We start from the raw sequence: 144179 nt of genomic DNA, 5'->3' as shown, positions 1-144179 counted from the left end.
CCCTCGAAAAAATTATAAGGTGCATTGATGTTGTTATTGGTTCCACTTTGGGTTGAAATAATTTACCTTGAGGGAGAAGCTCTAGTTCTTAATTTCCTATACCCACATAATTTATCACTTATACATGGGCCAAAAAAGGCTTCTTTATCTTAGCATTAGCTTGGCAAAGTCTTTTATTGTATTTGCATGCATCTAATAATCCAGATAGTTCAATTAGATCATCCACATTTTCACTAGTATCCAAGGTAATCCTATATGCATTGTTGTACCCCGTTTAGAGAAAGGGGCCTATTTTCTCTTCATAAAATTTTATTGAACCTTCCTTGCATTTGATGAAATGGAGAAATCCTTCTTGTCAATGAGACCATTAGAATGGTCAACAAATTTATCATACCCAATTATTTTCTTTTCCTTTGCAAATCCTAGAGGGAGATAAATAATAATAATAATATTAATAAAAATAAAGATAAACAAACAAGCAAACAAACCAACCTAGTTCCCATTTTCTAATGGCCTTGTAATCCACACATTTGACCTTGCTATTGTGGGGTGCTTTCTTTCCATTTCATGACTTAAAATTATAGCCTGAGAATGAACATTATATGCTCATAGAATATTATTAGCACAGACCCATTTTAACTCACATTTATTAAGTTTCTTGAATAATAATAAAATATTTCAATGCTTTCAAAAGATTAGTGAGGATGGATTGATGTCTGTTTCTTTATTATTATTAATTTCTTAAACACTGAAAGTGGAATGTTGTTTTTATTTTACACATTGAATTGTCTTTTTTTCTTGGAATTAAATCCTTGGGAAACTCTTTGGCAATTCCCCCAATTGTGACAATAGTAGTTGCTAGAAAATAGAATGTCCTCACAACAATGAAACTAATCGACCGAGCCAACTCTAAGGCTTAAGACGTTTGAAACATTTTTCCCCATCCACAAATACTTGAGGTTGGTAGGTACTTTAGCTGGCCATAGTCGGCCCATAAGAGGAAAAATGTCACTAATGGGATTTGAGCTCAATTAGACAGGATAACAACTACTTTTTTTTTTTTGGACAGTAACGGTTAGTTTTATTTAGGCGGAAAACAAGCTACCGCGTGCTTTTACAGTTCTGCTTTTACAGTGCTTTTACAGTCAGAGACAGAGATCTGGAAAGTCTTAAAGGTGTTGGGTTTGATCGCCTCTAATCCGGAGATTTGCCAGTCCAACCGCTGTTCTGAGTCAGAAAAAAGAGCTTCGTCGACTTTGACATGAGATCTCTTAGTGTTGGTTGTTGGATTAGGAGGAACGACGCACAGTGCCAGAGGATTTCCTACGGATCCTGATCTTGCTGTGCCAAAGAGCCTCAATGCTGATGATCTTCCTCCAGAACTTGATCTTGCTGTGCCAAAGAGCATCAATGGCGTAGGAACCTGATTGACCACGCTTTGGAGAGTTTGTTGCTTCAGCTGGAAGCTCCATCGCAAGTTTTGCATAGTACAGAGGATGTTGCTTTCCGGAAGTGAGAGGCTCTGTTTGTGCTGAACCCAACCTTCAGGATTGAGAATAAGATCGAAACTAAAACTTAGTTGCACCCTTGAGGGTCCATTGAGGACTCTTGTAAAGCAGGAGCTCAACAGAAAACAAAGATCCTTTGATTCTTTCTCTATCTCCTGGGATCTGGAAAATACCGCGGCACACAAAGCTAATTGAAACTGAATTATAAGCAATTTGTAGTAACTGATTTGGGCAGAGAAGTAGGATGGAGAGAACTGATAAAGGCCTCTGTAAATGAGGGGCGGGGAGTCAAGTGCAGCTCGGAGGGTATCATTCCTTTGCCGTATGGGAAGTCTCATGAATGTGGAGGAGAAACCGACGGGACTTTTTAAGGGCGGACCTCATGCTTAGTTTCACCCTGTTCTTCCCAGTTAATAGGGGCAGGAATAAAACGTTTAAATTTCAAGATTATGGAAACAGAGGTCGATAACACGATAGCTGATATCAGGCTTGAAGTCATCGGTTTACTTAGATTGATTTGAGAAGGGGTCCCGAAGGGCAGGAGTGAATGGAGAATAGAAAGCCCTTAGATCAAGAAGGAAAGGAGGGTTGATCAACAGCTATATTAAGGGATGAAACAAGAAGATTCAATTAAGTTGACCACCAGGGATCTCCGAGAACAGAGGGAGCCAAGATTGGCCTCCATATCAGCTTGAGAATTGAGGTTCCTTAAGATATGATAGAAGGAGATTTTATTGAATTTGGGCAGTAATAGCCTGATTTTTCTGATAATGGTGGCTAAATGAACCTGATGGTAGGTCTTAGGGTGTAGCATTGCCTGGATGATAAGTCTTGAATCTCCAAAGACAGAGAGAGAAAGGATACTTCTGTTAATCGCCAGAGTCAGCCCCTGCCACAATGCAAGAGCCTCCGCTCTGTTGTTGGTTTCGGTTCCCAGACCCCAATGGAATCTCAGTTCCGGAGAGCCTCCTGGTCCCAATAGAACTCCACCACTGCCAGCAACCCCAGGGTTTCCTTTAGAGGCCCCGTCGAAGAATAAACAATGATCATCCAGGGCCGATCTCCACTTAATGAACTCTAGTTCTTCCAGCCTAATCTCCCAGTTGGCATGGACGGAAACAGGAGGAAAGGGCCTTTCCTTCAGATTTGGAACCAGAGCTTTGAACCATTGCTCCTCCTCTTTGACCAGACTCATTTCGTTCCTTGAGGCAGAATTGGCTTCCAAAGCCTCGCCCAGCAAAGCTTTTATTTTTGAGATAACTCTTATTGCAGTGCACCTTTCTTCTCGAAATATCTGTTATTCCTTTCCAACCACAATTTCCAGCAAATGAATTTAGGAAGCCACATCCAACTGGTTTTAAGAAGACTTTTATTTTTAAGGCAGAAGGGAGATAAGCTGGCCCAAGTTCTGAACAGGGCAGGGATGTTATCTGGAAAATCAAGGTTAGTTGGATCTAACAGCAGAACTCCCCTCCAGACTTCTTGAGCAAAGGGGCAAAGCAGCAACAGGTGACTGATAGTTTCTTCATCAGACCAGCAAAGTGGACATCTGGAAGGTCCTTCCATCCCTCGTCTTCGCAAGTTATCTCTGGTAAGAATGCTTTGGTGTGCAACGGTCCAACAGAAGAAGTCGATTTTGGGAAGAGCTGGGAAATCCCATATAAATTTCCATTGGGCTGGATTGGGCGGAGCATATGGGATAGCCATAGTTCTTTTATAACCTTCGGAAATAGTGTAATGGCCAGAGATGGATGCCCAGCCTCTTTTGTCTTTAGCAGTGGCCTTTGACGGAGATTTACCTTGGAGCAGGTCTAATAGTAAAGAAGCTTCCCCCTGCAGCATAATGGGGACCTCCCCCAGGTTCCAACCATCCCAGGTTTTGTCAGGAGCTTCTTTCCAATTCAAGATATCCCACAATGTGTGCAGATTGCAAAACTGAAGCCAATCTTTGATGTTTGCAAGACCTTCCACCTGGCTCATTGGTTGATCACCCAAGATCGAATCCTCCCAGATTTTGATTTTCCTTCCATTACCAGGGATCTAATAAAGGTGATGGCTGAATTGCTCCCTAGCAGCATTACAAAGGTTGAAGATCGGAGATCCTTTCAGAATTCTTGGAGGCTTATCCAGGCATCTCAAGCACTGCCCTTGGAAGTATTTCTTCCAAATGACTCTTTTACTCCAGCTAGTATTTCCAGAGACTAGATTCCACAAAATCTTGGATCCCAAAGCAAGATTTTGGGCAGCCAAGTTACGCAGATGGAGGCCTCCTTCCAGAAATGGTCTCTTGAGAGTTTCCCAGTTCACTAAATGGATCCTTCTATCATTGTTATTCCCACCTTCCCACAGAAATCTTCTCAACAGGCTGTCCAATTTGCTGAGAAAGGTTTTGGGGGCAAGGAGAATAGAGTTTTGGAATAGGGGCATACTTATTAGGACCGATTTCATAAGGGTGACTTTCCCTGCATTATTCAGCCAAGAGGCACCCCAAGCTTGGATTCTATTCTTTATCTTATCGAGAAGAGGCAGCCAGTGAGCAACTTTAGGCTTAGATTTGAAGATTGGGATCCCAAGGTATTTAAATGACTCCCAGTTTCGAATTCCATCCATTTCTAAAAGTCTTGCAATATCAGACAGCTCTTTGATCGAGCAGTTCCAGCCATAGATAGAGCATTTTCGATAATTGATTTTGCTGCCTGAGATCAACCTGTAAATGTCCAGCTCCCTCTTGAAATGTCTGGCAGAGATTATGCTGGCTCCTCCGAGCAGCAAGGTGTCGTCGGCGAACTGGGCATGATTAATGTCTTTCACCTTGTGAGTAGTTCTGAGGCCAGGCAGAGTTTGATTTTGCTGGTTATGATCTAGTTGGAAGCTAAGCACCGAGGCCTGGACAGCATATAGAAGCAGAGACAAAGGACATCCTTGTCTCAGGCCCCTAGAAGCTTGGAAGAAGTCAGTAGAACGGCCATTGACCAAAGGCGCGATCCATGGTGAGGCAATACAGGCTTTCACCCAGTTTATGAAGACTGTTGAGAAGCCTAGCTTCTTCATCACAGCGAACAAAAAGTCATGTCTCACCCTATCAAATGCGTTAGCCAGATCGAGCTTAATCACCATACCTTTCTCTTTTCTTTGGCAACTAGAGTGAACTGCTTCTTGGACCAGCACAATGTTGTCCAAAATCTTTCTTCCTTTTATGAATCCGCCTTGATTTTCAGGGATGATGTCTGGCAAAATGTTTTTAAGCCTGTTGGCTATTATTTTGGAGACCAACTTATAACTGGAATTGCACAAGGATATTGACCTAAATCTGCTGAAGTCTGAGGCGCCTTTCTCTTTTGGGATCAAGGCGAGAAAGGCTGAGTTGATGCCACTGCCCAGCTTTGCACAATTCTGGGATTTTCTGACCATTCTCAATAGGTCTTTTTTAATTGTTGACCAGCAAGTCAAAAGAAACCTGACTGAGAACCCATCTGGGCCTGGGGCTTTATCAGGCTCCATGTTGTTCAGAACATCCTTTAGTTCTTCCATACTAACCGGAGCAATCAGAATGGCATTGTCCGAATCCTGGACGCATTTGGGAATTAAATCGATTGGATAGGAATGGGGATCAATAGCTGGTTCTTCAGGAGCCGAATAAAGATCTTGATAGAAGGAATATGCAGCTCTCTTAATGCCTTCGAAATCCTTAATCACAGTATTTTGGTAATGAATCTCTGAGACTGATTTGAAATTCTTTCGGGCTTCGGCTTGCTTATGAAAGAAGCTGGTGTTCTTATCTCCGGACTGCAGCCAAAGATTCCTAGACTTCTGGCGCCAAAATTCTTCCTCCTCCCTGCTAGATCTATGAACCTCTTTTTGAAGCTCGACTTCTTTTAGGAGCAAGCTTTGAGAAATAGGACTATGCTCCATATCTAACTGATGAGCAGCGAGCCTGTTTAGAGTTTCTTTTCTTTTAGCTGTGGGGGATTACAGTCTTTTAGCCCAATCTTTAAGGTTTCTTTTTAGAACCCTAATTTTCTCTTCCCACACAAAGAATGGAGAACCATGGACAGGCCTATTCCAAGATTCAGAGACCATCTCTTGAAAGCCTTCTTGCTGGATCCAAAGAGGGTTGAACCGAAATGGAATGGGGCCTAGATTGCTATCCAGGGAAAGCTCGAGAAGAATGGGCTTATGATCAGAGGTGAGATTTGGAAGAATTTTAGAGGTTGCCATAAGACCGCAAGTTAGGAAAGAAGAGTGGACAAGGAATCTATCCAAACGAGCAGCAATGTGGTTGGGGGCTATTCTTTTGTTGGACCAGGTGAATTTACCTGAAGAAGGTTTAATGTCCTCCAGGTCCCAGCCCAGCATTATATCTTCAACCCATTCTCTGGCAGGATCCCTGAGGATGGAGCCTCCCTTTTTCTCATCAAGAGCAAGGGTGACATTCAGGTCACCTGCAATGATGATATTCCCGGGGTTTTGCTCTAAAAGAAATGAATGAAGCGAGTTCCAACAGATTTTTTTCTCGCTTGGCAATACAGGAGCATAAACATTAAACATACTTGCTGACCAGAATCCTTGTGGAGAAGATGAATGAAGAGCCAGTGAGGGCTGCTTTTTTCTTGAATGAAGTCATATATGGCGCTGTTCCAGAAGGTGGCTATTCCACCAGAGGCGCCTCTTGCACTAACCGCTCTTCCATGGCCTTTTTTCCAAAAAACTTTACTGGATTGGAGGAGAGGAAAATCCTCCAACTTTGTCTCCTGGATGAGGAGGATTTCAGGTGAATATATTCGCACTATATCTTTCAGGGCTTCCTCTTTCGACCTACTACCTAAACCTCTGCAGTTCCAGGAGACGTATTTAATTATTTACTATTTTGGGGAGATGAGGCTCCTATTGGAGCCTTGTTACTCTTGCGCCCAGATCTGGTATTCATCATTGCTTTGAGAGTTTTTTGGGAACCTTGGAGGACATCTATGTAAGTTTTTTCCTCCCTCTATTTCTTCTTGGATTTCCGCCCTCTAGTCGTCTTGATTGGGGTGACTAGCGAGTTGTCAGTTTCAGAATCTCTCTCTTCTGATTCTCCCTCAGAGTCTGAGGCTAGACTAATGTGTTCTTCGTTGCCTTCATTTCCCCTCTGACAATCCACGGGTGGAGGGATTGTTGGTTCAACTTCATTTACTTTCCCTTGTTTCTCCTTATTTCCTGTTTCCTCTTGGGTCTCCTGGTCATCCACCTTTTCTCCAGAGGAGGGTCCATCTTTAGAAGCAGCAACGGCTTTTGGGTTAAAATGAGGCTTTCCCATTGGAGCGGAATTGTTCTGTCCCGGAGGCTTTGGAACAGCCTTTCCCTTTCTGATTTCTTTCCATCCTTCTTCTTCAACCGTGTTCCCTGTTGGGGCTTTTGGGCAGTTTCTCTGGAAGTGTCCGTGCTCATGACAGGTTCGGCATTTGAAAGGCAACTGCTCGTAGTCCAGCTTCTGGTAGTGCTGTCATTCTCCAACTTTGAGTTTGATCGCTTTTGGTAGCCCGGCTTCCAAATCGACTTCCACGCAGATTCTAGCACATGTATATTGGCCCTTGTGATCAACTTTGTCAATGAATTGACCCAACCCATTACCAATCTTTTGCAGAGATTGATAGCTCCAACAGTGAAGCGGGAGGTTAGGTAAGCGAACCCAGACCGACGCCTCCTTGGGGACATCGACGGATGGGTCAAAGTCAGGACTCCATTTGTTGAGATACAGTCCCTGATTTCCCATAAAATACGGCCCGTTTCTGAACACCAGGTCGCGATCTTCTTTGGTGGTAAATTCAAAAATGAAATAGCCTCGTCCTACAACATAACAAATCACGTTATTTTTCAGCTGGGGTCTCCAGTTTCGCTGAATCCAATCGTCCGTGGTTTTAGTGGACGACCATCGGCCCATAAACTGCCCTACCAGGCCTCTGTCAGACAGCGCAAGAGCAATTTTAATCGGTTGTTCCTCTGGAAGTGCTATCTCTGGTATTTCCTCAAGCTTTTTTATGAATTTCAGCACCTTGGAGTTCTGTTGCTTCTTCCCTTTCTGCGATAACAGTCTTCGAAATGCATCTTCAGAGGATAATGGCGGGGTGGGAGCAGACTCCCCACCCCCAGGTCCGCTCATGGCTGCGTCAAGAGCTGTGGCGGCGGCAGACCTAAACTCGGCTCCGCGGTTCAGAGCAGAGCGCGCAATCTTCACCGTCTGTATTTTGGAGGGTTGTTGTCATAGCAACAACAAGTTCACACAACTACTTTTAACCATCCAAGCTATACCTAATTGATGAAAATGTTTTTTAAAAAACTTCTTGTCTCACCCTCAAGCATTTAGAGTGAGATTGTTGATGTTGATTTTTCTAAAATAAACACAGTAGAAACGAATTTTCTAATCTGATAATTACTTCTAGTGATCTTCAATTAATTCTTTTTATATCACTTATAATATTAAGCAATTATATATAGAACATATCAATAGTAATGCAACAAAAACAATAGAAACAAATGAGATCATAAAGAGACAACCATGCACAACAAAGACAACAAATTTTCCTTGGGAAACTCAAACATGGAAGAAAACCCAACAACTCTTCTTCTAGGAGAAATTCTTCTTAAGCAAGATTTACAATAGAATGCTTAAAAATCTATGCCAAAAACCAAGTCCAAAAATTTGGTCATTTTATCCTTTATTTGCTTTCACTATTGTCTTCTACAAAGGGGAGATGATTGTCAGTGAGTGATCGAATGAAGTGTGAGACCATGTATGTATGTATATATATATATATACACAAAGGTCGAATGGGTGTATTTTCCCCAAGGGACACAACCTTTCATGTTAAGGCCGACTTGTCCCTTTTGAGCCTATATGAAACCCAAAAAATATAAATTTTAATTTTCCATTTTCATAAATTTGATAGGTTGACTTAAGAGGCCTCTTGACACGTGGGAATACCTCCCGATGCTACACAAAAATCAACATTCCCTCTAGCGAGGGAGGTATTCTCCTTTGCTACAATAAATTCTCTTTTAGCTCAAATTTCTCTTTCCTTAAGAAGAGTTTATGAGCTTGACATGTTGATGCATTGATCTGAATTTAAACAGGAACACAACAAATTACAGATACAACTATAAATATAGAGATGCAACATAAATAACACTTCATTTCATTAATATCAAATACTGAAATATGCTTACAAACATACTGGAAATAAGACTAGCTTGGGTGATGGTAGCTTATCTCTGAGAAGAGATGTGGCAGCTACATGTCTGTGGATTGAGTTACAATGAGGCTCAAGGGCCTTTTTATTATTGAACAATAAGAGAAAACCCTAAACAACCAAAACCCTAACCTGAGGAGATGTAACTCTGAGAGTTTATGGGCCCCGTTGGGGTTAGTTGGGCGATGAATTTCCAGGGGTCGTAACTTGGTCATATTATCTTTGTTTGATGCGTATGATACCTTGTTGGAAATATCTCTCAAAGGACTACAACTTTTGATGTGCTTGCCATTGAAATCATAAAAGCAATTTTGCCCAAAAAAAATCGTTTAGGGCCTCAAAACGGCTCCGAAAGTTCAGGACCCGAAAAACTGCTAAAAATAGTAAATTGTCCTACAATTAAGGAAATATATGAAACTGACTGGGGGGTCTAGGTGGAATAGGCGAGTGGCCACCAATATCCACCTAGATCATTCCTCCCCCCTTAGGAAGTAATGGTCCCCATTGCGTGTAGAGCCTCCATGAGGTGAGGAAATTTCTGTTGAACTTGGTCCCTAGTGAGCCACTTGCCCTAGTGAAGGAGTTGGCCTGCTTTTACAACTCGATATTGTTGTATCCTCTATTGCCGAGTGTTCTTGATCTGTGTGTCCATGATCTGATCAATTGTGGTCTGTTCCATGCAATCTGGGTTGAGCCATGTTGGTGTGAGTTGTTCTGCAATGTCAGATGTGTCCAACAATGGTGGAAAGGATGGCCGAAGGTGATCTACATTGAACAGTCGGTGCAAGCCAAGGAATGGGGGAATGTTGTGCTCCAAAGCATTGTTTCCCACAACCTTGGTAATGGTGTAAGGACCATATCAGAGTGGTCTGAGCTTCCGTTAGGCTGTTGTAAGGTGTTCTTTCTGCAAATGCAACCAGACTTAGTTGCCCACCTGAAACTTGTGTGGCACCCGATGTTGATCATGTCGCTACTTGTACTTTGCATTTGGCTTCTCCAAGATGTCATTAACCTACTAGCAGATGTGTCCTATTTGCAGTAAAACCTAGATTTGCCGCTTTATCTCTTCATTTGCCAGAAGGGAAAGGCGATATATTGATCTGTTGGGTAGAGGTGTTCCAAGAGTCAGATCGATCGAATGTTTGACATGACAGTGCAAGGGTACCCCTGTGGGCGAGGAGAAGATGTCCCTGTGTTCTTCCACAATTGTATCCACCTACTTTTACTGCATGGAGGAACCCTTCCTAGGGGCCATGGATGTGGCTACGATCTTCCCCTTACTTTGAGAGTGAAACAAAAGAAAATAAATTTCCTAGTCTGGGAGATGATCGTACTGCATTTCTTAGTGGAGATCAAAGAGGTGGCGGTAGGTGGGGCTACCTCCAGTATCCTATATAATGTATTACCCAAAGAAATAATCACAGAGTGAGGTCTAGACTCATATATAGCGTGTCGCTTCCATAAGTATGGTTGTCCTAATAATACATCGCAAACGTCAAGAGGAGCGACATCACACAATACCTCATCTGTGAAGGGCTTGATGTTGTAGGGAAGTCGGCACTGCTGGCTGACTCGGAGATCTCGTGCTTGGTGAATCCACCCAATGCTATACAGCTACGGGTGTGGTGTGGTCGATAGGCTTCATAGCTTCACGACCTCTGCTGAAATGAGGTTCTTTTGGTTCTCGTTGTCAACTATGAATTGTAGCCGTGAACCCTTCACCCACATTTGTGAGTGGAAGAGACTCCCCCCTCCTCTAGATCTTCGGGTTCATTCTTCTGGATCTTGGTGGTGGCAACAGAGATGCTAGGCTCCGCATCAATAATTGGCTTACCTTTGTCATTCCTCTTGTCAGGTTCTGGCTCAGGGTTGAAACATGCATCTGATTCTAAAGCCTTCAACTTGACCACCAACGACTTCTTAGCACGACACTCACTTGTGTTATGAGTGGGGCTATTATGGAACTCACACCAATTTCCTGTGTCCTTCTTTGACTTCATGGTGTTGTTCTTTTCTTGCGGCTTTGATGGTTGTTTTAGGTCACTCCATCTTAGCTTTGTCCTTGGTTTTGCAGTTTGGGGAAGCCTTTCCCTTGCTTCGAATTCGCAGATCCAAAGTATCTCTTCTTCTGTTTAAACTTCTGCTCAATCTTGACATCATATCAGTACGTCGTGCCGAGCGAGGAGATGTCTAGGAACTCCATTTCATCCTGGATGTACTTGTGTAGGCAGCTGTAGTACTTGAGTACCAAATGTTTCTCAGAATCCTTGATACCCAACTTTGTGCGAAGGGTATGAAAAACATTGGTAAACTTCAGCACGTCTTGGTACCTTCCCTGTCGCAATGTGGTCCACTTTATGTATTTATCCTTATAGCTCCCGACAGGGTAGTACTGCTCCTTGATGGTGTCTCGGAACAAATTCCAAGTTGGTGCGGCTGAAAACAGTGAGGGTTCCCTCTCGTCCTTCTGCTCACGGTAGGTTTCCCACCAATCCTTGACGTGGGGAGCGACTTTGAGAAGTGCAAACGTGATATTTTCCTAGCTAGAAAAATCATGAATAGAAAATATCCTTCTAGCAGATTTAACCATTTATTTACGACATTTGCATCTATCTGACCCTCAAATATGGGAATGTCAAAGTTAACTTGTACCTTAAAGGGCGTGGTGCTTCCAGAGTAGCTGGTGGAAGTAGATGCGTCGCCCCTAGGTAACCGCTGAAGGATCTGGGCAAAGTTGTCCATCATCGCATCCCTTTGTCATTCAAGGGCTTCTTAGAGCAAGATTTTGATATGATCTCCTGCCTCCTCATCTTTCTTTTCATCCGCCATGGGAGGTCGTCGGGATTTGCAAGGATGGTCTTGCAAAGGTTCAACCAGTTCAAGCCCTGACTCTTTATATCCCGACTTTGTTGGGGACATGCAAAGAAAAATAGAGAAAGAGCAGATCGCTCTGATACCACTGATCCAAATTTAAATAGGAATGCAACAAATTATAGATATAACCATAAATATAGAGATGCAATAGAAATAACACTTCATTTCACTAATATCAAATATTGAAATATGCTTACAAACATAATGGAAATAAGACTAGCTAAGGCGATGGTAGCTTATCTTTGAGAAGAGATATGGCGGCTACATGCCTCTAAACTGAGTTACAATGAGGCTCAAGGGCCTTTTTATTATTGAACAATAAGAGAAAACCCTAACCTAAGGAGATGTAACGCCAAGAGTTTATGGGCCCCGTTGGGGTTAGATGGCGGCCAACTTCACGGGGTCGTAACTTGGTCATATTATCTTCATTTGACGCGTATGATACTTCGTTGAAAAGATATCTCTGAGTACTACAATTGCTGATGTGATTGCTTTGGAAATAACTAAAGCAATTTCACCAAAAAAAAACGTCGCTTATTGCCTCAAAACGGCTCTGGAAGTTGGGACCCGAAAAAACTTCTAAAAATAGTAAATTGTGCTACAATTAAGGAAATAGATGAAACTGACTAGGTGCTCTAGTTGGAATAGCCGGGTGGCCACCAATATCCACCTGGATCATTCCTCCCCCCTTAGAAAGCAATGGTCCCCATTGCGTGCAGAGCCTCCATGAGGTGAGGAAATTTCTGTTGAACCTAGTCCTTCGTGAACCACTTGCCCTGGTGAAGGAGTTGGCCTGCTTTGACAACTCAATATAGCTATGTCCTCTGTTGCTGAGTGTTCTTGATCTGTGTATCCATGGTCTTATCAGTTGTGGCCTATTCCATGCAATCCTGGTTGAGCTCTGTTGGTGTGAGCTGTTCTGCAATGTCAAATGTGTCCAACAATGGTGGAAAGTATGGCCAAAGGTGATCTTCATTGAACACTCAGCGCAAGCCAAGGAATGGGGCAATGTTGTGCTCCAAAGCATTCTTTCCCATAACCTTGGTAATGGTGTAAGGACCATATCAGAGTGGTCTGAGCTTCTGATGGGCTGTTGTAAGGCATCCTTTCTGCAAATGCAACTAGACTTTGTCGCCCACCTGAAACTTGTGTGGCACCTGATGTTGATTATGTCACGGCTTGTATTTTGCATTTGACGTCTCCAAGATGTCGTGAACCTGCTAGCAGTTGTGTCTTGTTTGCAGTAAACCCTGGATTTGCCGCTTGATCTCTTCATTTTCCATAAGGGAAAGATGATATATTGGCCTGTTAGGTAGAGGTGCTCCAAGAGTCGGATCGATCAGATGCTTGACCTGACAGTGCAAGGGTACCCCTGTGGGCAAGGAGAAGATGTCCCTGTGTTCTTCCACAACCGTATCCACCTGCTTCTACTGCATGGAGGAACCCTTCCTGGGGGCCATGGATGTGGCTACGATCTTCCCCTTACTTTGAGAGCGAACTAGTAAGAAAATAAATTTCCTAGTCTGGGAGATGATCTTACTGCATTTCTTAGCAGAGATCAATGAGGTGGGGCTACGTTTGGTATTCTATATAATGTATTACCCAAATAAATAATCATTAAGCGAGGTCTAGACTCATATACAACATGTTGCTTCCATAAGTATGGTTGTCCTAATAATACATCACAAACGTCAAGAGGAGTGACATCACATAATACCTCATCTGTGAAGGGCTTGATGCTGTAGGGGGGTCGACAGTGCTGGCTGACTTAGAGATCTCGTCCTTAGTGAAGCCACCCAATGTTATATGGTTGCGGGTGTGGTGTGGTCGGTAGGCTTCGTTGCTTCACGACCTCTGCTGGAACGAGGTTCTTTTGGCTCCTGCTGTCGATTATGAATTGCAGCGGTGAACGCTTCACCGACATCTGTGAGTGGAAGAGATGCTCCCCCTCCTCTAAATCTTCGGACTCATTCTTCTAGATCTTAGTGGTCGCAACAATGGCGCTAAGCTCCACATCAATAAGCTGCTTCTCTTTGTCATTCCTCTTATCGGGTTTTGACTTAGGGTTGAAACATGCATATGATTCTGAAGCCTTCAACTTGGCCACCAACGGTTGCTTGGCCCGACACTCACTTGTGTTATGAGTGGGGCTATTATCGAACTCACACCACTTTCTTGTGTCCTTCTTTGACTTTGTGGTGTTGTTCTTTTCTTGCGGCTTCGACGGGTTGTCTTGGGTCACTTCGTCTTGGCTTTGTCCTTGGTTTTGCGGTTTGGGGAAGCCTTTCCCTTGCTTCGGATTCGTGGATCCAAAGTCTTGCTACTTTTGTTTGAACTTCTGCTCGATCTTAATAGCATATCGTTACGTCGTACCAAGCGAGGAGATGTCTAGGAACTCCATTTCATCTTGGATGTACCTGTGTAGGCAGCCGCGTTACTTGAGTACAAAATGTTTCTCGGAATCCTTGATACCTAACTTTGTGTGAAGGGTATGACAAACATCGGTAAACTCTGACACAACTTGGTCCATTGCCTGCCGCAACGTGGTCTACTTTATGTATTCATTCTCATAGCTCCCAATAGGGTAGTACTGCTCCTTGATGGCGCCCCGAAACGAATTCCAAGTTGGTGTGACTGAAAATAATGAGGGTTCCCTCTCGTCCTTTTGCTCACGGTAGGTTTCCCACCAGTCCTTAACGTGGGCGGGTGACTTTGGGAAGTGAAAAAGTGATATTTTCCCAGCTGGAAAAATCATGAACAAAAAAATATCCTTCTAGCAAATTTAACCATTTATCTACGACATCTACATCTATCTGACCCTCAAATATGGGAATGTCAAAGTTAACCTATACCTTAAAGGGTGTGGCGCTTCCATAGTAGTTGCTAGAAGTAGATGTGTCGCCCCTAGGTAGTCGCTGAAGGATCTAGGCAAAGTTGTCCATCATCGCGTTCCTTTGTGGCTCGAGGGCTTCTTCGAGCAATATTTTGATAGGATCTCCTACCCCCTCATCTTTATTTTCATCTACCATGGGAGGCCATTAGGATTTGTGAGGCTGGTCTTGCAAAGGTTCGACCAGTTCAAGCCCTAACTCCTTATCTCCCCACCTCGTTGGGGACATGCAAAGAAAAACAAAGAAAGAGCAGATCGCTCTAATACCACTGATCCATATTTAAACAGGAATGCAACAAATTACAGATATAACCATAAATACAGAGATGCAACAGAAATAACACTTCATTTCATTAATATCAAATACTGAAATATGCTACAAACATAATGGAAATAAGACTAGGTTGAGCGACGATAGCTTATCTCTAAGAAGAGATGTGGTGGCTACATGTCTTTGAACTGAGTTACAATGAGGCTCAAGGGCCTTTTTATTATTAAACAATAAGAGAAAACCTTGAACAACCAAAACCCTAACCCGAGGAGATGTAACACCAAAAGTTTATGGGCCCCGTTGGGGTTAGTTGGGCGGCCAACTTCCTAGGGTCGTAAGTTGGTCATATTATCTCAGTTTGATGTGTATGATACCTCGTTGGAAAGATATCTCCAAGGACTACAGCTACTAACACAATTCCTATAGCAAACACCATAGCACTTTTACCAAAAAAAAATGTCGTTTAGAGCCTCAAAACGGATCTGGAAGTTCAAGACCCAAAAAACTGCCAAAAATAGTAAATTGTGGTACAATTAAGGAAACAAATGAAACTGTCTGGGGGTTCTAGGTGGAATAGGTGGGTGGTGACCAATATCCTCCTGGATCATGCATGCTTTAAGAAAACTCCATCGTGCAGTGGGAAAAGTATCTCCTCATATATCGAAGGTTGACTAAAGTATTTTATTGCTCCTTAGGAAAATGTATTGATCTCCTTTGGTCATGACATGTCCTAGGCATCCAAATTTTTCTAGCTTCTTGGGAGAGAATTTTCCTTTAGACCATTCACCTTTCTAATCAAAGTCCTTTGTGACCTAACCAAGTCCCTCTCACTCTAAAGGTGAATTACATCTATCTCCTTTGGTTGACATAGCTAAGTCCTTATGGGTTCTAAGGAGAATATCTGCCCAATTTGATAATTTCCCTGGGACATTCACCTCTAGTCGAACTAACTGAGCCCTTTTGGTTTCAGAGGTGAATGTATCCTATAATTTCCCCTGTAATTGCTTTGGGCCATTCACCTTTTTGGTCAAAGTCCTTTATACCTAGCCAAGTCCTTTTGGCTTCAAAGGTGAATGCATTCATATCCCCTCATCAAAGTCCTTGACGACCTAGCAATGTCCTTTATGGCTCCAGGAGATCATCTGCCCAATCCTGCAAAGACTTCATCATTCCTTTCCAATGAGGGATAAATTCAACATCACACTAAGCTCGCCTTTGAAGTACATCCACGACCTTCTCATTTGTTGATATGTATTAGAGCTCCATTGATCCTCTTTGTATCATGTATCAGATGAAGTCACCCAACCATGTCCTTATGGTTGTTCCCTTTGTCCTGTAAGCAAGTTACTTTTCTATTACAACTCCCTCTATCATGTAAGCAAGTCCTTCTGCTATTACTGCTCCCTCTATCACGTAAGCACATCCTTCAACTATTATTGCTCCCTTTGTCACGTAAGTAAGTCCTTATGTTATTATTGCTCCCTCTCAAACATTAATCACTTCGATGCTCGAGCCCAAGAATTTGACCATTGGTGACAGGAACAAAAAAACCTTCTCGTAGTCCATTCCCTCTTTTTCGGAGAACCCTTCCGTCACAAACTTCTTGATGTTGTCAATTATTGTGTGAAACATTTTATTAGTAGTCACCACAATGAACTCATTCTCGTTCCATTCAAGAAAAATACAAGGACAAGAGGCTAACGAAAAAAAAAATAAAAAAATAATAATAATAATACTGATTAAGGGAGAAAAAATATGAAGTAATTATCTCTTGATTAATAAGGGAACTGCTGGGGGTTGTAGGGAATTGTCAACTCCTTCTTGATCCTTTCCTCCTTGCATAAATTAATGAAGTCCATCTGCAATCTCATCAAGCTTGGACTCCTTGTCTCCTTCTAAGGTGAATGCTCATCCTTGTCCTCAACATATGCTGCTAATGCATGCTGCTTGCCTTTCTTTCATGAACATTTTCCCATGGAGGGTGTTCCACATATTAACCCTTGACTTGTGGGAGAAAGATTGCAAGGGGAGTTTTTTGATGTTGTTGTAACCTTCCAATTGGAATCAAATTTAGAAGAACCCTTCGTTGTCGAATCTACCAACAGAGTAATGTAACCAACGTATTTTCTCCCTTTCATATCTCTTGAATGAAACAACATCCTTTCATCAAACCTAATAATTGTACACCTCTTTGGTAAGGATAGTGTTGACAATTCCCTAGTTACAGAGGTTGGAGTAGGTGTAATACAAGTACCCACTCCATTGTTATTTTTAGCCATATCTAGAGATAATTCAGAAGAAATAGACACTTCTGTTGGTGTAAACTGGGGTGCTAAATACCTCTCATTGAGGGTTCTAGACTCATGATTTTCACCAAACATATCACAATGAAAAGTGTCATCAAGATTCAACATAGTGCAGTTTATGCAAAACCTCTCAGTGTGAACTCCATGAGAGTTCCAACAATTATCATCTCCATAATCTTCTAGTGAACCCTTGTGCCCATAAAAAGCTAGCAGTTCATCTAAAGTCCTGCAATGGACTTGCTGTCTTTCACATGATAAAGAATTATGCCCAAAGTCAACAATTCCTAACAACTTATCTCTCTCTTGGTTTATGTATAAGGATGCCACAAAAGCCACAACAAAACGTAAGTATTGTTTTTGCTTCTTATTAAAAAAGAAATATAGTTTAACATCTAAGAAATAGGTGTAAAATCCTTGCTCTATTATGATGCTACAAGAAACTATTGAAGTCAAATTCAAGTGTGGTGATTTGGTCATTATACAAAGATGCACTTTCATTATGATGAGTTAAATCTATTTTTTATAGGTCTCCTAAATGTATTTTTCTCTTATGGAAAAATGTTTATGGAGGCATTCAATAATGCTGGTGTAATCATCTGAATCATCTTGTTGAACTTGGTGGTCGTTCCATAACTGCTTGATTATGTTCTCGCTTGTATTTTTAGACAACTTTGAATTCACCCCTTTTCGTACTAGAATATTTATTTCCAAGCACCTTGATTTTTGACTTAGTACATCATCTTTTACCAAGAATATTTATTTCCAAGAATATTTATTTATTTACATCATCTTTTCGTACTAGAATATTTATTTCCAAGCACCTTGATTTTTGACTTAGTACATCATCTTTTACCATCTCAAATGCATTACACATGAATACAACCCCAAATTTCTAACTAGTCCCTTAAATGAGAGGTCATAAGAAGGGTACAATTTAATGCTGGAAATTCCCTTTAATAGTGTACTGGAAGTATTCTACATCCTAAGAGAAAATTTCCTTTTCTTCTTTGCTCATTAAATGGCTCTCTCAATCTCACCTCGAGATGAAGGACATTCCTTCCATGTCAACCAAAGAACCAAATTTGTTGCTCCCATTGAGATGTTAGATACAAAACAATTGGAAATGCATCTTATAACCTCTGTCTGATGATGGAAACAATGTTAGCCTTAATTTCGCGTGAGAGCTCCAAGATTTGTTTCTTTGATGTTGGTTTATGAACCTAGTTAAGTGTTGCTACTCTTAAGAAGATTCAAAACAAATATAATGAAAAGGTGCACCAGACAAGTGTATATGGGTTGGCCCCATGATGCACTTGGCATAGGCAAGATCTAGCTTCTCTTTAGGACTTAGGCTGACCCTCAAAAATTTTGTTGCGACCTTTTGGCCCTCCTCATTACTCATTGTCACTGCCCGGTAGGCCCTGCGGCTTACGACCCTTATGGCCTGCAGCCCCTTTGACCAACCTTTTCCTCTTCCATCTAGCACACATAAACGATTCTACCTCTCTTGGATGGCTATTTGTCCTTCTCCTTAGACACATGAACTTCCAAACTTGGCTTTTGTGGCTTCCTTCTAGGTCTACGACTCACTCTTGAGACCTAACTCTGATACTTATTGATTTTTCTACAATAAACATAATATAAACATGATTACTTCTAATGATCTTCAGTTAATTCTTCTTATGGCATTGATATCATTAAGTAATTGTACACATAAAATCTCAACAATAATGCAACGAAAATGATAGAAAAAAAATAAGATCATAAAGAGACAACCATGCACAATAGAGACGACAAATTTTCCCTGGAAAACCCAAACTTGGGAGAAAACCCAACAACTCTTCTTCTAGGAGAAATTCTTCTTCAACAAGGTTTACAATAAAATGTCTAGAAATTTGTGCCAAAAACTAAGTCCAATATTTTGGCCATTTCATCATTTTTTTTTATGCTCCCGAGTGTCTTCTATATAAGAGAGATGATTGTGAGTGAGTGATCGAATGAAGTGTCACATCATGTATATATATACAAGTCAAATGGGTGCATTTACCCCAAGGAACATAACCTTTCATGGCGGGGCTGACTTGTCCTTTTTGAGCCTACATGAAACCCAAAAATATAAATTTTAATTTTCCAATTTTCATAAATTTTCTACACCGACTTAGGAGGCCTCTTAACATGCGGGAATACCTCCCGATGCTACACAAAATCAACAATTGATACCTTGTTAGCCTTAGTTGACCCACAAATGGCAAACATGTCGCAAGTAGGATTGAATCTGAGGGGGTCAAGCAACAAAACTGTAGCTTGTTGACTTTAAATGTAAAATACACAAATGTATTTGTAAATAATATTTTTATTAATAATACGAAATATACAAAGATGATTGAATGTTACAATGAGGGCCTACTTATATACTTAGGCAAGTGCCCTTTCATGAATGGTCATGTCCATTAAGACATGCCTCTTCACCAACTAATCATTAATTAACTATAATTATAATTATTATTTTTTTCACTCATATTTATTTTATTTTTATATATATCGTATTCATAACATTGCCTCTCTCTTCAAGAAGCTTTGTCCTCAAAGCTTAATCGCTAATAATTTCTTCCTTGCCCACGTCTTTCTAGGCATGTGTAAGTCATTGGTACTATTGTCTTGGAATTATATTTTATCCATTTCCCCTCATATCTATATATATATATTGTAATTTTATTTTATTTATTATATATCAATTAATTAATTATTTTTTAACAAAGTAACTTTATAAAATTATTATAAAATAAGTTTATAAAGTAACTTTAATAACTTTTATAAAGAAACTTTATTATTAAAATCGTTCCTTTTATTTATATTTATGACTAATAGTCACCATAAAGATTCGTAAGATTGTGTCCCTAGTGATAGTTGTGTTCCAGCATATGATATGGTTATGACAAATGTGTTGAAGTTGTATTATCATTGCAGTTATATCGTCCTGCGATTTTCTGGCTACTGCTACCTCTACAAGCTTTTCGGCAGTAGCCAGAGGACCTCCTTTGCTCTTCCACCACTGTGGTCCAATACGTCGATGTAGAAAGGCCTCACAACATCCACTGCGAATTGATAAAGTTGTCATGAACACGAACTATCCTCGACTTTGAGAAGTTTGTCATCACGCTTTCATAAAAATACCAATGATAGTCTGTTGGTGCACAAGGTGAATCTAAGAACGTTATAAGGAAGTTGCCACACTTCCTTTCCAAAACATTCGTCTCCCAATTTCTACATCGATTGACCTTGGGCAGTGGACAACCATGCTTTCCCCAGCTTTTCTTTTAACTCAACTTCATCGACACATAATATCATGTCTGGAACTAAAGGAAACGATTTTATAATATTGCTCAAAGCACGCATATTCTTGTTTTCATTTTGAACGATAATTCTGCTAGTAGGGTTTTCCTTATCATTTAAGATGTCTAAACACTGACGAATTTCCCTTTTGTTCAAGAGAAAAGGAGGGAAGGGTTCAAACACATCACTATAACCGTTTGCCGCAGCGCAAGCTAGGGAAATTTCTAAATCGATCAATTCCAGTGGCATTCGGGCCAGTTCTTGCAGCACCTGAGTTCCCAGTCCCAAAACTTCGAAGCTGAAAAGGCATAATTCGTCGGCACAACTACAAAGCCTGGAGACAATGAATGGGAGCTCTTTGTCGCAGACAATACACCGCTTAAGCAATGAGGCAAGACGACTTCCAGTGAAGAGCAAAAATCTCACAAATATATTGTCCTCACCTTCCAATAAAACATTTGGATCCCTATCCCTTCCCCCTCGAGAGAAGAAATCTTTAGCAATTCGAGGCAACAAAGATCGAAGACCATACAAATGCATTGGATTGGTTCTACTAAGCTGTTCATCTAAGTTGTCTTGACCATCACATGCAGTACTATACACAAAATTCCTTTCTTGAATGTCTCTCATGTGCGTTGCCAATAATCTCTGGAAGGCCCTGCTTAGTGACTCCCCTTGCGCTTCCAGGCTTGTACTTTTAAAGTTGCTTCCAAGGGGCTGAAACGTTACTTCAATTACCAGTGGCGTGGCAAATGAAAAGCCAAGTGCCTCATACACATTTTGGTGGCGATGCCGAGAGTAATGGGACAAAATTCCAGTGAGTTCAATCTGAAATCCAACACAACAATCACTGTGAGAAGGTGAATACAACTTACACCACCTAAGAATGTGATATTTTATGTTGTGATCGCTGCCAGGCACTTCAACCACGCAGAATCGAGCTCCATCGCACTTTTTATTTGCGTCCTCTATATGATGTTCTAAACAACCATTTTTCTATTGGCTTTCATTTAGACTGAGGGCCACGAAATACCCTTCACCATCACCATCACTACTCCAACCATATGCAACAAAATCAATAGAAGCTTTATAAGGGAATTGATCCAAGAGAGGTGACTTCTGCTCTGTAGGTTGAGGAAACATATCTGGGTTTCCCAAAACAATTCTACTGTATGAAAGAGACAACTGTCTTGCATGCTTTACAATTTCTTCCATTTTGGGATTAATGCTTTATCCTTCATTGAAGGCAATCACTGCAACTCTTCTTGTGCCCTTCTATAGCATTGGACTAGATACTGGAAAGGGGGCTCAAGGCCAAGAGTGGATAACCTGTCTATCAAAACTCTCTCCATTATTTCCATGGACAAAAGTAAGGGTATACCTTCACCAATTTATGAGTGTTGGGCATAGATTTCTCGTAGTGCATTCTTTGCAACTTTCTAAAAAATGGAATCTCCAATCAATCGACCTAAAAGCCCATACTCTAAGGTAGGAGTACCACCTCCGGTAGTTGAAGTGACCTTGCTTTCATTTTCATCGGCACCATATAGTAGGTTCACAGAACCATAAGGGCTCCCTGTAGGAGTTTCAAATGAAGGTAACATCCTTTGAGCCAAATCCTACTCCTTGATATTCACGTGCTTAAATACTCTGTTCCATAATGCCTAAACTTCAATGAGAGCCTACCGATTACTCTGGTGATCTTTTTTTGGATCACACTACACTTGTTTCACAACATAAGAACAACCTTCTACTATGTTCACATTCCAATCACTCTCAATCTTGTCGTTTGGCATGGAGGGACACAAAGTTTTAAGCTTTAGAGAAGATTGTAGATCAACCAATGAATCCATAGTGTTGATGTTATCCTCATGTGGAATATTGCTTGACACAACAACTAAAGGAACATCGACTTCTACACTGTTTTTGTCAACCAAAGACATTCCATTCTCGACAACATTAGGTGGGGTAGGTTTCTTTTGCTGGGAAGACTTGGGTGTGTGGGAGGATTTGGCATGAAGTGCTGCAAGAACTTTGAGACACACTTTTATGGTAACTAGGGGGGGGGGGTGGGGCGCATTTCACTTGCATCCAAATGGAAAATCATGCAATGTTGATACATGGTGTGGAGGAAATTTAATGGGTACTGGCATTGGAGGAAATTCAATGAGTGGAGTTGAAGGAGAAGAGGCTTTAGTTAGTAGAAGGCAAATATTCATCTCAACATCAAAAGCAACAGGAGGAGAAGATGGAGCTGAATATGGAGATACCTTGGTATTATGACTCTCATTATCACTTTTAGCAACAACAACATGAGGAGGATGCGTTGGAGATGAAAATTTATTGGGGTTATCACCTTCAATATCACATATAGCAGTAGACAAGGGGAACAAGAGGAGAATGAGATGAAGATGACACCAAACATACTTTTGTTTTATCACTTAGTGCAGCAACAACAACTTGAGAAGATGCGGATGAAGATACCTCGGTATTTTGATCTATCGTAATGGAAACAATAAGAGGAGATGGTATTGACGACACCTTGGTAATATCATTTTATTATCAGAAATTGACATAACCTCTTCTTGATCTTCTGCAGAATGTAGTGATTCTTCATGAATAATTTTTGTTGATTCATTTTTATCATCTTCTTCAATAGTCTTATCTATGTCACCTTGAGGAGTTCCTAATCCAACATGTTCAAAATATTTTCCATGTTAGAACATTCTTCATTGTTAGTTTTCTTCATGTCAATGTATTCTTCCTTTAGACATGCTGAATATTTTGCAAATGATTTTTGTAATCGCTAAAACAATTCTCGAATTTCACTTAATTGCTCAATGAATTCAGGACATAAACTCAATGGCATAGTGTGCAGCGGATAATGTCTAAAGCCTCGCATGACTCCGATACCACTGAAGCAACAAAATTGTAGCTTGTTGACTTTAAATGTAAAATACACAAATATATTTGTAAATAATAATTTTATTAATAATATGAAATATACAAGGATGATTGAATGTTACAATGAGGACTTGCTTATATACTTACGTAGGTGCCCTTTCATGAATGATCATGTCCTTTAAGACATGTCTCTTCACTAACTAATCATTTTATATATATATATATATAGATATATTTTTAGAAATTGTATTCATAGTAGGGGGATAATAACTTATCCTCTTAATCACACAAGCTAGACCAATTAACCATATTAAATTAATTCCAAGTCAACATCTTAGCAACAATAAATTCATGAACAATACATGTAATTTTATTTAACAATAATTGGTGAATTGATAACTTTGGAGGATTGTTTGGGCAAAGATCCAAGATCAAATCGCAACAACTGCCACTATTCACTTCAGTATCAAGATATTCTAAATTTCTTGCCCCTTCAAACTTATAGGAAATACTCGTCACGATTTTCAACATGTTCAAATTTTTGCCACATAAGCTAACACGTCTTTAAAGAATAGAACCTGAGGACCGTTTTGAGCAAGGCCCAAGATCAAATCATAGCAACTGCCAATATTCACCTCTATACCAAGATATTTAATTTTTATTGTCCCTTCGGATTTATAGGAAATACTTGTTACAATTCTCAACATGTTCAAATTTTTGCCACACAAGCTATGTCTCTGGAGAATAAAACATGGGTGGAGAGGGAATTAAACCTACTAGCTACCGCTCAAGCTATTGTCCTTTGACCATGGAGAATAAAACCCAAGTGGAGGGGGAATTAAACTTGCTAGCTATCACTCAAGCTATTGTTCTTTGACCATAGAGAATAAAATCCTAGTGGAAGGGGAATTAAACTCGCTAGCTACCACTCAAGCGATTGTCCTTTGACCATAACGAATAAATATATTATATATATATATATATTTTTAAACATGTAAAAATAAAATAAAAAATTCCTTTTAACAAAACAATAAATTATATATATAATTTCTATTCTACAGACTTATTCTATTTATATTTCTTTTTTGTTTGTCAAGTTGTCTGTGATCCTTTGTCAAAGTTACCTAGAGATCGCACTCGGCCTAGGCCACACTAGCCCCAAGCTCACGGGATTTTTAGCATGTCTCCTCCCCTAGCATAGGCGCAACAACCTTCGTGAAATTTAATCTTGAGTCGTTAAAAGTTTGACCCTAAATTGCGTTGCTAACGAGGTCCATCCTCAAAATTTAACTTTATTTTATATAAATTAATTACATTTTATATTTTTATTTTATTTTCTTAAAACAAATAAAATTATAGAAATGGTCCGAATACCCTCTTTTCCCATAACCATATTGTAAGAATACCCACTTTTTCCATGAACTTAAATTCAAACCATCCAAAGCTGTAAGAGTGCCTCACTTCTCTCTCTAAAATTAAGTTCAAGATAAAGGTGGAATACGCATAGATGCCTATTGATTTTCTAAAAAGCAAAGCCGAAGCTACTAGAAGCGCACAAAGCCATTTAAGTTGGTGCCTATAAATTGAGGAGAAGAGGAGAAGGTCAAGCGTTTCATTTGGTTTGGGTTTTTTTTATCGACTGAGGAAGGATTTAGGCGCTGTGGAAACGAATGCGTCATGGACGCCAGCAAAGTAAATCAACTGAAGCTCTTTATCAAACAATGCGACAGCAATCCCGCCGTTCTTCAGGACCCAGCTCTGAAATTTTTCAGGGACTATCTTGAAAAGTAAGTACCCAGTAAAGACTAGCTCGCACCTCTCCAAAGTTTGCAGAAGTCTACATTCTCGTGTTATATCATGGACTAAATTGAGGTAAACTCGCAGGCTCGGCGCTAAATTACCGGATTCTGCATACGGCAAGGGTGAATCGGCAAAGAAGACAGAAGCTGTATGTTCTCTATTCAAATTTATATTATTATTATTATTGCTAACAGTAAATGGGTTTTTTTGGTCCTGTATTATAGGCGGGGATCTATGAATCCCAACTCTGCATTATCATGGCAAACCCCCTTTAACCAGAGCTTGTCAATCAACCAACTCATACACATCATCAGGGCTTCATGCCCTGTGTGGTTTGAATATGGGTTCTTAGGTGATAGCCCTTCTCTCAAAGGCGGCAGAGTTGAACCACATGAGCCTGGCTAGACTATTAGACCATATATCATTGTGCAATGCTTGAAGTATCAAGAGATTTCTGCGTTGATCCTGGATTAAGATGGATTTATGTTAGTTATTGGGATTAAAGCTGTTTGTTTTCAATAGACCGTTACATAGAGTTTAATATCAGCGTTTATGTTAGCTAAAAGAATCTAATGGCATCACACCATGTCATTAGGTTGAGGCTATATGATTGAGAAGATTAGTTAGAGTAGCACCACACCATTGTGAGATTTCTTCACAACATATCCTTACCATTTCAGCATAGATCAATGTCCGAATTGGGAATCTAGTCTACTGTATTCTTCGTTTTTCGTTCGTATAATTGTTGGGTTTGCATAATTTGGGAAGCTAAATGTGTTATAAGCAGTATTTAAATTTGGGTGGAGAGGATAACATTTTTTCTCTCAACCACTTGAGCTTAAACCTGGTTGAGCTTAAACCTAAATTGACATAAATTGTGTCTCAAGATTATTATTTTTCTTGTTACTTAATGTTAAACTGTATATGTATAAGGAGATTGTGATAACATGACTCTAATAAAAAGTTACATGCCAAATTCACGCCAGTAGAGGTTCAATGTCAGGATGTGGATACTACCTCCAATGGCTTGTCTTAAGGCCCCAAATAACCTGATTTTGATACAACATGAAAAAAATGGACATGTTAGAAGTCGAACCCATGCTTTAGCTCCATTGTTGAGCTACATGCCTTTTTATTTTAGCCAAAGGTTAGAGGTCATGGTGTGGGTGAATACATCCAATATAAGAGGCTTTGACAAGGTCATTGAGTGATGTCTATATTCTCTCCAATGGTGATAAAGAGCCAATGCCAATATTTTTTGCTCGAGTATACCAAGTTGCTTGGTTGCTTTTTCTCTAGTTCTCTTATGTAATCATGCTTCTTTAAAGTAAGAAATATATAGTGGTATATGATATCCTTTGGATGTGCAACATGTGATAAGTTAATATTGTACTCTTTTCGGGGACTTGTGGTGCATTATATAATTTTTTTAATATAAACGAGAAATTATAATGAAAGTTATAGAGGCATTAGATGCCCCATAAAATTAGAACTTAAGATTTTGTCTCTCCCAACTCCTAACCTGGTTTCTTTTGGTTTCACTTTTTGCACCTAATGATTTGGTGTAAAGACATTGATAGATGGAACTATTTGCATCACATAGCACAATTTAATTTAAGTTCCCCATCATGGTTCTTCTTCTTGACTTGTGGGGTTTTGTTGTTGGAGGTTTTTGGGAGCTCGTTCTTTCTTAAATTCTTGGCCTTTGGCATTAGAAGAGGTTCTTATTCTAGCAACCTCTTTTGGGTTTAAAAGAGGTTTTTTTTTGGAACTGATTAGGTTTGGTCTTGCAATGCTTCTTTGTGCATTTGTTCTTCTTGTTTGAAAACCTATTATTGCCACATCTCAAACAAATGTCTCATCTCATGTAGAGTCTACACCTACAATGCATTTTCTCATCATCTCATGGTTGAGTCCCTTTAACTTTAAAGTCTTTACAATGAAAGATAATCTTTGATAATCTATTAATGAGATCCAATTCGACACAACATCTAGTAGGGGAGAAAGTGCTATCCCTTACTTAGGGAGTTACCAAATTTTGGGAAAATCTCTCTTTTTTTTTTTTTGTCAGAATGAGATTTTTTGGAGAATCAGTAACTTCAATTAGATCGGTTGCCACTATTACACCAAATACAACTATTTCATAAATGCCACTAATGGTCCAGTTACAACATGTGTTTAGAGAATTGAACCCACACAGTTGGGGAAACAAATTGTTTACCAAATCACTCGAGCTAAGATCCTCTGATGGGAAAATCTCCTATTTCAAAAGTGGAAAGTTTGATAATATTGGCTACATTGGATTCATAGAAGTAAGGTTATATTTAGGAAACCATTGCTTGAAAAACACTTTTTTGCCTTAGAACCAAAGTCACTACTCCTTGATACCTCTTTGGTCCTTTCACTTTTAAAAATGCACAATAAAAAATATATTGAACTAAATCTCATCACATGTTAAGGTTTCCAATTCTTATCAATTTATTTTACAAGGGCCAAAGATAATGACCAAAGGTCTTTAAATTCACAAGTCAATGCTTATCATATGTATGCACTAATAGAATCCTTAATTTCCTTGGAAGGAATTCACAACAAATGAGTAGCCTTTGCACTATGACAATACCGATCTTAGAATTGTCCTATTGGATATCAAGGATAACTTGGTGAGATGACATCTCTTTATGACGACTTTTCAAAGACAATTTTCATTTGGTTCAATAGTAAAAGCATGCATTAAATGTCCCCAACTTTTATCGAAATGGGAGATAATGCCCCATTTGATTTAATGATTGCTTATTAGTCAAATGTTGAATCTTGTGTCTTTGTTCTTAGAAGTTCCTTTGTTTAACATTTGTTAATTGAGGAGATGGATATATTCTTTTGCACGTAGTCTAACTAATAGGCGAAATGGCCTTTTTAGGGGAACTTTTTTTTGGTTAATTTTAACCAAAATCCGGCAGATATTTTAAAAAAATTGAGTTTTAAGTTGTTTAATTTGTATAATTCGAGTGCTTTAGGGGTTTTTTAGGGTGTTGAATCCATTTATGCATTCAAAAATGCATTTTAAATAACAAAAAATTGCAATCTTGCATGAAATTGTATCATCTTCATATTTTGATGAAAAAGACCATTTTATTTACAAGGTAGACTACACCATTCTTTTTCATAATCTGTTAATTTTTGAAGATGTTAAATAACATATTATGGTTGATACGAGTAACACAAGTGAGTGAGATGGAATATGATGCACAATCTTGTGTGAATTGATTGTTCGTAGGATTAATATATACTTAAATGTATGATACTTGTTGAACTTACTTGAATATTGAAGACTAAAGTATTATGGGTTTGAGTTCCCATCCATTTGAGAGATCCTTATGGTAGAGAGTTCACAAGGTCTCTTTTCAACACATTCAAATATAATTAATTTTTTTAAAGAAAAAATCGTATATATTAATGAGGAAAAAACGTATACATAGTTTGTTTTACACATTTTCAAATATTTTATTACAAGATATAAAGAATTGTAAGAGAGGCATCATGAATCATATCCAAGGGTGTACTTCCTAGTAGTACTCTTCTGTCTTGGATTTTTGGAAATTAGCTGTCAATTTGCCTAACATACCTAGTTTTAGGTTTAAAATTTTCATTAACTATCATCTTAATCTATAAAATAGCAGAGACCATTTGAAAACTTGTTTTATTAACGAAAATAATTGTTGGAATATTAATCACACATCATTACATTGATTGCAAGGCACTTTTCCTTGATGGGTTCACAATTCATTATGTATATTGTGAAGGACTTTAAATTGATGGGAAAGGTAAATTGTAATTGATGGGTTTGACTATTGTGAACTATTTGAAACAAGAAGAAAATCTTTATATCAAGCAACACATGGTTGTTCGCCTCATTTTTAGGGGGTGAGTAGTGTGAGCAATCATAGGAATTATATCAAAATGTGGGGGGTCTTAGTTAATGTCAAACTTATGTTGGTCAAGATGGATGTCTATTTCCATTTTTTTCTCTCACATGTTGAATTGTGTTCTAGGGTATGTTTGTCTGGTCTTGTTGCCAAGTTTTCAATCATCGTCCAATTGTTCAATGATGTCCTTTGCCTCCATAATGCAACATTTTTACCTTTTTTCTTTATTTCCCCTTGCATTCCTTCTTGAAGGAAGGTGGGTCATCCATTGACCCATACTTTAAAGTTTAGACATTTTGCAATCATGTGCTTTTGCTTAATGTTATGGGCATACTTATATGGATCAAGGGGAAAATTGGATAATTGATTGATCTTGATTGTATTTTTGTTCCCTCACTTCACCTTGGAGGTTAGTCTTTGACCCTTGTTAAGTGGGACCTCCTCTGAGGCCTTAGGGTTTTAAGAAGGGCACTATTGGGGAGGCATTGATTGAAGTAGCATGTCCAAGATATTACATACTTACCATTCTCCAACTTTCCCCTTAACCATCCCCATTCTTCGGGTTGGTGGGCAATGGTCATTGGGATTGGCACCTTTTAGCCTCATCTTCAAGTTTGGGTCTCGAAAACTTAACGCTAGAGGTTGATGTAGCTTAAAGAAAGATAAAAACATAAGAAAGCCACAATGAGAGAAGATAAAATGCAAAGATTGTTGGAATATTTGTTTAGTGTGTGGGTAAAAGCCTAGCATGAGCTCTACTCGCCTCATTAGCCATCATCTAGTTCCTCAAGCACATGATGCTTCATCCATAAAAGGGAACTCTTATATTGTCCCAACCTTGGTGAGTGATAAATTGCTTCACCTTAAAGGGGTAATGGAAAATTTGAAAAGAAAGCTTCAGTTCTTGAGCCATGCACTGAAATAAAGATTAATCATAAAAAGTAAAAGGTGCACGAGAGGGGTTGAAAAAGTTGGTTAAGGAAAGGGGTAATTCATGCCTCCATGCTTTATCCCTTCTTACATCTATACACTTGGGATGTTGGACCTCCATTAGCTGGTCACATGGCCATGATACCTTGCCCTGAAGTCCTTTCCAATGTTGCAAACATCAACATCGAGATAAAATGGGCAAGGGTTTGGAAAACCAAAAAACCATAAAAATCGAGAAAATATTGGTAAAAATTGACAAACATCGGCAAAATCAAGATATGACCAAAATATCGGTAAAGATCGACAAACATTGGTTGGGCTAAAAAATGGTGATTTTGGTAATTTTTTCGCATTAAAATTGGGATGTTTGCAATGTTGGTTCTTCCCACTCCGTAGCCATCATTATCACACACACCTATGGATTGATAGGCTATCTTCGGACATGTCACTTTCCCTTGGGGGTTGGAAAGATCAATAGGGTTGTTGACCTAACTATCCCTAAAATAAGGGAGGTAACTTGTTTACATGACCTGAGCTAGATAGGCATTTGATGGTGAGCTTTGTGTGAAGTAGTCTTGTGCCCCTAACACTAAATATGGTCCACTATGATGCATTTATGGTTATTGGTTGTAATTATCGATGATTTCACTTGATCTTTAGAGGGCTTTGTCAAGTCGTGTTGTCACAATAGCAGAGGTCTCTTGAGAGATGATTCTAATCCCATGTAATAACATTTCAAAGGTTGTTTTACACATTCGAAAGAGTAGTTCTAACATAGATGATGAAGCGTTGCCCACCAGAGGAGAGCATTGGGCTAAGAGATGGTTCCACATGGTACTTGACTCACTTGAGTACCCCTAAATGCTGACAAGTTGAGCCAAAAGCCTTGATGTTGGATTTATTGATTGATATGTGCTTAGATGTACCCAAGACGACGCCAGGTTGGTTGTTGGATTAAATAATAATCATAAGTTATAATAATATGTAATTATAACTAGTTAAACAAAGAGGCATGCCTCTACATACATGACTCTTCATGAAAGGGCACTTCCAGGCTATATATATAGGACTCTCACTCTCAATTGTATCATCATTCTTCATGCATTTGATATATAATAATAGCTGTATCCTCAATGGATATTTTCATATTCCAAGTCTTTTGGAGTATTTAAATTGAAGGTCGAACTTCGTTCGTTTAATTGGTATCAAAGCCAGGATTGGTTGATCACCAGGTCTTTGGCCATCAACCTCCCGTCAACCTTGTTGTTGTGTAATTGAAGCATTTCGCTTAGAGTTTGGAGTTTCTCCATTTTCAGTCATGCCCTGGGCCACTTATAAAAGATATAAGCTAAAAATAAAATTTAAAAAAGGCCTTTGGCCATTCACATTTCAATTATTCTAGTAAAAAAAATAAAAGTCCGAGGTAAATTTTGAAGGAGAACATTCATATATATATATATATAGAGAGAGAGAGAGAGAGAGAGAGAGAGAGAGAGATTCTACATTATTGATAAAAAGTGCATGAAAAAGTAAAGAGGGAATCTTTCCAAATAAATATCTTTAAAATCATACGTAAGAAAAGGAAGAGTAGATAATATTATCTTGATTCTTCATTAGGTGGTTTACAAGCTCGTGGTTTTAGAAACCCATGGTAATTTAAAGGTAAAAGAAAGACAAAAGGAATACAAACTCTCTTTATGTGAATGGTAAGTTTTACTTTATGTAGAGAAAATTAACGAGTCAAAGGTACATAAGTGGACATATATTTTATGTTATACTCCAAAGAGGTGAATAACCACTTTTCGCTAGGGTTGTAGCTTTTCAAAAAGAAAACAAAAAGGATTATAAATGAAAAATATATAAATCAAGTCATAAAATTATTGAAAATATATATAAGTACAAAGCGAGCATTAGTATATAATAAATATAAGGTGCAATTTATTTAAATAGTGGAGCTATATTAACTTTTTTGAAGTGGGAAAAAAATATATAATTGAGGAAAATAAAAGGTAAAGGAATTTATAAAGGTGTTCAAGTTTATCAAATAAAAGGGCACTTATTTTAAAGAAGTCCATTTTTGAAAAAAAAGAAGCAAATGGAACCTAATTCGAAAATGATGAAGGAAGGACGATTTTCCTATAAGGGTGTTATAATCACACATCACAAGTTAATTACATTAAGAGGGACTATCCAAGGAAAAAAGTTAATATCGATATTAGTACGAGCAACAACGAAAATTACATAAATATTAATTTGACGAATTGACTGTTAATTTTAGATGCCAACGTAGGCGAAACAATAGATCTTTTTGGAAAAAAATATGAAATTGATGATTTACAAATAACAGTAGATCATTATGAGTGCATATCCCAATTTTGTGTTGTAAAAATGTATGACATGGAGGTTGACATAATTTTTGGTCAACCTTGGTTTAGAGAATTGGGTGTGTTCATGTTAAACATAGAGATTTTTTTTTTGATGTTTTCTTATAAGGGAAAGATGATCACATTTCGAGACATGACAATGAAGTCAAAATTGATAATGTCCTCATCAAAAGACTTTAAAGATGTTACACAATTAGTACCTCAAAGGAATCAAAACTCAATATTAGAGAAGCAAAAAGAGTTTGAGGAGGCCATATCCCATAAACTGATGAAAATTCTCGTTTAAAAAATTATATCCAGAAACTATTTGCACAAGTCAAAAAGTGTAAAAGTAAGAAGCAAAAGTTAGAACAAGAAAAATAAAGTTTTGACGAGAAGCTTAATGAAAGTTTATCAGAAAAGGAAGAGGAAAATTTACACTTAAAGAACCTTAATAAAAATTATTAGAACAAGTCAAGTGTTTAAAAGACGAGAAATTTGAATGCCAAAATAAAGTTGACTCAAAAAATGAGGAACTCTCACGTCTCAAAAATCATAATCAGAGTCTACTCACTCAAATTAAGAAACTCAAAAGTGATAAGAAATCATTAAACAATAAATTAGAAGAATTTCTCACAAAGGAAGTATCAATGTCGTTAGATGTAATGGTTCAAGTTGAAAATAAAGGAACAAATAATGGTTCCATCAATATCATAACTCAAGAAGATGAGAAACCAAAGAAAGTTAAAACTTATGCCAATGTTGCACTATAAACAATTGAAATTCCAAAAGATGATGCCAACTCAACAATGGCAGGACATGAAGGAAATTAGGAAGCTGCCAAAATGATAAAGGAAAGTCCAACCAAAATAACTATTTATCGACATCTGAATCACAAGAGTAGACTTTCCAATCAATCTATGTACCAGTATCACTCAGAACACAAGCAACAAATGTACGTTCCAAAGAATGCTGAAGTCTGTAAAATCCAGTCCTGTGACAACTATTCATCACAAAATTCCAGTGATCAAAAGATTCCACAGAAGGTTAATTTAGGATGGTCAGATCCTTCCTCCGTGCAACAATTTTATCTGTCACTCCAAGGATCATATCAACTTGTATTGACAAAGATGATTGTCCCGAGATGAGAAGACATTCGTAGTGGAAAAATAGATCAAGTCCTTTCATCAACAAGCTTTGAGGACAAAGCTTTTTGAAGGGGAAGGCAATGTAATGAACATAATTTATGTAAAAATAATAAATATAGATAATAACTAATAATCACAATAATATGTAATTAAATAATAATTAGGTAAACAGAGAGGCATGTCTCTACAGACATGACTTGTCGTGAAAGGGTACTTCCTAGCTATATATACAAGACCCTCACTCTTAAATATATCATCATTCTTCATACATTTGATATGTAATAATATTGGTATCCTCAATGGATATTTTCATATTCCAAGTCTTTTGGAGTATTTGAATTGAAGGTTGAACTTTGTTCGTTTCATGATTTATCCTTTCTTACATCTATACACTTAGGTTGTTGGACCTCCATTAGCTGGTCAATGGCCATGGCACCTTGCCCTAAAGTCCTTCCCAATGTTGTAAACGTTGACATCGGGATAAAATGGGCAAGGGTTTGGAAAACCAAAAATTCATAAAAATCGAGAAAATATTAGTAAAAATCTACGAACATTGGCAAAATCAAGATACCACCAAAATATTGGTAGAGATCTACAAACATTGGTTTGGCTAAAAAATCATGATTTTGCCAATTTTTTCCGTGATAAAATTGGGATGTTTGCAATATTGGTCCTTCCCACTCCGTAGCCATCATTTTCACACACAACTATGGATTGATAGGCTATCTTGGGACATGTCACTTCCCCTTGGGGGTTGGTTGCATGACTTGATCTAGTTCGGCGTTTAATGGTGAGCTTTGTGTGAAGTATTCTTGTGCCCCTAACATTAGATATGGTCCACTATGACGCATTTATGGTTATTGGTTGTAATTATCAATGATTTCCCTTGATCTTTAGAGGGTTTTGTTAGCTCGTGTTGTCACAATAGTAGAGGTCTCTTGAGAGATGATTCTAATCCCATTTAGTAACATTCCAAAGGTTGTTTTACCCATTCGAAAGAGTAGTTCTAACATAGATGATGAAGCGTTTCCCACTAGAGGAGAGCATTGGGCTATGAGATGGTTCCACATGGTACTCGACTCTCTTGAGTACACCCAAATGCTGACATGTTAAGCCAAAAGGCTTGATGTTGGATTTATTGATTGATATGTGCCTAGATGGACCCAAGACGCCCTTAGGCTGGCCTTGACAATGTTTGATGAGTGTTGTTTGTTCTAGAGCCTGGATGATGATGGTTATCCTTGAGATGACATAGGATAACTTGTACATCATGGATGGACCCCAATGCTTGAAAATAGTGCTGCCACGTCAATCCTTTTACCCTTAGAAGTGTGATGTAGGGCAACTTGGTGATGACATCATGGTTTTGGTGGCACTTTGGAGGCATACCCATGGAATTTGAACTATTTCTTGGAGTATGGAGCACTCATGGTCTATTTGTCACTTGCTTGTGGTATTTTGAGCTCTTGTGGAGGATGGCATCATAGTGGAGGAGCCTCTTTTCCCACATGTCTATTTTTGGCATTATTTGTTATTTTTGAGCTATTATAAGGTTGGCTTATAGCCTCACTCTTGTTTAACACTTGGGCAAATTTGTAATAGGGGTTTTACTTGTAAATTTGTGGAAATAAGGGTTTTTAAGCCTCATATAAATAGAGGCTCTCCTTATACCATTTTGATCATCACACATTTATCATTCTTTTCTTGTAAAAGAGTGTGAATTAGTCCTTTTTCACTACTCGGGAAAAATGCCAAAATGTGATCCTTTTATGGTGTGACTTTCTCTTGGAGATGGTTTCTTGCATGGAGATGTTTTCGTGGCATTGAATGAAGTGCTCCTTTGGAGAATTTTGTAAGTTTCATGCCTATTTTCTATATTTTGTATATTGTATTTGTGTAGTAGATTTTCTATTTTGTGATGTGACTAAATGCTAAATCTATGTTGAAATCATGCTTGTTTATAAATGCAAAATTGTTCTCTACGAAACCTATAAGAAAACTTTGTATGCATTCATTATATTTAAAGTCTTCCCTCACAAGGACAATCATTGGGGATTAATTGGATGTCCTAATCAGTCTTCCTTCACTTCATCATGGTTGTTCTCAGAGACTTAGCCATAGAAGACCCCATTAATCCCATTTAGGCTAAGGCACTATTCAAAATTTGTGTTGATCACCATCTAAATTAATTAAATTTTCCCTTAACTTTTTCCTAGACATCTAGGTTAGTGGTTGGGGTTTCTATGTAGAAAATTGCATTGAAGTGAATTTGGGTTTGATGTTTATGGTTCATAATGTAGGAATTACATCTATAAATTATGTAAGTTCAAAGTCTGGCATTGTTATTTGGTGAAATCTATGCCTTTAGGGCTGATATCATCCTTATTTGTTGTTTATGCACATTTTCAACTATACGATTCCATTAATAAATCGTAATCCTTGGTGTTTATTGGAAGGCCTTACTCCCTTTTGTTGATTATCCATTGAAAGGCCTTTTGTTTCATATGACATTGGTACCCTATCTTTGCTAATCATTAAAGCCCAACTTATAACAACCATCTATTTGGTCTATGGATATAATACCTGAATCTTGGCATAGAACATCTAGGCCTTCTACTAGGCTTTGTTGATACTTTTTGTCTTATAGAACTCATACCCATCACCTTGAGTCATAGTAATAGAAAATCTCTTTAGGTGATTTAGGGAAGTCTCCCTTACTGTCAAATACCATCTAAACAAGAAAGGTTACTAAGGTGATAGTTGCAATCCTTTCTCTTGTTTCCCTAAGGCTTGGTTTTGCCTAGTGGGGCTTTGTAGTGAGTGTGATAGATTTTGTGGAAACAATGACTTTCTTATCCAATTTTAGGGAGGTCCTTTTTCAAATATTTCTTCTTATAACTCCACCATCTGTACAGTTTAATGATTCCTTTTTATAATGTATGATTCAATGACTCATACCATTGTTGATTCAAAGAGATGTTGATGGATTTGTAGTTTCCACTTAAGTGACATAAAATGCAAATGCGTTAAAATTTTGGAAAATGTCATTGAAGTATTTTACAAAGCTTGAAAGTTTGAGAGAGCTTCAAGATTTTCAACTATGGCATTCACCGTTGTTTTTCCACATAATGAGTGATTGGCCATTTGAATGTGTGCTTGCTATTTGCCAAAATAAAGAGGAGTGACAAAAAACTAGACATAAAGTTGAGTATCGTGTTTCCTAAATCATATAGATTCAGACACAAGCACAATATATACCTTAGACTCCCTTGATTCAATTTAGGGATAGGTGTAAGACAAAACCACTGCCAAATAATATCTTTTTATCACTCTTGATACAATTAGCTCTCGTGAGATCCATTTTTTTAACTAGAGTTTATTCTTGCTTTCAAATCTCATTACATATTGAGGTTACATGTGTGACCTAGCAAAGCTTTTTTGTCAAAGGCATAACATAGGTTAATGAACCCTTGTACAAAGATAGGATTCACCAAGCTAATCAATGATTGGGCTTATGACTCTTGTTTTGTCAATTGTCCAAGTTCCTAGTTGCAAATTATAACGTTTGCAAATGCCTTCCCCAAGCTCTTTTATAATTACAAAAAAAAGCGTGTCCTTTTCACCAAAAAGGTTTTGGATGTTTCTTGCAAGGTAGTTGATGACTACTCATACGATATTAGAGTTATAATTATCTACTCATGTAATGCTTCAAACCATTTCGCTCAACCACAAAGGCCTCAACTTATATTAGCTAGCTCTTTATGCTGCTATTTGGAGTGATCCATCTTCAATTTTTAGAAGGAACCTTTTATTAGTTGGGACATGTGGGATTACAAGTGAGAGAGAAGAAATTCATCATTTTTTAGTTGTGGTTTGTAATGCATGGGTTCTGTTGACCATTGAAGTACACTTGAAGACTCAATGCCTAAGGATATGTCAAAGGCTTCCTGCACTTACAAAGTTCCAAACATCATCAGAGCTCCTAAGCTCTTTCCTCTCTCTTCTTCTTCATTGTACTTAGATTGTGAAAACCTTGCGGGGATATTGTAAAGTGATGCTAGCATGATGAAATAGAGTCATGTAACAAGCCTAGGTAGCTTAGGACTTTCTTATCAAGTGAGTTCACTCTAGGGAGTTTTTTTTACTTGGTTAATTATTTGTGTTTTCCAATGCTTAATAATTAATTGAATTTTTTTCTCCCAGTTAGAACCTCAAAGTTGGAGTGTAGCTTGATAGCAAGGCCTTAAGTGAGTCCTAATGTCTAGAGTCAATGTATATTACCATGTTCGATCACTCGGAAAATTTCTAGGTGTCATCTTTTAATTTATTAAAATTTTTAGTTGTGGTTTGTAATGCATGGGTTCTGTTGACCATTGAAGTACACTTGAAGACTCAATGCCTAAGGATATGTCAAAGGCTTCCTGCACTTACAAAGTCCGAGACATCATTAGAGCTCCTAAGCTCTTTCCTCTCTCTCTTCTTCTTCATTGTACTTAGATTGTGCAAACCTTGCGGGGATATTGTAAAGTGATGCTAGCATGATGAAATAGAGTCATGTAACAAGCCTAGGTAGCTTAGGACTTTGTTATCAAGTGAGTTCACTCTAGGGAGTTTCTTTTACTTGGTTAATTATTTGTGTTTTCCAATGCTTAATAATTAATTGATTTTTTTTCTCCCAGTTAGAACCTCAAAGCTGGAGTGTAGCTTGATAGCGAGGCCTTAAGTGAGTCCTAATGTCTAGAGTCAATGTATATTACCATGTTTGATCACTCGTGAAATTTCTAGGTGTCATATTTTAATTTATTAAAATTTCCCACAAAATGAGATTTTTAATAAATTTTCTATGTAAATTGTAGTAAGTGATGCCTAGAAAATTTGTTGGGGGTATGAGTGGTTAAAATTGGACCTCTACTCCTTAACTTTCTATTTAGACACACTTTGAGAGGTAAAAAAATAAACTATAAACCCTCAAAACCCACTTTTCCTAAGTCTAGGGGAAAACGTGGCAATAAATTACCCAGAAATAAATAAAATGGAGAAAATAAGAGAACTCCATGTGACAAAATGACATGAAAATGACTTGAAAATTATCTCAAGTCAAAAGACAAGTCAAGAGGTAGTCAAATGATGATATGGCACATGAGATCCACTGAGATTTACTTAACTCCAAGAAAGTGGAATTTGTGGACCAGATTGAGAATTTGATTTGGTGACATGGAAGTTTGGGATCCTCTTGAAGATCGACGCATGGCAAGGAATATTTGATGGGATATTTTGTGGAGAGTTTAGTGGAGCCTTGTCTCTACTAACTCCTCACACTTGGCTAACTCCTCACACTTGGCACCAAGACTACAGTTCAACTCCACACATTTCTCCAAGCCAGCCTACACGTAGTTCTTAGCTGCAAATACAACAGTTTGATGGGTAGTCTAACAACTCGATTTTGAGGTGTCACATTGTGTTTTAAGTGGTTGAGAGATTAGCGGAAGTGTGTAACCTTACTCTCACTCACGACACACACATGGCAATTTGAACTTGGCATTTGAGGAATGCGCTGGGCCAGCTAGAGAAGTTCAACTTGCTCTCTCACACGTGTCGTAGCAACTCTTCACACTTTGATTTGACTTGCCTCCTTGGGATTATATCCATCTACACTTGTCACACGAGTTCTCTCGTGGGATTTGCTGTCATTTATTTTTAAAAATGAGCCATTGGCTCCTATTCTCCCATGAAAAAACGAGCCCTTGTGCTTGGGGAGATTATCTTGCCTCATATTCTTGCATTTTTATGGAATAACAAGACTTTGGGGTTCATATGTGGTCTCTTGCCTCCACTTTCATGGTACGATTTATGTTTATGTGCTCATGTTATACTTGCTCTAATTTTTAATTCTTATTTTCCATTAGCTTCATTGATTTACTAGTGTTGAGCTACCTTTCACTAGTATTTAGATTAGAGAGTTATTCTAGAATTGGGCATTTTAGTTAATTTTTGGTTGAATTGCTATGATTTCCTTTTCATTATATTATCTAAACCCAAATGGAACTAACAAATCATTTTGAACTTGTGTAGAATCTTTTTTGTAAATTAGATCTCAATCGCGAGGGGACATCCTAGTTTGGATTATCCCATTCCTGAGGGTAAAGTGGAAGCACCCACATATTTGTTCTTTTCTAGGTCTTATCATTTGAATTATTTTACAGGGATCTCCGAAGAATTGGCTTGTCACAACAATTTATTTTAAGAACTACTTTCCCAAATTTCATTTTGAACTTCTAATGATATATATCAGCTAGCATAGAGCATATTGATTGATTAAGGATAGGAATTGCATTCTCAATCTTTGGTCTATTTTTTTTTTGTGGATCACTTGCAGACATTTTTTGGCAAATTTCTTCCACCATTATCCATTGACCTTTGGGCCTGTTTTGCAGAGATTTTGACAACCTTTAAAAGATTTATTTCATTTCTAACCTTTGTAGGGATCTAGGCTTCCAAAGCTGCTACATATTCACGATAATTTTGCAGACATAACCAGCCTTTGGAGCCCTCCTTTCTCTTCTAGGCCGTGAGCAATTGAAGGCTTCTCTTTACCTCTGCGGGCCCTGAACTTTTTTGGAGTTTCCTCTTCTTTCCTTGCATGAAGAGCTGCCATAGATCTTTGTTGAAAGAGTAAAAACGAGCTGCCTTTACCTTCGTCATAGCAGTCCCATTCCTTCTCCTCATTGGGTAGATTTCATCATCAAAAGTGATTGAGCCTTTGATGTATAAATCCTATTTGGAATTGCAGATTTATATGAAGGAGTTCATTGCTAAAATCATTGTAAAGAACCCTCACTGTTCTCTTGAGAAGGGATTCTAGTGTTTCAAAGTTTATATTTTCATTCTAAAAGCCTTCTTGAAATTGGAGCTTTTCACCATTAACCAAAGAGGCTCTTATCATTATAACTCCATAATAATAAAAGTGATTTTTCTTTTGGAGCTTGGGGAGTCACTTGGCATCCATCTCCTTCTCCTTTAGGAGAAGGCCTCTCTTCTTGTGTAGTTTTTGTTACCTTTTCATCTCTCCTTTTCTGAAGTTAGTTTAGATGTGCTAATGCTCTCTTCATTTTATTTGGCAAGCTAATATTTTCATGGTTTCATGCTAATTATGATTTTTTATCTCAAGTCATCTAGTTGCAATTTTACATACTTGTTTTGAAAGTTTCATGCTCAATTTGGTTTACTTGAAAGTTTAAATCTAACTTTGAGCACATCTTTGTAGTAATTCTTTGCAAGTCCATTTATTTGCAACTTAGCTTGAGCAATATAAGTGTGCACTTTTTTTGGTTAATTAGCTCAACTTCCACATTGAAGCAACTCATTAGTTTATGATTTCATGCAATTTTCACTTAGACAATTGTCATAACACATCATTTTCATTTCAAGGCTTGTGAGTTGGTATTTTAAAGCATTGAGCTAATCTCCATTTCATTATTTCCATTGAGTTGTTGATACATGTTTTATGGAGCATCATTTCTAGTTCATGTTATATTGGGCTAAGTGCAAATCTTGATCACAAATATCGTTGTTGTATCTCTATTGGAAACACATTATCATCAACATATCTCATTGGAAGCATTTCACTTGCATACTAAGTTAGACTTGCATCTCTAAAAACTACCTCCAAGCATAAGCTTAGTTGAATAGACACTTTTAGGACAAATTTCTTTGATTTTTATTTCACTTGTGTATGGAGTAAGGTTAAAACACGTGACCTCGCAGTTTTTTTGGTGGCTTTATCCCCTTGTCGGAACAAAGACATGTGGATTGCAAGGATCTTGGAAGGGTATCATTAACAACAAACTAGTGCCTTCTCAACCCATATTCCTTGCAAGTGGCCCCAATATGTACTTAATTGTAAGAATTTGAAAGAGATATTTCTCACCATAGATTAGGCATGTAATTAAAATTAACCAAGGTATCTTGCATTTCACATGGTCTAGATTTGCATCATCTCAGTTTACACCAACTTGATTTGTGAGAATTCTATCTTACTTGTAATTCTATTGTACTCATGGCTATTTGATGTTATATTTTATTTGAACATTTCTTTCAAAGTACAAGCTTTACTTTCTTGCAAGTTATATCTTTAATCTTATTGCTCATATTTTCAAGTTGTTTATTGTACTAACACTTGTTTAGCAATTTTCTATTCTTGCAATTTATTATATCTCATTAGTGGAAATTTCAGCCTAAATGTGACCTCCTAAGGAAATTTTAAAATATTAATAGTTAAAATAATAAAATAAGAGTTATGAATTTTGGAGGAAAAAGTAGAAAACTGTTTTTTTTTACTTGTATTTTTGGCTTATCTCCTCGTAGGTTTACTCAAATTTCAAATTTCCACTGTAGACACTCGTAGGATTCCGAATTTACACATCCAACGATTACCCATTATGCATTCTTTTGAGAACACTGACATTGATAAAATTTGACAATACATTTAAAAAGCGTGTTGAACATGCTTTTTTAATGTATCTTCAATTTTTATCAATGTGGCTATTCTCAAAATTATGGATAATGGGTACTTATTGGATGTGGAATTTAATTCTACATCCAACGAGTGTCTACACTTGAAATTTGAGTAAAACCTATAAGAAGATAAACCAAAAATACAATTAAAAAAAGTATTTTTTCTTCTTTTCCCTCCAAAATATTTACATGTACCTCTTCTTAATTTTAAAGGATCTTTATTGGTTTACATATTTTGACATGGAAATTACATGAAAATTTCATGGGCACTTTTAGGCTGAAATTTCCTTTAATGTGAATGACACATTTTACATGCAAGTGTTATGATTTCACTTTGAACATATTATTCCTTGCAAGTATATTGACATTGGTCTAACTTTCAAGTTGTTGAATTGTGAATGTTGTAATTGTATTAACTATCTCCTAGAACTTGTTATCCTAACTTACCTTCCTTTAGAATCCATCCTTAGGGTCCACCCCCTTTGCCTTTAGCTAGGAGAGAGCCTAGACGGAGAGATATGAGATTAGGTGGAAACCCTTTCTTTGAGTTTTGCCACCAAGGCCATGCCTAGTGGGGTTAAGGATTTTTCCCACATTAACTTAGGTGTGTAAGCGAGGCGACAACTGGTTCAAAGATGCTACTTGCCTCTAATTCAGGGCATTGATTGGGATTTATTTTTGTTTTAATAGCTTCAAACACTTTTAAGAATTTTAATGGTAGATGAAAGTCCATTCAATAAGCAAATGTTGGAATGTTGTGCCTATTTCAGATAGAGATGCTTGTGGCATCTAATTAATTTCAAATGACCAAGAAAAATGTGGTGTTTAGACAAGCGAGATTTCTATATATGCTATGTGAAAACAAAACAGTTTGGTTTGGGAAATCTAATCGTAGTGGGATGGATAGCGATTTGACAAAGAGTTGTTTTTTTTTTTTGGTTTATATGCTATTGTTAACTAGAACAATATGAAATAGTGCGATCTTTGCCTTCTTATTGCTTGAAAATCACAAGCTTAATGAACTATTGCTTTCGTATTGGAAGGGGCTAAAAATATGTGTTGCTTCGCCTTTCTTTTCAAGTTCATGTTGGGTTATAGTAAGGCGTAGTGTAACTCCACTTCTCATTGTGTGAGAGAGAATCGAAAGATCAAACGAATCAATCAAACTATTAGTCAGATTGATCAATGTTAGGCATAATAGTTGCCCAATATGTACAAGAGGCCCTTGTTTGCAAAATAGATCCTCTACAACATCATAGGCCTTGATGTTGTGACTTCAGTGTTGTAATTTGGGCTTGCTTTAGTTGATTGATTTATCTTGTCAATATCATTCATGTTCTTGTTAGCTTCAAATGTGCCTTTCATTTTTAATGCATCCTCCCAAAATAAATGTATGTGAACAACCCCAATAAGGGTATCCTTCAAAGCAATCATGCTACAACTAGTGTTTTAAAAACTGACCGGTTTAAACCGGTAATCAGTCAAACCGGTCGGTTGGCTAGTCCATTGGGTCAAACTGGCCGGTTAGCTAGCCCACCGGGTCAAATCGACAGGAAAACCCAGTTTGACCCTTCATTTCGCCCGGTTTGTGGTCAAATTGTTATTGGTTCAAACCGGTCAGTTGGCTAGTCCATTGGGTCAAACTGGCCAGTTAGCTAGCCCATCGGGTCAAACCGATAGGAAAACCCAGTTTGACCCTTCATTTCACCTGGTTTGTTGTCAAATTGGCTGGTTTTGTCCTAAACCGATCGGTTAATTGCCACGGCCGCGGAGGACCCACACAGTGATGTTTTCCAAGTTTGTAGGGTGTTTTGGAGGGAAAGTAAGGGTTCTTTCCAGTCCAAAAACACCCTCTCCAAGCCTTTAAAAGCAATGTTGCATTAATCATTATCGGGATATTATTGGCGCGAGGAAAAAATTTGAAAAAATCGTAATTATCGGTAAATAATCGTTTGGTACAAAAATATTCATTTTTTTTCAATTTTTTTAATATCTAAACCATCAACAACATAAAATAAATACATTGACACATAAATATGATAAAAGAACTAATATATAAGATGTTTAAGATCATTTTGAGTGCTAAAATCACACAACATTGAATCATGTTCTGAATAGTAAGTCCTGACTCTGGAGTCCCAACTCAGCTTCAAAATATCAACAAAAAATATAATAATGTATCTCATCATGCTATAATGTCATATACAATAAAATGAAGAAAATAACTAAAGTCTAATCCTATTGATTTCCTCTACCCTTCTTGCGAGAAAATGCCACAACTTTCCTTTTCCCTCGAGATGTAGATGCTGGTGCACGTACTGGTGGAGATGGCAATGGAGTCTGATGTGCTCTAGAAGTTGAAGAAGTAGAAGTAGGAGCTATAGGAGGTAGACCACGTCCTCTACTGGGGGCAGGGGTAGCTCGGGCAGGTGGTGTCACCTCCTCCTCCTCCTCCTCCTGCTCCTGCTACTGTTACTGCTCCTGCTACTGCTCCTCCTCCCCCTACACTACATCCTGCATTAACCAATCATCGACAGACTCCATGAGAGGCCTCTCGGTCTCAACCCTCCATGCAACAGTGGTGTCAATCTGATACAATGAGATGGCATCCACATTAGGTGTCCTCTCAAGTTGCCTCACCCACAATCGAAGATTGTAGTAGACGTAGACCATGTCATTAAGTCGCTGGGACTCCAACTTGTACAAAGATCATGAAATAATAATTAATAATTATAAAAAAAATATTGTTTAATGAATTCAAAAATTTATTTGGAAATTTGCAATTTTTTAAATGTTTAAGTGTTAACCTGTTGCGCTTCTTCTTGTGTTTTTATTCAAATACACTCTAGTTGCGTTCACATCCTGAGGAGCTACATGTTTGGCTGAGGATGCGAATGGTAAGCTTTTGCAGAAGCGGTACCGTGCCACCATACATTCTCGACCATGCATCTACAACAAAATTACAAATAAAATTTTAAATAAACATAAGAAAAAAATGGACTTTGAAGAGACAATGAAATTTGAAACAAAGTTACAAATTAAAAAATACCTGGCATTTTAATCGTCCTATCAATGATAGCCATCTCAAAGCCAAATGTGCCACCCGCCATCTTATATGTCTCAATTTCTTTAGAGATCTCTATACGTTGTTCTGGAGATCGCACCATCTTCTGGACACAGGCGAGGAATCCATCCATGATCTCAGCATCAAATGTAAACCCACATGTGTTAGAAAATGCGGGGTTCAAGAAAAGCCCAGCAGCATGAATGGGACGATGGAGTGTGTTGTTCCATCGCTCATCAATCACTCCCCATAGGAGGAGTTGTTTTTGAAACCCATCATCTCCCTTATCATCATAGTAGGCTCGAATGGCTTCTTTGGCCCTGTCCATGGTCTCATACAAATAGCCCATTGCGGGCTTCTCACCATCAACCAACCGAAGAACCTTTACCAAAGGTTCAGTAACGGCGCACACCTCCTGCACTCCCGCCTAGAAGTCTTCCTGGTATGAAACTAGTTTGCATACGGCCTCTCCCTCTGGTTTGCGGCTCATTAGCAAAGCATGCCACTCCTCTGAAAGAAACATTCTCTTCACATCCCACATAGAATTCAAGAGGGATTGAAGAGATATGAAACTGGTGGCAAACCGTGTAATGGCGGGGCACACCAACTCTTTGTTGTTGGCGAATCTTCTCATCAAGCTAAGCACAGATGTATGGTTATATATAAATTTTGTAATGGTTTTGGATGAATCAACAATATCTTTGACAAAGGGAATTTTCCTTATATCCTCCAACATCAAATCAATACAGTGTGCAACACAAGGTGTCCAAAATAAAGTAGGACGCCTGTCCATAAGCATCTTGCTAGTAGCAACATAATTTGCAGCATTGTCCGTTATGACTTAGGCAACATTTTCTGCACCCACCTCCAAAATAAACACATCTAGCAAATCACATAAAGTTCTTGCATCTTTGATTTGTGCAGATGCATCAACAAATTTGATAAACATGGTCCCCTTTTGGGACAACTAAGCAAGAAGTTTATAAGGGTTCTCCCCTTTTGGTTAGTCCAACCATCTGACATAATAGTGCATCCTGTTTGTGCTCATGATGCCCAAAAATCCTCCAATCTTTGGGTGTAGTCAAGCTTTTAATTTTGAAGAATCTGGCCTCTGAAATCATGATAAGAAGGGATTTTGTACCCTGGGCCAACACTTGCAATAGCATCAACAACAGGTTGGAAAAATGGATTATTCCTTACAATGCTGAAAGGAATATCACTCCAGAGGAGAATTTTTGCCAGCAACTTGTCAGCTTGTTCTTTCTCAATTCTTTTAAGCATTGAATTGATAGATGGCTGTGAACCAAGTGTGGTTCGAGGAACAAAAAATGATGTGGCAACTATCGGATTGGTTGATGCTGCAGTAGAACCAGTGCCACTTGCTTTAGCTGACCTTTTTAGTTGCCTTTTGATTTCTTCTTTGGCCTCTCTAGTCTGGTCTAAAACTTCCAATGCTTTCATGGCTCTTTGGATGAGTTTAGGATTTGTATTTGAACAAGGCCCCACATCATTTCTAGGGATTTGTGCAAGGTGAAACTTCAACCTTTACACCCCCCTGGACATAGGGTGGCCACACAACTTGCAAGTCAAGTTTATTCTATCATTCGTAGCTTTAGGTTCACCATATTCCCAGAAAGGATCCAATTTCCTTGGCATGTTTGTTTTTGAACTTTGAAGTTGCAAACTTGAATGGTGTTTTGGTGAAGTTGTGAACCTATGGGAAAATAAGGATTACAATTTAGTATTTAGTTTTACAATTTACAAATTTAAAATTTAGTATTTTAATTTTTAATTTTTACATGGTACAATGAAAACCCAAGTTACCCAACCAAAAACAACCATTCCAAAACCAAGTTACCCAACCATTCCAAACCCAAGTTACTCAACCAAACAAAAACAATGAAAAAAACATAAACAATGTTTAAAAACAATGAAAACAAAAAAAAATTGGTGCCCATAGTCATACCAAGTTACCCGACCAAAAACAATGAAGAAATACAAAAACAATGTTAAAAACAATGAAAACAAAAAAAAAAATTGGTGCCCATACCAAGTTACCCAACAAAAAACAATGAAAAAATACAAAAACAATGTTTAAAAACGAAAAAAAAATAAAATTGGTACCCATACCGTTTCTATGGAGAAATTTGTCTCCTCCTCTTGATTTTCTCCTCTAAGCACTTGAAAAAGCTTCAAACCCTCTCCAGCAATGTCTCCCAGCTCTCTCCAACACTCCTTTGCCCTCCGCCCGTGTGACTGTCCAAATGAATTAAAAAAAACCAAAAAAATCGTTATAAAACCTCGCTGCCCCGGCTGCCCACGATTTTTCCGCGATAAATTTGAAAAAATCGCAATAATTTGAAAAACTCGCGATAATTTAAAAAAAATCGGGCAAAAAATAATACCTGCGATAATTTCGAATAAAAATCTCGATATTTTCGTTTTGTTGAAAAAATCGCGATAAACCGATAAAATCGTGATTTTCACAACACTGCTTAAAAGGCCCGTCTCCCTCTCATTTGTCTTAGACATCTCATTTGGAGTATTTGTGAGTTTGATTGGGAGCTTGGAGACTGTTGAGTTTTTGCTGGAGTAGTCATCTTGGAGGCTTGGAGTTGGAGTTGAAGCTATTTTGGAGATAGTTTGGAGCTGTTAGTCGAGTTGGCATCTTCAAGAGGAGGCTAAGGAAGCAAGTTTGCATTTCCAGGTAAGGATTTTCACTTGAAAATTCCTCATTTGACTACTGTTCATGTATTAATTTTTTTTTATGTGTTCTAGACTCTAACTTCTATCATCTATGGTATCAAATCTCTAGTTCTATGCTATCAAATTGTGTAGGCTACATGTGCATTTGTTTTCCTAAATTTAGCTTTTGGTTTTCCATGTTTCTTAGCTGCAATTTTTTTTTAAATGGCAGATTTCTTTGCAAATTTAATTATTTCAAGCCAACATGGCTCCAAAAGGCAAGGAAAGTGCATGGGCTCATTGTGATGTGATTGATGGAAAAATGATATGCAAATTATGCCATGAACTTATTGGAGGTGGGGGTATTCTGAGATTGAAACAACACTTGGCTGGGGTAAGAGGCCAAGTAAAGCCATGTGAAGCACCAAATGAAGTGTTAGGTCCTAGTAGGGTAGAATACCTCTCCAAGCTTGAAAAGTTTCATGAGGATAAGGCTAGGGAGAAGGCTGTCCAAGATGACATTGCAAGGAAGAGGGAATTATTAGAAGCCATGAAAGAGAGTGGGTATGATGATTATCAGATTCAAAACTCATCTTCTATCCCTTACACCAATTACCCCTTTCACTATGCTCATCCTTCTTTTGGCTAACTATCAAAAGGAACAAAGAGAACAAACATCCAGAGTTATTTCTCATCCTCTACCAACATTGCCTCTTCTAATCCCACTTCCTCCCAACCAAGTCGTCAACCCACTTTGGATCAGCATTGGGAAAAAAACAATGCAAAGAAACTTCTCATCAGTACATTGATGGTGGTTTGATGCAGATATCCCATTTAATGCTGCTCTCTCACCTTATCACCAAGCTATGTGGGACTCTGTTATAGCTACAGGAAAGGGCTTCAAAGGCCCTAGTATGCATGACTTGAGGGGAGCTTTTTTGCAAAAAGAGATTTCTTCCATTGATGAGTATTTGGTCGAATATAAAGATTCATGGCTCAAAACAGGTTGTTCCATCATGTTAGATGGATGGATCAATGGAAAGAACTGCACTATAATTAATTTCCTTGTTTCTTGCCCTCAAGGAACCATGTTTTTGAGATCAGTTGATGCATGTGATAAGGTGAAGGATTCAACCCTTTTATTTGAGCTTTTGGATGAAATTATTCAAGAAGTTGGGGAGCAGAATGTTGTGCAGGTCATCACCAATAATGCCTCAAACCATGTTCTTGTTGAAAAGATGGTTGAGTCCAAATATAGGACCATATTTTGGACTCCATGTGCTGCACATTGCATAGACCTCATGTTTGAGGACATAGGCAAAGTGGAGTGGGTAAAAAATACTATAGAGCATGCCAAGTGCATTATAAAATACATTTACAACCACTCATGGGTATTGAGCCTAATGAGAAAAACACTGGGGGCAAAGAGCTTGTTAGGCTTGCAATTACAAGATTTGCAACTCACTTCCTCATGTTGCAATGTCTCAATGCTCAACATAAAAACCTGCAAAAAATGTTTTCTTCTAATGATGGGACTGAATCTCGGTGGGCTCATAGATAAGATGGAAAAGACACCAAAAAGAAAGTGTTTGCCAATTATTTTTGGAAAAGGTATGTAGAGCTTGTGAAAATTAATGAGCCCCTTGTTAAGGTGCTAAGGATGGTGGATGGGGAAAAATTGGCCATGGGCTACATTTATGAGGCTATGGATTAGGCAAAGGAGCAGATACGGGCAACATACAAGGACTTGCTAGCTAAATATGGCCGTATATGAGAGATCTTGATAACAGATGGAACAATCAACTCCATCGTCCTATACATGCAACTCGATATTTTTTGAACCCAAAGTATCATTATAAATCTCGACTAGGAGATCTGCAGGATGGGGACGTCAGAGCTGGATTGATTGTGTTGGACACCTAATCCTAAATGGGTTAGTGTGGAAGTCTAATGGACAAAAGCAGTCCAAGAGACCTTGGGATCTGAAACCCAAGAGTCACAACATTGTATTATAAATGTACATCTCTCGTTAATAAAAAAATGTACTCACATGATTTATCTTTCCTATTCTTTGCTGTCCATGTGTGTTTAACATGGTATCAGAGCCGCTTGTTTTTCTGTGGCCTCTCTGTGCATGTCAGTTCTGTATTTCTGCAGATAGAATTGTCATTAGTGTGTGCATGCCTATTTCATGGTGCAAACAGTCTGGCTGACACGCACCTGCACTCATCTGCCCTCTGCGTGAAAATCAGAGTCTGCCCTCTGCATGATAATGGGTAACGCTTGCCATCGAATACCTGCTCCTACACTGTTGACACCGGTCCATTAGCGTTCCTTCTCTCTGATTTCTGTCACTCAGATACATCAAAATTCTCCTTGCCACCCTAACGTATCTGACAGCTCTGCCTGATTCTCTCTGTGTCAAATCAATACCCATTTTTGCATTGAGCGCACTTCAAAGCTGTAGTAGAAGAATCGGACGGACGTTCTTGTAGATTAGTGCACATTCTGGAAGCTTGATAGTTTACATATTAGTTGTTTTGTGCTGATAAGTGGGTGCATTAAACGTGTTATTAAATTTTCTTGGAGTATTTTGGACTTTTGATTTCGTTGAAGAAAAGATGAAATTCCCGTGAATATACTCGCAACCTTTATTATTCAATTAACTTCAGTAGCAGACTGAGCATGGCCAGAAAGCTTTCCTTTTTCTAATCACAGAATCCTGATCAATATCTGGTAACACTTTCTGGCAGCTTCGTTGCAAAGCGTATTTCAGTGCTATTGTTGATGGCAGAGGCTCTGTTTTTTTAGTCTTTGTTGCCATATATATGTAGATAATGGGAATAGATTGGCACTTGACTATTATGGCCACGTAATGGAGGGATTCTCCTATCCATCTGCTACGTTTTAATTAGCTCACAATGAGATCCGTTGGCCCCTCCTCGTGAATGCTCAATGCAATAGAGTCTGAATTAAAAAGGGCAACTTCATACGATTGGTTTCCTTGACAAAACTATGAAGTGGTGCTGACCCACATGGATTTCAAGCTTGATTTGTGTCAGCTTTGTAGCTGTGAAAAGTAAGTATTGGCAAAATGGATTAATCCCTATTCCGTGCATCAATAATCTGTGTACTTTTCCGTAGCTGCAAAATCCGAAAGAATTGGGTGAAGGAACGAAACCACTGAGTAAGTTCATGGAGGATTACTTTGGCTACGACATGATTTCTTTGGTGCTGTAGCTGGAGCCTTGCTCGGATTCTATGCTTTCTTTGCATTTGACATCGAGGCATTGAACTTCCAACACAGGTGAAAGGCATGGCAGAGGAGCTGCAAAATTCAGAGTTCTGCGAAGCGGCCATCTGAGTTTTTCCGTTTGTTTCTTTGATATTGAAATCCTTGTAATATTAATCCTTACGTAGGCTAACGTTTTGCTATAGGATGTGGATGCCTCTTCCAGCCTTCTCTTTTCGCTTTGGTAAGTGGGCATATCTATAAGCGAACTTATCCTCCTTGGCACCGGCGAATTCCAAAACCGATATGATTCAAGGGTTCTCTAAGAGGAGCTCCAAGGAAATTGTATATTGGGTGGCATATAATTCCAGCCCACATAAGTAGTTGGTCCTCCATATTCTGGTATAGCCTAAGAAATTTTTTACCTTGGAAATGGGCACGCTAAACCAGAGTAGGTAGTCTTTGTGACTTATTACAGTTTAAATTTCTTCTGCATCTCTTTGTGATTTGATTGAGTCTGTTGGCTGGGATATTCGTTGGGCTCTGTGGAGAATCATCCTCCTAAACTACACTGACAGCTCCATTGTGGAGTAAGATCCGGTTAGCTTATATGTTACCAAGGACTCTTCTTTACTCTCCAACGCTCTCTACAATTGCCCCGCTTTTCATAATTGAGAAAGACAAGGTCTGTGGCTTATGACCTTCTAATGTAATTTAGACTTTGAAAAGTTGGGAAAACTGTTGTGACCAAAACGGAGTAGATCATCGAATCTATGCCCGATCTCAGTTTCTTGAATAATTCTGAGGTCTGTATTTCCTTATCAACAATTGTATTTGGCTGCACTCCTCAAGCATATGGGCCTCTGAAGTGTTTTCAGGATCATTTCCAACTTCTTTTGTAGTTTCATCAACTGTTTCCGACTTTTCAGCATACACTGCTGCATGTTCAGATTTAGTTTCAACTGAAGTGACTACAGTTTCAATATTTTGATTTTGTAACCTGGAGGGACGAGATATATCAGTGTTTGCCGTTTCAGCAATTTGATTTTGTATGTAAAAGGGGGCTGAGATTCATTGGGGATCATTTGTACCAATGCTAAAATATCAAGGGCGCATTGAGTAAGGACAAGTCCAAGCCTTTCATTGATTAAAATAATGGGCACATTGTTTCATTGAATTTTGGTCATATATGAATGATGTTTATTGGGTTGATGAGCATTTGAATGATTTGAGTCATTGGGTTTAAGAAGTTATAAATTTGCCTGCTGATGAGTAGATATTGGAATTGAGATAATTCCATATATGATGACTTTTAATGAAAGTATGAAATCAGTGGTGAATGTTTTTGAACCACATGAAAGATAAGCTTCCGCATGCAAATGGTACAGTTGTGAAATTGCCAGCTATTGAGGTTTTTGATTTGGGTAAAAAGCTGAGATGCATGTTACTAGTCCGTTTTAAAGAACCTGGATTCTGGGAACTTTTTGCTGATACTGATTTGAAAGTGAAGGAGTACTTGAAGGATCCAAGCAAGTTTGCAGTTGCTGCTGCCCTAATTGTGGCATTGTACTTAAAACTCATTATAGTGCATTGTTTCCTTGATTCAACTGCTTCATAAAGATTTTGGTGAGCTGATTGTAATCTTTTATGCTGCACACTGATCATTTGCTGACATTTATAAAGGATATTGCTGTGTATTGTGAGTAGATATTATTTTTCTGCATTAAGACAGATGGCCAGAATCAGTGAAGTATTAGAGTTCATGAAAACTCTTATACAATCTACTGTTGATGACACATTAAAAATCAGCAAAGGATCTCTCTCAGAAATTCAGGCATGCTTATATAATGCCCTGGAAAAGATTGATTTCTTGCAGCTTGAATCACAGCGACAGCAAGAAGAGCTACATAGACATCATTCTGAACCTGTTTTTGTTCAGAACATTGAGACAACCACCCATCAGCAGCATGTTAATAATGGTACAGTTCATTCAAATAAAGCAGCAGTTGTATATGCAGATGCAGAAACTCAGTCTGCACTTCCCAAGCCCATCATCAGACCTTGGGAACAACTTGTCCACAACAAGCACAGAACTGGTCTTGGATATGACAAGGACTTGTCCTTTCATATTCCAGACTATGCAAAGCCCATTCAGTTTCAGAATGTTGGATTCATTGATGACAGTTCACCTGCTCTTCATGACAGTTCACCTCCAGCTATTCCAGATTCTACTCCTCTTCCACCGCAGCAACAACAACAACAACAACAGATCGTGAAATGCCAACACTGTGACTGAGTTGGCCATTTGAAAGATCACTGTTTTGATCTTCATCCATGTAAGCACTGCCATAAAACCAGCCATTCTTCACACAGATGCTTCAGAAACAAACGTCCTGCAAGAACAAAGATTCATCTTGGATGGATCGCTTCTTGGCAATGGGCATCAACAGCCAAGAAGATATTCCAAACACATGTCAGAACTTGTTCCAAAATATTGAACAGTCTTGCAGTTGAGTTTTCTCCATCATCTCACCTTGTATCTGACAGGGGGGGAAATGCTGGTCATCTACAAGCTTCGAAGTCACATCAAGCGAGCCTGAGCCACAACCTGCCACACCAGTTTCAGAGTTGTAGCCAGAGACAAAGATGCTTGAACATGCCTTCAGTTGGCAATCTGGGACACTTCCTCTAGCAGAAGACTCCAGCTTCTTGCCAGTTTTGGAAGAGTTCCAGGAATCGCAGAGTTGTTGGTCATCCTTAAACCATCACAGGTTGAGACTTCCCTTTTCAGGTTGAAGTTTTACCTTTTATGCGGGGTGAGACCTCCCTTTTATGGTTGAAGGTTTCCCTCTTTAAAACAATAGGATCACTTCCTCTAGCAGAAAACTTCAGTTTCTTGCCAGTTTTGGAAGAGTTCCGAGAACTGCACTAAGCGTTCCAGTGTTGGTGGTCATCCTTAAACCACCGCCCTTTATACCAACATTTCAGAGAGCACATTCAGCCTAGTGCTGCCATGCATTTTTTGCACATTTTGTATTACAACTCTCTTCTTGGACTCATACATAACCCTTCTGAGTGGGTGGAGGAGACTGAAGATCTCGTGTTTGATGCTGATTTTGATATTGACATGGCATTAGTGGGGGATGAAGTGGATTTGGTGGCACCATCAGAACCAGGGTCAGTAGCCACATCAAGGAAAGGCAAACAACCAATGGAAGGCACTAGTCATGTAGCTCGACCAACTTGTGCTTCCATTTGGTCCACTTCTATTGTTATTGGTGGCATTGCTATTGAGGTTGTAGATGAGGCTGAGGCATCCTCAGACTTTGATCTAGATGATGTTTATGTAGCTCTTGCCGTTGATGACGATGATCATGTGTCTAGTAGTGGTGATGAATTTGATGATTGATCATGTGTAGACTCTAGAGTATAGAGTCTAGACTTGTAGTCTTGTAGTAGGCCATCATAACTTGTAGCATTGTTTTTGGACTTTATAGGCCATTTAAAGCCTCATTGCTTATGTATTTTGTCGATGATATGTATTGCATTTGGTGCCATTTTGATATATTCACCTTTACATGGTATATAAATGAGCAAACTTTGCATATTTTGTCTCTATTGGCTTGGAATCATGGTTTTAAATCTTAAAAATAGTTTTTCATTAAAAATAATTATTTAATGTATTTTTTTAAAACCGGTTTATTTAGACCTCACCAGTTTCAGTTCGACTGTTTTCAGTTCAAAACCTGGTTCATTAGGTGGGCCGGTCCAGTGACCGGTTCCGGTTTTTAAAACATTGGCTACAACAACTGTATGTGCTTCTTCTGAGCTTCTCTACAAACTTTATATATTGATGTTATTGTTTCCAAACTTAAGTGATTTTGCCAAAGAATAAAGTGATTGTGGATTTTTTTCTTCAATTTAGGACCTTAGTGGATGGGTGGGAATAAATTAGTACAAAAAACTTATTTCAAGAAGGCAACTTCACCCTCAATTGGATCCATTCATATTGTTAGAAGAATTGATTGTTCGTTCAATTTGATAGTTGACAACTATCTAAGTTATTGTTACATGTGACATTGATTGCAATTATTTATTTATTTATTTGTGATGTAAAAAATAGGTTTTGACTCTTCAAATATCCATATGCTTTTGTTACATATCTTTTATTAAATTTTGAATACCAACCAAATTTATTTTCTCATAATAATTTATTTTATCCCCAACAATTTGTTTATTTACTCGAATAAACACTGAATTACTAAAAATAAAATCACTGGTATTTTTAACTTCTAGAAATAATATATGCAGTGGAAATTAAATTAGAGTGATCAATTACACATTGCAAAAATAATTTACCCACAACAATTCTTCGTCATCTATTAATATGGAAAATCTAGGTTTTTTTGACCCATATTTGGAACTTGTAACTGGACTGCCACATAATGGATTCAACGTTTAGGAAATCAACTTGAAGAATCCCTCCTTGCGTGCCCCTACTGTGCACTAGGAAAACTCGACCCTCCAACAACTCGACCTCCTAAACATCAAATCAATCTCCCTCCAACAACTCGACCTAGCAATCCCCTCTACTCGGCCTCCTAGATTCACCCTCAATACACTCACACTTGCCCTTCTTTGCGCTTCAGTCCACTGAGCCACTCAAAAACAAATAGCAGATCTCGGTTTGAAAATTTTGCACATAAATTTTCAGATCTAGTTTGCAAACTCTCGGCCCAAAAAAAAAATCTTGCTCCAATACCATGTAGAAAATCCTGTAGATTCACAAGCTAATGCAATTTGCTAAAGCAAGAGACAAGAATCTACTTCAACTCTTTACAGCGGAAGCCTATAAACATCGAGCAAACAATAATCAATAGAGGAAGAGAATCAAAGGCACATACCGCAATAAATATCCGGGGAAAGCCACAATTCAAAACCCCACTATCTGTTTTGTGTTAATCCAGAAAATCAAGATGAAATTATAATGCTTGTTCTGTCTAGAATAATCCTAACACTCAACAAATTCAATCCCCACTCATAGGCAAGCTCAAGGCCAAAGCTTAGCCTTTTCACAAGCTCTCCAAGTCTCTGTTCAAATGTGTAATTCCTATGGAGGATAACTCATATTTAAATGAAAATAAAGCCTCTAAAAACTGTGCAATCCCTCAAGGACCAGTCCCTGATTGCATGCACTATCAGTGCAACTTAGAAGATTAAAAAAACAAATAGTACACTGTCCCTACACTTTAGTATCAACAAATTCAATCTCCAACTCATAAGCAAGCTCAAGGCCAAAGCTTAGCCTCTTCACAAGCTCTCCAAGTCTCTGTTCAAATGTGTAATTCCTATGGAGGATCGCTCATATTTAAATGGAAATAAAGCTTCTAAAAATTGTGCAATTCCTCAAGGATCAATCGCTGATTGCATGCACTATCAGTGCAACTTAGAAAAATAAAAAAACAAATAGTACACTGTCCCTGCTCTCTAGTCTCAATTGGGCCTTTCTCTGATTCGACATGCATGAGTTTCGACGAGTAAATATTCAGTTAACTAGAGTAGTAATGGTGGAGTTCATTAGTGACACCATTGACTGTTAACTCACTATTAGTTTTATCAATCAGTTTGAGAACTAATTTAAATGAACTGACTCATTAAACTGAGTCTTCTATTTTATAGCTCACAATTAACTCATACTGGATTTCTACAAAGTAGGAAGAACATATACATGACGACAGAAAGACTTCCAACTCGTATTTCCTAAGTTAAGTAAGTTTAATAAACTTAATTTAACTATTTTAAGTTGCTATGAGAATAGAATTCGAATTTAATTTCCAGTTTAATTTAAGGACAAATTAAGCTGGACTCTCTTGTTGCCATTTATCAACAAGGGATCCTCCTGGATTTCTATAGAGGCAGTGGTAGCGCTTGCTGATCTTGTAGTATAAGGGGTACCTAAAAATGAGGTGTTTATTTGTCTCTCGCTCTGGAAGGTGACACACTTGGTAGGTCCTATGAGATCTTGCTATATGGTGGCCAGTCTCTGCGAGGAGTAGATGAGAACCAACTTGAAGCTGACCTAAAGGGATCTTGAGTGAGTGCCTCCAATGTCTGCGCGTGTATGGGGGGGGGTGGATGATGATGCCTTCTTATAACTCTAGGAAATGCTCAAGGTAGAAGGACATCTTTGGGTTCAAGCCTATTGGGGGGATTTGAAATATTCTCCAATAGATATAATAATGCAACAATAACAACATGACAATAAGAAGTCAACAACATTACTCTTCATGCTCATCTTAGCATTGATGATTTGCATTATTGGCTTGGGGAACCTTTGAAGAAGCAACATGAAACTTCCCATGGTTTTATTTTATCATAAATTTCACGGATCACTACCATTAAGGAGCTATCAATCTATGTATCATTACCATGGGTTTGCCATTCCCTTGAGACCAAAGGAACTCTAATGCCATGTTAAGTTATGCAATGAAATGTGACACACGAATGAATGAAAAAGCCCTAAGCCATTGCTGGCAATATATTCATCTCAATGATATCAATATATGGTACATGGATGTAACTAATTATAGATTTGGATGTGTTTTTACATTGACAACTCATTAGTGGATAAGGGAGACACCTTACAAAGGAGAAGGATGAGAACTCATAAAGAGGTGATTTAGCACTTTGTGATTTTATAGGGATTCATAGGGCTACTAATTCCTTCCAAACTTATTAACCAATGCAGTGTTGTAGCTCTTAATGTAGAAGTATAGTTGTAGTGTTTGACCATTTGAGCTATATTCATAGGTTGGGCTCAACACTTCATATTTAATCCAATGTTTCATGAGATGTATTTATGAAGTTTGGGGGTATTCCCCACATGTTTCCCAAGATTCATGGGTGAAAAGGTGCATGGAGAAATGTTTCTCCACGTCTCCCTTAGGAGAAACACATCGGGAAACATAATGGGGATGCGTTTCTCTAGAGCTTTGGGGAGTTTGTGACCTTGATAATTAGTTGATAAGAAAAAAATGATATTCTCCTTTATCTTGCCTCTTTTGTTTTTTTGTTTTTACTTAAGTTTTTAACATTATCATTAATTGTTCTAGGATGTTTGAGAGTGGGTTCAACCTCATCGACTTCATTTGTATAAAGTAGAATTTTGTGTCCCCTTAAAAATAAAACAAAGATAGGGGATAGAACTTTGAGGAGTTTGTGACCTTGATAATAATTCGCCTTCATTTGGATAAAGTAGAATTTTGTATCCCCTTAAAAAATAAAACAAAGATCGAGGAGAGAACTTTGAGGAGTTTGTGACCTTGATAATAATTAATAAGAAAAAATGATATTCTCCTTCATCTTATCTTTTCTATCCTTTCACGTAAATTTTTAACATACCATTAATTGTTTTAGGATGTTTGAGCCAAGAGGGTGGTTCCAAACTTACAATCTCATCAGACTCATTTGGAGAAAGCAAAATTTCATATCCCATTTAGATTCAATAGGTTTCCACTGGATTGCACAATGATGAATTTGCTACGATGAATTATTGTTTAGAATTTATTGTTGTTGTTTTCATTTTTATAATTTTAGGGACGGGATGTTAAATTTCCTTGAAACTTTGCAACTACTTAGTGAATTACTGATAACTGAAATCTAGTTAACTTTCACTAAGATACAAAGCTTCCTAACAACTTATAAGCAACAAAATAAAAACACAGAGATAAAAACGCGTACAAATTGACACACTTATTTTTCTCAGGAAACCCAACAAGGAAACTTGCTTGATGTGACTATTTTATTGATTGTTCTTGAGCACTTGGATCTATTACAAAGTAATCTTGCTCTTTTGAGAAAGCGTTCTGCTTCTCACATAAATTTCAGCTGATATAGTTGATCTTGGGTGGCCTAGATCCTCCTTGATCTTTGCCCTCTAGCACACAATTGGTCTTCTGCTGCCTCCTTGATTTGCTCTACAAAACCTGCTCACTTATGCTTGATCTTTGTGCACTAGAAGCCTTCTAAATCGTTGTGCAGTAGGTCCCTATTTCCTAGCGTAGATGAGGGCCCTAAATCCTAGTACAATTATTCTTATTTCCTTGCACACTTCCTACCTCTTATTTATTAGGACACCAACTCTTGAACCCTGTGCACAATTAATCTCCTAAATTCTAGCGCACTTGCCCCTCCTATTTCTTGGGACATAATTCCTGCGCTTTCCATAATCAAGGCTCCCTCACAAACTTGTGAGCTGAATCATGTCACAAACCTGATCCAGGTGGATGTTGGTGGCCACCCACCAACCCATTTGGACCCCCAAAACTATCTCTTTCAGTCTTTTCAGTTTCCTAAATTGCAGCACAGTTTACTATTTTTAGCAGTTTTTCGGGTCCTGAACTTCCGGAGCCGTTTTGAGGCCCTAAATGACGTTTTTTTGGGATTCTGAGGCAACATGGGTCCATGGACCCATGTTGCCTCCCAAAGTGGTAGTACTCGGATAGATCTTTCTAACAAGCTATCGTACGCGTCAAACGGAGATCGTATGCCAAAGTTACGACCCCGGGAAATTGATGTACCAATTTACCCAAACGGGGCCCACAATTTGGCGTTTCATCTTCTAGGGTTAGGTTTCGGGATGTGAAGGGTTTTCCATTGTTTCTCAACAATAAATAGGCCTTCGAGCCTCATTGTAACACAGTTCGGAACAGTTCAGAGGCATGTAGCCGCACATCTCTTCTCAGGGATAAGCTACCATCGCCCTAGCTGGTTTATTTCCATTTCTGGTTGTAAGCATATTTCAGTATTTTCCATTAATGAAATGAAGCATTATTTCCGCTGCATCTCTGTGTTTATGGTTATTGCATCTCTGTATTTATGGTTACCTCTGTAATCTATTGCGTTCCTATTTAAATCCGGATCAGTGGTATCAGAGCGGTCTGCTTTTTCTCTGTTTTTCTTTGCATGTCCCCAACGAGGTCGGGATATAAGGAGTTAGGGCTTGAACTGGTCGAACCTTTGCAAGACCAGCCTCGCAAATCCCGACGGCCTCCCATGGCGGATGAGAAGAAAGACGAGGGGGCAGGAGATCCTATCAAAATCTTGCTCGAAGAAGCGCTCGAGCGGCAAAGGAACGCGATGATGGATAGCTTTGCGCAGATTCTTCAGCGGCTACCCAGAGGCGACGCATCGGCTTCCAACAGCGACTCTGGAAATGCCACACCCTTCAAGGTACAAGTTAATTTTGAAATCCCCATCTTCGAGGGTCAAATAGACGCAGATGCCATAGATAAATGGTTAAATCTGCTAGATGGGTATTTTTCTGTTCACGAATTTTCAAGTCGGGAAAAGATTGTTTTTGCTCTTCTCAAAGCAGCCCCCCACGTCAAGGACTGGTGGGAAACCTACTGCGAGCAGAAGGATGAAAGTACAGGCTCACTATTTTCAGCCGCACCCACTTGGAATGACTTCCGGGATGCCATCAAGGAGCAGTACTACCCTGTCGGAAGCTATGAGGACAAATACATCAAATGGACCACACTGCGGCAGGGACGAGACCAAGATGTGCCAGAGTTCACAAACATTTTTCATACCCTTCGCACACAGTTGGGTATTAAAGATTCTGAGCTGCATCTGGTACTCAAATACCGTGGTTGCTTGCACAAATACATCCAGGAAGAGATGGTGTTTTTGAACATCCCCTCACTTGGCACGGCATATCGATATGCTGTCAAAATCGAGCAAAAGTTCAAACAGAAGAAGCGAGACTTTGGATCTGCAAATCCGAAGCCCAAAGGACAAAGCCAAGGCGGGGTGACTCAAGACAACCCGTCGAAGCCGCAAGAAAAGAACAACACCACGAAGCCTAAGAAGGACACAGGAAAGTGGTGTGAGTTCCACAAGAGTCCCACTCATAACACAAGTGAGTGTCGGACCAAGCAGTCGCTGGTGGCTGAGTTGAAGGCTTCCGAATCAGATGCATGTTCCGACCCTGAGCCAGAACCCGACAAGGGGAATGGCAAAGGGAAGCTAATCATTGATGCGGACCCCAGTGCCACTGTTGCCACCGCCAAGATCCAGAAAGATGAGCCCGAAAATCCAGAGGAAGGGGAGCGTCTTTTCCACTCGCAGATGTGGGTGAAGGGTTCGCCGCTACAATTCATTGTCGACAGTGGCAGCCAAAAGAACCTCGTTTTAGCAGAGGTCGTGAAGCGGTTGGGCCTACCGACTACACCACACCCACAGCCGTACAGTATCGGGTGGCTTCATGAAGGACGAGATCTCAAAGTTCGACAGCAGTGCCACCTTCCCTACAGTATCAAACCCTTCACAGACGAGGTATTGTGTGATGTTACACCTCTGGATGTTTGTGATGTATTATTAGGCCAGCCATACTTGTGGAGGCGACATGCTGTGTATGAGTCAAGGCCTCGTGCTGTCATTATTTCTTTGAATGATTCATTATACAGGATACTGGAGGTAGCCCCACCTACCGCCACATCTTTGGTCACTACCAAAAAAGGCAGCAAGCTCATATCACAGACCAGGAAATTCATCTGTCTGGTTCACTCCCAAAGTAAGGGGAAGATCGTTACTACCTCCATGACCCCTGCAAAGGGTTCCTCCATGCAACAACAACAGCAAAGGGATACGGTCATGACAGAACACAGGAACAACTTCTCCTCACCCACAGAGATACCACACAAGTTTCAGGTGGGCAACAAAGTCTGGTTGCATCTGCAGAGAGAACGCCTTACCAGAACCCATCAGAAGCTCAGACCACTCCGACATGGTCCTTACAGCAGTACCAAGGCTGTGGGGAACAATGCTTTGGAGCACATCATTCCTCCATTCCTTTTCCTGCACCAAGTGTTCAATATGGACCATCGTCGACCATGCTTCCCACCATTACTGGACACATCAGAGATTGCAGGACAAGTTCAGCAGATGGAGGAACTCAACGCAATGGGGACCATTGCTTCCTAAGGGGGGAGGAATGATCCAGGTGGATGTTGGTGGCCACCCACCAATCCATTTGGACCCCCAAAACTGTCTCTTTCAGTCTTTTCAGTTTCCCAAATTGCAGCACAATTTACTATTTTTAGCAGTTTTTCGGGTCCTGAACTTCCGGAGCCGTTTTGAGGCCCTAAACGACGTTTTTTTGGGATTCTGGGGCAACATGTGTCCATGGACCAATGTTGCCTCCCAAAGTGGTAGTACTCGGATAGATCTTTCTAACAAGCTATCGTACGCGTCAAACGGAGATCGTATGCCAAAGTTACGACCCCGGGAAATTGATGTACCAATTTACCCAAACGGGGCCCACAATTTGGCGTTTCATCTTCTAGGGTTAGGTTTCGGGATGTGAAGGGTTTTCCATTGTTTCTCAACAATAAATAGGCCTTCGAGCCTCATTGTAACACAGTTCGGAACAGTTCAGAGGCATGTAGCCGCACATCTCTTCTCAGGGATAAGCTACCATCGCCCTAGCTGGTTTATTTCCATTTCTGGTTGTAAGCATATTTCAGTATTTTCCATTAATGAAATGAAGCATTATTTCCGCTGCATCTCTGTGTTTATGGTTATTGCATCTCTGTATTTATGGTTACCTCTGTAATCTATTGCGTTCCTGTTTAAATCCGGATCAAAACCATTGTGCACAAAACAATTAATTTCCTTGTGCCTTCATCCTCCTCTTTCTAGGTCCAATTTGAACATGCAAGGAGACCCAATTCAAATGTAGAACTCGAGTTCTTGATTGATGAGTTAATTGAGAGTGATACTCTTTCTCTCTCCCATCAATGCTGGAGTTCTTAAATCGTACTTCCTAGACTGAAGGCTAACTTGTTCTAGTTGAACTGCTAACTGCTACCTCGTTTTGTAGTCAAACTGATGAAGTCTCCTATATAACTGAAGCTTCAACTCTACGCATGATAACTTGATGATTATTCCAATGAACTGGAAATAACTCATCCTAACTGAAGTCTAATTCATTAGGACGATTCGAGGTCGTCACTAGCAAAGGCACAAGCCAAATGACCTTGTTCGCTACATTTTCAACACTCCCTCTGAGCAAGGAAGGTACTTTTGGAAGGCCCTCTTCCACCTGGGTCTGTTTTCAACACTACCACGTTATCTGTTGTTGTAGTTGCTCCTTCTAAACTAGAAGACTTCCCTGCTTGTTGTTGCGGAATCTGATCTGAAGACCTGTTACTTCCAATCGTACTCCTATTCTGCGAGTCTATCACCTTAGTCATAAGTGCCATGTACCCTGTGTATCTCTATGGCTATTACTTTGCTTGAAGGTGGTATTGAGAGGTTCAACTCTCTTTCGATCCTTCCTAAACAAATCTTCTGCCCACTTGGCTCGAGCTCTCCCTATATTGAAAGTCATTGACTGAGTGGCTTCCTCCACTTGCCCTGGACTCTCCTCATTATCTTGCTGGTCGATCGACTTGCCAACTAGCTGAGACTCAATTTGTGATACTGGCTGAGGCTCCTTGTGAGCTCTAACTTGCTCTCGCTCTAAGCACTCCCATAGAGCTCTGCTCTCCTCCACCCTCATGTCTCTACTCTTTGCACATCCTTCCTTGCTGCTCAAGGCTGTGCCTATCTCAACCTGTAGCAAGTACAAATTATTCTTCCTTACACCTATCTGCTTCTTACGTCTAGAAGTTAAGTGTTGAAGGTAAGCTTGACCTCTGTTGAAGGTGACATCATAACCCTTGTCCTCAAGGATAGCTACTGAAACAAGGTTCTGCGTTAGGCCTGGAAAATAGAGGACATCTCTGAGATGGATGGAGCTACACTCCCTCTCAAATATGACAATACCAACTCCCCTAGTTGCGTACTTGCCATCATCTCCCAGCTTAATGTGAAACTGCATGTCCTCCTTTGGGTAGCTGAAATAATCTTTTTTCCCGGTCATGTGGAAGAATGATCTTGAATCAATATACCATATACTGTTGTTTGTTGAGGTTGCCATACATGCTATTAATGAGAAATCTTTTTGGAACTTAGCATAAAACACATCTACCTTAGCTGCTACAACCACATGATCCTTACTGGAGTCCTTCATATTAGGACACTTAGTGGCATGATGTTTGAACTCATGGTAATGGAAGCACTTGATTTTGCCCAGATCCTCTTTTGACTGGATTCTCACCCTTTTGACTAGACTTTGCCTCTCCTTGGTGCTTCTTGCCCTTGGCTTTGCTACCTTTGCTTGCCAAGGCAAATTTCTCCTTGCCCTCTGTTGGGGCTTCTCTACCAACTCTCGTCCCTCATTGGATTTCGTCTTGAATGCAGTCACTCCATAACTTTTACCACTTGGGAATATTCCCTCTGCCACTTATTGCATCTTGGAAACTATGCCAAGACTTGTGAAGTCCCAAAAGCGTGAGACTCACGTGGTCATTGTCTACTACAGTCACACACACTCCACCTAGCTCATCTCGAACCTCAGTGAACTTAGAAAGATACGTGATGATGGGCTCTCCTTTGCTTAACCAGATACTTTTTAGCTTCTCCTTGAGAGCGAGCTTCTTGGCATCATTGGAACCCTAATACAAATGTAAGATGGATTTAAACATCTCACACGTTGTCTTCTTCTCATGGAGGTGAGGAATAATATGATCTTTGACCTCCTCTAGAATGATCCTCCTTGCCTTGTTGTCATTCTTATTATGCTGGATCAACTGTTGGGCATCTTGAGGTGGAGCTATTGCTTACTTCACATACTTGAGCAGTCCATTATCTTTCAACACTTTTGAGATCTCCTCCTTGCATGAGCTTAAGTTATAGGCTCCCTTTAAACAATGATCTGCCCTTAGTCCTTGGAACTCTATACTGCTTATCCAAAGAATTGCTCTTCAAAACCCTAGCGCTAGCCTTCTTGACTGATCTGCGTTGTACAATAATTGATTAAATTTTTGTTGGTCTTTATGTTGATCTTTGCTCTGATACCATGTTAAATTTCCATGAAACTTTGCAACTAATTAGTGAATTATTGAAAACTAAAATTTAGTTAACTTTCACAAAGATACAAAGCTTCTTAACAACTTATATGTAGTGGAATAAAAACATAGAGATAAAAACACATGCACAAATTGACACACTTATTTTTTTAGGAAACCCAACACGGAAAAGCTGTTTGCTTGATGTGGCTATTTTATTGATTGTTCTTGAGCACTTGGATCTATTACAAAGCAATCTTTCTCTCTTGAGAAAGCGTTTTGCTTCTCACATGAATCTCAACTGATACAATTGATCTTGGCTGGCCTAAATGCAGCTTGATCCTGACCCTCTAGCACACAATTGTTCCTTCGTTGCCTCCTTGGTTTGCTCTACAAAACTTGCTTACTTTTGCTTGATCTCTATGCACTAGAAGCCTCTTAAATCCTAGCATACACGAGGCCCCTAAATCCTAGTGCAATTCCTCCTATTTCCTTGTGCACTTCTTGCCTCCTATTTCGTAGGACACTAGCTCCTCAACCCCGTGCACATTCAATCTCCTACATTCTAGCACACTTGTGCCTTCCTATTTCTTAGGACACCATTCTTGCGCTCTCCACACTCAAGGTTCTCTCACAAACTTGTGAGCTCTATCTTGTCACAAACCTTTGTGCACAAAACAATTAATTTCCTTGTGCCTTTGTGCTCCTCTTTATAGGCCCAACTCGAACATGCAAGGAGACCCAGTTCAAATTTAGAACTCGAGTTCTTGATTGATGAGTTAATTGAGAGTGATACTCTTTCTCTCTCCAATCAACATTGGAGTTCTTAAGTTGTCCTTCCTTCAGTCAAGATTGAAGGTGAACTCGCTCTAACTGAATTGCTAGCTGCGACCTTGTTCTGTAGTCAAATTGATGAAGACTCCTATATAACTGAAGCTTCAACTCTACGCATGTTAACTTGATGATTATTCCAATAAATTGGAAATAAATCATCCTAACTAAAGTTTAACTCACGAGGATAATTCAAGGTCTTCACTCTAAGGCATAAGCCAAAGGACCTTGTTCGCTACATTTTCAACACTCCTCTTAGCAAGGAAGGTACTTTTGGAAGAACTCTTCCACCTAGATCTGTCTTAAACACCACCACGTTATCCACTGCCGCAATTGCTCCCTTTGAACTAGAAGACTTCCCTGCTTGCTGTTGTGGAATTTGATCTGAAGACCTGTTGCTTCCAACCATACTCCTATTTTGCTATTCTATAACCTCAGTCATAAGTGCCATGTACCCTTTGTATTTTTGTGGCTATCTACTTTGCTTGAGGGTGGTACTGGGATGTCCAACTCTCTTTCGATCCTTCCTAAACAAATCTTTTGCCCATTGGCTAGAACTCTCCCTATAGTAGGAGTCATTAACTGAGTGGCTGCCTCCACTCCCCTTGGGCTCTCCTCTTGTTGGTCAACCCATTTGCCAACTAGTTGAGACTCAAACTGTGATATTGGCTGAGGCTCCTTCTTGAGAGCTCTAACTTTCTTTCGCTCTAAGGGCTCCCTCAAAGCTTTTCTCTCCTCCACCCTCGCGTCTCTACTCTTTGCACTTATTGCGTTGTTGTTTAACGTTGTGCCTATCTCAACCTGTAGCAAGTACAAATTCTTCTTCCTTACACCTATCTGCTTCTTACATCCAGAAGCTAAGTGCTGGAGGTAAGCCTTACTTCTGCCGAAGATTGACATCATAACCCTTGCCCTCAAGGGTAATTATGAAACAAGGTTCTGCTTCAGACCTTGAGCATAGAGGACATCTCTTAGATGGAGGGAGCTACCTGGCTCCTTCTCAAAACTAACAGTACCAACTCCCCTAGTTGCACATTTGCCATCATCTCCTAGCTCTTGACATTGCATGTCCTTCTCCTTCAGGTGGCTGAAATACTCCTTGTTCCCGGTCATGTGGAAGGATGCTCCTGAATCAATATACCATACACTGTTGTCCGCTGAGCTTGCCATGCAAGCTATTAATGAGAAATCTTTCTCGAACTGAGCAGAAAACACATCTTACGTTAGCCGCTGTAGCCACATGATCCTTACTAGACTCCTCCTTCCGAGTAGGACACTTAGTGGCATAGTGTCTGAACTCATGGCAATGGAAGCACTTGATCTTGCTCAGATCCTTCTTTTTCTCGCTATTCTGACTGGACACAACCTCTCTTTGGCCCTTCTTGCCCTTGGCTTTGCTACCTTTGCTTGCTAAGGCAAAGTTCTCCTTGTTTTCTGCTGGGGTTTCTTTACCAGCTTTCGTCCCTCTTCGGATTTCTTATTGAACGTAGTCACTCCCTAACTTTTCCCAATTGGGAATATATTCTCTCTGCCACTTATTGCATCCAAGAAACTACACCAAGACTTGTGAAGTCTCGAAAGCGCAAAACTCACAAGGTCATTGCCAACTACAGTCACATCCATTCCACCTAGCTCCTGAACTTGAGTGAACTTAAAAAGATATGTGATGATGGGCTTTCCTTTGCTGATCTTGATACTTCTTAGCTTTTCCTTGAGAGAAAGCTTCCTGACATCAAGGGAACCCTGATACAGATCTAAGATGGATTTAAGCACATCTCATATGTTGTCTTCTTCTCATGGAGACGAGGAATAATATGAACTTTGACCCCATCTAAAATGATCCTCCTTGCATTGGTGTCATTCTTGTTATGCTGGATCAACTGTTGGGCATCTTGAGGTTGAGCTATTGGGTGCTTCACATACTTGAGCACTCCATTATCTTCCAACACTTTTGAGATCTGCTCCTTCCATGATTAGAAGTTAGAGGCTCCCTCTAAACAGATTTGCTCTTTGTCCTTGGAACGCTATACTGCTTATCCAAAGAACTGCTCTTCAAAACTCTAGTGCTAGCCTTCTTGACTGATCTTGCACTCTAGACTAATTGATCAACTTGGTGCTGGTCTTTTTGCTGATCTCTACTCTGATACCATGTTAAATTTCCATGAAACTTTGCAATTACTTAGTGAATTACTGAAAACTGAAATTTAGTTAACTTTCACCAAGATACAAAGCTTCTTAACAACTTATAAGTAGCGGAATAAAAACACAGAGATAAAAACACATGCTCAAATTGACACATCTATTTTTCTCATGAAACCCAACAGGGAAAACCTGCTTGCTTGATGTGGCTATTTTATTGATTGTTCTTGAGTACTTATTACAAAGCAATCTGTCTCTCTTGAGAAAGCGTTCTGCTTCTCACACAAATATCAGCTGATACTATTGATCTTGGCTGGCCTAGATCCTGTTTGATCTTGCCCTCTAGCACACAATTGTTCTTCTGCTGCCTCCTTGACTTGCTTTGCAAAATCTGCTCACTTCTGCTTGATCTCTACACACTAGAAGCTTCCTAAATCCTTGCGCATCAGGTCTCTATTTCCTAGCGCAAATGAGGCCCCTAAATCCTAGCGCAATTCCTCCTATTTCCTTGCGCACTTCCTGCCTCCTTTTTCTTAGGGCACCAGCTCCTCAACCCTGCGTACAATCAATCTCCTAAATTCTAGCACACTTGTGCCTTCCTGTTTCTTAGGACATGATTCCTGCGCTCTCCACAATCAAGGCTCTCTCACAAACTTGTGAGCTCTGTCTTGTCACAAGCCTTTGTGCACAAAACTATTAATTTATATGCCCAATTCAAACATGCAAGGAGACCTAGTCAAATTTAGAACTTGAGTTCTTGATTGATGAGTTAACTGAGAGTCATACTCTTTCTCTCTCCAATCAACATTGGAGTTCTTAACTCGTCCTTCCTTCAATCAAGACTGAAGGCTAAGTCGCTCTAACTCAACTGCTACTGCCACCTTGTTCTGTAGTCAAACTGATGAAGACAACCATATAACCGAAGCTTCAACCCTATGCATGTTAACTCGATGATTATTCCAAACTGGATATTCATATAACTCATCCTAATTGAAGTCCAACTCATGAGGACAATTCGAGGTCTTTACTGGCGCACAAGCTAGAAGACCTTGCTCGCTACATTTTCAACAGTGGACCTTTATGCTAGGGACCTTGATGTCTCTTTATACCCCTTGAAATTTCCTCAAATTTTGGGGGTGCTTTCACACATCCGCATATGCATCTTACCGGTTCTGCACTGCCCTGTCCTGGAAACTTGGTGGAATGTTTATTTAAACATGAAGTATGTAGATTGTTAATGCGGAGTGCATGGAAATGTGGAATAATAGAGGGATTAATATGTTTCATCCTATCTTCTTCTTCATGTTTGCAGGTGGGAAATTTATACACCACTGAACTCTGGTTCTTCATTGTCATATATATTATCCATGGGAGAGAAACCGAGGAATCGGTATGTTTTGAGCGTGTCAGAGCTGTCAAAGTACCAAATAGAAATAATAGGTTTTAGCCTCCTCAAGTTTAAGTTTGGGTTCTTCCTTTGTAGTAATATAGGCACCACATGGTTCAGAGAGGAATTTTGCAGTGACCTGGGCTGCTGCAGTGAGCTCTCTTTGCCTGCTTGTTTAAGATGATTTTGAAGTTGAAGGAAAATGAGGGAGAATTCTTCCAAACTTGTCCCTTATTGCCGTACATGCTTATTAACAAGAATCAAAGGCAACATACGCTGGAAACAGAATTGGCTCAGTTTCCAATCCTATAATATCAGCGATAGATTTAATTGCCCAAAGTATAGAAGATCTTTGGAAAATTGGTGTTTCCCCCGCAAAAGCACCAAAATTGTTAACTTCCAGTGGTACTTGGGATTATTGGGCCCAGGATGTGCTAGAGCTAATTTTAATTATCAACCATAGAATGTGATCCATCAAAATGTTTACACTATATGTGCATTTACAAAGCTTTCTATTCTCGGGTTTTTATTACTGATATAATTGTTTTCCGGGGCTCTTTTCGTTGTTTTAATCCATTATGTTTCAATCACTAATATGATGCTGCTAAATCAATCTGTAGCAATTCTTCAGACTGAGTAAATCACATGAAAATGTGTTGCAAGAAAACTTATTCAAGAAAAGGAATTTGCAGAAATAAACTAAGCAGCCAACAAAAATTGAAATTGCAAGAAAGAAACAATCTGATTCCAACCACACCAACAGGAATTGAGATTGCAGGGAAGAAATTAGTTAAGCACACCAACAGGAATTGAAGTTGCAGACAGGAAATGAGATTCTAGAAATGATATGAAATAAATGAACTAATAGTAACCTACAGAGATCCTCTCATCTGCATGCTGCTAGAGTGGGCCCTTGCTCTACAGGCTTTCTGAATGATCTCCTAAAACTACTTGCTCTGCAGGATTTCTGAACATTCTTCTAAAACTAACTCAACAGTAAAGGCAAGAAACGTGATAACTGAAACAAAAGATTAACTTCTATTCCATATCCAGGTGAACCCCATTGGATCTTCCACTTGCTCTTTCATACAAAAATATCCAAAACGATATTGTTGTGCTGTTTTCCTATTTTTAGAAAATTAACTAATATCCACCAAAACTGTTTCTCTATCTTTTCTTGAGAATCTTCTTTACAACAGGATGAGGGAATCCTGGACATGTTCTCTTCAAAAGGTGGTAGCGTTCATACAGTTCCTTTTGAGAGTTCAACCATCACTAGATTTGGTTGTAAAAAGAGTAGTAAAAAGGGAATAAAACGGAAGGTTTAGGTGATCAACTAATGCAAATGATGACAATTCAGAGGAGCAGAAAATAGGGTATTTACAAGCTCACCACTAGGATTTTAGGTTAGATTCCTGAGTATAGAATATGCTTACCATGATCTGATTTTTGAACACTAACTAGGATGGACTTACCCTTCAACAATTTGACAATTCTATTCAGTCCTTGAAGATTATACTGCTTTGTTTCTTTGACTGTGACATCATCAAGAATTGGTTATCATGTGAAAGCATTACAAGCAAGCATGAAGAGATAACCTTTTTATGCTTGGGGGACAATGCATCCTTAAAGGGGGGGCAATGCAACAAACATAAAGTACATGTAATACTAATGTTAATATTAAAGGGCACATCTAAAAGGCATGCATATTCACGTATGTGACCATTCAATGTGTAGGTGGATTTCATTTATTTATCCTTCTTATATCGGATATTTTCTCATTATTGTTCTTTATGTTCATTGCACTTGATCTGACTTTCATTTCATGGTAAAGTCACCTTCTTAAACATGGACATCTAATATTGTAGTTTTGGAGTGTTAATACTGCAGTGCACCCCCTACACAAATTTTACAAAGATGATCACAATATTATAAAAGGCCACATGCTTTACTTTTAGTGTCTTACCTGCTCCAGATTCACAAACCTTTGTTGGTGCTCCATCGATCTGGATTTTCATGCAAAAGGAAGTATTTGCCTAGATTCATATAAACAATCAACTTCAATCCCCCCTTGTTATAATAAATCAACTTGTTATCTCCTCTCTATTAAAGACAAGCTTTCATGATCCACTTAAGCAATTTGATTACCATATTCTTTCATTGATGGCAAGATTGAATTCACCATGAAAGGTGGAGTAATCCAACTTATTTCCCTGCTGAAGAGCTGTCTGCACCAATGTGGTCAAAAGAGAGTCTTTCTTTAAGTTTGAATATTATCTTCTTTATATGTTTCATTATCACTCTTTTTCATCCTTGTTTCACAAACCATGGTGCTAAACTAGTAATATGTCTTCGTACATATTGAAATTATGAAAATATTCTAAACAAGATTTGTGATTCAGGCAGGCTGCCTTTTTCACTAATGAAATTTGCAATACTCAACAACCCCAAAAGTTTCATTCGACCAACTTTGAGGCTTATGTTTGTAAGCCACAAATGTATGTAATTTTAATGTTTCTGTTTCATAAAGCTAATCTCTGACACGTGGGTCTGTGCTGGTTAAAAATGTCTTGCCTTGTGAAATATTTCTTCTCTCTTGTCTGTATGTGATAGATATGGGCACTTATGTCTGTCTCCTTCAGGGGTTGGCTCTTCTGTTCTCACTCTGCCACCTTTGCGTGTGCCTATCAGTGTCAGGATTCCTTCTCTGTTGTTCTTTTTAATTATCTACTCGTATTTTTAAATTTTATTTTGTAATATTCCAAGTTAAAAGAATAAGTCCCTTGTTCACTTGCCTTGACTTAGGTCAGCCTCCAAGATTTTCATTATGCTCTGATCCAACATTAAGATATGAATTCACGATATTACATGATAGATGTGGAATATATGATTTTAGTCAATAGAGTCATTTTGTACAATGAGGCAGATCACCTTATAGTCCACATACATGAGGTAGTTGTGCTACCTTTTAACCTTTCATATTAACTAGCTCTTGTTAATCTATAATGGTCACTTAATTTGATTTTCATTACATACTAAGATCACCATATTATTCCTGGGCTCCTAGTATTGTAGTATCAAAGTGTTAATTCTCCAATAGTTCTTGGTGTCTGTGTGCTTCCCTGTTTCCCAGGACATATCTCATACTGGCAGCACAATTTTAAAAATTAATTCGCATTAACGGCCAAGACATACATAATACTGGAAGCACAAGGTAAAAAATATATGCCCTGTAAATTGTGCTGTCAGTAGGAGGAATTTTTGTGGGCGCACGCAGACACATATCAGAATGGATCATTAGAAAATGATAGTTTCTATATGATTTTAAGCAAACATTACCTGAAGTCTTTTCAAGTCTATCGTGGATGTTTAAAAAAATATAACTTATTATTTCATTTCTGTGCAATTTGTTCCAGAAAGATAGTTTTGTGGATGAGAGCGATGATGACATGCCAGAACTTGAAGAACAGTTTGGCCCTTCAAGCACTGCCCGGAAAGTGCCCGAGGAAACTGCCAGTGATGAGGAGATAGTTGAATCTGAAGTGGAACTAGATAATGAAGGAGTCATTGAGCCAGATAACGATCCTCCTCAAAAAGTAAGTGCAATGATTTTAGTAGTGAGTTACTGTGACGGTATGTAAATTACTTACTGGAAAAGTTGGTGCTTTTTTGACCTCGTAGTCAAACAGTGACAGTTGCTGCTACAAATATTAATAAATGTTTTATCTTGGGTACTGGTATAGATGGGAGATCCATCTATTGAAGTAACTGACGAAAAACGAGATGAAGCCCAAATGGCAAAGTCAAAAGCAATGGAAGCAATGGCAGATGGTATATGCCATTTATTGATGATGCATGTGTATTTTGGCTGCATATTGTCTCAGAAATATTATTAGATAAACATTTTCTGTACTTGTTCTAATTTATTAACTTACAGGTGATTTGGATGAGGCTGTAAATCATCTCACAGAGGCTATTGAATGCAATCCCACATCCGCGATCATTTATGCTACTAGAGGTGAAGCTCTTGTTATCAATGTGTCATGAATGTTGTAAATTGCTTCTAGATTATTGAAACTTATACTTGCTATATGAAAACAATTGTTACAAGCTACTTAGTATATACAGTGGAATTAGTAGGCGTCATTGATGTAAGGTAAATGGTTCTGCAGCTAGTGTGTTTGTGAAGATGAAGAAACCTAATGCTGCCATTCGGGATGCTAATGCTGCTATCAAGGTTGGTCCAGTTTTTTTGGGATCATATCTATGTGTATGTATAAAATCTTAAAATACTATCTTCATAGAGCGTCCAGGTACATCAATATCTTTAGAACAGACTCCAAGCAGAACCTTTCAGTTTCAAGTTTTTACCAACGACGGATTTTTAACATGCTTTCAAAAAGCTTCTACTTAAGACTGACCACTTTATACATTGATATCGAATGTCTGGTGAGCAAATTACATGTTTTGCCGATCAGAAACAAAACGGTGCTACTATCCTTCTTCGAATGACATTAAACATTTTTAGCATACTCTTAATTAAATAGAGTCTTCACAAGACGTGAAAATTGATATCTATTACCCTTTTGAGAGAATGTCTTGCAATGATGGATTGGATGATGATTAAGTTGTCCTGTATTCACATAGTTACCCATGAATGTGAGGTGGGGCTCAAGGGAGAAGAACTCCCTTGGGCACATTTCCGAGCAAGAAAAACCATCCAATTCCCCTTCTCTTCCATGATTGTGGTGGGGGAGGGGGGAGTGGTCACTTCATAGTGGTCAACAAGTCATTTGATTGGTATACCTCCTGACATGCTGAAGTCTGTTGTTCCTAAAACTGCCTAAGGTCTGTCTCATACATTGCTTTTTGCTTGTAAACTCCCATGATAACTGTCCGGATTTCCCACTAAGGTGGTTATTAACAATTCTTGAATCTCCAAAAATTGTATCTTTGAAGAATTGGCTATTGCAAGAGTTCAATTTCTGCTTGGTTATTGGATATTTTTCCTAAAAATTTAGAGTTAACCATGATAATATGGCCCTGTGGTTTCTGAAGAGTGCCTGTGATCCCCCAGACCAAGGATTGCCCTAAGAAGTTTAATCAGAACCAAATATTTACCCACCGAAGTGGTGCTGGATTCTATTCCAGCTGGTGCACTTTCCTCTCTACTGTTTAATTGAACTGGAGGAACTGTTGGCGCATTTCATCATTATTCCTTTTGACAAATCTAACTTGTGGGAGCTACTGTTACTCAAAATCATATGTAATTTCTGGGGTAGCTGTTTTATTACTTGAACAAGCATTCAGTTGGAATGATTTAGCCTAGCAGTAGCTCTTTCCTTATTGATCATACCATGGAATAATTTGAATTACAGATAAATCCAGACTCTGCAAAAGGTTACAAATGGCGAGGCATGGCAAGAGCAATGCTTGGTCACTGGGAAGAGGCTGCCAAGGACCTGCACCTTGCTTCAAGGCTGGATTATGATGAGGAAATATCAGCTGTTCTAAAGAAGGTAAAGCCACACTTCATATGACTAATAGTTTTAATTTGAGAGTTAGAAGTGAATAAACTTTTGATGTGCTTATACAGGTTGAACCAAATGTGCATAAAATTGAAGATCATCATAGGAAGTATGAGCGTCTACGTAGGGAAAAGGATGAGAGAAAGAAAGAGCGTGAAAGGCAACGCAGACGTGCTGAAGCTCAGGTGATGTGCATTGTAATCTTCATGATCACTTTCCATGCTATTAGAATCTATATTGCCACTATTGGCATTCTGATTTCCTCACTACAATACAGGCGGCATATGAAAAAGCAAAAAAGCAAGAGAAAACCTCTACGTGTAAACCATGTGGGATGCCTGGTGGCTGCTCAGGTGGGATGCCTGGTGGCTTCCCAGGTGGTATGCCTGCAGGTGGAATGCCTGGTGGCTTCCCAGGAGGAATGCCTGCAGGTGGAATGCCTGGTGGCTTCCCAGGAGGAATGCCTGGTGATGTTGATATGAGCAACATCTTGAATGTAAGTTCCTTATTATTTTGGTTGGCTAGTCATTGTGAAGGCTTGAAATAAAATATGCTCGATCTCAAGTTTGTTATGAATTATCCATTTAACTGCTTTTGATGTTTAGTGCATTTCTTTCACAGTGGTGGATATTTTTAACTTATTCTTGCCTTGTTTAGAATTTGTATAACCCTTAGCTTTGATGCAGGATCCAGAGCTGATGGCTGCATTCAGTGATCCAGATGTAATGACAGCACTTCAAGATGGTATGTTGTTCACTATTTTTATTCTTTACATTGGGTTCCTATGAAAGCGGCACTGGATTCCACTACAAAATCTTAACTTTTGATGCTTGAAGATATATGATGTCATATATCATTTAATTTTGAGTACTTAGGTTTACAACGCTGCAACTTTTTAGCAGATTCTACTATGCTTGTACATTATTCCGTAGAGTTTACAAAGCTGTTATTTCAGACTAGAAAGTTAGATACAAATGTTAGATTTCTACTAGAGTATACACACATTATAATGACCATGAGATAGGGAGAAGATAATATATGTTTATAATAATCCTGCAGCTGAGAGGAAGCCTGAGGTAGGCTGCTTACATGTACATACAACACCCTATCACCTCCTTTCTGCCTTATCATATAATTTTATAAGCAATATGGTTATGCTGGGTTAACTACATAATAACACTAACTTTGACATGAACACTCAAACATAATAACATGTTTAATTGAGTGTTGTTTTATTCCAACACCCTGCCTTTACTAGAAACTAAAATTTGAAATTTCTAATATCTAACCCTACCCAAATACAAAATATCTAGCTTTTACAATGATTAACTAAGGGGAACACCGACTAAAAGATGGCTGCAACTCCGTTATTACAAATGATATGAAGACTGCATACGTGTAATAATTACATTCCTCATAATGTCTTTTTAACCAGCAACAATGCTTGATAGTTCTCTGTGAAAACTACTTGGATACATGTCATATCTGCAGCATAAAAACCAGACTCTTTGCCATGTCTCTCCTTTTACAAGTCTTACAGATATATGATGTCACATATCATTTAATTTCAAGTACTTAGGTTTACAAGGCTGCAACTTTGCAGATTCTGCGAGGCTTGTATTTTCTTTTGTGTGTAGTTTACAAAGCTATTATTTCAGAATAGAAAGTTAGATACAAATGTTAGATTTATACTGGTGTATGCATGTACATTATAATATGTATAATATGACCAAGAGATATGGGGAGAATAATATGTTTATATTATATAAATTTTGCAGCCAAGAAGGGGCCCTTTTTTTTCCACAGGAAAAAAATCCATAATTTTTATTAATGATTAACAAAAATTACATTCTATAAACACACTGTAGTGTGTATGCCAGTTTAATCAGTCCATCATGTCCTTTAGAGTTAACCAGTTTTCCGGAACTTTTTTAAAGGTTCCCCATATCATCCATACATATTCATATCGTTGAACCATACAAAATAAAACAAAACTTATTACACGTCTGTTCATATAAATCTGACTGTTGGTCCTTCAGTCCTATTTAAAACTTTAAATAAATGAAACTGTATCTCACCAAGAAAATGATCAAGTGTTCCATGAGGCCAGGAAAGGATGGCTGGAAGTGCGGCTAAATTATGTAGTCGTCGTAATACCATATCACGTTCGAGACCTGGCAAAAACATTTTTCCAAAGTGAGCGCCACCTTAGAAAGTTCATTTGCACACTGATTCAATTCCTCGAAACATGGGGCTCCTGTGAAGCAGCTGCAACATCATCCACTGCCATAGGGTCCATAATAGGAGTTGCAACCGTCGAAACTAGATCCTCAGAGCGCCGAAGAGGGATAGTCAAGTTACCACTAGTAGATGGGGGATTGTTGGGAGGCCCACATCGTCCCCAAAAAGATTCTCTTTGTCCACTTGAATTGATTGAGTCATGGGGCAATTCTTTACCAAATGACCATACCGATGGCATTGGCGACATCGGAAAGGGATCCCTTCATAATCCAATTCCGTAATATTCACCTCTCCATCCCCTAGTTCCATTTGCTTAGGGAGACCCTCCCTTAGGTCCACCAAGACTAACACATGGGCCATTGACAAAATATCTGAAGAGAGTTATGGAGAATCATGTGTCAAATATGTATCGAGACAATTGCCCAAATCTTAGAAAACCTCGTCCACCCTATAGTATAGGGGAAGAATTGGAAACCGAACCCAGACCGACACAACATTTGATCGTTCCTCCTTGGCATCAAACAAGGGAGTCCAAAATCTGAAAATAATTTATGAAGAGTTCATATGCCAAAATTGTCCTGTCATAGCATGAGCATCCTCCACATTTGTAAGCTTCAAATGAATCCACCCCTTATGCAGAATTTCCACCTCAGGAAGACTCTGAACAAACAAAGCAACAACTTGAGAAGCCCACACACAAAGAGTTTTAATAGCAAATTGACGGCCCTAAACACGGCCCACCAGTGAAGACGAGGCCAAAACCCTTGTTTTCTACATACGAACATCACCACCTAGAGCTAGAGCCACGTGAGTACGTAGTTTCTAGCAAATACAACAAATCTTTTTGTTGTTGGTCCTAACAAAATTTGAACTTTTGCTTGGCCAGATCCCAAAACAGGGTTTCATTGGAAAACCTCGAGAGTGTGCAGTTAGAATATTATTGAGAGGGAGATGAGAGGACAAGGGCTGAGAGTGACTCGAAGTAAAAGAGAAAGGTGACCGGAGTACGTTGATGTTCGGAAATGGGGGATTGGCCCGACTGGAAAATACCGGTTGAGAACCCCTGTTGAAACCTACATCAAAACCCACGCCCTTTGAAACCTGAGAATTTGGGCTTGTAAACTACTGACTATTTTGGAGAAAGACCGCAATGGAAAGAGGCTTGGATGGACTCGAACCTTAAATCTGGCCAATTGAACGGAGACTCCAACCTTGTGACTCCAACCTTGAGAACCTTGAAGGTTGTCCAAAACCCGACCAAAGGCCAACGCAGAGGGGGACAAAGGAGGAGAAGTGGGGATAGGAGGGGAATCCCTAGCCATAGTGAAAATTGGGAGATCCCTTGAAATTGTGGGGAACTGGCTGTCCTCTGGCAATTCCCTAGCCACCAGCACTATGGGCAGCAGAAGCCATGCATGGTGGAATGCTTTTGCTTGTTCCTGTGCCTTGCTGCAATTCTCTAGGAACTCCTTGCACAAGAATACAGAGCAGTTAAACTGGACCCCTTTTGCGCATTGTTCAGCAAGTGCCACCACCGGCACGAGTACCTTGTCCGTGCGACACTTAAACTGGACCCCTTCTATGCATTGTTCAGCAAGTGCCACCATTGGCGCGAGTTCCTCGTCCATGCGACACTTCTGCATGACCTTACCCGCTAGTATCTGAGTCTCCACTCTGATTGCTCTGTTGTTGATATTAGAGATCATGTAGCCCCTCTTTTTCTTCTCCATCTTGTATTTCTTTTTCATGGCCTCTGCGATGGACAAATCACTACTCTTCCTCGTCGAAATTTCTGCGGGGTCTTCGCCTTTACACGGGAGTCAGGTAACTCGATGGATTAGGTGGTCCATGATGGGGATGGGCTCCTCCAGCCACAAACACCCACCATGCACCAGGCAGAGCAGTTGCCTGATGACGAAGATAGTCACTGGGGCGCGATGGTAATGCGGCACCTAGAGTAGGTTCAACAACCCTGCCTTTTCGACTTCGTGTAACCACTTGCGTGGCTCCAACTCTATGACTCTTGCCGCGGTGTGTTTCTTTGGCTTCATGAGGTGTGCGGTTGTTAAGTGAGGGAATTTCTTGTGGTCAGCGAGATCCCAGTCTTCAAATTTTAAGCTCGGCACCCTTCCCAAGTGCGTTCCTTCAAAGATGATATTGTCCGGGAGGAGCGGAGTCTGCAGAGAGCTCTTGCTCTCATCGAGGTCCTTGGGCACCTTCGCCTTCCCCTTCCGCGGAGGGACATACGCGGGCAACTTAGTTAGAGGGACCGCGCCCTCGGTTTCTTCCTCCATACCCTCGTCCTCGTCCTCTTCAATTATGAGGTCCTCTTCAATTATGAGGTCCTCAAGGTCTTCTTCCTCCTCATCAATTTCCAGGTTAGCCGCTTTCCCTTTTTCCTTCATAGTTAATCTGTTTCGCAGGGGGTTTTTGGGGGGGGGGGAGGCACCGGAGTCATTGGCTGTTTGTCTTTCTTCGGTCTCGGGGTGTGCAGTGATTTAGGGATTTCTGCAACCATCCCTATGCTCTCATGGGCATCTTCTATGGTCATGGTCTGCACGACTTCTTCGGTGGTCATCTCTGCGATTTCCTTGGCTTCTTCAAACGCTGCCATCTTGTTCGTCCATGAATCTGTCAACCGTTCAATCAGGGGCTCAACCAACGCTCTCCACAGGACAAACAGGTCTCGGTTCGAAATACTCGGGGCACACGACAACTCAATTTGCAAATGACCAAGTGTTGTTTGCTGGGCATCCCTTTGTATTTTATAGCGCCTTTTGAATTTGAATTCGACTGTTGCCGCCAAATCCGGTCCATTAATGCTCCCTTGGCGGCAAATTTTCCCAAATCTTGCCCATAAAGCTCGTCTTAAATGCTTGTCACCCGCTCCATTTGGTCTCAAGTCAAGCATCACATCGTGAATAGTGAAAACAACTGTCATTTCCCAGCGAACCCACACGACAGCGCAACCTCCCTTGCACGGTCGTGGACCTTGTGACACTTTGCTTCTGCGTATATCCCCGACATCGCGTAGCTCTTGAGCAGAGTAGTTTATAGTCCCACCCTCCCTTTCAACTGCCGGGAGCACTAACACTGTACTTCCCACGGCTAGTCAGGTGGCCGAGCCACTTGTAGAGGGTTCCAACCGGTCATCCGTCACTTTTCGTGGAGAAAATGTGCCCTTTGTTTTTACTGTTCGCGTCACACACTTTACCATTGACATCGCGCAACCATGGGTGATCCCTCTAGTAATATACGGTCCAATCCAAGGCATCAAGCTGATCAACTCTCGACGGTAGTCCCCAAATTTGTCAACGTAATCGTGTGCACCCTGTTTTATCACCTTGGTTTTCTTATCGAGAAAATCCTTGTTTATTTTGTCCTCAAGCTTTTTGACTTCGACTTTCACTAGAGTGCTTTTCTCCCTTAACCACACCCTTTCTTTCATGAGTTCTTGGAGCCTAAGATTACGTTGTCGGATTTCTTCCTCAGGTCCCAAGCGTTCTGCTTCGTTCAGTTGCGCGATCCCTTTGTCCAAGGCTCCGCGAACCGTCATATCTACCGACGTTGTTATGTGCGGACTAGGCATATTATACTTTATTGGGACTACAACGGTTGCTCCATAGGCCAGCCTAGAAGGCGTTTGCCCCATCAGTGTCTTGCACATTGTCTTATAAGCCCATAGAATTGTTGGTGCGCTTTGGTCCCAATCATTCCGCTATGCATTATACACCATGTTCAGTGGTTCGCACACTTTGTTAAAGGCTTCTGCATGGGTAACCTTCTGCACACTCGTTCTTTCCATACTTCGTTGTCCCAACTGGAGGGCCTATTCGCGCAATTGCCAACAGTTGCTTATTGACTGTGTTCCTGAACGCGAAGTCCATGTGCATCTGCGCAGGTTGTTTACCATATGCCTGTACCCACTTGGACAGATGAGTGTGCAGATCATCCCGTCCATCATTCTTGTTTGCTAGTCGCATCTGAGGCTTCCCAAAATGCATTCACATCATTCTCTTGCATTCGCGCTAGTCCTCAAAGCTTCCTTCGTGTGTACCCCACCACCTCGCGGGCGTAGCGCGCAGTAGCCATTTCAAAGCCTCGAAACGTTGCTTTTCCGACACCTCTCTTTCAAATCTGTTCAGGAAGGCATCTACCTCGCTTAACCCATCATACGTAGGCAGATCCCTTACTTGCGTTGATACACAACACAACGTTCTTGTCATCATGTTGTAGTTCAGTGTGGTTACCTCGTGTAACCAGTTCTGCCATCGCTCTATCTCTTCATCCGAATTCGATGTATAGGATCTTTTGCGCTCCCATGAGATTTGTCCATCCGTGGTGGGATTTACTCAGCCTTGCTCTCACGTGGTTATCTTGTAGATGCAGTCTAAGTCGTAGTCGCTTTCATAGTCGCGCACTGGCTCCGTGTAGCGTGATCCTTCTGCGAGGTCCAAAGGTACGACTACGCGTAGAGACTTTTTCTCAAAAATCATTTTGCGTTTCTTATCACCCTGTTCATGTTAGTGGTCCAATCTATTCCTAATAGCACGGGGTAGGGATTGTTGTCATCAACAATCTCTATCGCTTCAAAGTCTGCTAACGTGGTTGCTCCTTCAATATCCATGGTGATTCCCTACAATCTCCCCATAGGCATGATCTTTTGTTGGTTCGCCATTCGCAGCTGGATAGGAGACCATTGCAGCGTAGGCCTTTCCATGTGCTCCCATGTCTGCTTCAACAGAACGTTCGTGTCCGATCCTAGGTCCAGAATCACTTGGTCCATCTCATATTCTCCAATCTGCGCGGTCAATCTCATTTCTCTTCTTGCCCTCGTCGCATGCTTTCTAATCTTCCGAACTACGCGGTGTTCTCCTGTCGCGGTCCCAATGCATTTATTTATGAGTTCTTGCAATCTCTTTACAACCTCGCTGTTGCGCAGTAGCTTCATGCATGTTTCTAGGAACGACATGAGCATTGATGGGTCCATTTCTGGCTCCTGTCTGTCTTTGCTTCCTGAAGTGGAGGCATCAGCAAAGCTCTTCTTAGCTTCCATGAAAGTTTCCTTAGCGCGGTCCAAATCAAACTTTGGCTCTTTCGTCGAAGCCTTGTGAACCCAAGTACTATCTTCAGGCTGCTTGCCTTTATCATCCCCCGTCGTAATTCCACTTGGGAGCACAATGTTCACATTAGGGTCTTCCTCGTGCGGCTCAAACCTCATCATTTGCAGGTCCTGAGTTGGGGGAGGTCGGAGCGGTCCCTTGTCACGCAACCTCACTATCAGTGTGGGACAATCCTCTGTCTCATGATCAAACAAGGTACAATACAAGCATGATGGACGCGTCAGATTCGTACAATCATGGGCATAATGTCTTGGCCCCCCGCAATTGTAACATATCAGTTGTTTGCGACCTCTTCCAGGTCCTCCTCCACCTCGGCCTCGTCCGCGCCCTTGAAAACAGTTCGCGCCACTCCTGCGTTCTGGTCAAGGGGTCGCGTTTCGGCCTGAACTCTATAGGTGGGAGTCCTATCCATCATCAGCTCATAGCTTCTACAGGTGCGCTCATCATGTCCCACTGATCTACAGAAATTACAGAACAACTGTTGTGAATTCTGCGTGTACTTCTGCAACAAATGGTAGTTGTCTGTAGCATGCTTTCCTCCTATTTGACAAATTGCGCACCACAACGTAGGTGCTGCGCTAGGTCTTGCTTGGGCCTCTGGTCTTAACGACATCAGTCCTCCTCTTGCGAGGTAATTTGCGAACACTAGGCAGTGGTCCTTGTCATGACCCTGACCCTTAGATTTAACACACCATACTTCTTCGCGCACTCATGGGCGAGCTGTCCGGTCTTGTTTAAGACTATGCATCTCAAGGCACAAGTTTTTCAACTGCGCGTGGATCTGCTGAACTCCCAGGTTAGGATCCTGTATCGGGGTCTCATGCAGCCTCATCACGATCTCCAAGGCCTTTGCCTGAGTTGTTAACCTTTGTTGTGACCGCGCGTTCCTCAAATGCGGCGTTAATGATGCTACAAACCATTCGCATTGTTGTCCATTCGTCAGTCATATTAGCTTCGCGAATCGTGCACTTCAGTCTCTGATCTAATTTCCAGGGGGGTCTCGCCTGGTAGCATCGTGATCTCCTTGAACCCAATGATTGATTGCGCTTCTAACTTCGGCCTGCTAAATTCTCTGTTCAACGCAATTTGGATATCCTAGATCCCCACATTCGGATTGTCATTAGAATGCTTAATATACAAGGTCAACGTGCGATCCTGCAGGGTGCTGACAAACGCCGCTTTCTTTATATTGTCGTCTGTAACTCTCTGCGCTTCCCATACAACTTTTATCACGAACCAAAAGTGGTCCGGATCTTCATTTCCTACTCCCTTGAACACCGACGACTTTATCGCGCTTGCCATATTGACTCGCGGTGGTGGCCGAGGTGGTACAGGTGAAAATGGGGTGAAGGCGGTGAAATTGGCGGTGGTGTGGGTGGGGGTGGTATGTGTGGAATCTTCTACCTTATCATATTGATCACACTTCATGGTGAGACCTTCGCGAGCTCTTCCTCGTCCCCTCGCGGAGGTGAAATCAAGGGGCTAGTTTCGACATTACAACTTCATGCTTCGCGCCCACAAATCGCAGAGTCTTTACAATGGACTTAGTCAAAACTTGGGCTTTAAGCCCCAAAACTTGCCTTGGGTGGATCCCATGCCCAACACGTGTCTAGAGGGAAGTGGACTTGACAACAATTCTTTGTCAACATTTATTGCATGTTTCTTTCAAAAATTAATTACAGTGAAGTTTAAAATATATTAATCGAGCACTTCTTTGCTATGCTCTATTAGATGATCTTTAAAATTGAGGCTCCCTGCATGACTGATCAAGCCAAAGAAGCAGTTTCCGAAGTATTAGATTGATTCGCTTCTTCTCAGTGCACATACATGAGAGTTTCGGTTCTCAAAGACCTCCACATCTTATGCCAAATTATGTGATTGACAAGGTGGTCATGCAAGAGATTGGATATCAGCTTTGCTCAGGATTGTTGCAACTATTGCAGAAGAAGAAGAAGTCACCATTGCCTCAACTTCTGTTGTCAGTGGGGTCTTATGAGCTAAAGAGTCTAAAGGCAACGAAAGCAGAAGTTGTAGAACTTCGCTGCTTGAGGTTTGGTGAATGAGTTTTCGTTGATAGGACCCCAAGGGAGTATGCAAACAACATTGTGCTAAGCTGCATTTCCCTTGGCTCTATGTTTCTATCTCCCAGGAAGATGAGGAAAAGATTAAGAAACGATACTTTGCTTCAAGAGCAACTAGGCTAAGAGATGAGGCAGGCCCTTCCAACACAACTCAATACCAGATATTGTTCAAGAAGGCAAACAACAGGAAGTGCCTACTCAAATTAGTGTTGTCAAGCTAAAGAGGAAGATCATACATGATTCTGAAGAAGAGAGGAGCAGAAAATTTAAGGCGAATCCACACACCAAAGGCGTAATTGAAGCAAAGAGGAAAAGAAAGGAATTAGAAACATGGAAGAAGCGAGAAGCGGAGCAGAAACGAGAAGAGTGCAAGTAGGAAGAGGAACCCAAGCAGAAGGAAGAACAAGATAGGAGGAAAAGTGAAGACTTGCAGAGAAGAAAGGAAGAGCTGAGAAAGAGAAAAAAAGAGGAAGTTAGGAACAAACAACAAGAAGAAGCTTTGTAGAAGCAGAGATAAGAAAAACAACGGCAAAAGTTATTAGAAGAAGAAAGTAGGAGGAAACATGAGGAAGATTTACAGGCCTAGTAGGTAGATGATGAGCAAGAGGAGGATGACCAAAATGCAGATATTATGCCGGTCGCAGAAAAGTCAAACTGTCGACCCCCACCTCCTCTAACTGGTGGCCATCTCCCGTTCAGTGAAACAGGAATAGTTCCTCCATTGGATGATAGGATCATGGACATTTTGAACCTCACCTTCGATGAGCTGAAAAACAGAATAGTACAAGAAAGGAGAAGGTATTTTCCGAATGATCTTGATCACCCTGTTTCCATCAATATAGAAAGGGTGATTGTGCCGAATACTAGGAAGAATCCAAGAGCAATGCAGCCTTTGCAAAAGCCACTAAGAAGAATACTAACTTGATGTGGGAAAATGAACAATTAACAGAGGAATTGGCTACTGCGAGGCAACAGATTGATCATCTCATGGCTGAGAATCAGAGATTGTCTTCCATTAGTGCTAGTAGAAAGGAATTAAAGGCAACAATACTTGAAGAAATCAAGCTGCTGGAAGACACCATGAAGCAATTATATGACACGATGATCACTCTCTATGAGACAATGGTGCTTTTTCATGAAGTACAGAAAGGATCATAGAAGACGGTGAAGGTCTTAAAGACAACATACATATCCATAGATGTGATTCGGGATTGGGGCACCAAATATCTGAATATAACTGCAATGTTGGTTAAGGAAGGAAGATAGGATGCTGAAATGGACAGGGTGGAAATCAAGATGTTTATACAGATTTATGAGCAATTCCATACTTTTGTAACCAACACCATCTCAACCTATTCACGATTGATCATGGATTAGATGCCTTGGAGAGGATGCACAAGATACCTTCTGTTGGTACATTTACCGAAGTAAAGGGCAATAAAGTTGTCAAGCATAAGATAGAAGATTTCTTGAACAATATCAAATAGGTGACCACTCAGGATGAACTAGTGGTCACCAAAGAATCTATTTTGCAATATGTGACTGAGCTAGCCAAGCTACACTTGAAGTCAATCATGTTGTTGATCAACATTCAGACAGATTCCAAGACCATATATCAGAATGTGCTGGAGGGTAAAATCCTGTGTTGCACGGGTACTCGCACCCGGGGGTGGGGTTCTCGAACCCGTCTCGGGTTCCTGCACCCAAGTACCGGATTCGGGTACGGGTTCTTCCCAGACGAACCCAGAAGAATCGGGTTCTTCCATGAAGAACCGGGTTCTTCAAAAAAAAATTTGGGTTCTTTTCCTTTAACGGGTTGTTGGGTTCTTCGGGTGCTTGGGTTCTTGGGTTCTTCGGGTTCTTCGTGTGCTTGGGTTCTTGGGTTCTTCGGGTTCTTCAGGTTGGGTTCTTCGCGTTCTTTGGGTTCTTCGTAAAAAAACTATATTAAAAATTTAATTTTCAAATAATTTTTTTATTGAAATTTAAAAAATGATATGCCATAAACGAATGATATGCCATAGAATATAGAATATATGCCATAAACGAATGATATCATTTTTGGAGTCATTGATGGTCATTGGTCTAGATTGTCCTTCAGAGATGGTTGTAAGGTCTTCTGAATGTTTCTCAAGGAAATTTTCTGCCATCATTTCCAAAGATTACAGTTTCCAAAGACTATCTTTGTTCACATGCCTTAGCATTGCTCTGTGGGCATGACGTGCTGCTCAAGGGTAATGAATCATTGTAAAAATTTATCAATAGTGATAAGTTTTTCAAAACTTATGAGCGACACAGTATTATGAAATCATATATGATTATGATATCTCAATATTATAAAAGGAACATTATGGGTGTACAATCCCACAAGCAGAATATCATATCATATTGGCTGTAGCTTTGTGGAAATATTTAATAAGGTGATGACCATAGTTGGAAAAAAAGGGTAGCTGTTTGCACATTCATGAGTCCCTTCCTACCGCAGGAGACTCTTATGATCAGTCTCTCCATTAGTCTTATGCTATAAATTTATAAAAACAATTTCAGAACTTATGCCCAAGGTTTGTTAGAGTCTCAATGTAAATTATGAATCCCCTGTATTTGTGGATCTTCAATGCCTTTAATATTATGTGGCATCGAAACCAGAAGTGGAAAAGAGACCTCTTACTCTGTAATTTGAGCCTGCAGATTCTTTTAAATCAATTTGGAATGAATTTATGAAACATTCATTCCCGAGCCAAATAAGTTAATAACCATCAAATTATAAAATGTAAATGCACACATACAGATTCAGACATTTTCGGTCAAATAGAAAGTAGGATTGGGACCAGCCATAAGCTGTAATCAGCTGATGTTGTTAAATGGCGAAGGGCTATTTTGGAAAATGGTTAAATTAAGTATCAAAATCTGCCAATTTCTCACAGCATTCTGATAACATCATGTTAAGATTAAAACTAGGAAAATATGCCTAAATGAATAAGCGTGTTCTGTGGAAGGGTAAGGCTGCCACTATTTTAACTTTTTGGGATTGCTTTACCACAGAGCACACCATGCATGGGGCAGGTGGATGATTAGACATCAAGAAAAGTCTAGACCACTATCAGGTTGAGAAGAATCTCCTATGAAAAAATTGTGTTTTTATATGGGAGAGACTAAACATGTTTAAAATGATTATCATTAAAGTTTTCTTGTTTAAAGTTGAAAAAATATATAAATTCAGATTTCATATATATTATTAATTATTAATTTATAATTTATAAAATATAATTATTAAAATTTAATATTATTATATTACCCGACAAACCCACGCACCCTGTTTCCAAAAATGCCGTCCCCGTCCTCGTGCCCGAAATCTCCTATGAAAAAATTGTGTTTTTATATGGGAGAGACTAAACATGTTTAAAATGATTATCATTAAAGTTTTCTTGTTTAAAGTTGAAAAAATATATAAATTCAGATTTCATATATATTATTAATTATAAATTTATAATTTATAAAATATAATTATTAAAATTTAATATTATTATATTACCCGACAAACCCACGCACCCTGTTTCCAAAAATGCCGTCCCCGTCCCCGTCCCCGCACCCACGTTTCCTGGCAACATAGGTAAAATCATATACAATCTAGTTTTAACGCTGAAGGTTGAGCACATAACAATATAGTACAATGCTTGGCACAAATATCTTACAACAGAGCTACATGTCAACGTCGCCAAGTTGCAGTTTCCATAAGTTTAAGCATTATGTGTATTATTTTGTCTTATGGCTATAGCCACATTTTTGGCATATGTAATTTGTTATTTTGAAAAATAATGAGAAATTGTAGAATGTGTAAGTAGAAATCCAAGAGTCACATAGGGAATGTGAAGAGTCATTAGGTAGCTCAAATGTCTAAGAGGAGCTCAAAAGGCATATGGAAGCTCAAGAGTTGTGAGGGAGCTCAAGTGTCACAAGGGAAGGTGAAAGGTCACCTCACTTGTTATTATTAAACCCTCATAATTCAAGCAAAGGGCTTGACTTTTGGAGAGTTAGCCTTGGCTTCTCTAGTTTAACATATGAGAGAAGATCATTCTTTGGAGAAGCAAGTGGTAGCTTCATGTTCCACTATTGGGGCTAGTGTTTCACCATTGTAATTGTGTACTTGGAACTTTCACTTAATCATCAGAAGCTCTCAGAGCCAACACACTTTCATGCATGTATTGTGGATGTTGTAAGACTATTCTTTTAATGTTTGCGGTATATGTTTATGTTCATATATACTAAAGAAAATGGATTATTTCGTTGGCTTTGATATATATCTTGTTGAATGTGCGTGGTTATTTGCTTTCATGATCGATGTTATCTTGTGAACTATTTTGTAGGTTAACTAAACTCTTGTGCGTCTCTTTTAGGACAATACTATTAATTTTCTTCTAGAGACTCACTCTTTCTTTCCCTTACATGGAAGTGCCTTTTATGCTTTGCAGTTGGTGTCTCACAAAGCTTACTTACCTGTTGACCTCAAAGTTATGTGCATGATCTCTTATGTTCTTTATTGCAGTCAAGGCATATCCTTAAAATCGTTGTAATGACGACTGAGCCTATATTCTGGATGGGGCTCCTGTCCCAAACATTGTGAGGTCAACAGGGAGTGCCTAACATAAAAGAGTGAGTCTCTAGAAGAAAATTAATAGTACTGCCCTAAAAGAGACAACTTGATGTTGCTTCTCAACCTTTTACAGTGGGACTTAGAGCTTTCCCATTGAATCTTGACAGAAGATTCCTCAACCATACAAATTCCTTACCTACTTTTCATGAAGCAACGTATTCTACAAATAGTTCCGACTTTTCTTATCTTAGCGATGCTTCAAATACATTCTCCAATTTCTTCTTTCAAGGTGTCCATCATGACTATGATATGACCTCCCTCTCAACTAGGGGGATTCCTTTTACCCATGCTCCCTCTTAACTTGGGGATATTTCTTTTCATCTAGGCTCCCTCTTAACTTAAGGGGCTCAATTTCTTTTCTACAACATCAGAGAATCTTTCATTGCTTCCATCTTTCTCATCAATGTTATCATGATCATCATTATTCATATAATTTTCTATTTCATGCTTGTCAATGAACATCTTCACCATTTTGAAGATTATGTACCTGCACAACTTAGATAGCAAGTACAACCAAAACTATAGAAGCATGAAGTTAACCATATCAAAATCATATAATGGAAGCATTCATCTTTTAGACATCAAATACTCACACTTGTTTACAAATAAGAGACACATACACTTGAATTTCTTGCTAGGGTTTTTGTCATAAACCCTAGACTACTTCATCAAGACTTTGAACATTTCATAACAACTTCTATTACATCTAGGGTTTCAATGTATATTCCAGAGGTATGACATACCCTATTGCAACATATTGCAAACTCTAGAAACAATTTCGAACAAGTATAGATCTACAATGTATCTAAGAACTTTCAGAATCCATATGTTGGATTTCCTACTAGGATTTAGTGCGGAACCCTAGATTTCATACATGAGCTTTTAAAAACCAATCACAACTCAATTCAAAGCAACAACATGACTAGCTTCCACTAGGGTTTGTTGCAAAGCCTAGATTTTCTCAAACAATCAAACATTAATCATAACTAAAACTCAGATTTCAACAATCTTACACAAATCTCAAATTATCACATTGTCGTTATATATAAGAGATTTGGACTTTCACTAAGGTTTAGTTACAAAACCCTAGAATTCACAAATTGTATCATCCTAGAGAATCAAACTTCGACTAGGGCTTAGTTCCAAACCCTAGGATTCATGGCCATCAACAATTAGGTCAACTCATACATCTAGGATTTCATCATCATGCACAAGCATATCATAACATGTGTTAGTCAAATCCAAAGACACAAATATCAATAAAAGGTTGGACACATAACAAACTTGATCAGACTAGGGTTTGATCGGACAAACACACATGCCAAGGATTCCATTTCTATTATAAGGGTCTTGCTTACACATCCTACCAAACCCTAATGATCTAGGGTTTCAATACAAAACATAGCAAACCCTAAATTATCAATACTTAAAAGGTTTGGGATTTCAGACATTACCATTCAACCCTAACAAGTTAGGGTTTCGATAACCATACCAAAACCCCAAACATGACATTATCAAAACATAAAACATTTCCTTTTGACTTCAACAATAACCCTAAATTGGTTAGAGTTTCACACATTATCATCGACATACCCTTAAGTTCGGGTTTTTTCAACGAACCATTCTAGGGCTCAACAAGAATAATCAAAGATATGAGGGTAGATTTATCTAATGATGAATTACCCAATCAAGAATCTTTAAGATTCAAGAAAGCTAGACACAATGATGTTAGTAATAATTTATCAAGAATGAATATGAACGTAGCAAAAGCTTGTAGTTCAAAACATACCTCTTGTTTCTTAACAAACCTTGTAATTCGAATGCTTTCTCTTGTGAGGCCTTCTTCCTTGAGTCTTCAACAAGTTTTCCTAAACAAGGAAAATATGAGTAGAAATGTGATTAGTATTTGGAGGTTGATGAGGGCTCCCCCCAAGCTTGAGGGATACCTATAACCTTTTTTTTTTTTCCAAAATATGTTAAACCTACAAAAACTAGAAATAAAAATTGAAATAACTAAAGCTTAGATCCAAGGACTTAGTAGTGTAAGTCCCTTAAATCCAGTTCTTCTGGCTTAGTCTTCTTTGGAGATCCTTCTTCAGCTACATTGACTTGATCCTTGCTTCTTTTCTTGTTCTCCGGATTGTCAAGACAATCACTTCTATAGTGACCCATTTTGTGGCATTGGTAGCATTCTATCTTGGACATATTGACTTTCCTTTTTGGCCCTCTTGACTTCTTGGAGTGTCCTTTCTTGTGAGAAGCAGAGTATGCATTTGAAACCTTTTCTTCTTCATTGTTGAATACTAATGAGATTCTCATTTCTTCTTGGGTGCAAGAATTCCATAACTGCTCGAAGGTGGGAGCTTCTTTCCAATTGTTGAGACCTGAAGCAAAAGAACTCCAAGTAGGTGGTAATCCTAATAATGCAGTGATTATTAGCACCCTTTCCGACACAATTTCATCTATGGCTTGAAGTTCTTATCTAATTCTAGATATCCTCGGAAAGGAGGCTACAATATCATCCTTTGTCATTTTTGTAGCCCTTAACTCATTCTTCAAACTTGCTACTTGACCAATATTTTTGGTAGTGAATAATTGTGACAAAGCTTCATACATTTCTTGAGCATGATCTATATTCGAAATGTATGGGACAAGATTGTCCTTTATGCTTTCTACCATCAATGTCATAGCTAATATCTCTGACTCTCTATACTTCACTTTGTCTACATCACTGGATTCTTTGGTAGGTGTCTTGACTCTTCACCATTTGTTTTGTTGAGAATTCAATAGGGAAATGTATATGTTAATTCTCTTAACTTGATAACTGTTTGTGTTAACTTTTTACTTATTAGCTTTGATCTTTATTATTCCAATGTGAAATACATTAAACAACTATCAAAAGAGTAAGAATAATGACACAATATATAGGCTGCAAGCCAGGGAAAAACCCCTCCTTTTGAGGGGAAAACCCGGAAATCTCTTCTTATCTTTCAGATCTTTCAATTGATGAATACCATGATCTAGACTCAGACAAATACCGTCCAAGATCAAGTCTTCCTTTGCATCCAATTGTAAGATCTTCGACCTCCCAGTAAATCCGAAATTCTACGACCCAACAATTGCTACTTCTTCACTAGGAGACTTTGATCTCCCTTTAACTGCTCTTGCTTTGACTTTGCTTGTCTTGATATGGATTCTAGGGCTAGTAGGAAGCCCTAAGAGACTTTCGCTTGCCTTCTTGATCTTCTTGCTTCAAAAATCGAACTTCAGACTTCTCCAACGCAAAAACCCTAACTTCGCATTCCTAGAAGAATGTAGAGAGACCCAAACACTTCGACTTTCTTCATCCTTCTCTTTTTCGCACTTCCTTCTTCGTCCTTCTGCTGCGTCCTTCTTCACATGAGAGATGAGTGAATGATTGATCCAAATGGAGGATGGGTTCCTTTTATATATAGGCTTCTTCAAGGGTGGATGTTGTTCTTCATGTAGGCTGACTTGACAACTCTTAGGCCGACTTGATCTTGGAGGTAATTTTGACATTTTCAATATAAAATAAATTTCTTTTACAATTTACAATGTGCTCATAGGGTCTTTCATATATGATAATGACTCCTATACCTAGGACAAACCCTAGAATCACTTTAACGAGTGCTTTACCTATAAAATAAATTCCTTGGGCAAGAAACTCAAGCTTGATAATAATGAAAATAATTTCTTTTTCATTTTATATATACAAGAGTAAATTTCATAATAATGAAGACCAAACCTAGTTACACATTCTTCAACACTCCCTCTTAACTAGGGAGGTATTCATAAGAGGTACATGGCTATTCTCAATCTGAAGAGATCTCATAAGAAGAGTCGGATTGGTAACCCATCTGTCTAGCATCATAATAACCAACATTGTCACATAACAAGGCCTTGACTAACAACTCTATCTCTCCACAAGATTAGAGCACAATGTTGGCGAGACCAATGATGTATAGACACCATCATCATTGTCTCTCCAAGGTACATACTCCACCCGGGTGTTCACAGAGTATGCCCTCCCATTGGACTATTCTTATCTTGGGTAGCTAATCCTCAAAGAATATCGGTCCACGACTACTCTTATCTTGAATGCCCTACCACATTCTCAAAGAGTATCGAATGCCAGATGGTTACCCAATCCTCCATTCTTTCTTCCCAAGTGAAGACAAGAATGTCATGTCTATCTCTCCCTCTCAATTAGGGGGGACAAATCCACCAAACCAAGATTGTTCCTTAAGTATATAATCTTCTCATTTGGAAGTTCTTTCATTAATATGTCAACTACTTGCTCATCAATGGAGATATACCATAGCTGCACCACACCATTTTGTACTAGCTTTTGTATCTAGTGATACTTGTTGTTGATATGCTTTGTCTTCCCATGAAACACTGGGTCTGCACAATGTATCACTGTAGGGTTCATCGGTCCTTTAAACAAGTCAGACAAAAGCTTCCTTAACCAAACTGCTTCCCTGCTGACTTCGCATGATGCAACATACTCAGCTTCAACACTACTTAATGCAACAATGTTTTGTTTTATGCTCATCCACGAGACCATAGAGGATCCTAAGCGGAAACGTCCTCCTGTAGTGCTCCTTTCATCTTGTTCACTACATCTCCAGTCGGAATTTGTATAATCAATTAGTTGCACATTATTCTTTCTATCATACTTCAGGCAGTAATTGATGGTTCCTCGTAGATATCTCAGAATATGTTTTGCTGCTATCCAATGTTCATGCTTCGGCTCCACTTGGAACTGACTGAGTACATTCACTGCAAAACCTATCTCTGGCCTGGTATTCACTAAATACATTAGTGAACCAATGAGTTGTCTGTATTTGGACAGATCCACAGGGCTTTATTCAAAACTTCTTAGTTTCTTCAAGTTAGTGATCATTGGAGTGGTCATTGGTTTACAGTCCATCATGTCGAACTTCTTCAATATCTCGATCACATACTTTCCTTGACCTAAGTAGACTTCATTAGGTTCTTGCCAAACTTCCAGTCCCAAATAGTAATGCATTAGCCCAAGGTACTTCATGTCAAATTCCGCTGCCAATTGCTTCTTACATTCTTCAATTTGACCTTCTACACCTGTAAAGAGAAGATCATCTACACATAGAAGAATGATTACAAGTTCATTATTTACAACCTTGATACAGAGGTTTGACTCAGCAAAGCTTTTCGTGAAGCCTAATCTTTGTAGGTATGCATCCATCTTGGCATACCGTGCCCTTGATGCTTGCTTGAGGCCTTATAGTGCCACCTTCAATTTGAAAACATATGCCTTCCTGTCCTTTGCTTCAAATTCCAAGGGTGGTTCTGTATAGACTTCATCTATTGTGCCGTTCAAAAATGTAGTCTTGACATCCATTTGGTGGATGTTCATCCCATTGATTCTGCCAGAGGGACTAATGATCGAATTGTAGTATATCTTGCTGTTGGAGCAAATGTTTCTTCATAGTCGATGCCTTCTAGTTGAGAGAAACCTCTGGCCACAAATCTCGCTTTATATTTATCTATACTTCCATAGGCTACATGCTTGATCTTATAGATCCATTTGGAAGTAACCACAGACTTGTCTTTGGGCCTAGGTACGATCTCCCAGACTCCATTCTTCATTATAGATTGATATTGTTCATTCATGGCATCTTTCCATTCTTGATGTTTTATAGCCTCCTCAAATGTTGATGGTTCTACTTCTATTAACTTTGTCATGTATGCAGCATACCCAAAATATCTCTTGGGTCTTTTACTTTCTCTAAATGATCCTTGAGCTGCCCCATGACCTTCTGCATCAATTAGTGTAGACTTCAACCAGTTAGGTCTTTTCCTTGTTTCTTGAATGACTGCAGGTTGAACAGGTTCACTAGGTCCTTCTTCCTCATGGTGAGATCCTTCTTCCTTGTCAGCTTCTTCCTCAAATATAGGAAGTTCTTCGTCATCAGAATCTATAGAAAGTTCTTTTGATTTCTTGAATGCTATGCTTTCATCAAATATGACATCATGACTGACTTCAATGTGATGTCCATCTTTCATGTAGATTCTATAGGCTTTAGATGAGTTACTATATCCAACAAATGTACCTTTCACACCGGAAGGATCCAACTTCTTTCTTTTGTCTTTAGGTATATGTATATGATCTAATTTCATTGCTGGGTTATATTCTGCAATATAAACTTTGATTACAGAAGCTAATAATAAAATCCTCCTCCCAGATTGGTTTTTTGAGGGACTTTTGTCCAAAATTTATGAGTACAATTTTCTGGGTTTGCTGAGTTATTTGCTGATTTATAAGTTTAGAATTTTCATCTGTGTTGCTATTCATAAAAATCAGAATTGAGTGTGTTGAGTGAATGCAATTTTCTGAGTGTAATTTTTATTGGAATTGCAACTTAAGTGTTGACAAAGTGTTTGATGAAAGTTCTACAAGAGATTGAATTGTAGTAAATTTTTTGAGTGGTTTTCTAACAGCGAGGGTCATTTTTGTTGGTGCAAACCTTTATCCACAAAACCCTTCATTGAAACTAAAAAATTGCTGTTATAACCCTTGTGCCACTAATCTTCCCTTCTTCAGAGTTTCTAGTGCTCTCATACCATGTTGAACTTTTAACATCAAATTTGATTTGATTCTCACAATAATTTATACCGAGAAAATATTCTTTCTTACCCAAATTAAAGTTAGAAACTATGAAAATAAATTCGTTGGTGTTCGCAACTTCTAAATAGTAAATTTGCAACGGAACAATAGGTAGGAATGATCACAAGACAACAAGAATTTAGTTCAATAAATCTCCCTTCACTTTGTATTAAAATTTGGAAACTTTATGGTCTAGATGTGTTGCCCCAAAATCTTGCAGTTCTTGTGAGATGCCTCACAAGGCAAAAGACAGATCAAGACAAAATAACATCAACAATGAGGTGGATTCCACTATAACATTAGCAGTCCACCACCTGTTCTTTAGTGGAATTTTACCACACGAGAGGCTTCCCAATTTAGGGCACCTAAAGGATATTCTCAGTCTAGGGTTCAAAGGTGACAATTGAATAGGTTCACCCAAGATATTCAGGCTAAGGAAAAAGGTCAATTCTTCTAGATGAGGAATAATGTACCTTAGAAGCAGGGTATAAAAGACATGTAGCATTGTAGCCTAGGGTTTTTGATATATGATCCAAAAGTAGCACATCTTGGTATATAAGGAGAGAAAAGATTTTTTACAAGGATATTTTCAACAACAATGTTCACAAACCTTAAGTTGACCCTAAATTGAATCACTTGTGTTGAATTGAATAGGTTCACCCAAGATATTCAGGCTAAGGAAAAAGGTCAATTCTTCTAGATGAGGAATAATGTACCTTAGAAGCAGGGTATAAAAGACATGTAGCATTGTAGCCTAGGGTTTTTGATATATGATTCAAAAGTAGCACATCTTGGCATATAAGGAGAGAAGAGATTTTTTACAAGGATATAATCAACAACAATTTTCACAAACCTTAAGTTGACCCTAAATTGAATCACTTGTGTTGAATTAAGGTTTCTCTAAACCTAGAATTTCCTAGGGTTAAAGATGCCAGCCTTAAGGAAGGAATTCTAACCATACAAATTGCTTGATTTTGGTTTTCAAGGCTCAACAAGGTGCAATGACCTCCAACCAACCCAATGCTCTTTCTAGTTGAATTTGCCCTCAAACCGTAACCCTAATGGCTTGCCTTGAGGGGCCAAAATTTTAGGAGGGTAAAAAGATAAGATTTTGTGAATTTTGATCATCAATAGTGAAGCTAGTACGTTCAATCTAATTGGGTGATGGAGTCTTGAGGAAATTTAACCTCAAAAATATCAAATCATTGAAGGGAGTAAGGGGGTTCCCCCTAGGTTTTCACTTGCAAACCCTAGCTATCACTTTAAACGAGGATATATTAACTAGAGAAAAGCTCTCTAGGAGGTTCTCTAGGGAAGTTCAAGGATACAAATTTTAGCATGCAAAAGTTAACCAACCATTTCATAGAAGCATAAGCATAAGCGTTTAGACATGGAACATAGAAAAACCAAGCAACATTACATGTAATAATCATGAAATATATTCAATAATAAGATACAATATATCCAAGAAACAAGCCTTCTTTATCCCTAAATGATGTCTCCACAACAAACACTAGTTTATATTAGAAAAATATCCACAAAAGATCACATTGTTGAATTTTGTAGCTATGGTCAACCTTCATAATTAATATTTTAGCCCTTGAATTATGTAAGACTATTCCTCATATCAGTTTAAAAATATATATATATATTTATAATTATTAATGTAAGACATGTTTTTCACGTCGGTTTCAAAAGATAATTTTGAATTTTTGGCTCCAAAGTTGTCAAGTTGGCTCTCCCTCAAGTCAAGTCAGCCACAATTAAAGAGGCACACATTCAGGCTAAGCTAGAACACTATATATAAGGCATTTGACCTCCTCCTTCAAGTACAATTTGATCTTTCAGAAGACAAGACATCTTCGAGGCATCTAAGCAAAGGAAAAAAAGAAGGATGAAGAAGACAGACAAAGACATCTCAAGTATCTTTTGTATATCTCCTTGACTTTGCATGTGTGGTTCTCTCTCCTACAACTTTGCGTGAGATTTTTGGGCATATGTTGGGTAGTGGTTCGAATTTCTGGCCGACATATTCTGGGTGGCAGTTTCGAATTTCCTGGGTAGCATATTCCTACCAACAAGGCTGAGTGTTTGGGCAAATCTTGGGAGGCTGAATTTCGACCTAGGTAGATTAGGCAGGGTTGAGTTTTGTTGGGAAGAAGATTGACTTGACAAAAGATTAGTTTGACCAGGTTTGACCATAACATTGTTGGTCAATTTGGCCATCATATTTGATTAGCAGAATTAGGTGTATGTCTTGTTGAATTGAATAATTTCTCTAAAGAAAATGTTGTTGGCTTTTACCCCCAAGTGGGTTTTCCCAGGGTAAATCTTGTGTTATCTTTGTGCATTGTAATCTCTACTGTCCTTGTGAATTTATTGTTGAGATTTTGAAGTGTAATTACTTAATGATAATATGGAAGTGCTAAAATAATATCTACATCATGAGAAGTAATTATTAGTTTTTCAAAAATTAGTTCTTGCATCTATTGCGTTTGAAAAATCAACGTGGTATCAGAGCTTTGGTGAAGGAAAGGACATTGAGATCACTCATGAAGAGCTTTGGTAAAGAAAAGGGCAACGAAGATCACTCTTGAAGAGACCTGCATCTATAATTTGATTGTTTATCTATATCCATGGGTTCCTCTATGAAGTCAGAGAACAAGCTGGAAGGAGCTACAAATTTCAGGGCTTGGAAGACAAGGATTGACCTCATTCTTGCAAAGAATGATGCCTTGAATATTGTGAAGGGCAAGGTCACTAAACCTTCAAGTAATGAAGGAAAAACAAAATATGATAATGATGACATCACAACCCGGATTATTATTGTATATTATATCAAAGATCATTTGATTCCGTATGTTGCAAATCTTGACAATTCAAAGAAGATGTACAATGCCTTAGTTGGATTATATACCATCAACAACATTGGTCAAGTGATGAGTTTGAAGAATGAGCTTCATGATGTTAGAATGACAAGAAATGATATTGTGGCTTCATATTTCATGATGATCTCTCAACTAAGAGATCAACTTCAAGCAATTGATAAAATCAATTCTGATAAAGAACTTGTGACGACAACACTTAATGGTGTATCTGACACATGGGACTCATTTGCATCTAGTATATGTGGTAGAAAGGAAACTCGAAATTTTGAGGAACTATGGACCTTCTGTACTCAAGAAGAATCTGGACTTGTCTCAAAGGAGAAGATTCCAAGACCTCTAGTTGATGACTCAAGCGTTTATAACCTACTCTAAAAATGGCAAAGGAAGGAGAAATTTTGGAAAATTTCAAAGGAATGTAGGTATAAGACCAACTCAAAAGAAGGATATTCAATGTTTTAATTGCCACAAGTTTGGTCATTATAATTATCAATGCATTGAAAGGAAGAACGTTAAGAAGAGGAAAGGCAATGATGATGATCTCTCAACTAAGAGGTCAACTTCAAGCAATTGAAGAATGATATTACAAAAGCTTTAGCAGCGAATGATAAGGACATGTTTTACTAGAATTGCAAATGGATCTTTGATTTGTGCCAAGTAGGCTAGGAACAAGAGGGAGCAAAAGGGGTCTCTCACTATAAAAAGAGAAGTTATAACACTTATATTATGAGGTCTTCTTGAAATTGATTTGTAAACCCTAGAAATCTAGAATCCTTGATAAGAAAGCCTTATGGTTTTTGGATAAAACCCTAGAGTTAGAGCTAGAGCACTGTTTCTTCTGAAAGAAGAAATTCTAGCTCATGCAAGAAAGATAAGGAAAGCAACATGTTGATGATGAGGGCGAGGATGATGACATTGCAGATGGATTTCATTCCTGCAAGAAGACAAGGATCAAAAGCAAGTTGACAATTCCCTACAATCCTCAAAAGAAAGGTACTTTATATCTCACTTCCTTGATTATTATTTGTTAGCTTCTTGTTATTGTTTCCTTTTTGCTAGGTTATAATCATTTCTTCCATGAACTCCTACTAAGGGTTGCTAGTACATCGTAAATAGATGATAACATTGGGAAGAATGAAGCAAAGCTCATGCTAAGAGAATTCTCGCAAAGTGATTTTTTTCAAAAGGGAGAAGTTGCACTGACATTTAGAACCATGTCCGATGACCGGAAGAGCTCCTAGTTCAGAGGGAGTAGGCATGCCATCAAGTTTGAAGGATGCCATAATGAATATTGTATCGAGATTTGAGGAAAGTTAATGGTGAATTCCAAGCAAATCTACAAGTTTGCAGTAGCTGGCAACATAGAGAAGTACAAAGCAAGATTTAATGATTCTCCCAGAAAGAGGGAGAAGACTATGATAAGACGTTTGCTTCAGTTGTCAGGTACACTTATGTTAGAATATCTATTGCTTTGAAAATTGCTCCAGGTAGATATAGAGATTACTTTTCTCAATGATTGAAGAAGAAGTGCACATAAAGATACCTTAGGGCTTTGAGGTACATGACAAACAATCTCATGATTACAAGTCAATCTCATTACTCTCTAGATAGGTTGAGTGAGCCCATTTAACATCATGGCCTAGAGTGAGGCCTTTGGATTTGCCTTTGGATTTGGGACTAGAATACTCAAATGGATTGAGTGTGTCTTATGGTTCACCTTGAGTCAAAGAGATTGACCAAGATGATGGTGAACCAGTACTAGTCAATATACCATGGGTCAGAAGCACGGACCATAATCATGGTGACTAGTTGATGCTAATGATGTACCATAGGCTGCAAATGCTGACCAGAATTATGGTACCTAGTTGATGTTGTAGATTCCTACCATAGGTCAAAGATGTTGACTAGGGCTATGGTAATCAAATGATACTCATAATGATACTCTTAGAGAAATTTGTCAACAAGAGAACATCTAGACAATCGTTATGAATACCCCCTTAGCCCTTAAATTTTGAATTTTTTGGCTCTAAAGTTGTTAAGTCGACCCTCCCTCAAGTCAAGTTGGCCCCAACTGAAGAGACACCCATTCAGGCTAGCCAAAACACTATATATAAGGCATTTGACCTCCTTTAGTGCAATTCGATCTCTCACAAGACAAGACATCTTCTAGGCATCCAAGCAAAGAAAAAGAAGGACACAGACATCTCAATTATCTTTTCTATCTCTCCTTGACTTTGCACGTGGTTCTCCCCCCTGCAATTTTGCACATGGGAGTTTTTGGGTATATTTTGGGTAGCAACTTGAACTTCTAGGTAGAAGGGCTGTGTTTTTGGGCAGATTTTGGGAGGCCGATTATCGACCTAGGTAAATCAGGCAAGGCCAAGTTTGTTGGTAAGAAGATTCACTTGACAAGAGGGCAGTTTGACCAGGTTTGACCATATCATTGTTGGTGAGTTTGACCAATTTATTTGTTTAGCAGAATTAGGTGTATCTCTTGTTGCACTGAAGAATTTCTCCAAGGAGAATGTTGCTCGGTTTTTCCCCTAAGTGGTTTTTCCCAAGGTAAACCTTATCTTATCTTTGTGCAGTGTACTGCCCTTGTGCATTTATGGTTGAATTTTTGAAGTAATTATCAGTTTTTTAAAAAATAAGTGCTTGCATCTATTGCACTTGAAAAAGCAACACACATCTCGATAAAGTAGTGAAGTATAACAAGCTAGGCCGAAATCCCTAAGAGAGGGAGAGTTCTCCACGAGTAGTGATGAACAAATGAGTGAGGTGACCTTTTATTTATATGACATCTACCTCGCCTAATTTCTAACTAAGAGCCCCTACACAAGTTTGACCTTTGAGTGGACAAAAAGTAAATCAGGGTTACAAGCCAACCCACTAGCTTTACAACATAATTTACCATTATAAGCCCACGTGTGAGTCGTAGGGCTAAAAATGTGATGATATCATGCCTTTCTTGGGCTCTAAATGCTCCTTCAAGTCAAAGTCAAGGCTGAAGATGCCTCTGAGCATCATTATCATCTTCCATTTGAGGAAAATCCCCAAATCATGCATCAGAGCATCTCTAAGGGTTTAAAATCCAATTGTGGCTGCCACATGTCATCTCCATGGGTGACAAATGAGCAATGTGGTGCCCCCTCTCTCCAACGTTAGGGCTTATCAGGTGCAACAATCCCTCCTCAATCATCTTAAGGATGACCATTCTCATTGGGGCCCTAGATCATGGCATGGCCATCAAGTAGTGTTAAGACCATCAAGATGTTAGGTCCCTATAATACTAGTGTAGGCGCCTTATTGTTATTTTTAGTGTAGCCCCATTATTGTTTTTTTTTCCCCTGGGAAAAAGTCGTAATTTTCATTAAAGTTAAGAAAATTACATTTTGCAGATGCCGAAGCATATTCAAAAGCAGGCTTATGCCTGTCGAGTTCATTGTAGCTGCTATATATATATAAGTCTCCACGCAGGGAGCATGAAAATAAGTCAATTCTATGTTCAAAATTTGTGCTTGGCTCTTCGCAGAGAGCAATATATATTGTAATATAAACAAAAAGATGTACTGTTCTGCTGTATCTACATACTTAAAAAACAAAAATATCTGCATGTGTATATGGACTTATAGCCCATCATTCCAATTGTTCGTCAAATGGCCGATGATAGTACTGATAAAAGGTACCATCGTTGTCCTCCTGGATCCACCAATCCTCCCCTATTCTGTGCGCTGCCTCTTTGGAGAGCTGATCTGCAGTGGTGTTCTGTTCCCTGTAGATGTGGTGACAGACAAAAGATTCAAATGACGTAATCAATCTCTTAGCTTCGTCAAGTATATGTCTTAAAGCAAATGCATGACAATGAGATGCATTATTGAGCCAATTGCAAACAACTTTGGAGTCGCCAAAAATTTGTAAGTGTCTGCATTGTTTTAGGATAGCAAAATGAATGATATGCTTGGCTGTGATGAGTTCTGCATAGTTGTTAGTTCCTCTGCCAAGGTTAATTTGAATCTTGTAGCAGTGTCTGTCATTTAGGTGAAGTATGGCGCCCCCCCCGCACCCATCATCTTGGGCTGAGCCATCAAAAAAAGCCCAAGGCTTAGTGTGATCAATGGGGATAGGAGCGAGAGTTCTAGGTGCAGTGACAGGGTCCTCTTCAGGTAATAAGTTGTAATCTGCCACAGTGTGAAGAATGATCGAAGGCCAGTGTGGCCTCTTCAATTGGAAGATAGATTGGTTACGAGCTATCCATATAGCCCAACAAATCAGCAGAGGTAGGTTCTTGGCCTTGCCTGTATGCTCTAAGCACCAGTTAGACCAAGCCTCCTGAAGGGTGATCCCATGCCATTGCTTCAGCTGCGGGATATGTGATGATATGGACTGCCAGAAGATAATGGTCGAGCAGCAAGTTAGAAACAGGTGCTCTGTGCTCTCCTCAGCATTAAGACAAAGATGACAGCGAAATGGTCCGTAGAAGGATCGTTTCATGAGATTAGAACCTGTGGGGATCTTATCAAAGATGATGTTCCACATCAGAAGTCTTGTTCTGGGCGCAGCTTTGAGTTTCCAAATCGACTTCCAAGTGGGAAGGATGTCAGGTGGTTTGTGTGGCTCCATAAGCTTGAGGTATCCCAGCTTGGGTGAATACGCACCATGTTTAGCATGTGCCCAGATAATCTCATCCGGTCCCTCCATAAGTCTGATATTAGCTTGAGTGAGAGCAGAAAAATAATCCTTCCAATCATCAAACCATTGGTGAGGCAGATTTAGAGTTCTGGCAGATAACCAAGCCTGCTGGAGGAATGAGGAATTAGCTTGGTCACCAATGTGTTTGATAAATATGATTCCTCTGTCATGGAGATAGCGAATAAGATCAGCCGGCAGTCTGTGGGCATTCCCGCATCCAACCCAAGGGTCCACGCCAATACGAACTGCATTCCCTTCTTTGATCCGCCAAGTGATGCCTTCTCTCAACAGTGGAATTGAATCAATGACAACTTTCCAGATGTTGGAGAAGTGATTATTGTGTCCATGTCTGGTACAGAACCAATCTAATATGGGCAGTGGCTTGATGTACTTAGAATAAGCCACCTTGGTCCAGAGACTGTCTGCAGTGAGTAGACTCCATCCGAGTTTGGCTGCCAGGGCTTTAGAGAAGATAGCCAGTCTCTTAATGCCCCATCCTCCCCAGCTCTTAGGCTTAGTAATTGACTCCCATTTCACCCATGCAAAAATGCGTCCTGGCTGGTGCCCTTTCATCCCCCCCATTATTGTTATTGTTGTGCCTTTACATTATTATTGTTATGTAGGCTTTGATTATATTGTGACCCCATAGAATCCTATATATACAAAGGAGGTATTGTCATTTGTATCATCAAGGAATTGATTTATTGAATGTAAATGAGGTTCCCCCCTCGAATAGGATAATTTTAAAGTCGTTGATCTATCTATTTGTGCATTGGTTGGATAACATTTGGTATTAGAGCTTTGGATTCTAGGGTTTCACTGCTTTAAATAGGTCATCGTGGCATTTTCGCTATAATTTTTTTTTTGTACGAAGCTTCAAGAGCTGAAATTGCAACCACGTGAGGCCGAATTCTTGATGAACTTTATCTTATGAATTTTAGATCTTGTCTCGTTGTATTTTTGGAGGTATGATTTGAGGAAGTTAGGGTTTTTGCAGGCTATAAAATTCTGACTCAAACAAGTGATCTAGGGAAAATCGTCATAACTTTCTCTTTGAGCATCGAATTTGAATTTCGTAAAAAGTGATGGAAAGAGGACGGAATGCAGTTTTTTGGGTATCATTTTTAGGGTTGAAGGTGGACACGTGGCACTCCATACAAGTTTTCTCTACTGAACTAATCTGTAACCAGGTTATTGTGGGAGATTGGGCATAACTCTTTCTTGAGGGTTCCAATGTTGTTCCAATGTTGTTCCGACTTGTTAGGTTGTAAAGAAGACTCAGACTACTACAGGATGAAATTTTAGACCTTGGATATTCGTAATTATTACAAAGATACAACAACTGCAATATCTAGCTCCTAAAAAGCAAGAAAAATGTGTGTATTTGTTTAAATTTTGAATAACTTTTGTTTGAAAAATCAGTTTGAAGTGATTCAAAGGCCATAGTGAAGCATAGATATCATTGGTTGATTTCAAAATGCCTCGAAACAAAAAAATGGACACGCCTAGTGAGAAACTAGAAAGCTCTTCTATGAAGAGGAAGAAATGCAACATGATATATCAAAATTATGAGACCAAGTGCAACAGATTTCACTCGTGCAAAGAGTAACCAAAAATGAAATGGAAGCTAAGATGGATGGTTTGAAGAATGTTTTAAAAACATAGATGGAAGGTTTGAAATATGGCATAGAAGCGAAAATGAAAGGCAACATGGAAGATTTGAAGAATGGTTTAAAAGCAGAGATGGAAGGTTTGAAGGAAGGTTTGACAAAGTTGCTGCAAGAAATGCTTCCTAATGGCAAAAAGGTGTTAGATGAAACTCATGATGAGAACAAAAGCAATGTTAATCATGATTTCATGGACTCTAACTTTGGATTGAAGACGCACCATATTCTAAGGATCGATATGAGGAAGTTTGATGGCAAGGATCTGGTAACATGGATACTACATATGGAGCAATGTTTTCATCTACACATTGCATCTTTATATTTAGAATTCAATCAGTTTGTATGGTGGTATCGATAGCTTTGTTCTCGTAAACCTCTTGTCACATGGTCAATTTTTACGGAGGAAATGATAACACATTATGAGGATACAAAGAGCAACACCTTCTTTAGCCAATTGATAAATCTTAAATAAAAGGGTTCCATGGTGGAGCACATTGAGGTCTTCCAAAAATTGAATATCGGGGTAAATGATATTCCAGAGCAACATAGGATTGATGTCTTCATAGGGACTTTAAAGGATAACATCCAACACGAGGTTCACCCACAACCATAAAGCATCTTTGAGGATTTCTCGGGTTGACAAGGTATTATCGCAAGTTTATTAAGAATTATGGGAGAATAGCGACACCTCTAACATCATTATTGAAGAAAGATGCATTTTCTTGGACTCCAGAAGCAACTAAGGCCTTTGAACATCTTAAAGAGAATGTGTGAAGCACCAGTATTAGCTATGCCAGGGTTCACAAAAGCCTTTACTGTGGAATGTGATGCCCCAGGAAATGGAATTGGTGTTGTTTTAATGCAAGAAGGAAGACCCATTGGTTTTGAAAGTCGTCAATACTACATGCACTAAAGCAATGGTGACCTTACTTAATGGAAAGACACTTCAATTTAAAAACAAATCATGATAGTCTTAAATACTTTTTGGAACAAAGATTGTCTTCAGAAGAGTAGCAAAAATGGGTTACAAAGATGTTGGGTTATGACTCTCAAATCATCTACAAAAAAGGGAAGCAAAATGTCATTGCGGATGCACTCTCAAGAAAGGATGAGGATGTGGAAACATTGCTTTGTGCCATTTCTATTATCCAACCCAAGTGGATAACAAAAGCAAGGGATGAATAGAAGAATGATGAAGAGGTGTGGACACTCATTCAAAAGTTGCAACAAGATCCAAGTACATCTAATACATTTAGTTGGAAAAATGATTCATTATGTTACAAAGATTGCTTAAATTCATGTAAGAATTCCCAACTCAAACAAAAGATCTTTTTAGAATTGCACTCGTCTCCCTTAGGAGGGGACTCAAATTTTTAAAAACTTACGACAGGGTAAAAAAGGAATTTTTTAGCGATGGCCTTACTTCTGATATTCAGAAGTTTGTGGCAGAATAATTGGTTGGCCAACAAAATAAAGTTGAGACAATTAAGACCCCGTGTCTATTACAACCTTTAGCCATTCCATGTCAGCGTTGGGAGGAGGTCTCAATGGATTTTATCACAGTTTACCCAAGTTTGAAGGAAAGAGTGTCATCATGGTGGTAGTTGATAGACTTACTGAGTATGCACACTTTTGTGCATTATCTCATCCTTTTAAAGCCAATACAGTTGCTACTACATTTATGGAAACAATTCAAAAGCTTCATAGAAGCCCATATATTATTGTAAGTGACAGAGATCCCATTTTCACTGGAAATATTTGGACAAAATTATTTTCTTGTCTTGGTACTCAATTAGCTCATAGTTCATCTTATCATCCTTAATCTGATAGGCAAACTGAGATAGTGAACAAATGTTTGGAAGGATATCTTCATTGCTTTGTATTTGATAAACAAACACGATGGGTCAAGTGGTTACCTCTAGCTGAATGGTGGTATAACACTTCCTTCCATATTGCAACAAAAATGGCCCCATTTACGACACTATGAATATCATTCACCATCCATCACATCATCTTTAAGAGAAAAGTGTAAGGTTCAAGTAGTGGAAGATCACATCGAGCATCAACAAGAAGGTCTCCAACACTTAAAGGATAAGAGAAAAGTGTAAGGTTCAAGTAGTGGAAGATCACATCGAGCATCAACAAGAAGGTCTCCAACACTTAAAGGACAACCTCACTTTGGCGCATAATCGAATGAAACAACAGGAAGATCGTCATCACAATGAAAGAAGTTTTGAGGTAGGCGACTAGGTATTTTTAAGGCTACAACCATACAAGCAAATGTCCCTCAAGCAAGCTAAGAAGGATAATAAATTATCACCCAAGTACTACGGTCCTTACAAGGTGTTGTAAAAGATTGGTACTATGGCATACAAATTGGAGTTGCCTATTGCTTCTCGAGTACACCCAGTTTTCCATGTTTCATGCTTAAAAAAGGTTATCAATGACAAGCTTCTAGTCCAAACAGTGTTGCCAGAACTTGGCGAAGCAGGAAAAATCATATTTGAGCCTGAATCAATCACGGAAACAAGAACCCGACAACTACGGAATTGATCAATGTCAGAGTATCTCATTAAGTGGAAGAACTTAGCCGCTAAAGATTCCACATGGGAGGATGAGAATTTTATGCGGAAGCATCCAGAACTACTCAAGCATTGAGGACAACACTTTTTTAAAGGAGAGGGGCATGTTAGGTCCCTATAATACTAGTGTAGCCCCTTATTATTACTGTTGTGTGCATGTAGCTCCCATATTTTTATTGTTGTGCCCCATAGAAGCCCAATATTATTGATGTGCGATTACATTATTATTGTTATGTAGGCTCTGATTATATTGTGACCTCTTAGACTCCTTTATATACAAAGGAGGTATTATCATTTGTGTCATCAATGAATTGTTCATTTATGTAGTATAAAGGAGGTTTCACCCTCGAAGACGATAAATTTTAAGTCGTTTATCTATCTATTTGTGAGCTGGTTGCATAATAGCTTTACAACATAATTTGCCATTATAAGCCCACATGTGCGAGTCGTAGGGCTAAAAATGTGATGATATCATTCCTTTCTTGGGCTCTAAATGCTCCATCAAGTCAAAGTCAAGGCTGAATAAGCCTTTGAGCATCATTATCATCTTTAGTTTGAGGAAAATCCCCAAATCATGCATCGAAACATCTCCAAGATTCTAAAACCCAATTGTGTGTGGCACATGTCATCTCCATGGGTGCCAAATGAGCAATGTGGTGCCCCCTCTCCAACGTTAGGGCTCAGAAGGTGCAACAAGCCCTCCTCAATCATCCTAAGGATGACCATTCTCATTTGGGTCTTGGATCATGGCATGACCATCAAGTAGCGCTAAGGCCAGCTTGGGGGCTTATTGGGTACACTAGTACATCATCAAGAATGCTCCATACTAGGCAAGAGGCCCAATGTTTTGGCTCCTAGGGGTGTGTTACCGCTCAAACTAATAGGGGTCCTAGGAGGTGATCTTATAGAGCAACTACTAGGTCAAGGGGAAACAAGGTCAAGGGGAAACAAACAGAGCGATAGCCCACTGTCACCTTAGCTAAGGCTTCCTGATTTTTAAAGGCTTTCATTGATAGGATAATGAATATACCATTGAAATCTTTAAAATACACACCATGATCATATTCACTTCTGGTGAAGTTCTGGCTCACCATGAAGGAGTCAAACTTCGTGTACCATTGCCTAGGTGATTGTCTTAGGCCATACAACGATTTATTAGGCTTGCAAACTAATCTCCTTTTGCGACCTTGTACAAAACCTTTTGGTTCTATATAGATCTCCTCATCCAAATCTCCATGAAGAAAAATTGTTTTAACATCTAACTATTTTAACTCAAGGTCAAGTAATGCAATTAGTGCTAACACAATACGAATAAGAACAAGTTTTACAACTCGCGTGTTAGGATATTCCGACACATAAGAAATAGTTAAGTATAACTTGGTCTAGTATAGAGTTAGGTAAAGTGTGTTTCTTTACTATGTACATTTTGTAACTTACAATCCGACGGTCACGATATGTAGTGATCCGACGATTCATTCTCTCCTCGGTATTGCCGACACTTGATCTGTGGCTTAACACCCGATTGGTCCATGATGTCTATTTAAAGAGCATGGAGGGTCATTTGTAGGTTAACTGTTCATGAGAGAAGCTTATGTAAAATTTCATTCTTTTATTAATAAATTGCCTGAAGTGGCCACGTTGGCTCAGGCCGTGGACTGTTTCCCTCTTTGAGGGTTTTAACCACGTCAAAATACTGGTGTATTGATTTGTGATCTGTGTGTGAGCGGTGCCCTTTGCTGTTCTATTTGAGGAACTTACCCTGTAAATTCCTACATGGTATCAGAACTATTTGAGGGCCGCGTCCGTTGGTGGTCCAAATCTGAAGCCGGTAGAACTGCATCCAACTGCCGTTTCCTAGATCTACTGTTTTTGACTACTTTCGGGTCGAGAGGACTGCTCTATTGTGTTGGGAGCATCTGTTCCAGTGAGGAACCCCTTTCGTTTCATGCGAAAAGGTTTCCGGTAGCCCTAGCTACGTCATTTTTAAGATCTGGAGGTATACAATGTTTATTTGCAGTTTACATTTATTTTCTCTCTGTTTATTTCGGTTTCGGTTTATTTAGCCTTTTTTATTACCGGATCTATACCTTTCATTTCTGCGTATGCTCTTTTCCCCGGGACTCTGTGCGATTTGGGCAAATGAGAAACAGAAAGGAAGGATATTTCTCATGCGTATGCTCTTTTCCGCTGCGCCTTAGTGTGATCTCGGAAAATCAGAAACATTGAGGAAAATTGTTAGTTTCCGGGTAAAGCTAACTTCGAGCCGCAAGGTTCGTTTTTTTTTGTATGTCCATGTTGGGGTTTTGTGTTTTTTGTTTTGTAGGGAAAAAGAGCTTTCTCAAAGCAAGCACGCAACCTAAAGCTTCAACCCCCTCTCTCTCTCTCAAACTTTTAGTTTAGCTCACTTGGTCCAAAGCTAATTTATGAGACTAGAGGTCTTGAGTTCAAGTCTCCTTTTTGTGGGGGCGGATTTTTCATTCCCGCACATTCCCGCACTTCGTCGGCATCTTCATCAAATTTTCTTTAAAAAGCCATAACTTCTTCATCCGGAAGCCGTTTTCAGAACCGTTTTTTTTGAAACAGTCTAGTTTTTCGAGATCTTTCCACTATAGCTTCAGTTTCTGTTAAAATGGAAAGTCCATGCCAAGTTATTCTTGACAACACCAACTACTTCCAATGGTGGTCCTACATTGTGGATTTACTTAGAAGTAAAGGTCTCTACAGAATAGCCTCAGGCCAAAAAACCAAACCGAAAGATGAAGATAAGGCAACTAAATGGGAAAATAGGCAAGATAAAGCACGTGGGTTGATAGGGATGTCTATTTCTCCAGATCTTAGATTCCATATTGCAGAACTTGATACTCTTGAGGAAGCAATGAAACAAATCACTAAAGTTTTTGGAATTAAAAATGAACTTAAAGCCCATCAACCTGAAAATGAGTTGCTTACATTGGACCCCAATAATTTTTCTTGCATTGAAGATTTTTTATCCAAGTCAAGACCGTTAGACTTCTCTTGGAAGGTGTTAAGGTTAAGAAATAAGATAGTAGCCTTATCTATTCCATTCTTACTAAGTTGGGACCAGCCTATTCTGTGTTTGTTTCCACCTTCCATTCTACAAGAGAAGCCTTCATTTCTCAAGGATAAGCCTACAAGTCCCCTTCATTTGATTCTTTTTGTGATTCTTTAATAAGAGAACAAGAAAAACTCTTACACCTTGGTCTTCTTAATCTTGGAAACTCTTCTAAGAAAGCGTTAGCTGCTCAGCAACAACCAAATTCAAAGAATCCTAAGAAGTTGTATCCTAAAAGGAATGGTCCTAAACCAAACAAGGGTCCTAAGCAATTTCAGCCTTAAAATGAAAAATCATTTCAACAAAATGATAAGACAAATAAAAACAAAGGGAAGAAGATTGATAGACATTGCAACTTTTATAATTGAGATGGCCACTTAGAATTCAAATGCTTTAAGAAGATGGAAGCCTTGGAAGCAGCAATGAAGAAGCATAACAACCATTTGGAGCACTCTTCAACTTCAACTTCATCTTCAGGAATAACACTTTCTGCATGTGGTTGTCAAGCATCTTGGTCTGGCTATGCACTAAATGTATCTTCTTCTTCTCATTTTCATGAATGGCTCATTGATTCTGGAGCTTCTTATCACATGGCCAAAAACAAAGCCATGTTTTCTTCTTTAAATGATTGTAACACCAAAAATATATATGTTGGTGATGATAGATCTCTTAGTGTTGTAGGGACTGGAACTGTTCATATAGACAATGGTCAATTTAATGATGTATTATGTGTTCCAACCTTATCCTGCAACTTTCTATCTGTATATCAGATAACTCATTCAGGTGAAGGTAAAATTGTTGAATTTTCACCTCACGATGTTGTAATTAAGGACCTAAGAGATCCTAGACAGATTTTAGCTACTGGCATTGCTGATGATTCTACAAGGTTGTATAAGTTTCACAACTTTGGGTCAACAAATCTTCCCTCGGTATTTGTTGCTCATAATGATGAAGTGAGCAAACTTTGGCATGAACGATTTGGTCACTTAAACTATCGCTCCCTTCAGAATCTATGTAAAGAAAATATGGTGACAGGTCTTCCAATGGTATCTTGCAGAGATGGTGTTTGTTTCGGATGTGTACTCGGAAAACATCATCGGGATAGTTTTGAAAAACGTGCCTCTTGGCACGCCTCAGCCCCTTTACAGCTCGTGCATAGTGATTTATGTGGTCCACTTCCAGTTGTTTCATTCTCTGGCTACAAGTATTTCTTAACTTTCATTGATGATTTCTCCAGACGCACTTGGGTATACTTCTTAAAACTCAAAAGTGAAGTATTCAACATGTTCTTGAAAAACAATCTGGACATCAAATTCTTAAGCTAAGATCTGATAATGGCGGGGAATATGTTAACAACAAATTCATCAACTTTTGCACTGAGAATGGAATTCAAATGCAACATACTGTTCCATATACTCCACAACAAAATGGTGTAGCTGAAAGGAAGAATCGCACCTTAAAGGAAATGGCTAATTGTATGCTTCAATCTAAAGGACTTAGTCTTAATTATTGGGCAGAAGCAATTAACTGTGCAAATTACATAATAAATCGCACTCCTACTAAGGTTTTAAAGAATATCACTCCAGAAGAAGCATGGAGCTCAATTAAACCAGATGTAAGTCAGTTTCGTGTTTTTGGAAGTGAAGCATGGGCCCATATTCCAGATGAGAAACATCAAGCTTTAGAACCTAAGAGTGAAAAATGTGTTTTTGTTGGATATTCTGAAGATGTCAAAGGATATAGACTTATTCCACTTAAGTCCAAAAATGTTATCATTAGAAGAGATGTAAAGTTTGCTGAAAATATATCGACGTACGAGCGTAGTTCGACAGATGTGCAACCTCTCCCTATCTCTTCTCCTTTTGAAAATATTTCTTCTTCAAATGATGAAAGCGAGGATGAAAATCCTCCCCCACCTTCTCAGGATCCTCCTTCAGTTCCTCAGCTTCCAAAATGGGTCCGAGCTACTCGGGATGCAGCAGGTGATCTTGCCGGTGATCCTACAGATCAGCGACGTACACGTTCTCAGTTTGATAGAGCCTCTTCTTTACTGGCTCAAGCTTCAGTAAATTATGATCTTGGCACCTTTGCAGAAGCTTCAGGCCATCCAGATTGGGAAGCAGCTATGAATGAAGAATATCATTCATTATTGGCAAATGATACATGGGATCTTGTTCCTCTACGAAAGGGACGAAAACTTGTTAGATGCAAATGGGTTTACAGAACCAAGTATGGACTAGATGGGAAAGTTGATAAACGTAAAGCTCGTCTTGTTGCTAAGGGCTTTTCACAAGTTGAAGGCATTGACTATATTGAAACCTTCTCCCCTGTTGCCAAAATGAACTCTATCCGCCTTGTTCTTTCCCTTGCTGCCTCTTTCAAATGGGAAGTCCACCAGATGGATGTTAAATCTGCCTTCTTGCATGGGGACTTGCATGAAGAAATCTATATGGAACAACCTATTGGCTTTATACAAACAGACTCCGGCCTTGTATGTCGGCTTAAGAAATCCCTTTATGGTCTCAAGCAAGCTCCTCGAGCTTGGTATGCCAAAATGGATAACTTTCTTTTAGAAAATGGCTTTTCTAGGTGTCATTCTAACAAATACTGTCTACACCAAGAAAGTGGGCAAGTCTCTTATCGTTCTTGTTCTTTATGTTGATGATCTTATCCTGACTGGTAGTGATCCCAACCTTATAAACCATGTGAAGTCTAGCCTTAAAAAGAAGTTTGAAATGACAGACTTAGGACACTTACATTATTTTCTTGGTCTTCAAAGTCTTGCAACCCAAGGAAGGTATTTCCCTTTCCCAGTCCAAGTATGCCTGTGATATTCTACACCATTTTCACATGGAAGACTGTAAGCCAGCCCCATCTCCCTTTCAGTCTGGGGTCAAACTTTCAGTCGCTTGTACTTCTCTTGAAGTTGATGCTACCTTATACCGTCAACTTGTAGGAAAACTTTTGTATCTAACCCATACTCGTTTTGACCTTTCCTTTGCTGTTCACCTTGTAGCTCGATTTATGCAAAACCCACATGAAATTCATTGGAAAGCAGCTAAAAGAATACTTCGTTATGTTCGAGATACATTTCAGTTTGGGATTCATTACAGTGCCGAAGCAGCTCCTATATTGGTTGGTTTCACTGATTACGATTGGGCTGGTGACCCTGATGATCGGAGGTCCACTGTAGGTTATGTGTTCACTCTTGGTTCAGGACCTATTACATGGGCTTGCAAGAAACAAGTGCCATTTCTCTTTCTTCAGTAGAAGCAGAGTATCGTGGTGCCGTAGAAGCTAGTAAGGAGGCCTTGTGGCTTCGTCAGATCCTGTCAGAGTTTGGCTTTCAACAGCAACATCTGACTACACTTTGGTGTGATAATCAAAGTGCCATTCAACTATGCAAAGATCCAGTCTAACATCAGCGCAACAAACACATTGAACTGCGCATGCACTTCATCAGAAAGCTCATCCACGACCATGTTCTTGAAGTGCAATATTGTTCAATAGATGATCAAGTTGCAGACGTCTTTACAAAGGCTCTCACAGAGGCGAAGTTCACTAAACTTCGATTTATGGTTGGAGTTCAGGAAGTTGTCACTAAGGGGGGATAGGCTCTAGTGCCTCCTTCCTTCTCCTATTGTGTCATATTTGTAAATCCTTCAATCCTATCCCAAGTTGTTTCTAAGGGGGGATGTTAGTATATTCCGACACATAGGAAATAGTTAAGTATAACTTGGTCTAGTATAGAGTTAGGTAAAGTGTGTTTCTTTACTATGTACATTTTGTAACTTACAATCCGACGGTCACGATATGTAGTGATCTGACGGTTCATTCTCTCCTCGGTACTATCGACACTTGATCCGTGGCTTAACACTCGATTGGTCCATGATGTCTATTTAAAGAGCATGGAGGGTCATTTGTAGGTTAACTGTTCATGAGAGAAGCTTATGTAAAATTTCATTCTTTTATTAATAAATTGCCTGAAGTGGCCGCGTTGGCTCAGGTCGTGCACTGCTTCCCTCTTTGAGGGTTTTAACCACGTCAAAATACTGGTGTATTGATCTGTGATCTGTGTGTGAGCGCTGTCCTTTGGTGTTGTATCTGAGGAACTTACCCTGTAAATTCCTACATGGCAAAAAAATCATGAAAGTCAGTACCTTCTACAAAGAGTACCCTTTTGCTACCAACCTTGCCTTATATCTTTCAATACTTCCACCAATATTTCTCTTCAGTTTGAAGACCCATTTACATCTGACTAACACTTCTCCCTTTAGGAAGTTCTACAAGATCCCAGGTTTTGTTCTTGGCTAAATAATCCATTTCCTCATCCATAGCCTTCTTCCCTCTTCACTATCCACATCATCCATTACTTCTTGATAACAAGAAGGTTCCCTAGCCTAAGTTTTCATCGCAACAGATGAAGCAAAATCTTCATACCTATTTGGTGTCTGTCTTTCCCTTGTAGACCTCCTAAGAGTGACTGGTTGTTGGATTTCTATAGTTTCCTTTATATCTTCTTCACCTTTTTCTGCAAAAGTTTATCCTTCCTTCTGACTTTCCGAAAAAGGCTGAGTCTCCAACTGAATTTGTTGATTTAGCGACACCTGTTCCTATTCAAATATTTCAATATCGACTTTTAGAAGAGAAGTTTCATCAAATGTTATGTCTATACTAATGATTATCTTATGCATAGAAGGATCCCACAACCTATATCCTTTCACTGCATTGTCACACCCAACAAAGACAACATTTTGCTTTTGGGTCTTACTTAGAACTTTGATTCTTTGGAATAAGAGCATAGGCATTACAACAAAAAATTCTTAAATATGAATAATCACAACATTGACCTGACCGAATTTCTTTAGGAATTTTACAATTAATAGCAAATGGAGGTGATCAATTTACCAAATAACAAGTAGTGGATACTACTTCTACCCACAACTCCTTCTGTAGATTAGCATTGCTAATCATGCTTCTAGCTCTTTCCAGAAGAGCCTGTTCATACGTTCTGCAATGCCATTTTGCTGACGAGTATAGAGAACAATTTTGTGTCTAACAATCCCTTCATCCTTGCAATATTTTTCAAATTCTAAGGACGTAAATTCACTGCCATTGTCAGTGTTTAAATATTTAATTGTATTGCCCGTTTTCTTTTACACCATAGGTTTAAATTGTTTAAAACCATTAATTAAATCAACCTTTCTTTTTATCATATAAACCCAAACTTTCCTGGAGTAGTCATCAAAAAATTTACAAAATAGGATGCACCTCCGTAAGACACTGTATGGGATGGTCCCTAGAGATCAGAATGAATATAATCCAAAACTCCTTTACTATTATGACTACCAGCTTTAAATTTTTGTCCACATTGCTTTCCAAATTCACAGTGTTTGCAAAAATCCAAACTCAATGATTTCAAATTAGGAAGTAGTTTGCGATTCATTAGTTCTTGAAGGCGGCCCTGCTCGCTCATGTGACCCAGTGCTGATGCCATATGCAAGTTTCTTCTCTAGCCTCCTTAGATGTAGTCGTTGCCTCATTGTCTTGTGTACTTTTATTGATTTTTGATAGCTTGGGAGGTACTCCAAGCCCTAGAGTTTGGGGTTTGGAGGTTGGAGCGCCACAATAGAGCATTGTGGGCATGGAAGCCAAGGTGTGGGATTTGCACCCGATCTTATGGGTGTGAATCCATGAGGCCCACTAGACATGTGATGGATGGAGATGATAGAGGATGATGAGACGAATCCAATGGATGGAGATGATAGAGGATGATGAGAGGAATCCAATGCATCAAGAATCATCGAATTCCGAGTTGTCTATGTGGAGATATGAATTTTTGAAGTTCAAGGATGGGTCTTTTGGCACATAAGTCATGTAGGCTTGAGAATGAATGTGCCAAAAGACATTTGGGAACCCTTATTTTTGGTATAAATATAAGGTGTTGGAGTTCATTTTTAGACTATCCAAGTGCAACAATCACATAGTTTGTGTGGTCTGAAGCTAGTCACAGCCTAGGAGGACAAGTCCGAGGTGGAGAAAGGTCATTTTGACATCTTCTTGATGGGCTAGGAGGTCCGAGCTAGTGCAAAGAGGCAACTGCATGCCTTAGGAGAGTTTTGAGTTGTATTTTGGGTTAATTTATGTGTGTTATCTCATCCTCCAAGCAGGCCGCAACTCCTAATTGACTGTACTGGTAAGCCACAGGTAATCTAGCCATTGAAATTGGGTGCAGTAGAGTTGTTGGGTGACATGGCTAGGCTGCAGGCCTTGTTTCTTTGAACAGGAGGGCTAAGAAAGGTTTCTTGGGGTTCGTATTAGCTCGTAAGTGGAGCATTTTGAGGACAAAACTTGAGAAGAGTAGGCTGCAATTGTAGGAGGTCTTTTGGAGGTGAAGGAAGAGCTGACAAATGACTGTTAAAAGCCCTAAACAATCCATTGACATCACAACAATGCACAAAAGTCTAGGACAAAGAAAGGTATGGTTGGTTGATGTGTTCTGTTGATAGGGATGAGGCTATACCAAAAAAAGTTTGGACAACAATTTTGAGGACATCTAGAGGAGCAGCTTACATCAACAACTTATGTGTCATGTCAAGAGGAGCAACAAAAGGTTGTAGAACAAGTACAATTGTCCTCTTGAGTTGATGGGACTTGCAGGGGAATGAGTGTCCTAGGAGAAGTTTGTTGGCAACCAAGAGGAAGGGCTTCATAAGTGTTGGATGCCCTAACTAGGAGTAGATGCTACAACAAGTATTGGTCTCTCATGGTCTGTTGGAGGGCAACGTGAGAGTGGACCAAGTGCAAGACTAGGAGAGGCAGCGGGTGGAGCTCATAGGTCTGATAAGCCAGAGGAGTAGTTTGATGCAGCTCGTGTTCATCATTGGAGATGGGACATTCGTTGGTGATAGGTGGTAGCCCTCTGCGCCTTATGTTAGTCTTCATTCAAGCAGTGCAGAAATATTATAGTAGGTTGAAGTCCCTGAGTAGCTGAGGAGCAACAGTGGGCAGTTGTGAGTTGTTCACAAACAGAGTTGTGAACAACTCAACATGAGTCTCAATGTGTTGATGCATTGATGGATGAACGATTAATGAGAGAGCAAATTGGATAGCCGAGGTTCAGTGGCTAGATGGACTTGGATTGTTGATAGAGGCAGTGATGTAGATTGGGAGTCGACGAACTAGTCAGGTACAAGGTACGATCAAGAGGAGCTGAAAGAGTGTGCTACGACCAGATGGTTAGAGTATCTTGTTGAGGGTAGATTGGTTGTTAATGGTTTGATACCAAGCTCCAGTTTTGTATTTTTGTTTAGTGGATATTTGAGGGCCGTTATCCCTTGTACGAGAGCCCTAGACTATTGTATTATTCAGTTCGATTAATTTAACAAAGTTCGGTTACAGTACAAAATTGTGTAAAAAGTGGTCTATATTTTGTGCACTAGTAGATTTATTGTTGTTTATATTTCGCTGTGTAAAGTAGCTTCATTGTGATTCTTGGTTTGGTAGCGTCAGTGATGTAATATTCTATCCTAGACACCAGAATCATGGAAAATTAACACCACCTAGTCTGTAAAGGTTTTCGATCTCCTCTGCCTTCATAACAACAAGAGTGCATGTTGAAATTCTCAACTCTCCACCTTGACTTGTAAATTTGTAACCTTCCAAATCCAATACTCCCAAAGAAACCAATTCTTTTTCAACTTAGGTAGTCTAACATCATTCAATGTTCTAATGGTATTGTTAAACATTTTAATTTTGACATTTCCAACCCCAACAATTTGACAAGGTACATCATTAGCCATAAACACACAACTGCCATTCAAAGCCTGATATGAAGTGAACTAGTTTCTGTGCGGACTCATGTGATGAGAAGTGCCAGAATCTAACAACCATTCTTCAAAATGCTGAGAAACATTGCAATTAAACTGTTGACACCTAATCATGGGGATTGGGTGAACATTTGTAAACAATGTAAATAATAAATAATGGAAAAGGAAGAGTCATCAAGAGGTGAAACCCAAGAGTCACTCCATGTATATAACTATGAACAATCTAAATGAATAAACACAATCACATTTGAGGAGTTACCTCCTGGCCTGACATGGTATCAGAGCCAATCCTTTCTTAGTTTCCTCCGGCTCTTGTAACTCCCTCCTGCCATTTCTACAGTTTGTCATATTCTTTGTCCTGGATTAGTATTATTCCACTCTGTTTTCCTGAGATGGTATGCTGCAATTATTTCAGTTGAACGACCCTGTCCAATTCTATTGCATTTTCAACGCTACTCCCAAACCTCCTACCTACCTAGGCCAACATCGCCTTGCAAATTCTTGTTACTTTGCATGCGGCAAGCCACACCAAGGCCGTGGGAGTCTCGGCCTTCCCGAACTACTATTACCTATTAGTATTCTCCTCGCCAACAACTTCAATATCATTAGCCTTTGGTTCGATTCTCCTCCTCCTACGTACTGTTGCAGCGCTCGGACACCTCCGTGTTACACATTTCAACACTCCTCACAGTGTATGTCTTCATTGTGGCTCCATCAAGAGTTTGTCGACCACATTGGGGTCCGCAAAGACCACAAAGTTGAAGTCGAAAGCAGTGCCCTTCGTCGTCCAACTCCACGCATAGAAAGAAGTTGCAAGAAGCGCTTCTAGCAGGCCTCCATACCACAGTGGAGGGTGGCGCAGCGGAATGGTATTGGAATGGCAGCGGAATGGTGCAGAATGGTATGCGTTTTATAATTGTCGTAGCAATATTTTATATAAAATGTGGTAATGCGCTTTGCGGTAACTCCTCCACAGTCGGCTCTGACAACCCCTCCATATACAACGTTGTCTCCATACGTGGTTTCCGTAGCCCTCGCACTCATACCACCATACTGTTTGCAATAGCTTAGCTATACCACTACACTGCTCTCCGTCCCACGACATCCCATATACTTGGTGAATGGTATTACGTTGGGGTACCCCATATAAACCCTACCCAAATAAGACCTTCCCCCAAATAACACCTCCCTCAAATATACCTCTACCATATATTAGAATTGGATTTTTTTCCATTACGAGTAAAATTTTGCAGCAGAAGTATTATTATTATTATTATTATTTTTGTTTCTTCGTTTTGTTGTTCTCTACAGTACACAGATTTTACAATGCATTCATTTATATCTATTGTGGGAGTGGTTCTCACCGGGAAGGAGAACTATCCAGAATGGTCGCGGAAGATCAAACACACTCTCATTTTTAATGCGCTGTGGAAAGGAGTTTGTCTTGGAGAAGGAGACAAAGAACCGGAAAAACCTACTTTAGACAAGGAATTTGCCATTTGGGAAAATAAGAACAATGAGGCCTATGCCTTGATTGCAGCATCTATAAATGAAGAGGTGAGTCGCCATATTTCACCATTTTCAAATGCTTTGGAAGCCTTACAAAAATTGAAGGAACTCTGACTTACACTCCGAACTTGAAGTTGTTCAACTGATGATTAAATTGTCAGCCTTGAATTACAAAATGATGATCCTCTTGTTGTTGCATCAGAAGTAAAATCTATTATGCATGATAACAAAGTCATTAATGTTGAATTGGACATTCCTCTGATAGCTTTTGTTAGGGCGCTTTATCCCACTTATTCAAATTATCTTGTCATTGCAAGCAAATGGAAACCTCAAAGAAATTACCTTTGACTCCCTTGTGAATAAATTTGCTGAGAGAGAGAAAGCTTTTGGGAATAAGACATCTTCTTAGTCTTTTGAAGAGGCTGTGTGACTTGCACATAGAGAGAAGAATCTTGCTCAAGATTCTTCTAGAGGAAGAGGCGGTAGAAGAAGAAGAGGAAGAGGAAGAAGAAATTTCAGAGGCAGGGGGGGCAGGCACTCTCAAGGAGAAAAGTATGATTTGCATTGCATACGTTGCAATAGAGATGGATCACATGATGCATCCACATGCAAGTTGCCTTGGGACATAATTGAGCAGGAAAGAAATCAACCTAAAGGTAAAACTAATGACAAAGAGAAAGGTAAAGCACCTGGATCCGCTCACTATGTTGTCACATATCGTAATTTTGGAGTAAATGAAGACTTGTTTAATGCTTCACTTGCTTCTTGGAAAAAAGATTGGTTGCTTGATTCTGGAGCAACTTGCCACATGACTTTCAGAGGAGACTTTTTCGTAGAATTTACTCACAATGTTGATGGAGTAGTATACTTTGCATACAAATCAAAACTCAAGCCATTAGGGCTTGGTACAATCAGGGCTCAAATTGCCTGGGCTTCTAGACTTTCTTTTGCATCATGTTTTGTATCTCCCACAACTGAGGAGAAACTTGATGTCTTTGGTCCACATCTCGCCAGCGAGGACACTCCATTCATATGTTTGATGGCAAGGTTGAGGTGAGAAAAGCATCAAATCACTCACTTGTCATGACGGGGATAGAAGAAGAAAGACTTCTCAAGTTGCAAGGTACCTCTGCTTGTGCACAAAATTTCTCATACAATTCTCATTATGAAGGTACATTCCCATCAAGTCTATTATGGCATGCTAGATTTGGACACTTGAACTATGACAACCTTCGCTTGTTGAAGAAAAATGGTGTTACTGGTTTGCCTACAATTCCTAGGAAACTTAAGCAATGTGATGCTTACATTCTAGGAAAACATAGCAAACAATCTTTTCATGATTCACATTCCAGAGCACAAAGAAAACTTGAACTCATCATTCAGATTTATGCGGTCCAATGCTTGTTCCTTCTGCAAATGGAAATAAATATATGATATGACATTTATTGATGACTACACCATAATATGTTGGGTTTATTTATTGAAGAACAAATCTGATGCTTTTCAAACATTCAAGAAACTTTCATACATGGATTGAAAATGATGCACAATCTCATATTGGCTCTATTTGCACTGATAATGGAAAAGCATACACGTCAAATGAATTCGAAAACTATCTTTGCCAACATGGGATCTAACATCAAACAACTGTGCCTTATAATCCCTATCAGAACAGAGTAGCTGAAAGAATGAATATCCCCAATAGAACGGAGTAGTTGAAAGAATGAATAGGACAATCTTAAATATGGTACGTTCCATGATGTTTTTCAAGTATGTAAAATTGATGTTTTGGGCTGATGCAACTCTATGTGTTGTATATGTAAAGAATAGATGTCCATCTAATGCTATTAGAAACAAGACTCTTTATGAAATCTGGTATGGCCACATTTCTTTGATAAAGCATCTCAGGGTCTTTGGTTCCACCTGCTATGCCTTGATACCAAAAGTACATATAAATAAACTTGGTGCAAGAAGTTGTAAGTGTATCTTCTTGGGGTATTCAAATACCTCCAAAGCATACTATTTTTATGATGAAGTTAATAAAAGATTTGTTGTATCTAGAGATGTAATCTTTCTTGAATCTCTTCCAATGCTGACAATGTTTTTGAGCGGCAACTTGATCGCTTGGATAGATTCAGAAATGCAAAATTATTTCAAGAATTTGATAATCGGATTCCACATCTTGAAGGGGGGATTCCTATATTGGATAAATATGTGGAATCTTTTCCTAAAGCACTCTCTCCCCCACATGAAACTCCAACCACTGATGATACTTTGAGTGATATGATTGATAGAATTGGGAGACTCAGTCTTGATTCAATCCCAACTCACTCAACCGAGCAGCTTGGACCATCTCAAAAAGGTCCCCCAATGTGGCTGACAAAGACACTTGAAAGTGTTCATCATGATGAGGTTGGAAAGCCCGGGACAAGAAATTCAACTAGGCAAAATGAAGGCGATGTAGATGATTCTAATTCACCTGTTGATATGGATGTTTCTTATGATTGTGAATTGAATTTGTCTAAAGATTTTGAACCAACTTCCTTCAAAGAAGCCGCTTCTCATGATGAATGGAAAGAAGCGATGTAAAAGGAGTATGATGTCTCGATAAAGAATGGCACTCACAAGCTGGTTGATCCTCCATTGGGATCCAAACCAATTGATTGCAAGTGGGTCTACAAGAAGTATAAAGCTGATGGCTCACTTGGCAAACACAAAGCCATGCTTGTGGCAAAAAGGTTTTGCAGAGAAGGAAGGGGTCGATTATGAGGAGACCTTTGCCCCCATAGCAAAATGGGCGACCATCTAGACAATCTTTGCCCTAACAGCTTTGAACGTTTGGAAAGTCCATCAAATGGATGTAAAAAACTGCTTTCTTGAATGGAGATCTAAAAGAGAATGTTTTTATGTCCCAGTTTGAAGGATTTGATGTGAAAGGACATGAACATAAAGTATGCAAACTTGTGAAATCCTTGTATGGCCGCAAGTAAGCACCGCGAGCCTGATATGAAAAGTTAAGTGAGCATCTTCTGAAACTCAATTACAAACATTATGATCTTGATGGTGCAACTTTATTTGTCAAGAAAGTTGGCAAAAGAGTTGTATATCTTGTGGTATATGTAGATGATCTTTTGATGACAGTGAACTATAAGAGCTACATTGCATCCATAAAGAAGGAATTGATCCAGGTGGATGTTGGTGGCCACCCACCAACCCATTTGGACCCCCACAACTGTCTCTTTCAGTCTTTTCAGTTTCCTAAATTGTAGCACAGTTTACTATTTTTAGCAGTTTTTCGGGTCCTGAACTTCCGGAGCCGTTTTGAGGCCCTAAACGACGTTTTTTTGGGATTCTGGGGCAATATGGGTCCATGTCGTCTCCCAAAGTGGTAGTACTCGGATAGATCTTTCTAACGAGCTATCATACGCGTCAAACGGAGATCGTATGCCAAAGCTACGACCCTGGGAAATTGATGTACCAATTTACCCAAACGGGGCCCACAATTTGGTGTTTCATCTTCTAAGGGTTAGGTTTCGGGATGTGAAGGGTTTTCCATTGTTTCTCAACAATAAATAGGCCTTCGAGCCTCATTGTAATACAGTTCGGAACAGTTCAGAGGCATGTAGCCGCACATCTCTTCTCAGAGATAAGCTACCATCGCCCTAGCTGGTTTATTTCCATTTCTGGTTGTAAGCATATTTCAGTATTTTCCATTAATGAAATGAAGCATTATTTCCGCTGCATCTCTGTGTTTATGGTTATTGCATCTCTGTATTTATGGTTATCTCTGTAATCTATTGCGTTCCTGCTTAAATCCGGATCAGGAATTGAGGAAAGATTTTGAAAGGATTGATTTGGGCTATGTTCATTACTATCTTGGTACTGAAGTAACGCAACATCCGTAGCCTATATTCCTATCTCAAAAGTACATTGGAGATCTGTTGAACAAGTTTGGCATGATTGAGTGCAATCCTCTAACCACTCCAATGGAACAAAACTTAAAGCTCACATCCGCTTAAGGAAAAGAATTTGAGGATGCAACAAAGTATAGACAACTTGTAGGAAGTCTCAACTACCTGACTACTACCAGACCAAACATTTCGTTTGCCGTTGTTATCCTCTCCAGGATTATGCAAAAGCCTTGTGAGGGACATTGGTCTGCTGCAAAAAAGTTCTAAAGTACTTGAAGGGAACTCAAGTATCCACAGGTGGGCGACTTCAGCATGATTGGATACTCTGATTTAGACTTCGATGGAGACATAGAAACTGGGCTATCTACTTCTGGTTATGCTGAGTCTTGGATTAGGAGTTGTCTCCTGGAGATCATGCAAACAATCAGTTCCAACAGATTCCACAAAAGAGGCAGAATATGTAGCAGCAACTGAGGCAACAAAAGAAATTGTGTGGCTCAGGGAAATTTTGGAAGATACCAAATGCCCAGTGGCCTAGTTATCCAACTTTCCGGTGGCTTGTTATCCAACTCCCAAAGGCCCGATTATCTCATCGGTTGGTGGCACCAAGTTTTATCTTCAAATTCATTAGGGTTACCAAACTTACCATTTTTTTTAATTATAAACGATGGAAAAATGCCGAACCACAAAACCTTGAAATGAACTTCAATGATCTTTTGGCGAATTTCATCGAATTTGTTCGTGTTCGTGTTCGTGTTCAATATAAAGTTCGTTTTCATGCTCGGTATAATGTTCGGCAAACATAAACTAATTTGTTTGAATTGTTTTGAGGTTTGGCGAATTTTGAATTCGAAGGATTAAATTCGCTGAACTCGGTGACTTAGTTCAAGACTACAGAGAGATGTGCACAATTCTGTCTCTGACAATCAGAGATCTGAACTTACTGTTGCCACCGAAAATCTCAGATATCCAAGCTTCTGAATTGTGTCTTCTGCGATGACCCTAGCCTTGTATATATAGTCATTCGTCCATATAATGAGCCGATGTTAGCATCCGAATGGGTGTGTCACTTTGGGTGAGCCGACATGAGTTATTACTTCATTTTGCAGGCTGACATCAAGAGAAGAGGACTGTGCTAGTCTTTGGAGGGCTTTCTAGACACTTAATTGATTCATATACATTTTACACATGCTCAAGAAGAGCTCTTCATACATGACATTAATTCTTTGAAATAAAATCAGTGGGAGCCATCTAAAATAAAATCACTTGCTCATGAAATCCATGAATCCAGGCTTACAATAATAATTTTATTTTCTTCATTACATCATTTACAAAAGCCACAATTACATGTCATTATAAATACCGAACCTAGTTACACTTTCCAACATTGGTCATGTACAATGTTTCCAATTTATCCCACAAACTTGTTGCTGAGGTTTCTTCAACAATGTTGAAGAGAAGTTGAAAACATCATCCACTAGGCACAACCTACCTTATGGTCCAAGTCCTCCCATTCCATATCTGTCATGCCAGCAGGTCTCTTTCTTATCCCATTTAATGTTTTGTGCGAACCCTTGTTGCACCAGCAAATCCCGTACCTTCAGTTTCCACAATGCAGAATTGTTTTTACCGGTGAATTTCGCCACTTCAAACTTCACATTTGTCATTTTTGCCAATTTTCCTCCTAAACGGGCTATTGTAAATTTTAAATGATTAGGTTCTATCAAAGTTCCAAAAAGATCCTTTAATTAGGGTTTTCCCCTATTTTTAAATTTTGTTTCCCTGAAATCTGGGTTTTTCATTAGGGTTTCTGTTTTTCTAAAAAAATTAATTCCCAGAACTTTAAATATAACTCCCAGAACCTTAAATATTTCAGTTCTTCAGAATCATTTCTGCTAGAAAACCAGAAGTTAAAAAAAACATGTTTTCATTTGATTCTTTTTAAAATTGTTCACGGATTTGAACTTCTGCCAGGGATTTAAAAAGAAAAAATGTACCCAACAATCTGCCTAGTGTCGCCGTAGTTTTGGCTCCGAGGCTTCTCTGCAGCTCGGATGCTTCTCTTCTATCTTCAGTTGGCAGCTCTTCTGCAGCCCTACTCGGTTGCTTCTCTGCAATCCTCAGTGACGGGGTGGCCCTGGTGACTTCACTAGTTCCAACGGCTCCATGTGGCTCCACTCAGCCAACAGTCTTTTGCAATCAAACAGGTGGATTTTCCTTCAGCCCTGCAATCTTTTGCAGCGTTGGGTTTCAAACTTTCAAGCAGCACAGGCAATGACTCCTTTTACTTTCTACGCTTCAACGAACTCCCACTATTGCCTCTCTCCTATATTCCATACCGGGATTAAAGCTATCGCCCCTCCCCACCACTGGCTAGTTTGTGGGCTTTTGACTCTTGTCTATTCGTAAAGCCCCAACCGGTTAAATGGTTCAACACCTGTGTGCAGCAAATAGACTTACAGACTGCTCATGGCCCTCACAACCTTCTTCTGATACCACTTGTTGGTATTTAGAGCCCGTATACATTAATTAAACAATAATTAAACAAGAGAGGAAAATGCACAATAAACAGGAAACAGAATCACACAAATAAACATAAGAATTTACATGGTTTACGTGGTAAAAGTAAAAACCATGACAGTGTGTCAATGAAACCTCCACGGGGCAAGGATTGGAATTCTTATTATTCAAGGTAAAAAACGACTTTCCAATCTTACAAGCAGCTTCTCAGGTAACCACATTTGAAAAAGGAAGACATCGTTACACAACTTTCTATTGTGACACAACTGTATAAGCAGTAAAGCTAGATTTACTGAGGTAATTACATTTGTAACAAACTTTTAATTGTTGTCATTCTTAACAATTTAAAGAACTTTCAAGTGCTAGAAGACTTCTATCTTGTATGCGTTATAGCTTGTTGTTTTGCACTTTGTTGAAACTTATGCTGATTATTTTTATTTAATTGTTTAAATTCCTATGCTGACTATTTTTTTTAATTGTTTAAATTTTTATGGAGCAGTCTGGTTATTAGAAGTTTTTTTCTTTTGTCTGGGATATAATTTCTGGCAAGGTTGTTTAAAATGCGTTTTTGAATGTATAAATGGATTGAGTCTCCTGAAAAATCCCAGGACACACAATTTCTGCAAATTAGACAACAATACTTACGGTTCCAAGAAATCCTTGTTGGATTTTGAACAAAATTGACTGGAAAAGTGGGCAAAAACATTTAACAGTTTGGCTATCGAAATTCATACTGCAGCAATGAAGAATCCTGCATGTTGTGGGGAAACTTGTGATGATTTTCTTTTACTTGTTTAAAATTTATAGATTTTTATGGCAGTGACAGAATCCTGGACGTGTGTGGAAATTCTTGCTGATTGTTTTCATTTGTAAATATAACGTGGCAGTGATGAAGAATCCTGCAAACTTGGCAAAGTATCAGGCAAATCCAAAGATTGCACCTGTCATTGCTAAGATGATGGGCAAGTTTGCTGGAAAATGAACGGTATCTTGGTTCAGAGTCTTTAATTTGGTCTGGGAGCAGGTTAGTTGCCCTGTTAAGAGCAGCTAATTAATTTTGCATCTTGGACGAATGGCATTTATCAAATAAACAATACCGAAGCTCAGGTTCTTTCAGTTTGTCTTTTTCTCCCAAGTTCTGATGATAGTTTAGTTTAAATGCATGCATGTTGCGAGACAAAATTGAATTTTTGTTTACGAAGTATTTAAGTCTTATTCACCATCATCTATGATTGTATAAGGAGACTATTATATGAGGCTTACTGGGACTTATCGATGGTATCACAGGCTTGTATTGCTAACATGCTGTGGTGCACATCCTGAATTATGCCTGAATTTGTATGTCTATATTTTAAGCCTTTTCTAGTTATCCACCAAGATGATGCCATCTTGTGAGTGTAGAGTATAGCATAATTATTGAAAATTACTCCTTTTGTTTATGGTTTTCTGTAAAATTGCTCTTTGCAAATACTTACAAATTACCTGGGTTCACGTTGAAAAAATATTTAATATATAGAGACCGGTAGTCTTGACAATTTCGAATATAGTAATGGTCGCTGAAATAATCATTCTTTTAATGCACCAGTTCTTGAGGTTTGTGTGCTGGACCTTGTGTACCTTTATTAGGGATAACGAGTGAAATTCATTGTTCATCCCGATTGGTAAGGAGAAGCGCCATTGAAAAACTCTCCAATCTCTGTTTATGGGTACATATTAAAGACACTTCTAGTACAAGCGCAAAATGTGCCTGGTACTACAGATTAGAGAGAAACCAGCACGAAAACGTAGAAGCACAAAATATAAAATAGGGGTCAGTCTCACATGTAGAATTCCTTTATGTGATTATTAAGTTGGACTCCTATTTTCTTTGTTATTGTGAAAAGTGAGCCATAAAAGGACAGGAGGGAATTCATATCTAAGGCATAACTATCCCATGGATTTCTTTTTCCAGAGTGTGGCAAATGGTCTGGAGTTTTTACCAATTTTTTGAGTTCATTCTCGTGTGGGGTTTTTTATGACAGATGGGGGTATTCATATCTGAGGCATAACTATCCCATGGATTTCTTTTTCCAAAGTGTCGCTAAAGGTCTGAAGCTTTTACCAATTTTTTGAGTACATTCTTGTGTGGGTTGTTGCAGAGAGTTTTTACCAACTCAGTTTGCATTCTTTAGGTGTGGTTTTAATGGCTACTATAACTGCATTGAGATAATAGTGACATTTCCATTTAGAGAATTCTTAAATTTCAAGGTGTGGTTTTAATGGTGACTATTACTACCTATTGAGATAATGGTCACAATTGCTATTTAGAGAATATGTAAATTTCACCTTCAGATTTCAGTGTGTTTTAATGGTGACTGTTACTGCATATTGATATAATGGTGACAATTGCTGTTTATTGAGATACAGTTGCACAGTACAGGTTTTCAATGGTAGAATCTAGATGAGTTCGCACATTGGGGAACATTTGTTAATAAATCTTTATTAATCTGGTATCTCTGGGTCATCAGCTTGGAAATTTTGTGATAAATTACCATGTTTTATCCATCTCACATTTTATGCTCGTTACATTAGAGAGCCCCATTTATATGTTATTTGAAAATGAATGTGTGCCTAAACTCTATGCCTCTTGTACATGAGAAAATGTTTTGGAACAAGTTTGGTCGATAAGTTCACAAATATATGCATTTTCAATTGCGTGTTGAGTTCAACAATAGTATTTAGGCAAATTTAGTAAAGATAATCTTCAGAAAAAATGATGTCATCATGGAATTTGGAATTTTGAAGATGGTTAACTAAAATATAATTCTAAGAGAAAATATAGTGATTTCCCAGTATCATTATCTATTTGTTTGACAACGATTTTAACCGAATGTAAAAAGATATGTAGGATGTCAAATTAAACAGAAATTTGGTAAAAAGACATGAAGGATGGCAAATAAAAAATAAATTTTGAAAGAAAACATATATGCTTAAAAAATAATTTCAATTTCCTTAATACAAAATTAAATGATAAATGTCAAGAATAGTTAGTAGTTGAAAGAATAGTTAAAAAACGACATATCTTAAAAGATATTCCAATTTCATTAATACAAAATTAAATTGAGCAATTAAATATATTCAAACTTGATAGTTGAAAGGAGACATGTTAAAAATATTTTGATTTCATTAATATGAAATTATGTATATCTAAGCTGGGCTGATAGTTTCATGATTAATCCTGTTATGTAATTACCATGTGAGAGGGGAACTACACTGATCATCTCTTTGGTTATATTTTGTATTTTTAATGTGGTTTTAAATTAAATTGTTATTTCCAAATAATTTGGAATGTTATTTTAACCCATTTATATGTATGTTTTAAATATCAAAATTGTAGAATTGTATTCCAGAGGCGTTAATAATCTTCTACATGATTATTTATATTCGTGTATAATACAAATATAAAGTGTAAATTAATATAATTAAGTTTGAGCATGCTTATATTTTTTGGATTGTGTATACAACATTTTTTTTTCAACAAAACAGTTTACACTTGATATAATTAAGTTTGAGGATGCTTATTTTTGTTGGATTTTGTATACAACATTATTTTTTTCAACAAAAGAGTTGCGATTTGTATTTATATCAAACTGGTTTCAAGGTTATGATTTGTATTTGATTTGTATTTATATCAAACTGGTTTCAAGGTTATGATTTGTATTTATATTAAACTGGTTTCACGGCTATGTCCTTTTACATATTCAATTGATTTTTCTAATTCTTGATTTTTACCAATCCAAAAAACACTTTTGTTTCTACTTGCTTACTCTATTTCTAAACTGATTATGCTTGAAAATCTTCTAGGAAACATCTATAACTAGTATATACTTGCAATACATGTCATAGTGAGAAATAAACTAGCCTACAGGTGTCGACCCTCAACAATCTTCAACATGTGCCTCATCTTTGTGCTCCAGTGGATTAGGAACAATAAGTTGATGAGATCCCACTTCTTCTTGGTTTCCAAACCCACATTGACATCCTCTTATACCGTTTGGACTATGGCTTCAATTTTTCCAGACGAAGGTCCATCATGTCCACCTTAACTAGCAACGTTTCTAACTTGACTTGGAGAACAATTTTTTGGTTAATGAGAAACATTTGAGCCTAGTTCTTAGATGCCAACATTTCCCCTTAGACATTTCAACACAGATAATATGTGCTCCATGGTGGCTGTCATGTAGTCAGGCGGGCTTGCTATGTTAACATTCTCTTGCACATTCATGTTTGTTTTGCAACACACCTTCCATTTTCTTTGCTGCTTGCCCACCAGAATTTTCACCAGTGGGGTGACTTACCCATATTTGAACCATTGCCCCACGGAGAGAGACTCGACATGTCTTATGATTTATGTTGCTTGCGTTTGTCACTTTCTTCATATCTTGCTTCCACGCACGACCATTAATAAATCGATTATCCACATTAATGCCACTTTCCATCAATCTTCATCCTAATTCTTTATTTCTGGAGATTGATATTGTCTCCATTACGAAGCTAGAGATAAAGCATGCCAAAATCAAATTAATGGAGGCTTATGTCCACATCTCCTCCATGCAATCACTGAGGTTGTCTTTTGGCCAACAACTATTCCCATCCTTGAAGTTATATTTGTACCTCCACCATGTCTGTTTTGGAGTCCAAGTACCATCATTTAATAAGAGCCATTGTTCTTCATTTGCACATTTACAAACTTTGGCGTGTAAATGAAGGGACTCCTAAGATCCCATTATTCCTTTACTCATTCTTATAATGCTCAATCCACCATGGGCTTGGCTTGATATTGCAATGATCATGGCAAAGGCTTAAATGTACAATTTTCGTTTTTCTTAGGTGTTATCACATTTTGGTTTCTGAGTAGAGGGTTCAATGGTCTTAAGTTTTAATTAAGAAATTTAGGTGTGCTGATAGTTAAATTGTCAGCACTATCTCAAAAAATTGAAATGAAGGCGCTGACAAATAAAATGTTAGCAAGGATTTAAATTTTTGGACAAGCAAGAGCTGACACCTAAGTTTTTCACACAACTATCTCCATTTGACAAATGGCGTTGATCAATTAATTGGTATGACATGCTATTTATTTTCTCCAAATGAAAATTTGTTTAATTTTTGTCGCTTAAGAGTGAATCATTATCAAAGTGATGTTATGATCGAGGCACGAATGCATGATTGCAATTATACTATTCTTAATTATTTCCACTAGTCTTTTTTAAGCCCGAAATTGCATGTGAAGGGAACCATCGCAGGATTGTTATGTAATGTCATTATTTCCTTTTGAGGTAAAATATCACTTGAAGTTTCTTGCATATGCGTGAAACAAATCTTGTGTTTTCTTCTAAAGTTTTTGTTTCTGAGTGTTAGGGTTTATGGGGGAAGGCGATCAACTGCACAAAGGAGAGCTTGAGGGTACTGAAGCTCTTGGAACCATCCCAAAAATTCGATAGCGGTTTTAATGAGCATACTCGGAGGGTTTTTGTTTAGGGGGTGATGGATTTCATGTTGGAGTGGCTCGGGCGTTTGTAGAGGTTTTGATGGTCAGGGGGTCAGCATTGCTGGCATCTCCTTCTTAGTTACAAAGGAAACAATTGCAGAGGCCATAGGCCACTCGATGGATAGGGATCAATGGTTTAAAAATCTAGCTTTAGTAGATATCGATATCCCTTTCTTTTTGAAGGATGAACACAAAGACAAACCATGGCATTTGGGAGTGCAGAGATCCTGGTTCAAAATTGAATGGGACCAAATCTTGAGGATAACTCGAGTTTATTTTACGCGCGAGGGACGCCTCAACAGACTTAGCATGTATCACGTCAGATTCCTTGCTCATATTTTTCTGGATAAGTTAGAATGAACATGACTTTCTTTTTGCTTATGAGTTTGAAAAAGATGTCAGCAAGGATTCAAGCTAAACCAAATGAATCCCCTCACTATGTTTTCCATAAGAGCCTAATTAACATGTTAATTGTCAATGATTTAAAGGAAGTTAATAGAACCTATGAGCATTTCCTGTTCTTTTGGGGGATTCGTAGAGTTAGTCTCTCTAAAGAGTAGCAAGAAGAAGAAACAAAGGAACCCTGCCTAGATGTCTAAGATCCAACAACAAGGAACCTCTTGGGTTCAAACCAAAAGCAAAAGAAAAGTCTTGCTCACCAAGCAAACAAATGCCCTGTTTCAGTTTTGAAGTTTAAAAAGGTTTACATAAGAAAGCGTAAAATGATTGCAGAAGAAAAAACCCTATCTCCTTCCCGAGAGCCATCCCTTGAGTTGTTAGAACAACATGTGAAAGCTGTAGAGGATCAACCTACTGACACAGGGGAGGGTCAGTTTGAGACAAAGGAAAGGGAGATTTTAAATGAACACACTCTAGCTGAAATTTATGGGTGTAAGAAAGCCCCATACCAAGCCAATAAACAAAATGAGGCTTAAGTTTAAACTCCAACAAAACCCTAGGCTAGCAAATCAAGTGATTGAGGTGGATGGCACACCTTTAAGGGACCTAATGAAAAACAAGGAGATGGCTTCTAGCTCTAAGAAAAGCACAAAGGTCAAAGGAGGAGAGAACTTGGCCCCAAGGCCAGACATATTAAGAAAGGGAAATCAAGGACTGTAGATCTTTCGCTGGAGGCCATGAACATGCTCAAGTAAGGTTTTGTTGCAGCGCTAATGGTTAATCTCTTAACATTCTTTTTGCAAGCTTTTTGACAAAGCGTTGATAGTTAAATTGTCAGTGCTATTTTTGTTCTATTTCGTTTGAGCGCTGACAATTAATTTGGCAACAATTCACGATTTTTATGCCGATAAGTTATGTGCCAATTAATTTGTTAATGATTGGGAAAACTATGTTTTTGAGGCAACGACAAGGAGTTTGGAGCATATAAAGCTTATGATCACGCTCCAAGTGGCAATTTTGATGTCCCAGACTTAGACATGAGGTGATTTTGTTGTTATGACGAAGACAAAGCATATTTTGTGGGATAAAATAGAAGCATTTCCAAATTTCATTGCAGGATATCAAGTGATTGTCTTTAGTTTCAGCCAAATTTCCAGTTACAACTCAGCTTCCAGATGTAACATCGTATCTTGTTTTATGACTACATAAAATAGTACATCAAAGAAATTTTTATGCAATGTATCTGATCCTAGTTAGAGATCTATGTAGATATTTGAGGCTTTTTAATTAAAGTTTTCTAAAAACATGGATATAGTATGTAAATGTTCTATAACGCTGATTATGAAAGAGAATCAAGGGTTTATAATTTTTGGAAAAATTGTGTGGATTGCTGTAGACTTTGAGATTAATATATTTTTCTATAAGCAATTTTATATGTGCAGTTTCATAAATTCATGTATGAATGGTTTCTTGTCTGTTTTTCTACTGTGTTTACTTTCTCATTAGCCACACATTTGAACATTATTCTTCAGTATGTGGATTAAGCCTAATGAGTTAGAATTTGAGTGGAATTTTTTAGATTCATGTTATTCAAATGCTTAATTGCTTTTTTTTTTTAGCTTAGATATCATTGCATAAATCTCAATGCTTTGTTTTGATGTTTATTTTCTATAGTCTTCTACCATACCTTGATGATAATCTTTCAAAGAAAGCATAAACTATCTTGCCTTTGTTTAGATATGTTTGTAACCTGTGATTAGCAAGTATTTATCTTTGTCAGAGACTCCATGCCCAATGGTTTTTTTCCTTTTCTTTCCAAACCAAATTCATTTGTTACAAGTAAAATCTGGCCAATGAGCATATCAATGACTTACTACTACAGTGAACTTGAGTATTAGAGTTTAAGGAGAAATCCTATCCAGATTGAAGGGCCAATTTTCAATCCCAAAGCGGTTTGAAGGTTTTCTTAGTGAGTTTCCTCCCACAACCAAGGAAATCTTATGCCTGATAACATCGGGCACAAATCCCTTGATCCAATGAGATGCATTTGTTAGCTAAAGCGTTCACTTTGGCATTTATATGCATTTAACATGATAAAACTTAATGATCTCAAATTTTCCAATTTGTTTCTTGATCTTTTGCGTAATTGACGATTCATCCCTGCCGAAGGTCCCTTTTAGTTTATTCACTTGTTGGATGACTATCATGGAGTCCCTAAATACCATCAAATGCTATATTTTCTTTGAAATAACCATTTCTAGCCCTTGGTATAAGGCTAAGAATTTTGCTTGGTTATTTGTAACAATCCCGAATCCCTAAGCATACATAATCTCATTTCTTCATCAGGGTGATATATAACCCCTCTTGCTCCTCCCTCATATATAACTTTTTTTTCATTTTATTTGGTTGTGTATATAACACAAATTCAGTGGTTAAGTATGTTGGGATATTCACCAATATTGAGAGGGGGGATGAATCAATATTTTATTCATAGCCATAACATCGTAGATAATACACAATTTTTAGGTGGAAACCCTTTTGGGGAAAAACCATTGAATTATTTTCAATATGTCTTAAAAATTACATCAACTAGAAGCTCCACTTTCCAAGATTCTCCAACAATGATTAAGAGGAGGCTGCAACCCCCTATTTTTATCATCTCCAACTAAAATGTTGCCCCACCATGTTGGTTTTATCAATTGTAACTAAAATAATGCTTGAACACCCTTCTAGCATCAATCTGTGGTCTTAACACCACCTTGCCACCCTAAAGTATTTTCAGGTTCCTACCTAAAGGAGACTTCACTTTTCGCCTTGCACCACCTTGCCAACTTAAAGTTGCAGAAGATAGATTACAATGAATATGTTGCTTAGCCACCACACTTGATATTATGATCATTATCCAACCATTGTTGTCATTAGCACCGCTGCATTGTCTTTGCGTTTGTCCATTTGTCATAACAATGGCATTAATAGGATCTTTACAATGTGGAAACCAGAGGAGCATATTTTGAAAAATTCACTAACAAATAGCCTGCTTAATACATCAATTTTCCTTCTTTTCTTAGCATACAAATCTACCATTCCTCAACATGTATAAGCAATGACAAACCCTAGTGGCATTCAATAACAACACTGGTAATACAAGTCAACACTATAGATTCTTAGCAACAATATATCTCCATATAAACTCTAACTGACATCATGTATACATGTCATCAATATGCATCAATATGTGCTAAGATCGGTAATGCCTATGCACTCAAGTACGCAGACTTGACATCAATGCACACCAACAATGAAAGTCTCACCCTTAGTTTAGTAAGAAGTCATCATCAACACATTGTCATTTTTAACAACGTCAACAATATACCTTTGTGATTAGAAGTAAGCACATCCTTGCCGGAGATCATATATCAATAGTAGTATATAGGGCACATACTCATGAATAAGAATTTTTGCAAGTAGCCACTACACTTAGTACGTTCAATGCTCCTAATAAAACATTGAAACTACAATATATGATGACAACAACATATAATGTGTGAATGTCAACAATACATACTCTGTCCTCAACAGATAACTCTGTCATGTGCACCCACACATGTACATATATATATCACCACTAGAAGATGTGCTCACGTAAACTCTGTCTAACTTGTCAACAACACAATCTCTAACTTCTTCAAGAGTGCACTTCATTGCACTATGCAAAAGACTTTGGTACAGGTGCATTATTGCACAACAACTAAAGTCAATGTGTTAGTGTATTTCTTTTCTCCAGTCTCTCATTTTAGCTCCCACGCTCTACAGGTTGTTAATTTTCCACTGTTCTATGATGTTACAATCACTTTAGCCCAATTTGTTATTATTATTATTATTATTTTTTATTTATTATTATTATTATTATTAATTTTTTTTTAGCAATCAATTAATCTTCCAATGATAAATAACAATTGTAGATAGTACAATGAATGCAATGACAATAAGAGACAATCAAGGGCAATACAAGTGACACCAAATTTGATCAAAGACTAGGGAAAATCCACACAAGGGGGAAAACCTTTTCAAATTCTTCTTATTAGATTATCATAAATGTTCAACAAAATGTAATTCATCAACCAAAGTCAAATTCAATCCTGACTATCCAACAAAGTCAACCAACCAATATCAAATGATGAGCCAATAATCAAATTTGTCCCCAGTCAAATCTAGTCAACTCAAGCTCTGCAATTATGTCAAAGTCAACATTAGTCAAATATGCCCTAACCAATTCATAAGTCAACAATCAAAGTGCTTCAATCAACTCGGTCAAAGCAACATTAAATTTGGTGAAATTTCAAAGATTGGTGAAATTTCACCAAAACAATAAAAAATCCTTGGTCAAAAGAGAGAGAAATGCTACAGTGAAACATCAAAACTTTCTTGTGGTCAATGGTGGTCAAAGATTGCAGTCAACAAAGGTCAAATATATTCAAAAAATCTTGATCTATGTGCCAGTCAACTCGGCCTTCAAGATAACTGTCAATGCAAACATATTTGGATTAGGGAGCTTGCTTCATACAAAGCTTTCTGCAAACATAACATTTTACCAAAGCAATATTCCTAGCCTTACACGAATCAATGATGTCATATCAAAACTAATATCAAACTCATCAATATCATTTGTATCAAGTTCTTTAGACCGAGTGATAGTTAGAGCTCTCATCAAGTGATGACTTCATCTATTATCATGCCACCAAGTTGTCATAAGCAATGTCAAACCAAACTTTTTCAAGTCATCCTCATGGTCATAATATAAGTCACTAGATGAAAATGCATATATAAAGAATAAGTGATGCAAATTCCATTTTCATATTGCATCACAACTGTCAATACTTCAATCAAGGAGGCCAATACAAAACCATTATCGGATACCAATATTAGTCACTGAAAGTCACTATGCCCAGATAACATTGTCATCAAGGCAAATCATTAGTCGTAAAATCAAATCATTAGTCATAAGGTCAAATTCAAATTTGCTATGATAGACATATTTATAGTCCAAAACATATCTGAGCATCAAGTCAAAGATCTACATTATTATTAGGCATCATGTCAAAGCTTCAAACACTGCTCATCTATATCTATCAACCAAATCATGTTAAAATTTTGCAGCACAAACTTTAATTATTAAATCATAATGAAATATCTATATGCATATCCCAATCACCTGCAAACACAAGTTCAATCAACATATTCACATTATAGTAAAACATTCAAACTTCCCTACTCATGGACCTTTTTGATGTCTACTCCATGTCCATAGGATTGGAATACTTTATGTGAACATCTGGTCTCATGCACAAAACTTCATTTTTGTGACCAGCATGCATAGTTGCACCCTAGGCCTTCCCTGCGTGCAGTTGCGGTTGGGAGTCTACAGTGGCACTCGTAATATTGCTGCCGTCTGATTGAGGCTTAGAGTAGGAGAAAACTCTCACTTCTTAGGTCAGAGCTTTGCTGCAGACCAACAATGTTAGATATTTGTCTGTTCATGCCCATAAATTATATTTCAGCATTAAATAATCTTTTATATAGATAATAGGAGTAAGGATCTTATGGAGAGATTCTCCCTCTGAATGGGAAGCCGCTTTAGTCATCTTTATTTGTTAAAATTGGCAACTAGGGCCAAACTCCACATGGGTCATCTTATTTATGACAATTGCTATTTTTTTGGATTCCTCTCTTCAAGAGGTGTAGGATTGATCTAGAGATCATCAGACTCTGACATGTACACATAAAGTTATGAATTTATTTTGATTATGGACAAATTGTCAAGGTTGGCCAACAAACTTATGTAGGCTCAGAAGCCCAACAATCACGTCTATTCATCCTCAACATTTGCTATAAATACATGATGCCTCATCCTCATTTGGACACAGTTCACTTCTCATACATCTCTCTCTCCTCACATGATTGGGTACAGATTTCTGTGCAACCTCTCCACACGTGCGAAGAAGAAGATAATCATTTTCTATTTTTGGCGTGGACTAGATTTGACCGAAATTTTAGGAGGCCAAAATTTCAGGGGGCTGAAATTTCAGGATGTCGAAATTTCAAGAGGTTGACTTTGACCAGTGTTGACCTTGTATGACTGCATTTTTGTGAGGGAAATCTCTATTTGGGGATGCTGCATTTTTGGGCATAGAAATTGAGGCATTCCGTACTGTTTGACTAGCGTTGACTACAGAGAATTGACCGCAGGTTTGACTTCTGTGTTGACCAAGTTTGATTGTGATTTTCGAGACTATTTTTGGGCTGATTCAGAGGACTGTTGGAGGCCGCATTGATTGGGTTTGACCAAGCTATTTTGGAGGTCAAATCTTTCCTGTTGACCAACGTCGACTTTTCTAGTTAGGGCTCTTTTGCTGCTGTTATAAATTATCAGAATTTGTAAATTGTACTATTTCTCTTTGCTGAACTATTGAATACTAAAAGAATATTTGATCAAGGGTTTCCCCACATTGGGGTTTGTCCCTGGCCGGTGCCACATCCTGTGTTCTTTTGTCTTGGCTTGTCTTCTACTGTTAATGTTTATGTACTATCAACATTTTACTTACATGTTTATGTGATTGCTAAACTGAAATTGATATTGGGCTCATAAAGCAATTGAAGTAAAATTGCACTAAAGCATAGAACATTCCATTGTTATACTAAAATTAACATTATTCAAGTCATTGTGTCCATAATACTGTCATGCATCAGTAAATTTTTTAGATCATAAAGTCAAACTATATCACATATTCATCATGGTCATATATGTTAGCATCAAATAATTGACTATTACATCAATCTTTCATCAAGGGTTAGTGTCAAATAGCTAGTAGAAGTATACTTCAAGAATCATGATCACAACATCACTCAATCCATCAAGGTAGGGCATTCAATCTTATCATATGCCATAATTATTAAGCAATAGTTAACAAAGGATTCTGAATATCAGTCTCATTGTTACACTTATATCATCATGGCTACCATGCTTTCAACAAACAATATCAATAGTATCAAGTTGCCATCTACTAGATTCAAGGTGCTAGCCTTCTTCATGGGATCAAGATATAAAAAATGATAGATGTTAGCCAAACATAAAGTATAACAATATATCAAAGATCACTATTAAGAAGCTTCATAGAATCAAGAAATTCACCAAGTCTAAAAGGTAAGATACTTGTTCAATGCCAAGTGCATCATTTCATCATAAGAGCCATGAATCCAAATCATTTTCATATGCATTAGTCATTTGTGAAGGAGACATTCTCATCATACCTTAGGGCTTACCTTGTCATCAATATTGTAGTTGAAACATACCACTGAATAATATACCATGCATACCTTGTAGTATTCAAATAACTGTGCACCTTCTTATTTTACATAGACAACTTGTAGCACTTTGTCACCTTTTCATCAAATCTGTGTTCTTTCCCTAGCCATGATACTCGGGAAGGATCCACTTATCATATCTTATCAAGAAGTTAGAGGCATCAAATATATATGTAGGAAGTAATGATCAAAACAATAATCATATCTATAAGTATAGACAAAGTAAGGACATAAAGGAGCATGAAAAATAATTATCTTCAATGAGAGGTGACCATCTCCCTCTTGAATCAGCCTTCAAGAGCCATCATTGTCCATTGTCCATATGACAATGCTGCCTTCACTATTTCAACCAACTTTATCAACAACTAGACCTACTAGAGACTATCCCATCTAGGGCTTTATCAAATTTGATACAAGTACTTGAACATCTCCACATTGATCATGCTATATTTCATATCTTATATATTTTCCATAAACCAAGGTTTCTCAAACCATGACCTCATAATATCCATCAAACCCTAATACAAAAATTGCCTAAGGTTTTTTCATACCCTAGAATTCTTTTAGGTCTCCACCATTTTCTTCTCGCTTCCATCAATGATGTCATCATAGGGGTGATTTCCATGAATTTTCTTCAGCCCAACTCTTATAACATGTTAATTTTTCATAGGGCTATATTGTTCTTTGCTTTGATAATTTCATTTTTTCATTAACAAATTAAGTTCACCCCATAACATCATAACATTATTTAGATTTACATAATTATTCAACAACATATGCAATTATATAGAAAGAACAATAGCATAATCATCAATATAGTGGAACATAAAGGAACAATAGAAGAGAAGCATTCACACATAGAGACACCAAGATTGGTCGTAGACCAGAGAAAAACCCACTATGGGAAAAACCCTCTCAAATTCTTCTTCTTTTTAGATTGTCATCAAATGATTCAACAAAAGAGAGTACAATGATCCATATATTTATCTATGCATCTAGTAAGCAAAAACAACTACAACATTCGTAAATGAACCCAACAAAGCTTATACTCAAAATATCACTGTGAAGTTTGTAATGGACTATCATTGTCTGCAATCCACTTCCAAACCTTGCGGTCACTGAGCGAAATATTCAGACAACTGAGATTCCATCTTTTAAGTCTCAATCGCACAAAGGAGGAGTCATGTGAGCGACTATAGTAGCCCAGTCACACCCTTAAGCCTGGCATGTGAGCAACTAGGTCAGATTTGGTCTAAGGGAAGCGAGCAATTGCGGTTCTAAAACCCTAACTCTTAGTCGCATGGATAGAGAGTCGAATGTGCGAATGGAAGGCCTCAGTGGCACAGATGAGCTTCTGTGTGAGCGAGTGTAGTTGACTTCGTCTTGTGTTGTGCCTACGACTGTGGCCCAAAACCCTAAAACTGAGATGCGAGCTTCAAACCCTGCAATTTCACCTCCGAGTGAACTTGTCCCTCCACGGACGAGCCTCAGACCCGTGCGAGCCAAGAACTAAGATAAAAGAGTGTATCATGATGATATCTAAATGAGGTAGAAGTCACTTGTATTTATAGCCTTCTAAGGTTATCCAAATCTCTTAAGCTACCGAAATTAACCAATATCTTTTACTTCTGTGATGTTATCATAATTGCATATGAAAGAGTATAAAACAGCCACATGTGCATGCTTTAGGAAAGATGAAACATAATGATGACCATCAAATAAAAAACTCAAACAAATTGATAACATGTGGGTTATGTTTTCGGGCCCGGTGTTAAGAGTGGAGAGGATGCTTCATTAATGCTCTAAGATGATGATGAATACATGGTACATCTCTTTGTCATTACATGGATAAATTCTGTCAACTAGAGTGGCATGTCTCTCCATAAGTCGTTCTCCCTATAGGAATTCTCACACAAATGGGCCCTCCTTCAGCATGACAAGCTAATAAATTCTCCCATGACGTGGCATACAAGTATCTCTCAACATAATTATAACAAGGATCTCAACAACAAAATATCATCTTAGCAAATAAGAAGAAAGACATGGCATCATTGCATCATTTACCTCCACTTTCGGGATGGCCGGAAAATGAAAAGCTCAAATGGCGAAATGGATTGCACTGTTGAATTCGTGGCATGAAATTTTGTCAAATGACTATAAACTTTGCCCATTTTTGACACAGTCAAATTCTGGACCCTTGGGAATCTCAAAGATTCCCCCAAAGATTCCTTCCTGAAGATGGCTGAAAAATCCGCTGTTTGGATGAAGATTCAAAGCACACCACTGTGCTCCTTGTGAACTTTTATGAAAAATGACAATAAAGTTGGTATCATTACGTCTTTGTAAAAAATCAACCTCCAAGGGAATATTTTAGATTCCTTGAGATTTTGTAAAGATTCTTCACTGCTCACTGCCTGAAATTCTGTTGTTCAGATGAGGAAACTAACCAAACCATCGCGTTCCCTGCGAAATTTTGTGCTTTTGAGTATAAAGTTGACATGTTAATGTCACTGTGAAAAATCACCCTCTAGGGAATCTTCTAGATTCCTCACTACATCAAAGAATACTCTGTGGAATATTTCTCCTTGAAAAACATGCCCACTCCTGGCTTGGTTCCATCTGGACTCGGTTCCGTTTGGCACTCCCTCCCCGTTTGAATGAGAAATTGAGGTTAAATACTTGTGCGTGGGTGAAGTGATCAAGGTTGGCCCACTTAGTGCATTAGTAGAGTGTTAACTTGGGCGGGCAGAGGTCCCAAGGTTGAACCCCCACCCTGCTGCTTACATTGTTTTAGCGTTAAATAAAATATGGACGAGTTTGTTACATAACATAGGGTGACAAGTCGTTATTTGGTCACTGTTTGGAGGTGGTTTAATTGTTGGCGTTGAAAGTTTTTTCGTGCGGTATGAAACGATTAACGTTTAGTCCAAGTGGGGTCGCCAGCGGGCGGGCAAGTGGGCGGGTCGACAGGTCGTGCGGGTCCAAATCGCGCCGGCCTCTTCATGTTAATGCGGTGGTGGTTACAATTTCCGTGGGCCTTGGGCAGGGTCCCCGGTAAGCTAGGCCCTGACCCATATATATATATATATATATATATATATATATATATATAAAACCGTTGGGTGTGGCGCCCCGCCTCCCCATATATATATATAAACTCACCAGCCAAAAATTTCTGACCGGTTTTTAAGGGTTAGTGGACGAATTAAGTAGGCAAAAAATTCGCCCATTCCAGCGGCCAGATCCTGTGCACCGGTACTTTGTCAAATAGTTGCCTCATTAATGACTGCCACTTGGCCAAGTTTGACCAAAACTTTGTTCGCGAATATATTGAGCATACAAACTCGGATTTGAGTTTCGTTTGCACCTTTAGAATTAGGACGATGAGTACTACGATTTGGTCTTAGTTTGGGTGAAATACAAGAACTTTTATTTTTGAGCCTTTCCATAGCCACTATTGAATTCTAAGCGTGTCTGGAGCCACCTAGATCATTCCTCCTCACTGAGGAGCTTTTTTTCTCCAAAAGCATGAACATAATCTGCACCTGCTGTGTTACATTCTCTGCACCACAAGTGTCCTGACAGACCACACTTCCTTCTCCTTCACCCTTGTTCTTGAGCGCCATAAGTGATGAGCCATCACTTGCATCCTCTACAAATCTGTAGTACAATATTTACAAACTACATGCTCAATTACATGACCAATAATGACCCAAACATCCCCATACTTGCCACGAGTTTATAAGACACACTCCTTGGTCAAGTTTACATCAGAATAGAAACCAATACCCCAACTATCAATAAAATGCCAAAACATCATCGTTGCTTTAATCAGCGATGAAAATCACATCATCACTTTTACAATTATGTCGCAACACATGACTTACAAAATGTGGCCATGACAAGCTACTATATCTAGAAAAATGATCTCTCACTCATCAAAGTGAATGGGTCATCTGCTTGTGGCGAATTCGCTTGTTGAAAATCTTCACCAACTGGTTCTTGTTGTTAAGATTCCAAGAAACTCTCCTAGGTTGTAGCTCAGAGATGCTTGGTAACATATAAAATAAATTATTTTTTGCAGAAGTTTATTGGAAGGTATGATGGTTTGGTTCAAGCCAGATAACCACTTCTACTTTGTTTTCACTCCAGACATGCATGAACACCCTTAAACTACAAGGCTTTAGACCACCAATGCTCAACAATGTAGGAATTAGGTGAATATGGAGAATACTGACCACACCAACAGATACACACAACCATGTGATGGTCGGCTGCAACCAGTAAAGAAACTTGTAAATCTAATCTATCAATGCAAAGACAAGATGACAATTGTTTTGCATCAGACACAGAAGAAACCTGAGTGGCCTACTCACTGATACATTCAACATTTCAATACAGAGATAAGATGACAGTTATCTAGTATTAATCATGGGAGTAATCACGAATACAGTGCCACAAGCACAAGCTTAGAACGGAGAAGAAATGGATAGTGAGCATGTAACAGCAAAAGAAGCTTGCATTGCTGAAAATGAAGATGAGACGCTGCAAGTTATAGAGTGTCTACAGTCTCCAGAAGTTGAACCTTACATCAAATGCCAACCTTGATTACATATTTCTGGTGGCTATTTATAATTTAACATTACAATGGT

At 38.7% G+C, this 144179-nt stretch overlaps 1 protein-coding gene across 1 annotated transcript; it reads left to right on the top strand.

Moving 5' to 3' along the window:
• The first annotated feature begins 24888 nt into the window (after positions 1-24888).
• HIP1 (HSP70-interacting protein 1) lies at positions 24889-127678 on the top strand. Its single transcript, XM_089432241.1, has 11 exons — positions 24889-25099; positions 25197-25260; positions 72700-72879; positions 73027-73114; positions 73221-73301; positions 73456-73520; positions 74662-74802; positions 74880-74996; positions 75089-75307; positions 75498-75555; positions 127127-127678. The coding sequence occupies exons 1-11, from the start codon at positions 24990-24992 to the stop codon at positions 127219-127221; spliced, it is 1218 nt and encodes a 405-aa protein (XP_089288367.1). The 5' UTR covers positions 24889-24989; the 3' UTR covers positions 127222-127678.
• Positions 127679-144179: the final 16501 nt, after the last annotated feature.

The sequence above is a fragment of the Pinus tabuliformis genome, chromosome 6 (genome assembly GCF_031772625.1).
Source record: "Pinus tabuliformis cultivar Carrire ecotype Pingquan chromosome 6, CPIR1, whole genome shotgun sequence".
NCBI lineage: Eukaryota > Viridiplantae > Streptophyta > Pinopsida > Pinales > Pinaceae > Pinus > Pinus tabuliformis.
The sequence above is the reverse complement of the archived record's forward strand: the minus strand, read 5'-3'. Positions and strand labels throughout refer to the sequence as shown.

What these genes read in the sequence shown, in the direction of transcription:
- HIP1 (XM_089432241.1), top strand. Translation starts at nt 24,990, where the DNA reads ATGGACGCCAGCAAAGTAAATCAACTGAAGCTCTTTATCAAACAATGC. An exon ending in CGGCAAAGAAGACAGAAGCT is followed by an intron (nt 25,261 to 72,699) that starts GTATGTTCTCTA and finishes AATTTGTTCCAG; the next exon opens with AAAGATAGTTTTGTGGATGA. An exon ending in AATGGAAGCAATGGCAGATG is followed by an intron (nt 73,115 to 73,220) that starts GTATATGCCATT and finishes ATTAACTTACAG; the next exon opens with GTGATTTGGATGAGGCTGTA.